The 144,179-nt window shown below is 46.7% G+C and overlaps 4 protein-coding genes across 9 annotated transcripts; 2 read left to right on the forward strand and 2 right to left on the reverse strand.

Annotated features, from left to right (window-relative positions):
* Window positions 1–21,578: 21,578 nt before the first annotated feature.
* On the forward strand, window positions 21,579–42,175 carry FARSA (phenylalanyl-tRNA synthetase subunit alpha). Its single transcript, XM_077261954.1, has 13 exons — window positions 21,579–21,797; window positions 23,284–23,421; window positions 23,589–23,687; window positions 24,008–24,126; window positions 32,157–32,249; window positions 32,355–32,483; window positions 32,567–32,682; window positions 33,582–33,666; window positions 33,841–33,940; window positions 34,058–34,226; window positions 38,709–38,786; window positions 39,716–39,830; window positions 41,491–42,175. Exons 1-13 carry the CDS (start codon window positions 21,624–21,626, stop codon window positions 41,594–41,596), a joined length of 1,521 nt encoding a protein of 506 aa, XP_077118069.1. The 5' UTR covers window positions 21,579–21,623; the 3' UTR covers window positions 41,597–42,175.
* Window positions 42,176–42,297: 122 nt separating this feature from the next.
* On the reverse strand, window positions 42,298–66,306 carry SMIM44 (small integral membrane protein 44). 5 transcript variants are annotated; one of them, XM_077261959.1, is made up of 3 exons: window positions 66,219–66,306; window positions 44,144–44,387; window positions 42,298–43,644 (listed from the first exon to the last, which is right to left on the reverse strand). In XM_077261959.1, exons 2-3 carry the CDS (start codon window positions 44,382–44,384, stop codon window positions 43,406–43,408), a joined length of 480 nt encoding a protein of 159 aa, XP_077118074.1. In that variant the 5' UTR covers window positions 44,385–44,387; window positions 66,219–66,306; the 3' UTR covers window positions 42,298–43,405. The 5 variants fall into 5 exon arrangements, with proteins under 5 accessions (XP_077118074.1, XP_077118075.1, XP_077118076.1 ...); XM_077261960.1 differs by lacking the exon at window positions 66,219–66,306 and adding an exon at window positions 52,606–52,750; XM_077261961.1 differs by lacking the exon at window positions 66,219–66,306 and adding an exon at window positions 47,588–47,769.
* Window positions 52,624–88,204, forward strand: SYCE2 (synaptonemal complex central element protein 2). Of its 2 annotated transcripts, none has more exons than XM_077261956.1 (4): window positions 52,624–52,762; window positions 54,636–54,725; window positions 64,175–64,385; window positions 87,811–88,204. In XM_077261956.1, exons 2-4 carry the CDS (start codon window positions 54,643–54,645, stop codon window positions 88,009–88,011), a joined length of 495 nt encoding a protein of 164 aa, XP_077118071.1. In that variant the 5' UTR covers window positions 52,624–52,762; window positions 54,636–54,642; the 3' UTR covers window positions 88,012–88,204. The 2 variants fall into 2 exon arrangements, with proteins under 2 accessions (XP_077118071.1, XP_077118070.1); XM_077261955.1 differs by having other exon boundaries at window positions 52,760–52,898.
* Window positions 88,205–98,983: 10,779 nt separating this feature from the next.
* Window positions 98,984–118,561, reverse strand: GCDH (glutaryl-CoA dehydrogenase). The gene is made up of 12 exons (XM_077261963.1): window positions 118,429–118,561; window positions 114,786–114,895; window positions 114,131–114,166; window positions 111,359–111,499; window positions 111,215–111,277; window positions 110,975–111,145; window positions 107,341–107,470; window positions 106,953–107,169; window positions 102,095–102,198; window positions 101,065–101,190; window positions 100,639–100,799; window positions 98,984–100,538 (listed from the first exon to the last, which is right to left on the reverse strand). Exons 2-12 carry the CDS (start codon window positions 114,883–114,885, stop codon window positions 100,465–100,467), a joined length of 1,323 nt encoding a protein of 440 aa, XP_077118078.1. The 5' UTR covers window positions 114,886–114,895; window positions 118,429–118,561; the 3' UTR covers window positions 98,984–100,464.
* Between the last annotated feature and the right edge of the window lie 25,618 nt (window positions 118,562–144,179).

Here is a 144,179-nt window from a genome sequence, read left to right on the forward strand (position 1 = left end):
AGATAATAAACACAGTGATGTCACAGTACAGGGATAATAAACACAGTGATGTCACAGTGCAGAGATAATAAACACAGTGATGTCACAGTACAGGGATAATAAACACAGTGATGTCACAGTACAGGGATAATAAACACAGTGATGTCACAGTACAGGGGTAATAAACACAGTGATGTCACAGTACAGGGATAATAAACACAGCGATGTCACAGTACAGAGATAATAAACACAGTGATGTCACAGTGCAGAGATAATAAACACAGTGATGTCACAGTACAGGGATAATAAACACAGTGATGTCACAGTGCAGAGATAATAAACACAGTGATGTCACAGTACAGGGATAATAACTCTATCTTGTTTTGGTCTATTACTGAGTTCATCCTGATCTTTTTGTAAAGAGTCAATGGGTAACTAATCCGACAATCTCCCCCCTATCTGCCTATGGGGGCCCTAGTAGTCGGCTTCAGCGGTTGCCAGCCCGCATCTGTTGCCCAATCCAAGATCACCTAGAAGCATGCTAAATAGGGACTTGTATGTGCAGGTCATATTTTGGGTGGAGTACCATAGCTGCTCTGTTTAGATACATGTCATCATTTTTTGGAACTGTCTCATGATCAAGGGTTGCCCGACTTGTGCGAATTGCCTAAGATTTGGTCATAGTCGTCAAATATCTTTGCAAAGTTTTAGATCCCGGCTCATGGTGATGATTCGCCATAGATTTACAGTCAGTGTGGCGACATCTAGTGTTCACAGCGCTGCTGCTACCTTCAGGGTTTACGGATTCTCATGGACACATTATAATTAAATGAGATAAAATTGACCCTTTGGGGGTGCGATGTCCCTTTTTGGTCTGTCTAATACCTAAACGGTCAGTCAATGTGTGGTTACCCCTGCCTGAGGTGTCACTATAGGAAGGTGCAAAATACTGATGAAACAACCGCTTACACATCGCCCATCATGGAGGAGGCAGCTGCCCAGTATTATAAACGCACATAGATAAGACGCTTGTTGTCTCGGGGCCGGACGCATTAAACATCCCCCAAACGGTGAAAGCTAGGAAAGAGGCTCACATATTCCGGCGCGCATAGCAATTTTAGTAATATGCCAACCCAGTGCCCTAACCTTGTCCGGTCCTTTATATGTGCCCACACAGAGATATTCTCCTGGTGAAGTCCACTGGTGTTTCTACACAGTGTGATACTGCTTTCATGGCCCTCACCGTGCCCCCTCTCCACTACTGATAGCATGATACCCTCACAGTGCTACCATACAGAATAATGCCACCGCAAGCACTGTGATGCCCCCCACCGATGATGCCAACAGTCCATTCCCACAGTATGATGTCACCACATTGCCCCCCCAATACACAGCACAATATGATGCTCCAGCAGTCTCCCCCAAACACATAGTGTTATGCCCCAATATATAATATGATGCCCCCATATACTGTATAGTATGATGTCCCCATATATAATATGATGCCCCCATATACTGTATAGTATGATGTCCCCATATATAGTATGAAGCCCCCACACACAGTATGATGCCCCCATTGACTTCATATATAGTATGATGTCCGCACACAGTATGAACTCCCCACAATGACCCACACACAACCATCCCACTTGCCTGTGTGTTCTTTCACTCTAATGTTCCTGTGCAACTAAGCAGCTCGCTGCTCCACCATTGTATTCAGCTGTATCTGTGTAATAAGGACACAGATACAGTTGGAGTTAGGACACCCCCCCCCCCCCCCAACCTCCCGGGACAGGTCCCCAAATTTGAGACGGTCCCTCTAGATCCGGAGGGTTAGAAGGTGAGAAGGTATGCCATTAGATCCTGCTTCTGCCTGACTATGTAAGGGTGTGACAGGGACTGTTGTCATATACGCACCCCTGAAGACAACAATTGTAAGGCTGTGTGCACACGTTGCAGATTTTTCGTGTTTTTTTCGCTATAAAAACGCTATAAAAGTGCAAAAACAACCGCATACATTATGCATCCCATCATTTAGAATGCATTCCGCAATTTTTGTGCACATGGTGCGTTTTTTTTCACGAAAAAAAAACATCACGGTAAAGAACGCAGCATGTTCATTAATTTTGCGGATTTCCCACTATATTATTGCATTGGGAACCTTCGGAAAAATCCGCCAAAAAAAGCACCAAAAACGCGCAAAAAAAGCATGCTAATTTCTGGCAGAAAATATCCGGTTTTGCTCAGGAAATTTCTGCAAGAAATCCTGAACGTGTGCACATAGCCTAAAGTGTGTACCTTGACATGTGGTTTTATTGCATTTTCCTGGGATAATGTGACATGTAAACTGCACAGAGTGTTATAGGTACTGATGCTGCTGAGTGGGTACTGTATTGGTAATGACTAATGTAGCCTGGTACATTCACCTCAGGTATAGGGTATAGTTTAGTACTTAGGTAGTGGTAGATAGGAACATTAGGGCAGATGTGCAGTGATGGGCATAAAAGTGTATAAGTGACAAGTATTGTTAGCATAGTGTTAATGTAGGAAAGTAATGCAGGCTGGGTACAGGAACAAATACAGTTAAATGTTTTGGACCAACCCAGCATGTGAGGGGTCAAGCAAAAAGGGGAAACATTTCCTGGTTTAGACAGACAGTTTTAGTGTGAACTTCAGGTTCAAGCGGTAGAGGGTTGGAGGCATGTGGAGCACATAGCGTTCTGACAGCATGAGGTCTTACCAAATTTTCTGCGGATATTCCTGGAAAGAAAGGAGAGGTTTTTGGATGTGTAACACCCCAGGTAGTTGTTACAGTGATGTTGCCTTCCTTTCGGGGAGGGTGATGTCCCTTTAAACAAGTAGTACATTTACATGCAACACATTCTGAATCCAGGCCAGGAGGGGGAGCTCCGAACCCAGTTTCAGGGGACCTTTCCCAGATATATATATTCTGGTCTGGAGGAGGAGTTAGGGAGTTGGTCCAGGGAGACCAGGAGAGAAGGAAGTCTGTAGCAGACAGTGAATGAGCAGAGTTGGGGCTGTGCAGCCACGTGTGTGCTGCAGCTCCAGGACCGAAGAAAAACAGACGGGTTGCATTGAAAGCAAGTACGAGAGGGGAGAAGCAAAGGAGAACAAAGGAGCTGTGACCGGGCACCCTCTGAGCTGAAGCGCAGGAACCGGGCACCGGGAGCACGAGGCTGTGCAATCTTCACGTCCCACAGCAGAACCGGAAGGACAGGAGATTGTAAGTCATCTGTCTGCACCCACATTCGAAGGTGCAGCAGTACATAGAGCCTGGGTCGTGATAGAGACCCTGTAAAAAGGCTCGCATTGCCCACCATATGGGGTACTGTCCCAGGACAGAAGAGAGAGGACCTTGATAGAAGCCACAGGCAGCAAGGACCTCGCCACAAAGCGCGAGAAGGAAGGCTTACGAACCTCACCTGGGAAAGGGATCTGTAATTGCCTCCAGGCCGGCCGGACCTTATCAATACCTGTTGCTGGTACCCTGGACTGAGGCTGTCTACCATCAGTAAACCAGGTAAAGAGACTGCAACCCTGTGTCCTATGTTTATTCTGGCACCACACCATCCTTGCCAAACACATCGGGAGCCCTGGGGACCCAGCTTCACCTGTGGAAAGTGATACCATCCCAGCTGCCTTAACATCACCCCAGAGGACCCCTTTAAGCAGCATCAGTCACCCCTGACGGAGTACCACAGGTTGCGTCAGGAACAAAGTTTATTTTCAAGCAACCCCTTAAAGTCCTTTCCCTTCTACATGGGCGTCCAGGGCCACGGACCATGTCGCCACCGCCGTAACACATCCCTTTAAGCACCGGACCCGGTACCGAGTACTCCACGGCCCTGGTGGGCATTCCATCTTGGCGTCACGAACAGGATGGACCGACCCATTGAACTGGGTCTTGTGCGCCTAAGAGAGTGTGCTTAAACTGTGAGACTATTGGCCTGTAAATTGCCGTCAAAACTGCCGCCATTAGAGCACCATGTGGCGCGCAGGAGGAGACGGGCGTGTTGTCGTGGGCGGCACCTGGAGGAACGGCGCGAAAGCTATGGCCGCCCCTCATCCATACTACTAAATGAGAGAAGTTTGCCCATCAACTAGAGAAGTCCACCTCCTAGTCTGGGATGGCGGGAAGAAGAGAAAGAACCGCCCACGAAAACAGGCGTGGTGGAGTGAAACCACGGGAAACCAGACCAAGGAGGAAGTGCCGGAAAGCAACATGGTGGAGGGAGGTGAGCGAGCACCGCAGCGTGGGGTGGAGCAGGAGGACTCTCCCAGCCAGGACCTGCAAGAACCGTCATCGACGTTGGATCCGGACCTCCTGTGGAAAGAAGTGGAGGAACTCACCCAGCAGCTCGTGCGGATGCAGCTGGAGGCTGTGGCCGGGTGGAAGGAGGCCTTCCTCGGGAACCTTACCAGACGACCGCCAACAACCTTGTCTGGTCTGGAGCGGGAAAGAAGATCCGGTGCTCTGGAAGAAAAGGTAAGGGGTATGACCTTGACCCTGGCGGCGGATGGCTTGATGGCTAGGCCCGAGTCACCCCCACCGCTGTACACACCCGACCTACACCGACTCCAAAGCCTGGAGGAGTCCGCTATCGCCTACACTGGGACCAGGGGGACAGCAGCTTCGGTCAGATGGCAGCCCCGCTAATTCCAACCTATGGACCCCAGTCTGACTGTACAGAAACCCGTGGTGTTCGAGGAAAGACCCGCGGAGGAGGACATGATAGCTCTCAAAGGGCAAATCCCCGTGATAACATGGCGGGAGCATTGTAGGCGTCGGGAGGAGCAAGAGAGATAGCAATCCCTGGCTCAGCAGGCAGCATTTGAGGAAAGAAACTTAGAGGCAAAGGCCCGAACCCGCAAGGGGACCACTGCGACAGGGGGAAGTAGTGGTCTTCAACCAGAGGAGAGGCTGGGGCTTCATTAAGGAAACCGGGATAATAAACAAAATCTTCATTAACTGGAGAGACGCTGAATGCCAATTAATGGAAAGACACCCTGACAGGGACCTGTGCCCCGGTGACAGAGTGATATATACCCGCCATATCGGCGACAAAGGTTGGTACGCTCTCGACTGCAGAAAATGTGTACCAGTGCAAAAGCAGTCAAGACAAACAGGCCAGGCTGTAACGTCGGTCCCTGCAGGAGCAGCAGCAGGCCAGGCCAGTTACCAAATGCCACCAGTCCATCCAGATACCAGTGGTGGAACCAGCCAGTAGGTCTTGGTATGCAATACCAGTTGAGTTGCATATTTCCCATAAGGGATGGGGGCAGTGTTCTGGATCACTGCGTTGAGAAACACATGATGGTGTCTCCGCGGTGTTGGATGTTTTGGTCTCCCCGAGGCCAATCATCTGTTCCTTCACAGCCTTTTACTAGGCACTGCTCCTAATAGCCAGATTCCTACTCCACACTGATGAGGGGCAAACACCCCGAAACAGCTGTCTGTGGATGGATACCATGCTTGGCATAGGTGGTTTTCCTGTATTGGATGTTTTCCTTTATTGGATGCTGCCCTTCCCGTGGTTGTTCCTTCCCGGGGAAAGGTCTGGCTATTCACTGCTTGCGTTGAGAAACACGTGATGGTGTCTCCGCAGCTATCCTACATGCATTTGCATATTTCCCATAAGGGATGGGGGCAGTGTTCTGGATCACTGCGTTGAGAAACACGTGATGGTGTCTCCGCAGTGTTGGATGTTTTGGTCTCCCCGAGGCCAATCATCTGTTCCTTCACAGCCTTTTACTAGGCACTGCTCCTAATAGCCAGATTCCTACTCCACACTGATGAGGGGCAAACACCCCGAAACAGCTGTCTGTGGATGGATACCATGCTTGGCATAGGTGGTTTTCCTGTATTGGATGTTTTCCTTTATTGGATGCTGCCCTTCCCGTGGTTGTTCCTTCCCGGGGAAAGGTCTGGCTATTCACTGCTTGCGTTGAGAGACACGTGATGGTGTCTCCGCAGCTATCCTACATGCATTTGCATATTTCCCATAAGGGATGGGGGCAGTGTTCTGGATCACTGCGTTGAGAAACACGTGATGGTGTCTCCGCAGTGTTGGATGTTTTGGTCTCCCCGAGGCCAATCATCTGTTCCTTCACAGCCTTTTACTAGGCACTGCTCCTAATAGCCAGATTCCTACTCCACACTGATGAGGGGCAAACACCCCGAAACAGCTGTCTGTGGATGGATACCATGCTTGGCATAGGTGGTTTTCCTGTATTGGATGTTTTCCTTTATTGGATGCTGCCCTTCCCGTGGTTGTTCCTTCCTGGGGAAAGGTCTGGCTATTCACTGCTTGCGTTGAGAAACACGTGATGGTGTCTCCGCAGCTATCCTACATGCATTTGCATATTTCCCATAAGGGATGGGGGCAGTGTTCTGGATCACTGCGTTGAGAAACACGTGATGGTGTCTCCGCGGTGTTGGATGTTTTGGTCTCCCCGAGGCCAATCATCTGTTCCTTCACTTGTTTGTTCGCAGACCTGAAGAAAAACCGTTTGGCGTGGCCAAAGACAAGGTCTGGATGTTTGCCTTGTAGCACGCCCAAGACCTACGTTGGGGGTTTATGACGGTTCCCTCGCTTCACTCTTGTTGGTGAGAAAAATCTCACAAATTGTTGAAACTGAAAATGTTATTGTTATAATGTGAATAACTTGAATGTTGTTGCACCTTTGATTGCACTGTTACACTGTATTAAAGTGTTAATCTTTAATGTTGATAAAAATAGTATACCCGTAAAGGGTGATCATCATTTTATATTTAAAATATTATATTTATAGTCATAGAAAGTTCTATTTTGAAAGAGTTATTTTCTACTCTGAATTAAAGTTTTCAATGTTAAAAAGACAATTACCTCCCATAAAGGGAAGCAAAAGGTTTGTACCTTCTTAGCCTGCATTGTTTATGTTTCCTTTTCCCAGTCCGGGAGGGGTGTGTAACACCCCAGGTAACCGGTTGTTACAGTGATGTTACCTTCCTTTTCGGGGAGGGTGATGTCATGCCTGGAGGCAAGGAGGATTCCCTTTAACAGGTAGTACATCTATATGCAACACATTCTGAATCCAGGCCAGAAGGGGGAGCTCTGAACCCAGTTTCAGGGGAGCTTCCCAAGATATACAGTATATATTCTGGTCTGGAGGAGGAGTTAGGGAGTTTTTCCAGGGAGAGCAGGAGAGAAGGAAGTCTGTAGCAGACAGTGAATAAGCAGAGTTGGGGCTGTGCAGCCACGTGGGTGCTGCAGCTCCAGGACAGAAGAAAAGCAGACGGGTTGCATTGAAAGCAAGTACGAGAGGGGAGAAGCAAAGGAGAACAAAGGAGCTGGAGGGGAACTGTGACCGGGCACCCTCTGAGCTGAAGCGCAGGAATCGGGCACCGGGAGCTTGAGGCTGTGTCGTATTTCACGTCCCACAGCAGAACCGGAAGGACAGAAGATTGTAAGTCGTCTGTCCGCACCCACACCCGAAGGTGCAGCAGTACATAGAGCCCGGGTCATGATAGAGACCCTGTAAAAAGGCTCGCATTGCCCACCATACAGGGTACTGTCCCAGGACAGGAGAGAGAGAGGACCTTGACAGAAGCCATAGGCAGCAAGGAACTCACCACAAAGCGCGAGAAGGAAGGCTTACGAACCTCACCTGGGAAAGGGATCTGTTATGGTTCTCAATGGCAAGAGAACATAGCCCAGCAAACATACGAACTAGCTCTTGGAAGGATGGAAACTAAACTGACCATGAACTAAACCTGCCGCACAACTAACAGTAGCCGGGCAGCGTAGCCTGCGTTTTATCCCTAGACGCCCAGCGCCGGCCGGAGGACTAACTAATCCTGGCAGAGGAAAATATAGTCCTGGCTCACCTCTAGAGAAATTTCCCCGAAAGGCAGACAGAGGCCCCCACAAATATTGGTGGTGATTTTAGATGAAATGACAAACGTAGTATGAAAATAGGTTTAGCAAAATTGAGGTCCGCTTACTAGATAGCAGGAAGACAGAAAGGGCACTTTCATGGTCAGCTGAAAACCCTATCAAAATACCATCCTGAAATTACTTTAAGACTCTAGTATTAACTCATAACATCAGAGTGGCAATTTCAGATCACAAGAGCTTTCCAGACACAGAAACGAAACTACAGCTGTGAACTGGAACAAAATGCAAAAACAAACAAGGACTAAGTCCAACTTAGCTGGGAGTTGTCTAGCAGCAGGAACATGCACAGAAAGGCTTCTGATTACAATGTTGACCGGCATGGAAGTGACAGAGGAGCAAGGCTAAATAGCGACTCCCACATCCTGATGGAAACAGGTGAACAGAGAGGATGATGCACACCAGTTCAATTCCACCAGTGGCCACCGGGGGAGCCCAAAATCCAATTTCACAACAGTACCCCCCCCCCTCAAGGAGGGGGCACCGAACCCTCACCAGAACCACCAGGGCGATCAGGATGAGCCCTATGAAAGGCACGGACCAAATCGGAGGCATGAACATCAGAGGCAGTCACCCAAGAATTATCCTCCTGACCGTATCCCTTTCATTTGACCAGATACTGGAGTTTCCGTCTGGAAACACGGGAGTCCAAGATTTTTTCCACAACGTACTCCAACTCGCCCTCAACCAACACCGGAGCAGGAGGCTCAACGGAAGGCACAACCGGTACCTCATACCTGCGCAATAATGACCAATGAAAAACATTATGAATAGAAAAAGATGCAGGGAGGTCCAAACGGAAGGACACAGGGTTAAGAATCTCCAATATCTTGTACGGGCCGATGAACCGAGGCTTAAACTTGGGAGAAGAAACCCTCATAGGGACAAAACGAGAAGACAACCACACCAAGTCCCCAACACAAAGCCGAGGACCAACCCGACGCCGGCGGTTGGCAAAAAGCTGAGTCTTCTCCTGGGACAACTTCAAATTGTCCACTACCTGCCCCCAAATCTGATGCAACCTCTCCACCACAGCATCCACTCCAGGACAATCCGAAGATTCCACCTGACCAGAAGAAAATCGAGGATGAAACCCCGAATTACAGAAAAAGGGAGACACCAAGGTGGCAGAACTGGCCCGATTATTGAGGGCAAACTCCGCTAAAGGCAAAAAAGCAACCCAATCATCCTGATCCGCAGACACAAAACACCTCAAATATGTCTCCAAGGTCTGATTCGTCCTCTCGGTCTGGCCATTAGTCTGAGGATGGAAAGCAGACGAGAAAGACAAATCTATGCCCATCCTAGCACAGAATGCTCGCCAAAATCTAGACACGAATTGGGTACCTCTGTCAGAAACGATATTCTCCGGAATACCATGCAAACGGACCACATTTTGAAAAAACAGAGGAACCAACTCGGAAGAAGAAGGCAACTTAGGCAGGGGAACCAAATGGACCATCTTAGAGAAACGATCACACACCACCCAGATGACAGACATCTTCTGAGAAACAGGAAGATCCGAAATAAAATCCATCGAGATGTGCGTCCAGGGCCTCTTCGGGATAGGCAAGGGCAACAACAATCCACTAGCCCGAGAACAACAAGGCTTGGCCCGAGCACAAACGTCACAAGACTGCACGAAGCCTCGCACATCTCGAGACAGGGAAGGCCACCAGAAGGACCTTGCCACCAAATCCCTGGTACCAAAGATTCCAGGATGACCTGCCAACGCAGAAGAATGAACTTCAGAAATGACTTTACTGGTCCAATCATCAGGAACAAACAGTCTACCAGGTGGGCAACGATCAGGTCTATCCGCCTGAAACTCCTGCAAGGCCCGCCGCAGGTCTGGAGAAACGGCAGACAATATCACTCCATCCTTAAGGATACCTGTAGGTTCAGAATTACCAGGGGAGTCAGGCTCAAAACTCCTAGAAAGGGCATCCGCCTTAACATTCTTAGAACCCGGCAGGTAGGACACCACAAAATTAAACCGAGAGAAAAACAACGACCAGCGCGCCTGTCTAGGATTCAGGCGTCTGGCGGACTCAAGATAAATTAGATTTTTGTGGTCAGTCAATACCACCACCTGATGTCTAGCCCCCTCAAGCCAATGACGCCACTCCTCAAAAGCCCACTTCATGGCCAAAAGCTCCCGATTCCCAACATCATAATTCCGCTCGGCGGGCGAAAATTTACGCGAGAAAAAAGCACAAGGTCTCATCACGGAGCAATCGGAACTTCTCTGCGACAAAACCGCCCCAGCTCCGATTTCAGAAGCGTCGACCTCAACCTGAAAAGGAAGAGCAACATCAGGCTGACGCAACACAGGGGCGGAAGAAAAGCGGCGCTTAAGCTCCCGAAAGGCCTCCACAGCAGCAGGGGACCAATCAGCAACATCAGCACCCTTCTTAGTCAAATCAGTCAATGGTTTAACAACATCAGAAAAACCAGCAATAAATCGACGATAAAAGTTAGCAAAGCCCAAAAATTTCTGAAGACTCTTAAGAGAAGAGGGTTGCGTCCAATCACCAATAGCCTGAACCTTGACAGGATCCATCTCGATGGAAGAGGGGGAAAAAATATATCCCAAAAAGGAAATCTTTTGAACCCCAAAAACGCACTTAGAACCCTTCACACACAAGGAATTAGACCGCAAAACCTGAAAAACCCTCCTGACCTGCTGGACATGAGAGTCCCAGTCATCCGAAAAAATCAAAATATCATCCAGATACACAATCATAAATTTATCCAAATAATCACGGAAAATGTCATGCATAAAGGACTGAAAGACTGAAGGGGCATTTGAAAGACCAAAAGGCATCACCAAATACTCAAAGAACGCCTAAACAATGATGCCCTCTCGGCCAGCCGAGGGCGTACCTCTAGGCCTAATCATATGAACCTAAAAAGACGCACCAGACTAAATAATCCCTAGATCTAAACGATCAATTGAGGAAAGGTCATAGACCAAGAATCTGTGCATAAGAATAGAGGTACAAAGAACAGTTATAATGAACAGGTATTTATTAAGGTATCAAATATACACACAATATTAAATATAATAATACATGGACAAAAGGGTGGTAGAAAGAAGCAACTAAAAGATAGCATGTAATAGATGACAAAAAAAAAAAACAAAAAAAAAAACAACAATGTTGGCGATAACATGAAAAAACAAAAAAAGGATATGAGCACCCTGCTCTGACCGCAGCCCAGTGAATACTGAATGGTGTGCCAAAATAGTATGCACAGAATGTCAAAGGGAAAAATTCCTATGGTGATCCCCTAACTAAAATGAATAGTGGGGGATATATGTCTAAAGAAAGGTAACATAGTCATGGGTACAATGAGTGAGCAAAAGATAGCATACTGTTACCTTGGGACATAGTTGCAGTAGATGACAAGGTGCTGCAGGCAGAGAGGGAAACCTCGACGCGCGTTTCACCTGAGTGGCTTCGTCAGGAGGCGTGGTCATTAAAAGGAAGGGCTGGGGTATATATAGTGAGTCGGGAGAGCTGATAGTCCAATCGGCGCACAGCCCGGCATGATGTGGTTAATCATGGACAGCTGGGCGAGCCGCGCGCCACAGGAGATGGGCGGGAGGACAGACGTCATCTCCGCTCATCCCCATAGCAACGCGGCCAGCCCGCGACGCTACCCAGGCAACCACGGCGCATGCCTGAGGTGCGCACGGACCAAGAAGGAAAAGGAGAAGAGCGGGGGTACGAGGTGAGTACATAGTGCAAGAGGGGGATTTTAGATAGCAGCGATGATCTAATCCACTAGGGGATCTGCCTGAGATGACCCCGCACAGTAGGAGGGATTGACCACATGTAAGACTGCACGAGCAGGGGCAGGTCAGCAATACCATCCACTAATAAGCTGGCGAGGTCAGTTGACTACAGGGCTGCAGAGGATCACTATAATCCATTCAGGCTGTCAACGATAAAGGGAAAAGAATCCTCCAGCACTCTATCAAAAAATAAGTAATGCACGTCGGCAATCATAAAGATTTTGAGGAAAAAATACAGGTAAATATAACTGTAATAAGCGTATCAAACAGACTACTCGTGCAATAAACAAGAGCTATGGCCATCTATCGATGAATAGAGAACGCATAACCGCCATAACAAGATTTCAGAAAAATACAAATAAAGATAAATACAATAATACAGCAACATCATGATAAATTGCAATAGAAAATAAAAATAATTATAATAAGACTATAAATCGAACCGCTGCCGCGGTGAGAAAATCCCGCTGCTATCTGTCCATGACATAGGACTGCAGGGCATAATGTACTTAATACAAACTGAAACAACAGATTTATATGTAAATGTATTATTACAAAAAGTAAGTCCTGTAGGGATCATTAGTAATTAATCACAACGGAGTCCAAATTTATTGCCGCAAAGATGAGTGCAGAGGCTCCTTTTAATGGACTCTAGATAGGAGCAGATCCGGAACAGATTAAGTATTAAGACGTCCTCCGAATTCCTCCCGGTAGTAGGCATGATAAAAAGAAGGGTAGAGATGATATCTAGATCAGAATGACACGGACAAATAAATATCAAACCCAAAAACTTAAGACAAAACAACACCAATAGAATATATTAAAATAACCCCAGACCTACAAAAAGGTTAAAAGAAAGCTCAAATATTCAATTTTAGTTTTACAAAAAGGACTTGAAGCTGATGGCCTCATTGAGGCCAATGGGTGAGAGTGTATTAAGCGTAACCATCCAACGTGTCTCTTTCTGGAGGAGTTTCTGTTTGGTATTACCACCCCTGATCCCTGTATATACGTGATCAATCCCACGGAAATTGAGGCCTTTAGGATTGCTGTTATGGGCCTCACGGAAGTGCCTAGGGATAGATTTAAGAAGGGCCGGTTCAATACACTTTACCGAGTTGTTGATGTCTCTAATGTGCTCAATACTCAAAGTGGCCCTCGGGCGTATTAAATGCGGTTTTCCACTCATCCCCCTGCTTAATTCGCACCAAATTATACGCCCCACGAAGATCTATCTTAGAGAACCACTTGGCCCCCTTTATGCGAGCAAACAAATCAGTCAGCAGTGGCAACGGATATTGATATTTAACCGTGATTTTATTCAAAAGCCGATAATCAATGCACGGCCTCAAAGAGCCATCTTTCTTAGCCACAAAGAAAAAACCGGCTCCTAAGGGAGATGACGAAGGACGAATATGTCCCTTTTCCAAGGACTCCTTTATATATTCTCGCATAGCAGCATGTTCAGGCACAGACAGATTAAATAAACGACCCTTAGGGTATTTACTACCCGGAATCAAATCTATGGCACAATCGCACTCCCGGTGCGGAGGTAATGAACCAAGCTTAGGTTCTTCAAAAACGTCACGATATTCAGTCAAGAATTCAGGAATCTCAGAGGGAATAGATGATGAAATGGAAACCACAGGTACATCCCCATGCGTCCCCTTACATCCCCAGCTTAACACAGACATAGCTTTCCAGTCAAGGACTGGGTTATGAGATTGCAGCCATGGCAATCCAAGCACCAACACATCATGTAGGTTATACAGCACAAGAAAGCGAATAATCTCCTGGTGATCCGGATTAATCCGCATAGTTACTTGTGTCCAGTATTGTGGTTTATTGCTAGCCAATGGGGTGGAGTCAATCCCCTTCAGGGGTATAGGAGTTTCAAGAGGCTCCAAATCATACCCACAGCGTTTGGCAAAGGACCAATCCATAAGACTCAAAGCGGCGCCAGAGTCGACATAGGCATCCGCGGTAATAGATGATAAAGAACAAATCAGGGTCACAGATAGAATAAACTTAGACTGTAAAGTGCCAATTGAAACAGACTTATCAAGCTTCTTAGTACGCTTAGAGCATGCTGATATAACATGAGTTGAATCACCGCAATAGAAGCACAACCCATTTTTTCGTCTAAAATTCTGCCGTTCACTTCTGGACAGAATTCTATCACATTGCAAATTCTCTGGCGTCTTCTCAGTAGACTCCGCCAAATGGTGCACAGGTTTGCGCTCCCGCAGACGCCTATCGATCTGGATAGCCATTGTCATGGACTCATTCAGACCCGCAGGCACAGGGAACCCCACCATAACATCCTTAATGGCATCAGAGAGACCCTCTCTGAAATTCGCCGCCAGGGCGCACTCATTCCACTGAGTAAGCACAGCCCATTTACGGAATTTCTGGCAGTATATTTCAGCTTCGTCTTGCCCCTGAGATAGGGACATCAAGGCCTTTTCCGCCTGAAGTTCTAACTGAGGTTCCTCATAAAGCAACCCCAAGGCCAGAAAAAACGCATCCACATTGAGCAACGCAGGATCCCCTGGAGCCAATGCAAAAGCCCAATCCTGAGGGTCGCCCCGGAGCAAAGAAATCACAATCCTGACCTGCTGAGCAGGATCTCCAGCAGAGCGAGATTTCAGGGACAAAAACAACTTGCAATTATTTTTGAAATTTTGAAACCAAGATCTATTCCCCGAGAAAAATTCAGGCAAAGGAATTCTAGGTTCAGATATAGGAACATGAACAACAAAATCTTGTAAGTTTTGAACTTTCGTGGTGAGATTATTCAAACCTGCAGCTAAACTCTGAATATCCATTTTAAACAGGTGAACACAGAGCCATTCCAGGATTAGAAGGAGAGAGAGAGAGAAAAGCTGCAATATAGGCAGACTTGCAAGAGATTCAATTACAAGCACACTCAGAACTGAGGGAAAAAAAAAAAAAAAAAAAAAAAATCTTCAGCAGACTTCTCTTTTCTCTCCTTTCTCTGTCAATTAATTTAACCCTTTTGTGTCCGGTCAAACTGTTATGGTTCTCAATGGCAAGAGAACATAGCCCAGCAAACATACGAACTAGCTCTTGGAAGGATGGAAACTAAACTGACCATGAACTAAACCTGCCGCACAACTAACAGTAGCCGGGTAGCGTAGCCTGCGTTTTATCCCTAGACGCCCAGCGCCGGCCGGAGGACTAACTAATCCTGGCAGAGGAAAATATAGTCCTGGCTCACCTCTAGAGAAATTTCCCCGAAAGGCAGACAGAGGCCCCCACAAATATTGGTGGTGATTTTAGATGAAATGACAAACGTAGTATGAAAATAGGTTTAGCAAAATTGAGGTCCGCTTACTAGATAGCAGGAAGACAGAAAGGGCACTTTCATGGTCAGCTGAAAACCCTATCAAAATACCATCCTGAAATTACTTTAAGACTCTAGTATTAACTCATAACATCAGAGTGGCAATTTCAGATCACAAGAGCTTTCCAGACACAGAAACGAAACTACAGCTGTGAACTGGAACAAAATGCAAAAACAAACAAGGACTAAGTCCAACTTAGCTGGGAGTTGTCTAGCAGCAGGAACATGCACAGAAAGGCTTCTGATTACAATGTTGACCGGCATGGAAGTGACAGAGGAGCAAGGCTAAATAGCGACTCCCACATCCTGATGGAAACAGGTGAACAGAGAGGATGATGCACACCAGTTCAATTCCACCAGTGGCCACCGGGGGAGCCCAAAATCCAATTTCACAACAGGGATCTGTAATTGCCTCCAGGCCGGCCGGACCTTATCAATACCTGTTGCTGGTACCCTGGACTGAGGCTGTCTACCATCAGTAAACCAGGTAAAGAGACTGCAACCCTGTGTCCTCTGTTTATTCTGGCACCACACCATCCTTGCCAAACACATCGGTAGCCCTGGAGACCCAGCTTCACCTGTGGGAAGCTATACCATCCCAGCTGCCTTAACATCACCCCAGAGAACCCCTTTAAGCAGCGTCGGTCACCCCTGACCGAGTACCACAGGTGGCGTCACGAACAAACTTTATTTTCAAGCAACCCCTTAAAATCTTTTCCCTTCTACATGGGCGCCCAGGGCCACGGACCGGGTCGCCGCGGCCGTGACACATCCCTTTAAGTACTCAACGGCCCTGGTGGGCGCTACAGATGATTTCCGCGCTTGCTGATTAATGATGAGATGTATATCCCAGATTGTCAAATGGTTAGTGGTTTATTCAACGCGTTTCAAAGTACAAAAGACTTCTTCATTAGGAAAGACCACAAGTATCTGCTGCAGCTGATGTGCTTTATTACATGCTTTATAGATACTCATAAAAGGTTAGTGTAATTTTGATTTTATCGCCTGCCATACTCCTTGGATAAAACCCTATGTTGCGCCGATCTCTCCTACAGCTCTGCAATTGCGGACATTACTGAAACGTCTGGAGCCTACGGCCCGAACTAGTCACTGGGAAGTGTGCCTTATTCCCTTCCATACAGAAGAAGCCGGATGGGGGGAAATGCGTGAGGAAATGTACCAGATCTCGGGAGTGCTGTGGGGCCAGACTGGAAATCCCTGGGGCTGAATGTGACCAGAGGCTTTAAGTGTGCTGCATTGATGAAACTGGAACTGGAGAGTGCTGTGCCCAAAACTGCGTGGTAAAGACTGTTGTATCTGAACTGTTCAATAAAGTAGAATTTACAACAAACCAGGTGTCCCCTGATGTGTGTGCGGCTGATCCTGGACCAAAGAATGTGGAGGCAGCAAAGGCCTGAAAGTGAGTGCACTGCATTGCTCACAGCACAACATTAATGGACTGGGACACTGTCTATTTGTGGGGCGCCAGGGGTGTAGAGATGCAGCAGCTCGCCCACAGCTATCGCCAGGGGCGGACACTGATAGCTTGGGGCCCTGCGCAAGAAATGTGTTTGGGCCCCCCTCCTTTTATGACGACCAAGCTACAGATATATATATATACAGCCACACACACATACATATACACTGCTCAAAAAAATAAAGGGAACACTAAAATACCACATCCTAGATATCTCTGAATTAAATATTCCAGTTGCAAATTTTTATTCATTTATTCATTGCATAGTGGAATGTGTTCAGAGCAATAAAACATAACAATTATCAATGTAAATCAAACTGAATATCCCTGGAGATCTGGATTTGGAATGATACTCAAAATCAAAGTGCAAAATCAAATTACAGGCTGATCCAACTTCATTGGAAATGCCTCATGACAAGGAAAAGATACTCAGTATTGTGTGTGACCTCCTCGTGCCTGTATGACCTCCCTACTGCACAACGCCTGGGCATGCTCCTGATGAGGCGGCGATGGTCTCCAGAGGGATCTCCTTCCAGACCTGGACTAAAGCATCTGACACCTCCTGGACAGTCTGTGGTGCAACGTGACGTTGGTGGATGGTGCGAGACATGATGTCCCAGATGCGTTCAATCGGATTCAGGTCTGGGGAACGGGCGGGCCAGTCCATAGCTTCAATGCCTTCATCTTGCAGGAACTGTTGACACACTCCAGCCACATAAGGTCTGGCATTGTCCTGCATTAGGAGGAACCCAGGGCCAAGCGCACCAGCATATGGTCTCACAAGGGGTCTGAGGATCTCATCTCGGTACCTAATGGCAATCAGGCTACCTCTGGCGAGCACATGGAGGGCTGTGCGGCCCTCCAAAGAAATGCCACCCCACACCATTACTGACCCAATGCCAAACCGGTCATGCTGAAGGATGTTGCAGGTGGCAGATCACTCTCCACGGCGTCTCCAGACTCTGTCACGTCTGTAACATGTGCTCAGTGTGAACCTGCTTTCATCTGTGAGGAGCACAGGGCACCAGTGGCAAATTTGCCAATCCTGGTGTTCTGTGGCAAATATCAAGCGTCCTGCACGGTGTTGGGCTGTGAGCACAACCACCATCTGTGGACGTCGGGCACTGAGACCATCCTCATGGAGTCAGTTTCTAACCGTTTGTGCAGACACATGCACATTGGTGGCCTGATGGAGGTCATTTTGCAGGGCTCTTGCAGTTCTCCTCCTGTTCCTCCTTGCACAAAGGCTGAGGTAGCGGTCCTGCTGCTGGGTTGTTGCCCTCCTACGGCCCCCTCCACGTCTCCAGGTGTACTGGCCTGTCTCCTGGTAGTGCCTCCAGCCTCTGGACACTACGCTGATAGACACAGCAAGCCTTCTTGCCACCGCTCGCATTGATGTGCCATCCTGGATGAGCTGCTCTACCTGAGCCACTTCTGTGGGTTGTAGAGTCCGTCTCATGCAACCACGAGTGTGAAAGCACAACCGACATTCAAAAGTGACCAAAACATCAGCCAGAAAGCATTGGTACTGAGATGTGGTCTGTGGTCCCCACCTGCAGAACCACTCCTTTATTGAGGGTGTCTTGATAATTGCCAATAAATTCCATCTGTTGTCTATTCCACTTGCACAACAGCATGTGAAATTGATTGTCAATCAGTGTTGCTTCCTAAATGGACAGCTTGATTTCACAGAAGTTTGATTTACTTGGAGTTAGATTCTGTTATTTAAGTGTTCCCTTTATTTTTTTGAGCAGTGTATATACAGTATCTTACATAGTATCCTTTCTTATGTGAAAAAAGGAGAGAAAAAAACCATAACAGGGGTAACAAAAACAATGATGAAAGTTATCCGCTAAAAATACACGTAGACAAAAAGATAAAAATACGCACACCCGGTTATAATAACCTTTTAAGAAGGAGGGTCAGTCTAGGTAAATACCATATAGTACAAATTATCATAGACAAATGAATAAAGTGTATATACAGAGCAAAACAGTTATAATATCAATAGGTAAAGTGCAAGTGCAGTTAGTCAGTGCCTACAATTAGGAAAAAAATCATACATTATATGTACATCAGTATAGGGGAAAGCTTGTGTGAGACAGTGCTCGTGTTGTCGTGATCATTTGTATAAAGTCACCTAATAGTGAGGGCCATGATGTGATGGAACAAAAAGGAGGGCATTGTGACGCCCCAGGGTCCTGGTCATCACAGTGGCATTGCTTACCTCTTTGGAAGAGTGATGTCACGCTTGGAAGCGATGAAGGATATCTTTCACCAGGTAATCAAACACAACACGTTCATACTCCAGGCCAGAAGGGAGAGGTATAAACCTGGTTTAGGGTGAACTCCCCTATAAATACATTCTGGTCTGGAGGGAAAGAGTTCAGTTCAGTCAGACTGTCAGAGGACAGGGAGGAGGGCAGACAGACATAGAGTGTCAGAAGGTCTGAAGGGGCCATGTAGTCTGAGGTACTACAGCTCCTGGAGAAAAGAGAACTTAGAAAGAATGAACAACTTGTGGAAAGTGTGCAGGAGAGAAAAGGCACAGGAGAGTGACACCAGCGGAGCAGAGCAGTGAATTAGCTACCTCCCTGGCTAGTGCAGATTCCGGTAGCTGGAAGACCGAGGCCGTGTTGGACTCTTAGGGACATAGCTGAAACCGGCAGGACAACTGAACTTTAAGTTACCTGTCCGACTTTACACCAAGGAAGCACAGTGACATATAGGGCCAGGGTCGTGATAGAGACCCTATAAAAAGGCTCGAGTCACCTGTCATACGGGACAGAGAAGAACTGTGAGGACCTTATCAGAAGCCATAGGCAGTAAGGGACTACAACACCACCGTGCTTTGAGGTAGGCTTTCATCTCCACCTGGTAAAGGGGACTCTGGATTCGCTTCCAAGCCGGCCGGACCCTGCCTGCCCTGTGATCTGGTGCCCTGGACTGCCGTTGCCCGAAGCTTCAGTAAACCAGGTAAAAGACTGCAAACTTGTGTCCTCGTTCTTCACTGCACCATTCATCATCTCCATCTACACACATGGGAGCCCTGGGGATATACTTCACCTTTGGGAAAGTATACCATCTAGCTGCCATACCATCACCCCAGAGGACACCTTTAAGCAGCGTCGGTCCATACTGACCGAATATCACAGGTGGGGTCACAAACAAACTTTATTCTCAAAACCCCTTTAAAGACATTCCCCTTTATTTGGGTGCCCAGGGCCATGGACTGGGTCGCAGCCACCGTGACATCCCCTTTATGCACCGGACCCGGTACCGAGTACCCCACATGCAGCTCAGTGTCTCTGCTGAATGGCAGGCTGTATAGTCACATCATGCAGCAACCTGCCATCTAGATGTAGCAGAGCTAGACCCGTCGGGGGACAAATGGATTATTATCTTCTCAGCTAACAGGTGAGGAATATGGTTGTTTATTATTTTAATTCTGTTACAGGAGACATTGGCTTCAGTTAATTGGGTGTTGACGTGAATATATATGTTTTTTTGGTAAATGTAGATTCATTAAAGGAGTCTGTGTCATTATTTCAAGTAAAGGACTTTATTCAGGATGTATTTTTTTATAATATCACTATGGAGATAGTAATAGGGGCGTCTTATAGACGCCTCTTTCTTACTAACCTCTGGGCTTGATGTCACCTGACAATAAAAAGGTGACATAAACCCCCCCAGCTAACACCCCACTTGCCACCACACCAGGGCAAGTGGGAATAGTGAGGCTAAGTGCCAGGATTCGCACATCTTATGGATGTGTCTTTTCTGGGGCAGCTGAGAGCTGATGCTTTTAGTCTGGGAGGGGGCCAATATCCATGGCCCCTTTCCTAGCCTATTATTATCAGCCCTCAGCTGTCTGCCTAGCCTTTGCTGGTTATTAATTATAGGGGGACCCTACGTAACTTTTTTAGGGTCCCCAATTCTAATAACCAATAAAGGCTAATTATACAGCTGTGAGCTGATATTAATAGCCTGGGAAGCTCTATGGGTATTACCTTCTTCCGAGGCTATAAAAATCTGCCCCGAGCTGTCCGCTTTCCCTCTGCTGGTTAATAAAATCTGGAGATCTTACACAATTTTTTTCCCGAAAGGAATTTATGTAATAAAAAAAATCTCACTCACATATTTATATCTTTTGTATCTATCTGGACATCTATCTAATTTCTCTCTCTCTCTCTCTCTCTCTCTCTCTCTCTCTCTATATATATGTGTGTGTATTGATGAATATTTCCTTGGAAAACTATGTAAATTACACAGACAACTGCTCTATGTAAAAGCTCATGTTAAAATCGCATTGCAATCAGATGTTAGGTGTTCAAAATCGGATTGTACTGAAATATTGGATGAAGATTGGATGAAACTTGCGTCACATACGTCCCACTTTTCTTTACAGAAATCAGACCGTTATTTTTTCACAGTGATGGATATGAGCCCTAATGATGGTCCGTCCCCAGCTGCTTTATATTGTTCTTTTCCTATAAATGAAAGAGTTTAGTAGTGTGACCACAGCCTTAAAGGGGATGTCCATAACTTTCTAACATTTTCTCTATGTGGGCAAGGTAGAGAGAAACGGTAACTCGGTGACCTAAAATTGTCCTTAGCAGCTGTATGTGCGCCATATAATCTGTCCCTCTTTTTGAAAGTTATGAGGTGTGCAAGCGTGTGCACCTCCTATGTATATGTGGCGGCAAAGTATATGGATATATTGCTGGGAAAAATTCCGACTCGTGCTGATCCAAAAACTTTATTATTCTTTTTAGCTTTTATACAAAAACAAGAACAATTTCATTTAGTGACAGCAAGCAGAGATCATCCGATTCCTCTAGTCAACAAATCCTTTGTGTTGTTCGCTATGCAGACGGTCACCGCCAGAGGGCGCTGTGCGCACACCACACTGTTTATTCCTTTCACCGCTAGGAAACGTAGAAAAGAGGAGCAAGATGGCGGACACCAGGCTTCACGTAACGTGGAGTACCAAGATGGCGCACACTCGCAAAGCATTGTGGATTCGTTGGTTGACGTTTCCGGCACATGCGCAGCAGAGAAGCCGGCAGCATGGCTGATAACACAGTAGCGGAGCTGCTGCTGCAGAAGCTGCGGGATGGAGACTGCGGGGGTCTGGACAGCCTGGAGCTGGCGGGGGCTCTGGGAGTGGACCACCAGCAAGTGGTGGGTGCGGTGAAGAGTCTGCAGTCCCTGGGAGAGGTGAGACTTCCCGGATGATGCAATAGTGCAGTGTGTATATATGGGAGACATATGGCTGCTGTGGACTACAAGTCCCAGCATGCAGGGCTGTGAGAACTATCCGGCCTGTGCAGCTTCTACATAGGAAATGTGTCGCCATTCACTGACAGCAAGCGGCTGCGGGACGTTATCCATCTGGAACCTTCTATTATTCTAGTATTTATTTCTTTTACTGAGCAGCTTAATTATTTATATATTTGTATCGCGATTGAACATTTAAGAAATGCAACAATTTTTAATTCAGTTGTTTTTTTTTGTATTACATTTTTTGTTAACTTATAATATTTTGTTTTTAAAACTAGTTTTTATTTCCGTACATGATAATAAAACACACAGAGCGCCATAGAAAGAGCCTGTACCAGCGAGCAGTGGTGTGGAGCCAGTTGTGGCATCTGTCCCCTGTCCTGCTGCTGTTACTCAGTGTATGGAAGAAAATAAACATTATAATCTCCAGGGGCGTAAACAGAAGTATAAGGCACCCCCCATAGTCCGTCCTCCGTGTAACATAACGCACCCCCCATAGTCCGTCCTCCGTGTAACAGAACGCACCCCCATAGTCCGTCCTCCGTATAACAGAATGCACCCCCCCCATATTCCGTCCTCCGTGTAACAGAACGCACCCCCATAGTCCGTCCTCCGTGTAACAGAACGCACCCCCATAGTCCGTCCTCCGTATAACAGAATGCACCCCCCCCATATTCCGTCCTTCGTATAACATAACGCACCCCCCATATTCCGTCCTCCGTATAACATAACGCACCCCCCATATTCCGTCCTCCGTATAACAGAACGCACCCCCCATAGTCCGTCCTCCGTATAACATAACGCACCCCCATAGTCCATCCTCCGTATAACATAACGCACCCCCCATAGTCCGTCCTCCGTATAACATAACGCACCCCCCATAGTCCGTCCTCCGTATAACATAACGCACCCCCATAGTCCGTCCTCCGTATAACATAACGCACCCCCCATAGTCCGTCCTCCGTATAACATAACGCACCCCCATAGTCCGTCCTCTGTATAACATAATGCACCCCCATAGTCTGTCCTCCGTATAACAGAATGCACCCCCCATATTCCGTCCTTCGTATAACATAACGCACCCCCCATAGTCCGTCCTCCGTATAACATAATAAACTGCACTGCCCATAGTCCTCCATATAATATAATGCACGGCTCATAGGCCAACATAATGTATAATGCGCGGCCCCGTAGTCCACCATAGTATATAATGTGTGGCCCCGTAGTCCACCATAGTGTATAATGGGTCTCTGCACAGTGATACACTTCAGCTGGATGTGGGTCTGAGGAGTCACGTCCTGTTGAAGTCTTCTGGTGTCGGCGGGCCCCTGCGACTGAGTCCCTATTTGGGGACAGGGGTGAGGTATTGGGCAGACTGATCTGCGTTCCATCTGGTCATCTCATGTCGTCTCTGTCCCTCCAGATTATCGAGGCGCAGCAGAGATCCAGCAAGAAGTGGGAGCTGAGCCCCGAAGGGCAGGAGATCGCTGACAATGGCAGTCACGAGGTCCGGGTGTTCCAGAGCTTACCCAACGATGGTGTTCTGCAGAGTGAGCTGATGGTGAGTGTGGAGCCCCCTGAATATACAGTGCGAGGGAAGCAGTCCGTAGGATAGCAGTGCTTACAAATAAAGTCTAAAGAGTCCAGTGGGCGGGTCCAGACTGTCTGGCATAGAGAAAGTCCCTGCGATTCGCACCTGAGCTCCTCCGTCTTGTGTGTTCCCAACAGAAACTCCCCATCGCCAAGGTGGGCTTCAGTAAGGCCATGTCCAATCGCTGGGTCCGGCTGGATAAAGGGGCAGAGGGCGGCCCCCGTGTGTTCAGGACGGTGAGTCTCATCATTTATCATTTCCTGGAGTTGTGTGTAATGCATATCTATAGCAATGGTTATTAAAGGGGTGGTCCTGCTCCCCTGTGTTCAGGGGTGGTCCTGCTCCCCTCACTGCCTCACCTGGGAGTCAGCAGACGTAATGTTACCTGCTCTGCTCGATGTGGAATAGGATGAACCCTTTAACCCCCTTAAAGGGGCGTCCACTTAGACAACAACATAGGGACATGTGACCACTGCAGACAATCAGGTCATCTCTCCAAGTATGGCATAACATGGCGGCACTACTAATCCACTAATCCTGTTCTCTGCCTTTCCAGGTAGATTCTGTAGAGGACACGGTTAAGGAAAATCTGCAGCTCATCTTGCAAGGAAAGTCTGACGGTGTGAACGAGAGGGACAAGAGCGAGCTGAAGAAGAGGAAGCTCCTTAATGAAGTGTAAGTGCCCGGAGCGGCGGCCATTACTGTGAGACCGCCCTCGGCAGGTAATGGATGTACAGCTCTGCTCCATCTATTCCCATTTCAGCTACGGCTTCAGGCTTTTCATCTTTTTGTCCGTCTTCCATGCTTTACACTGCAGCTCAGCTTTTTTCAGTAGCTCACCAGGAAGTTGGTGCTCAGAGAGCAGATTTGTGTCACAGCAACAACTCATTCTGGTTGGAGAACATCAAGTAGATCTTCAACGGCTTGTGAAAGTATTCACATCCTTGGCATTTTTGGCGTTTTACCTCACAACCTGAAATTTAACTGTTTTGTTTTCTTTTGAGGCTTTGCATCAGTTCATGACGACAACTGTGAACATTTTGGTTTTCTTTTTATTGTGAAGCAAATAACTGAAAACGTCAGTGAGGATAACTATTCACCCCCCTAAAGTCGGTACTTTGTAGAGCCTCCTTTTGTGGAAATTACAGATACATGTCACTTTGGATAAGTCTCTCTGAACTTTCCACATCTGGCCACTGGGATTTTTGCCCATTCCTCAAGACAAAACTGCTCCAGATCCTTCAGGTTAGATGGTTTCCTCTGGTGATCAGGAATCTTCAAGTCTGACCACAGATTCTAGAGTGGATTAAGGTCCGGGCTGTGACTCGGCCGCTCCAAAACATTTACTCGTTTCCCCTTAAAGGGAACCTGTCAGCAGGGATTAGTGACCTGTCAGAAGCCATATAGATGAATACTTAATCAGAGCACCCCATGAAGACCCCCACAGGCCGCCCCGGAGCACGAGCAGATCATTAACTCAAAACTGAAAATAAAGATTCAACAACCTGAAGATGGATTTCATCACCAGGCATCATTGTAATCAGTATAACAGCACCAGCCTGACACTGTCTGTAGGTTGCTGAGCACAATCCTGCTGACGGGTTCCCTTTAAACCACTTGAGTGTTGCTTTAGCAGTATGCTTTGGGTCATTTTCTTGTTGGAAAGTGAACTGACAGATTAAACCAGGTTTTGCTCAAGAATATCCCTGTATTTCACACCATCCATCTTCCCCCTCAACTCGGACCATTTTTCCTGTCCCAGCTGCCAAAAACCATCCCCACAGCTGCCACCACCATGTTTTACTGTGTGGATGGTGTTCTTGGGGTGATGAGCTGTGTTGGTTTGGCGCCAGACATAGCGTTTACCTTGGTGGCCGAAATGTTCAATTTTGGTCTCATCTGACCACAGCATCTTCCTCCATACATTTGGTGAGTCTCCCATGTGTTTTTTTTTTTTGGCAAACTCAAATCGAATCTTACGATTGTAATATGTAAGTAAAGGCTTTTTTTCTACCCGCTCTTCCATAAAAGCCACCTTTTATGGAGTGTACGGGTTATTGTGGTCGTATGGACAGATGCTCCAGTCTCTGCTTGGGAACTCTGCAGCTCCTTCAGGGTTACCTTTGGTCTCTGTGCTGCCTCTCTGATTAATGCCCTCCTTGCCCAGGCTGAGAGTTTTGGTGGGTGGCCATCTCTTGGCAGGTTTTGTTGGAGTACGATCTTCTTTCAATTTAACCCCTTCCTGACGTCGGACGGGATAGTACGTCCGAGGTCAGCTCCCCTACTTTGATGCAGGGCTCCGCGGTGAGCCTGCATCAAAGCCGGGACATGTCAGCTGTTTTGAACAGCTGACATGTGCCCGCAATAGCGGCGGGTGAAATCGCGATTCACCCGCCTCTATTAACTAGTTAAATGCCGCTGTCAAACGCAGACAGCGGCATTTAATTACCGCATCCGGCCGGGCGGCCGGAAATGACGTCATCGCCGACCCCCGTCACATGATCGGGGGTCGGCGATGCTTTAGTATTGTAACCATAGAGGTCCTTGAGACCTCTATGGTTACTGATCGCCGGTAGCTGTGAGCGCCACCCTGTGGTCGGCGCTCACAGCACACCTGATTTTCTGCTGCATAGCAGCGATCTGATGATCGCTGTTATGTAGCAGCGGCGATCGAGTTGTGCCAGCTTCTAGCCTCCCATGGATAATAAATAAAACCCAAAACGGAAGAAAACAAAATGACATGCCTCCACATACTCACAGCCACAGTGGGGGAGTCTATCAGGAAGATGTATTAATTACAAAAAGGACACTCCTAAAACCAATATTATATAACAAGGAAAGGCGGAGTCCATGTCCAAAATGAGTAACATTGTACTTTATTTATTTTACAAAAAATTGCCAATAAATTACCAAAAAACATATAACAATTACAACAGGATAAAACTCAGGGTAGTCACAAGATAGGAGGTAGCACAGACATAAACCGGTGCAGCACACAGACTGGTGCAGTTTACAAAAAAATCACCTGCAGAGTATCACAAAGGTATGGAACCGGGGGACAAGAGGAACGGTATAAATCAATCTCCTGAGCCCTGTACACTGACTCATATCATGGTAATGTTATCAAAAACCCCCCCTCCCCGGATCCTTACCAGCACACTAGCACCAGACCTGGACCGCACCGCTGCCCCAACGCGCGTTTCGCGTCGGCTTCTTCGGGGGGGCGGTGCTGCTGACTGTAAATCGCTATGTTTTATATGGTCCCCAAAATACGTTATAGCGTCCACCTGTTGCGGCGCATATCCTGTGTCGACCGGCCAGGAACTGCATTACGGGCTGGCATCCAAGATGGCGATGCGGTTCAGCAGTGCCGCCCGTATGACCTCACTGAACCGCAAGCGTCATCAAGCGGAGCCTCCCACAATGCCCCGGGACATGGACGCCACCCGGGCATGCGCACGGAGGATCACAATAACCCACGTATTTATAGATTAAGAATCGGTATATTCGCTATCGCCACTAAGGAAAAGGGACCATAAAGAAAAAGGAGGGGGAACTAAGAAATGATAAACAAAAGTAAATAGTGCTGTAGTTACCAGAAAAGACGTGCCAGTATCATATAAAGTAAAAGAAAGGAAAAAAAGGGGGGGTGACAGATACATATGTGAAGCATATTCAGTGAAAAAATATATCAGAAACAATAATTAAAAGGCAGCGACACTGTTGCCAGTGACAGTGACAAATTAATCTAATTATATATATGTGAACATAGTGAGAAATAATTAAAAAATAAAATGTAAAACGGCGTCCAACTTCTTTCTTTTTCCAGGGTGTTTCATAAGCAGCGGAATATACAGATGACCCAAGTTTGAGAGAGAAGAGGCACCGGACGTCCCAACATGATCGACAGGAGACCAGAGGCCAGGCCATTTACAGTGAAGGGGCCACAACATAGCGACGTACCCTAATAAAAGGTAACTACAAAAATCAAAAATACAAAAATACACAATTAAAACCATATACTGACACACACAGCAACACAAACAAAAAGTTAAAAACATATATAGAAAAAAACTGGAGAGCAATTATAAAAAGGAGCTAAAGCTCAAACTTTCATTTAGGCCAGCAGGAGCTAAAGTATTCAGTACCGCAATCCAGCGGCACTCTCTCTCTGGGCCAATTTTTGTTTGGCATCACCTCCTCTTATTCCAACACGAATCCTCTCAATACCCCATGCCTTTAGGTCTTTAGGATTACACTTATGGTGTTTCCGAAAGTGTTTTGGAATCGGTTTCAAACTGTCTACATCTTCAACATCTCGTGCTGCTATTATATCTCGTACATGCTCGCGTATGCGAACACGTAATTCTCTTGATGTTAGTCCGATGTAGACAAGCTTGCACGTACACGTTGCGTAATATACGACATGTGTTGTACTTTTTATAATTGCTCTCCAGTTTTTTTCTATATATGTTTTTAACTTTTTGTTTGTGTTGCTGTGTGTGTCAGTATATGGTTTTAATTGTGTATTTTTGTAGTTACCTTTTATTAGGGTACGTCGCTATGTTGTGGCCCCTTCACTGTAAATGGCCTGGCCTGGTCTCCTGTCGATCATGTTGGGACGTCCGGTGCCTCTTCTCTCTCAAACTTGGGTCATCTGTATATTCCGCTGCTTATGAAACACCCTGGAAAAAGAAAGAAGTTGGACGCCGTTTTACATTTTATTTTTTAATTATTTCTCACTATGTTCACATATATATAATTAGATTAATTTGTCACTGTCACTGGCAACAGTGTCGCTGCCTTTTAATTATTGTTTCTGATATATTTTTTCACTGAATATGCTTCACATATGTATCTGTCACCCCCCCCTTTTTTTCTTTCTTTTACTTTATATGATACTGGCACGTCTTTTCTGGTAACTACAGCACTATTTACTTTTGTTTATCATTTCTTAGTTCCCCCTCCTTTTTCTTTATGGTCCCTTTTCCTTAGTGGCGATAGCGAAATATACCGATTCTTAATCTATAAATACGTGGGTTATTGTGATCCTCCGTGCGCATGCCCGGGTGGCGTCCATGTCCCGGGGCATTGTGGGAGGCTCCGCTTGATGACGCTTGCGGTTCAGTGAGGTCATACGGGCGGCACTGCTGAACCGCATCGCCATCTTGGATGCCAGCCCGTAATGCAGTTCCTGGCTGGTCGACACAGGATATGCGCCGCAACAGGTGGACGCTATAACGTATTTTGGGGACCATATAAAACATAGCGATTTACAGTCAGCAGCACCGCCCCCCGAAGAAGCCGACGCGAAACGCGCGTTGGGGCAGCGGTGCGGTCCAGGTCTGGTGCTAGTGTGCTGGTAAGGATCCGGGGAGGGGGGGGGTTTTGATAACATTACCATGATATGAGTCAGTGTACAGGGCTCAGGAGATTGATTTATACCGTTCCTCTTGTCCCCCGGTTCCATACCTTTGTGATACTATGCAGGTGATTTTTTTGTAAACTGCACCAGTCTGTGTGCTGCACCGGTTTATGTCTGTGCTACCTCCTATCTTGTGACTACCCTGAGTTTTATCCTGTTGTAATTGTTATATGTTTTTTGGTAATTTATTGGCAATTTTTTGTAAAATAAATAAAGTACAATGTTACTCATTTTGGACATGGACTCCGCTTTTCCTTGTTATATAATATTAGCCTCCCATGGAGGCTATTGAAGCATGGCAAAAGTAAAAAAAAAAAAAAAAGTTAAAAAAAATGTGAAAAAAATAAAAAAAAACTTAAGTTTAAATCACCCCCCTTTCGTCCCAATCAAAAAAAAATCAATAAGAAAAAAATCAAACCTACACATATTTGGTATCGCCGCGTTCAGAATCGCCCGGTCTAGCAATAAAAAAAAATGCATTAACCTGATCGCTAAACGGCGTAATGAGAAAAAAATCAGAAACACCAAAATTACGGTTTTTTGGTCGCCGTGACATTGCATTAAAATGCAATAACGGGCGATCAAAAGATCATATCTGCACCAAAATGGTATCATTAAAAACGCCAGCTCGGCACGCAAAAAATAAGCCCTCACCCGACCCCAGATCATGAAAAATGGAGACGCTACGAGTATCGGAAAATGGCGCATTTTTTTTTTTGTTTTTTTTTAGCAAAGTTTGGAATTTTTTTTCACCACTTAGGTAAAAAATAACCTAGACATGTTAGGTGTCTATGAACTCGTACTGACCTGAAGAATCACAATGGCAGGTCAGTTTTAGCATTTAGTGAACCTAGCAAAAAAGCCAAACAAAAAACAAGTGTGGGATTGCACTTTTTTTGCAATTTCACCGCACTTGGAATTTTTTTCTCGTTTTCTAGTACACGACATGGTAAAACCAATGATGTCGTGCAAAAGTACAACTCGTCCCGCAAAAAATAAGCCCTCACATGGCCAAATTGACAGAAAAATAAAAAAGTTATGGCTCTGGGAAGGAGGGGAGTGAAAAACGAATACGGAAAAACGGAAAATCCCACGGTCATGAAGTGGTTAATGATAATGGATTTGATGGTGCTCTGGGGGATCATCAGAGATTGGGATATTTTTTTATAACCCAACCCTGACTTGTTCTTCTCAACAATCTCCTTGGTCTTCATGGTGGTGTTTGGTTAGTGGTGCCTCTTGTTAATGGTGGTGTTTGGTTAGTGGTGCCTCTTGTTAATGGTGCTGTTTGGTTAGTGGTGCCTCTTGTTAATGGTGGTGTTTGGTTAGTGGTGCCTCTTGTTAATGGTGGTGTTTGGTTAGTGGTGCCTCTTGTTAATGGTGGTGTTTGGTTAGTGGTGCCTCTTGTTAACGGTGGTGTTTGGTTATTATTATTAATAATAGTAATAATAATAATATTTATATAGCACCATTGATTCCATGGTGCTGTACATGAGAATGGGTTACATACAAGTTACAGATATCACTTAAAGTAAACAAACTAACAATGACAGACTGATACAGAGGGACGAGGACCCTGCCCTTGCGGGCTTACATTCTACAGGATTGTGGGGTAGGAGACAGTAGGTTGAGGGTTGCAGGAGCTCCGGTGTTGGTGAGGCGGTTGCTTCGGTAGTGATGAGGAGGCAGCGTGGTCAGTATAGGCTGTAGACTTTCCTGAAGAGGTGGGTTTTCAGGTTCCGTCTGAAGGATCTGAATGTGGTTGATAGTCGGACGTGTTTGGGCAGAGAATTCCAGAGGATGGGGATATTCTGGAGAAGTCTTGGAGGCGGTTGTGTGAGGAGCGAATAAGTGTGGAGGAGAAAAGGAGGTCTTGGGAGGACCGGACATTACGTGAGGGAAGATATCGGGAGATTAGTTCAGAGATATATGGAGGAGACAGGTTATGGATGGCTTTGTAGGTCAGTAATTAGTAATTTGAACTGGATACGCTGAGGGAATGGGAGCCAGTGAAGAGATTTGCAGAGGGGGGAAGCGGAGGAGTAGCGAGGAGAGAGATTAATTAGTCGGGCAGCAGAGTTAAGGACGGACTGGAGAGGTGCAATGGTGTTACCAGGGAGGCCACAGAAAAGGATGTTGCAGTAGTCAAGGCGGGAGATGATGAGGGCATGTACAAGCATTTTAGTAGATTGGCGGTTGAGGAAAGGACGGATTCTGGAAATATTTTTGAGCTGGAGGCAACAGGAGGTGGAGAGAACTTGGATGTGCGGTTTGAAGGACAGGGCAGAATCGAAGGTTACTCCGAGGTAGCAGACTTCCGGTACAGGGGAAAGCGTGATGTCGTTAATTGCGATAGATAGGTCAGGTAAAGAAGATCTATGGAATGGAGGAAAGATGATGAGTTCAGATTTGTCCACATTGAGTTGGAGGAAGCGAGAGGAGAAGGAAGATATAGCTGATAAGCACTCTGGGATTCTGGACAGCAGAGCGGTGACGTCTGGGCCAGAAAGGTAGATCTGAGTGTCTTCAGCATACAGGTGGTACTTGAAACCATGAGACTTTGAGTTGTCCCAGGCCAAGTGTATATATTGAGAAGAGTAGGGGTCCTAGAACAGAGCCTTGGGGGACTCCAACAGAGAGAGGGTGGGATGAGGAGGTAGTGTGGGAGTGGGAGACGCTGAATGTGCGGTTGGAAAGGTACGAGGAGATCCAGGATAGGGTGAGGTCTTTGATGCCAAACGAGGAGAGGATCTGTAGTAGGAGGCAGTGGTCAACTGTCGAAAGCAGAGGACAGGTCTAGAAGGAGGAGTACAGAGTATTGTCCGTTAGCTTTGGCGGTAAGTAGGTCGTTAGTGATTTTGGTCAGGGCAGTCTCAGTTGAGTGATGGGGGCGGAAACCAGATTGTAGAACTATAACCAGACATCTTGTATCCATGAGTAGGTCTGTATTCTGTAGTTTGTACGCAAGGGGGCAGTATTGGACTTTCCACTATTGCCAGTAAATGATTAATCTCTGTGTATGAACTTTCCACTGACCCCATACTTGGATGCTGCTGCGGATCTAAGTAAGCAGTACTGCAGTATAAAGCATGGTGGAGTGACAGAAAATAAGTCTGGAGGAGATCTATACACCTGTCTAAAAGTAAAAACTAACTTCTTTGCGCACTGGACCTTGTTGTGCTTTGGTTACAGTCAGGTGTTGTTTTTTTATTGATCTCACTATAATTAATGTGATGACCCGACGATAATTTATACACTTTTTTTTTTAATCTCTTTCCAGGACTGTTAAAACCTACTGGGTAACGAAGGGTAATGGCTTCAGCACGAGTATTACCAAACAGGAGACGGACCTGACTCCAGAAATGATCTCCAGGTCAGTGCAATGCATCATGGTCCTCCATGGATGGACTCCTGAAGCTGCATCTCCCTCCCCCCCCACTTACCTTCCTCATGCTTTCCTGGTTTCCTGGTTTTGCAGCGGTTCTTGGAGAGACAAGAAATTTAAGGCCTACAACTTCAACGCGTTGGGAGTGATGCCCGAATGTGGGCACCTGCACCCGCTGATGAAAGTCCGCACACAGTTTAGACAGATCTTCTTAGAGATGGGGTAAGAGTCCTGCATGCCCCCCTGGAGCGTTCATCACGGTTATTCTGTGCGTTCAGAGACTCCATGCTATTTTTTTCTACCAGATTTACAGAGATGCCGACCAATAACTTCATAGAGAGCTCCTTCTGGAACTTCGACGCCTTGTTCCAGCCTCAGCAGCATCCGGCTAGAGATCAACACGACACCTTCTTCCTGCAGGGTCCGTACCAAAGTGTTGTGACTGATAAATGTATACTCATAGTCCCTCGGGGGGTCTCTGAGCGCCGCAGCTCCAGCTGACGAGTGCCGCTGCAGCATCCGCTCCAGCCTCCTCGCCCGGCAGCTGACGAGCGCCGCCGCAACATCTGCTCAAGCCTTCTCCCCCCGGCAGCCGACAGGAGCGCTGCCGCAGCATCCGTTCCAGCCTCCTCCCCTCGTAGCCGACGAGTGCCGGTGCAGCATCCGCTCCAGCCTCCTCGCCTGGCAGCCGACGAGCGCTGTTTTCGCAGCATGCGCTCCAGCCTCCTCGCCAGGCAGCCGACGAGCGCTGCCATCGCAGCATCCACTCCAGACTCCTCGCATGGCAGCCGACGAGGGCACCGACGAGCGCCGCCGTCGCAGCATCCGCTCCAGTTTCCTCTCCTGGAAGCAGACGAGCGCTGCTGCAGCATCCGCTCCAGCCTCCTCGCCCGGCAGCTGACGAGCGCCGCCGCAACATCTGCTCAAGCCTTCTTCCCCCGGCAGCCGACGGGAGCGCTGCCGCAGCATCCGCTCCAGCCTCCTCTCCCGGCAGCTGACGAGCGCCGCCGCATCCGCTCGACTCTCCTCGCCCGGCAGCTGACGAGCACCGCAACATCCGCTCAAGCCTTTTCTCCCTGGCAGCCGACAGGAGCGCTGCCACAGCATCTGCTCCAGTCTCATTGTCTCGGCAGTCGACGAACGCAGCAGGTCCTTCCTCAAACGTCCTCCAATCCTGCCCCCTCCCACCGGTAGCCATCGAGCGCTGCAACTCTTACCCCAGTGGCTGACAAGCGCCACAGCCACTCAATCCCATAGACTGCTCCCCATCAGTATAGCATTGTTTTTCTAGGAAGTTTGTTAAAGTTTTGTTTCTTTCAGATCCAGCGATGGCGTCAGAATTTCCCATGGATTATCTAGAACGGGTGAAAAAAGTTCATTCTGAGGGAGGATATGGATCACAAGGGTGAGAGATTGGGGTATTTTCTCCTGTCATTGTGATATAGAGACGGACTCAATGTCACACAGCTCCTCCCTTTTGGCTGTCACCCTCTGGTGGGAGGAGCAGATCTTTTTTTTTTTTTTTTTTTTTTTTTTTTTTTATGATGTCATGCATATGTAACGAATCAACCATTTGCAGGTATAAATATGATTGGAGCATAAATGAGGCCAAGAAGAATCTCCTGCGGACCCACACCACAGCGGTCAGTGCTCGGATGCTTTACAAACTGGCTCAGCAGGTACGTTCAGGGCTGTGGGTGACTGGTGGTCTGGGGTACGACGCGGCCCTCCCTTCCATTGGCACAAGGCAGATTTGGGTCTGGATTATAATATATTTTTCTTTCTCTGTTATGTAGAAGGAGTTCACACCAGTGAAATACTTCTCCATTGACAGAGTATTCAGGAATGAAACTCTGGATGCCACCCATCTAGCGGAATTTCACCAGATAGAAGGTGTAGTGGCTGATGTTGGACTCACCCTAGGAGACCTCATGGGTGTCCTGAAGGAATTCTTCACTAAACTTGGTATGCAGAAAACTACGAGCAAAACACATTTGCTTTGTTGTCTTATCACACTACTATAATACTGCACTCCCCCCCCTCACGTACAGAAATACAACTACTATAATACTGCCCCTATGTACAAGAATATAACTACTATAATACTGCTCCTATGTACAAGAATATAACTACTATAATACTGCTCCTATGTACAAGAATATAACTACTATAATACTGCTCCCCCCCTCACGTACAGAAATACAACTACTATAATACTGCCCCTATGTACAAGAATATAACTGCTATAATACTGCCCCTATGTACAAGAATATAACTACTATAATACTGCCCCTATGTACAAGAATATAACTACTATAATACTGCCCCCTATGTACAAGAATATAACTACTATAATACTGCCCCCTATGTACAAGAATATAACTACTATAATACTGCCCCTATGTACAAGAATATAACTACTATAACACTGCTCCTATGTACAAGAATATAACTACTATAATACTGCCCCTATGTACAAGAATATAACTACTATAATACTGCCCCCTATGTACAAGAATATAACTACTATAATACTGCCCCCTATGTACAAGAATATAACTACTATAATACTGCCCCTATGTACAAGAATATAACTACTATAACACTGCTCCTATGTACAAGAATATAACTACTATAACACTGCTCCTATGTACAAGAATATAACTACTATAATACTGCTCCTATGTACAAGACTATAACTACTATAATACTGCTCCTATGTACAAGAATATAACTACTATAATACTGCCCCTATGTACAAGAATATAACTACTATAATACTGCTCCTATGTACAAGACTATAACTACTATAATACTGCTCCTATGTACAAGACTATAACTACTATAATACTGCTCCTATGTACAAGAATATAACTACTATAATACTGCCCCTATGTACAAGAATATAACTACTATAATAATGCTCCTATGTACAAGAATATAACTACTATAATACTGTCCCTATGTACAAGAATATAACTACTATAATACTGCCCCTATGTACAAGAATATAACTACTATGATACTGCCCCTATGTACAAGAATATAACTACTATAATACTGCCCCTATGTACAAGAATATAACTACTATAATACTGCTCCTATGTACAAGAATATAACTACTATAATACTACTCCTATGTACAAGAATATAACTACTATAATACTGCTCCTATGTACAAGAATATAACTACTATAATACTGCTCCCCCCCCTCACGTACAGAAATACAACTACTATAATACTGCCCCTATGTACAAGAATATAACTGCTATAATACTGCTCCTATGTACAAGAATATAACTACTATAATACTGCTCCTATGTACAAAATATAACTACTATAATACTGCCCCTTATGTGCAAGAATATAACTGCTATAATACTGCCCCTATGTACAAGAATATAACTACTATAATACTGCCCCTATGTACAAGAATATAACTGCTATAATACTGCCCCTATGTACAAGAATATAACTACTATAATACTGCCCCCTATGTACAAGAATATAACTACTATAATACTGCCCCTATGTACAAGAATATAACTACTATAATACTGCTCCTATGTACAAGAATATAACTACTATAATACTGCTCCTATGTACAAGAATATAACTACTATAATACTGCTCCTATGTACAAGAATATAACTACTATAATACTGCCCCTATGTACAAGAATATAACTGCTATAATACTGCTCCTATGTACAAGACTATAACTACTATAATACTGCTCCTATGTACAAGAATATAACTACTATAATACTGCTCCTATGTACAAGAATATAACTACTATAATACTGCCCCTATGTACAAGAATATAACTACTATAATACTGCTCCTATGTACAAGAATATAACTACTATAATACTGTCCCTATGTACAAGAATATAACTGCTATAATACTGCTCCTATGTACAAGAATATAACTACTATAATACTGCCCCTATGTACAAGAATATAACTGCTATAATACTGCTCCTATGTACAAGACTATAACTACTATAATACTGCTCCTATGTACAAGAATATAACTACTATAATACTGCTCCTATGTACAAGAATATAACTACTATAATACTGCCCCTATGTACAAGAATGTAACTACTATAATACTGCTCCTATGTACAAGAATATAACTACTATAATACTGTCCCTATGTACAAGAATATAACTACTATAATACTGCCCCTATGTACAAGAATATAACTACTATGATACTGCCCCTATGTACAAGAATATAACTACTATAATACTGCCCCTATGTACAAGAATTTAACTACTATAATACTGCCCCTATGTACAAGAATATAACTAACTACTATAATACTGCCCCTATGTACAAGAATTTAATTACTATAATACTGCTCCTATGTACAAGAATATAACTACTATAATACTGCTCCTATGTACAAGAATATAACTACTATAATACTGCCCCTATGTACAAGAATATAACTACTATAATACTGCACCTATGTACAAGAATATAACTACTATAATACTGCCCCTATGTACAAGAATATAACTACTATAATACTGCCCCTATGTACAAGAATATAACTACTATAATACTGCCCCTATGTACAAGAATTTAATTACTATAATACTGCTCCTATGTACAAGAATATAACTACTATAATACTGCCCCTATGTACAAGAATATAACTACTATAATACTGCCCCTATGTACAAGAATTTAATTACTATAATACTGCTCCTATGTACAAGAATATAACTACTATAATACTGTCCCTATGTACAAGAATATAACTACTATAATACTGCTCCTATGTACAAGAATATAACTACTATAATACTGCCCCTATGTACAAGAATATAACTACTATAATACTGCCCCTATGTACAAGAATATAACTACTATAATACTGCTCCTATGTGCAAGAATATAACTACTATAGTACTGCTCCTATGTAAAAGAATATAACTACTATAATACTGCTCCTATGTACAAGAATATAACTACTATAATACTGCCCCTATGTACAAGAATATAACTACTATAATACTGCCCCTATGTACAAGAATATAACTGCTATAATACTGCCCCTATGTACAAGAATATAACTACTATAATACTGCCCCTATGTACAAGAATATAACTACTATAATACTGCCCCTATGTACAAGAACATAACTACTATAATATTGCCCCCTATGTACAAGAATATAACTACTATAATACTGCTCTTATGTACAAGAATATCACTGCTATAATACTGCCCCTATGTACAAGAATATAACTACTATAATACTGCTCCTATGTACAAGAATATAACTACTATAATACTGCCCCCTATGTACAAGAATATAACTACTATAATACTGCCCCCTATGTACAAGAATATAACTACCGTATTTTCCGGCGTATAAGACGACTTTTTAACCCCCGAAAATCTTCTTAAAAGTCGGGGGTCGTCTTATACGCCGGGAATCGACTTGTACGCCGGTGTATATGGTGGGTGGGGAGGGGGAGTGATCCTGATGACGAGGGGGCGTCTCACAGGAAAGTGAGTAATCCCCATTACCTTATCCTAGCGGTGCAGCGTGGGGGTGTCAGTGCTGGGAGCGGCGGCGGCTGCTGTGTTCTGGTGCGGCGGCTCCTCTTCTGTGTGGGGCCTCTGTGCTGTGAGGTGGCGGCGGCAGCGGCGTATCTTTATCCAGTTGGGGCTCCTCCGGCATCTCCTTAGCCCTGGAGGCCCCGCCGCAACTCCATCGGTGCAATGTGGTGGCCTCCGGGAAAATGGCCGCTGCTCAGATTCAGATCTCGTGTCCCGAGATTTCGGGACGAGATCTGAATCTGAGCAGCGGCCATTTTCCCGGAGGCCACCGCATCGCACCTATTGAGCTGCCTCCGGGAAAATGGCCGCTGCATTGCACTCATGGAGTTGCGGCGGGGCCTCCAGGGCTAAGGAGATGCCGGAGGAGCCCCAACTTGATAAAGATATGCCGCCGCCACCGCCACCGCACAGCACAGAGGCCCCACACAGAAGAGGAGCCGCCGCACCAGAGCACAGCAGCCGCCGCACCAGAGCACAGCAGCCGCCGCCGCCACTCCCAGCACTGAGACCCCCACGCTGCACCGCTACGATAAGGTAATGGGGGATACTCACTTTCCTGTGAGACGCCCCCACGTCATCAGGATCACTCCCCCCCCCCCCCCCCCAAAAGGCACATATTCACCGGCCCTATAAGACGACATAGGGTGTATAAGAAGACCCCCGACTTTTAAGAAGATTTTATATTTTAACTGGTAAAGTTGGGGGGTCGTCTTATACGCCCAGTCGTCTTATACGCCGGAAAATACGGTACTATAATACTGCTCCTATGTACAAGATGTTTTTTACATCTCTCGTAATCTGACACATTTGTGGAAATATTTTTGCTTATCAGTGTCAGAGACTAACTGCAGTTTTCTTCCAGGAATCACTAAATTGCGTTTCAAGCCTGCATATAATCCTTACACAGAGCCCAGCATGGAAGTCTTCAGCTATCATGAAGGTCAGATTCCAGTAAATGAAAACATGACATATATACACTGTGTTGAACTCAAAAATAGATAATATGTTGCTGTGGCATGCTCCCCGCTGCTCTCAGCTTCGGGACTTATGCTTCTGCAAGTGACGATGCAAAACCTTGCAGTGCACACATCTGCCGCTGCACAATTTCACAATGCACTTATTTTTTCTATTATTCTTTAGTGAGATGTTCTGCAGCAGCTGAGGTGTGTAATAAGGATTAGATGGCTCTCTCTTTTATCTATTACTGCATGTTCCCGGGTGTATATTATATGAGCACATGTGTAACTCATCCCCAGGATTACACCGCACGTGCCGTACGCTTTCCAGGCAATATGCTCGCTGTGCTCCTCATCTGTAATTGGAGGATTAGACCCCTTACTAAGCCGCCCACAGGAAATAACATGTGTAAGCGCCGGGATCATGAATTCAACACAGCAGCTCGGACATGAAGTCATTACGGGGCTTTATCCAGATCTGGGGCAGCTGCAGTACACAGGCTGTTTCCATTCACTAAATGCAAGCAGAGTTCTTGAAAATGGCGGAAGATTCAAAACAGTAATAATGCACCTAATGTTATAGGTTGGGATCTTTAAAGGAACAATATAATAGGAAAACAAATTATCTAGGAGGTCCGTATGGGTAAATAATACCGTATATGGGTTGGAATTGTTGCGGATTTTAGCTACACATTTGCACAGCTAAAATCCACCGCAGATTACAGCAGCAAGCTGGATTCGATTTTGCAAGTCTCGCCTCTTGGGCCAATAGGCATTATAGAGAGACCCTAATGAAAGGAGGATCGTGTCACAGGTCCACAGATAATCTGTTTACGATGTCTCACGTATATATCGGGATCAATACGGGATTGTCCGGTTTGCATCTTACTAGAAATATAATATTTTGTTGCAGGTTTGAAGAAATGGGTGGAAGTTGGGAACTCTGGAGTTTTCCGTCCAGAAATGCTCCTTCCTATGGGTCTACCTGAGGACGTGTCTGTCATCGCCTGGGGTCTGTCGCTGGAGAGGTAAGTAGGGGTCAATAATGGCAGTAATGACGTTGGTAGTGTAATTGCTTGACCTACCGCAGACGGCCGGACGGATTACCCGCGGTCTGATTGCCTCGTCAGTCTTTAGCCGTTCCCTTGTTAATCCCGTTAGTGTTAATGTTTCCCGTCTACCGCCATATGCTTCACCTCCGTATACGTAAACATGGTTTTATCATCACGTGACCCTGTCTTGAGCTCCATCTGGGGGGGGTAATGGGATTTATATATGTGGGCTGTTATGCGGTCGGGCTCAGGGTATACTTGCACCGTTTTGGGTTTCTGCACTGATTCTTGTCAAACCCCTTCATAAATAATACCGTACCTCATAATTTATATAGTCAGTGCTCATTTCTGACCGTGTTGTTAATGTCTGGATTAGGAGAAGCTTTACAAATGTGTTTTGTTTTAAAACGTCCTGTAATAATCCCATTTATTATGGCTGGGGCCACAATCCAAAATACTGCAGCATAGAAAGACAAGAGGTGCCGTTACATACCGCCTGTAGTGCTGACGACGGAAAATCCATGCTGATCTGCTTACACAATTAATAATATTTTTTATTTTTATTTATTATTTTACGAAAAGTAGAGTAGAAAATAGTTAGAACAATATCTTCTCTTATTCTATCAGATATAAATGCCAATGTGGATACACCATATCCCAACCTAACTGTTCCATGGTAATATGAATATGCTGTGTCTCTGTGTATATTTTACTATGCCTAGGGGTTTTCTAGCTTGTGTACTGCATGGCAATATTTAATATGCCACTATAATCCTATTGATAACTGCTGACACTATCAAGTGTCAAATGTTTGGACAACCTTTACCATGGAACAGTTAGGTTGGGATATGGTGTATCCACATTGGCATTTATATCTGATAGAATAAGAGAAGATATTGTTCTAACTATTTTCTACTCTACTTTTCGTCTACTTATAGACAATAGGTTCTTATTATGATATCTATTTAGCCTCTGCGTATTTATTAAGCAGTTAGAGATCAATACAAGAAGACTCTTCAGTACGACAAGCATCAACATTAACAAATATACAGAAGCTCACTAATGTATGTAGAGTTCTAGAGAACAGAATATAGCTAGCCTAGTAATTAGACCAGTATTAGCTAGCTTTATCACAGGACCCATAAGCTAACGGCATATTCCCCTAGTACTATCTTTCTCACCCTTTTAGGCATCTTTTTTCACTCCCCTGCCACGATTGGGCATAATAGGGCAGACAGGGAGAGCCGCCGTCGAGTGGGGGCGCCATAGCGCAGGACATAGGGTGCCAACCTCCGCTGTCAGGCAGGGTGAGACAGGCAATATATAGGGACAGGCACTCCCCTGGGTGCCTCTGTATTATATATTTTATAATCTGGTGCTGGTGTGTATTCACAATTGGGTATTTGTTTGTATTATTTTAGAGGTATTTAATAAAAGTTGTATTTTATATTTATATTAGAGGTCAGCGGTGAATACATGACAATAGACTCTAATTGACCATACTTACACTGTGAAATTTTTGAATGCCAATTTGCAGCAATTAAAAATGTTTGAAAATGTTTATATCCCATTGTGTACGTTATCTACATCTCCACTAAATAAACCTGATTATTTATTTCTTTTTTTTCCCTTCCAGGCCGACAATGATAAAATATGGCATTAATAACATCAGAGAACTGGTTGGACATAAGGTTAATCTGCAGATGGTGTACGACAGCCCTATATGCCGCCTGGACTCCTAATTAGAATGCCCCCTGTATTATGCCTGTATGTGTTTATAGAGTACCTGTAGGTAGCTTTGGACTCCGTGGATCACAGCTACTACTGTGTGTGGGTGGGTGTGTATTGGGGCCTTTTCTTATTTTCCTGGGACTTTGTACAGATGTCCAGAATTTGTTTGTATGGGTAGATTTTGATAAAGCATAATGTTAAAATCCTATATATTATTTCTCTATTTTCAAGGAAGACTAAAAAGAAAAACTGATTGCCCATTTTGCCCAGTGTGTGATCCCAGGAGGCGGGGCATCACACGGTTTTATCATCCGCCCATTAGTAAATCTGCCCCGCTGTGTATAAGTCTTTATAGGAGTGTTCCTTTTTAAGAGCCGAATCTGAAAATGCTGCATTTTATAAGTCTAACTGGTTATATCGGACCTGGGGGTGCAGGATAATTTTATTTATTGACATTTCTTAGAACCTTATCCTTTACTATTTGTTATTATGGCCGGTGGATCAGGCTCCAGTACGATTACAGAGATGACGACGTGACCTCTGATGTGCAGATTATCAGCTTCTAATGGAAATAAATCACATTTACTGAATTGTTCTGTTTATTGATATTCAATACATCATTGTGCGATTTATAAAAAGTTCCACATGTCTAGTATAGAAAATAGTCATGTAGCATGGAGGCTGCCCCTTACATCACAGGGTAATGGAATATGCTCCTCACTCCTATTGCGACATGGAGTCTGCTCATCCCACTACAAGGTGACTTTTGGGAAGAGAGGAGCTACATGACATGGAGTCTGCTCTTCCCACAAAAGGTTGACAAAGGAGGGAGGAGCTTCATGTGTCTGGCCCTCCCACTACGGGTAACAGTCAGGAGGGAGGAGCTATGACATGGAGTCTGCCCCTCCCACTAGAGATTGATAGACAGGAGCTTACATAATTTGGCATCTGCACCCCCCCCCCAGCACAAGGTGACACGTTAAGAGGTAGGAGCTACATGTACTGGAGTCTATCCCCTCCAACCCCAAGGTGACACAGGAGAGAGGAGCTACATGTGTCTGCCCCTCCCATTACAGGGTGACAGTCAGGAGGGAGGAGCTATGTGACATGGAGTCTGCCCCCCATCACAGACTGATAGGGAGGAGCCACATGAACTGGCGTTCAGTATTTTACATCAGTATTTGTAAGCCAAAACCAGGAGTGGGTGAAAAATGCAGAAGTGGTGACGAGTTTCTATTATGCGTTTCCCCTGATTGTTCCACTCCTGGTTTTGGGTTACAAATACTGAGATAACATACCGAATGTGTGAACGTGGTCCAAGTGAAGATTACAAGATGCCACTTTCTAACATGACCTCTGCCCAGGGGAAGCATGAGTCCATGTCTGTTCTAAAATATATGGATGAGCGTTTCCTTGAGAAGACGGTCACCCCCTAAACTTGCGACTGGTCCAGGGTGGCCCAGTAAGGATTAGGAGTGTCCCCTCGTTCCAGTTACGGCTCATTCATTTTAACGGCACCAGAGCCAACTCTTCATAGGGGGGAAAAAAAAGCATTGATGTTTGGGCGGGTGGGCACTGGAATAGAAAATTGGTTTCCTCAGCGCTAGGAATTAGAAGACCTTAGGAAAAATAAATATGGCTTCCTCAAGTTTTCTATTGTGAGGTCATCCTCTGACAAGGCCTCGTTCACTCACACCCCCACGACTACTGAGAGTCAGGTGTAGACTATGACGTAAGCCCTGATGCCCTCACCCCCACTGTCTGCAGGACACCGACGGGTAACTCGGATCTCGTCCGATGTGACTAGAGCTCGGCTGCAGTCATACACTTTGCAGGGAAGCTTTCCTCTGGCCACAGTCTCTGTTGTATGATGATGGTGGGTAGGAGAGGCTGGTGGGAATCTCGTGGCTTGTGCCGATAGGCACGCACACGGTGGGCTGCTCCGGCAGGCAGTAAATACTCAGTTTATCTGCAGATAGAGGCAGGAGACATTTCCTCATGGGCGGCAGGTCAGGCGCGGGATAAGCCTTGCTGTCTGTCTGCGGTCCCAGGATGCAATCTGTAGAAGAGATGGCATAGTATGAATACATGTACGGTGACACCGCGGCAGAGTCATCTATACTGGATACTTGGCTGGGACATACTCATTTTTCAGGACCATATATATATATATATATATATATATATATATATATATATTTTTTTTAAATTGCATTTCAGTTTTTGTCTAGTCCACATAGAATGAAATGATAACCTGAGTCTCCCTAATGAGATGTTCCCCACACGACCATGCCGTGTTAATGAACCCATGGCCGCTTTACCTGATCTGTGTGACAACGGATCCCAACAAATCCCATGCAATCCTACTGACTGGTAATGGAGACTATTAGGTTTTATCTTCTACCAGAACGAGAGAACTGCAGACAGTCTTTGTCGCTCTTTCTACAGCTGGTAGATCATTATACACATTATATGGCGGTATTATGGGATGTAAGAAGATGATGAATAAGTATAAGCTATTCCTAAAGAAACCCAAAACGGTAGACGACCGGCCACACCTGCGATGTCGTGTGCCAAGTCTTTGATGAGATGTCCCACTATGGCGTACACGGCAGCTACCACCACCACAGCTGCCATGAGAAGATAGACGACCGCTCGTGGAAGAGGGATGAGCTCCATTTCCAGAGGCTTGTAGTCGGCGTACGAGGGGCTGTCACTGGAGACGGAGTATTGGTATGAAGACTGTGCCTGCGCCCGGCTGGCGGTGAAGTTCAGGGTTGAACCGGGGACGACCTCCATATCCTGTACATAAGACATAATTAGTCTTTACACGTCTATCCCACCAAAATCCTGTATATAATCGTACATTGACCATCCTCCCGATTACACACGTTCCACAGAGAGTTCCCAATATAAAGATGTCTCCTAGTGTGGGGGGGTTTATCCAAAAGTCCTACTATTTCTCAGGCGGCATACACGCATAAACACAGTGTTACCATCTGAGAGAAATGGACTGATTTTTAATTTTTCTTCTCCTCAGGTGTCATCCCACTTGCATCCATTTTTTTTTCCCACCAAAGCAGATAGGCGGTATGAATGTTTTTTTTCATCCATTGACTCTTCGGGATGGAACTCGGATGGAACGCTGAAGCCCAAAGTCTGTGTTCCTTCTGATTTACACCGATCCCCATTGATTTCAACCCCTTTCTGCAAAAGGGCATATTCAGACCAGGTCCCCACATGTGGAGGGGGCTCAGAAGCTGTACTTTCTTCCCAAGCGGCAGATACCGGCTATATTTGTCTCGTGACAGGCATGGCTGGAGAAGAGTTCTGTCAGCTGCTGTTAACCATTTAAATGCTGCTGTCAATCTCTGACAGTGGCATCTAAATGGAACGTGTGCCTGTGCCCAAGCGTACCGGTTCCCATTGACCCACCGTGACAGGATGCTGAAGACTTCCAGCCATAGTCATTTTGGTCTGACGGATGTTTTCACTATACCCTGCGATATTTATTGTAGGATATAGTATAAGCAATCAATGGATCACATGTTGAAATCTCCTAAGGGGCCTAATAAATAATGTAAAAAAATAAATAAAAATGTTTTTAAAAACTAAAAAAAAATATAAAAGTTCATATCAACCCCATTTTCCAATGTCCAAAATAATAAAACAAAAATTAAACCTATTTAGTAGTTTTTTTGTCATTTCACGTCCCTAAAAAAATTGTAACGATAAGCAATAAAAGCATTGTATGTACATAAAATCAGTATCAATAAAAATGTTGGTTCACCATACAAAAAACAAGCCCTCATGGCCCCATCAACACAATTTTACTGGCCTGTGAAAATAGGGACATAGCGCAAAAAATATATATACATTTTTTTCAATATTCAGAATTTTTTTTTTCAGCACTTAAATATAAAACAAACGATGCATATTTGGTATCGCCGTAATCTGACTGACGTGAACAATCATGTTTCCAGATCATTTTTACCGCACAATGAATGCAGTAAAAATACAACCCACCCAAAAAAACGTTGGAATTGCATTTTTCCCCTCATTTCATCACATTTGGAACTCTTTTACTATGTTTTAGTACATTACATGGTAAAATGAATGATGCCATTCAAAACTATAACTCGTCCTGCAGAAATAAAAAAGAAGAGCCCTCACATGTCTAGGTCGATGGAAAAATAAAAAAGTTGTGGTTCTTGAAAGGAGGCAAGAAACAAAATAACATAAAAGGGAAAAATGAAAAGTTCGCTGGGTTAATAGCCGAGTGTTATCCTCAAAATCGGATCAGAGTAGGACATAGGCCACGTTGACACTATCAGTATTTGGTCAGTATTTTACCTCAGTATTTGTAAGGCAAAACCAGGAGTGGGTGATAAATGCAGAAGTGGTGACGTGTTTCTATTAGACTTTCCCTCTGTTCCACTCCTGGTTTTGGCTTACACATACTGATGTAAGATACTGACTGAATACTGAACGTGTGAACGTGACCATACTCTGAGTCTCACGGATCTTGCTCTTGGATCTGTGAATACCTCCATTGTACTCTATGGGTCCCAGCATCGGGACATGTCACACGGACATGTAAATGAAGCCTAAATCCAAGTATCCATCATCTAATATCTGTTTATCCATCCATCATCTCATATCTAACATCTATCCATCACCTATTGATCTAATTATTGATTTATCTTCCATCCATCTATCCAATATCTATCTTGTCTATCCGTTCTTCCATCCAACCTTTCATCTTTCAAGAAACGTTTGATAATTAATTGTACAAGTTTCAGAGACTACATGTAGTAATATTTTAGCGATTGGACCAGCCGCACCCTGTCAGGACACCTGACATTGGCAGGTACTACCCAGTATGGTTTTACATGGCGTCAGAAGAACTCAAAGGGTTCCGTGATAACTCAAGAGTGCACAAGATTCCAAGCTTTCGAGAGGACCTACGTCTTATCGGATCAGATGTATAACTCAAAGATCTTGGGCTCCCACCTGCCATATGCCCCCTCAGAAAACCGGGCCCAGGTGCAATTGCTACCTCTGACACTCCCACATCTACACCCACTTTAGATTCCCACTTTCCAAGTATGGAGCAGGATAGTACTCACTGTTCAGCAGCTGCAGGCTCCCTCTGTTAAGCCCGTGTATTTCTCGCAGCCTTCAGCTCATGAAGCAGATAATGACTGCTTTCTCATTACCGTGTGCCGCCGGCACAGCTCAGCTGCTGACATAACTCAGGATTACAGGGCAACAGCCTCCAGGAGAGATGATGCCAACTGTTACCACCGCCTAATCCCTACGTCACATCGCAATATGTTCCCATTATACTCCCAGAAGTTAACCCCTTAACGGCCAGGCAGTTTTTCATTTTTGCAATTTTAATTGTCCTTTCCTCCCCTTCTTCTAAGAGCTGCAAGTTTTGTATTTTTTTTTTCCGTTGACATACAAGTATGAGGGCTTTTTGAATGACGCCATTTATTTACCATATATGTACTCAAAAATTTAAAAACAATCCCAAGTGCGTTAAAATAGTTAAAAAAAAAAATTAAACCATTGCTTTTGGAGTTTTTGTTTTTGGGCCCTCATAGTGCCCTGATAATGTGATTGTTCAGATCGGTATGATTATGGAGATATGAAAGTTGTGTAGGTTTTATATACACAAACATATATATTAGTTTAAAAAAAAATCGAAAATTCATTAAAATACATATTGTGCTGCCATTTTCTGAGGCGTATGACTTTTTATTTTACTGCTGATGGAGCCGTTTGCGGGCTTGTTTCATGTGGGATTAGCCTGATTTTTTATTGATACCTTTTTGGAGTGCATGCGATGTTTTTATTGCCTTTTGGGGGGGAATGGAAGGGGTAGTGCGGCCACAAAAAAATGTCAAGATGATGTAGGTCACAGACATAAAGCAACCTAACTGAGAGTGGAAAGGAGTTCACGGTTTCGACAGCATAGCTGAGAGTGGCGCTCTTACATGGATCCAGGACAGGTGAGCCCTTATCGGTGAGTGGGCCAAGACTGCCACCCCCAATGGCTATGCCACGCAATATTCTTATAATTCATTTTCCTAACTTGTTACGTCAAAGCACCAGACCGCTAATAGTATTCTCCTAGACTCTGAGTCCGAATCTGAAGACAACCTGGGAAAGAAGAAAATGAAAAATATCAGCAGTAAAATAAAGTTAAAGGGAACCTGTCACCACGTTTTTGGAAGATGGGATAAAAATAGCGTTAAATAGGGGCAGAGGTGGGCGTTACATTAGTGTGTGTGTTATGCGTTTATTACCCACCTAAGTTGCCGAAATAACTTTGCAAAGTCTCCGTTTTCGCCTGTCACTCAGGCTGGTCAGGTCGCATGGGCGTTGTCTTCCCCCAGATTTGGCGTAGTTTTCCGTTGGTGGCGTAGTGGTGTGCGCATGCCCAAAGTCCGGAATCCTCTTCCAGGGGATTTAAAATAGCGCGGTGTTCGTTATTGCATTGGTGATCGGTGGGCGCGGCCATCTTCCTTTGGCCGCGCGTGCGCAGAAGCGGCGCTCTGCTGGCCGCGGCTTCAGGAAAATGGCCGCCGCGATATCCATCTGCGCACGCGCGGCATCCCGCGGCCATTTTCCTGAAGCCGCGGCCAGCAGAGCGCCGCTTCTGCGCACGCGCGGCCAAAGGAAGATGGCCGCGCCCACCGATCACCAATGCAATAACGAACACCGCGCTATTTTAAATCCCCTGGAAGAGGATTCCGGACTTTGGGCATGCGCACACCACTACGCCACCAACGGAAAACTACGCCAAATCTGGGGGAAGACACCACGCCCATGTGACCTGACCAGCCTGATTGACAGGCGAAAACGGAGACTTTGCAAAGTTATTTCGGCAACTTAGGTGGGTAATAAACGCATAACACACACACTAATGTAACGCCCACCTCTGCCCCTATTTAACGCTATTTTTATCCCATCTTCCAAAAACGTGGTGACAGGTTCCCTTTAAAGGAGCAATAACGGGGTTTAGGCCCAAAATGTTTGCACTGAATAAAAAATTAGTGCATTTCCAGGAAATGTTGCATCGTTGCCACCTAAGGCTTCAGTGCACACGCTGGCTTCTAATTTTTTCACTAGTTTAGGGCTTAAAACGCAGCTCTTTGACTGCTGCATTGCGATGTTTATTAAATTTATGCACCCTGTTGAGAAACAATGAGAGGCTGGGATGTGGTTTTGCCAGTACAAAAAGATAGTATACTGGGCGATATAAGCTTTTTTTAACACTGAAACTAATAGCGGGCGTAATATGGCTGTGCATCAGCGTATGTCTGAGGTAAACGTCAGGGAATCATCCTGATTTATGTCACCAGCTTTATATAGTCACAATGGCGGCTGATTAAGTGGGAACGGCCGCCATTATTATTATTATTATTATTTATTGTTATAGCGCCATTTATTCCATGGCGCTTTACAAGTGAGGAGGGGTATACATAATAAAAACAAGTACAATAATCTTGAACAATACAAGTCATAATAGGTACAGTAGGAGAGAGGACCCTGCCCGCGAAGGCTCACAATCTACAAGGGATGGGTGAGAATACAGTAGGTGAGGATAGAGCTGGTCATGCAGCGGTTTGGTCGATCGGTGGTTACTGCAGGTTGTAGGCTGTAGGCTGTAGGTTGTAGGCCATTACCCCTCTTGTGGCTGCCACTGGGGAAATGTGGGAAACTGGTTGTCAAGATGGCTTCCCAATATGTCCAGAGCGGTACTGCATTTTGACTGACAACATTTCGATCTGATTTAACAATAAGAAGTGTTTTTGTCATCTCCACTGCAGCCATGATATATATATATATATATATATATATATATATATATATATATATATATATATATATATATACACTGCTCAAAAAATAAAGGGAACACTTAAACAATAGAATATAACTCCAAGTAAATCAAACTTCTGTGAAATCAAACTGTCCACTTAGGAAGCAACACTGAATGACAATCAATTTCACGTGCTGTTGTACAAATGGAATAGACAACAGATGGAAATTGTCGGCAATTATCAAGACACCCTCAATAAAGGAGTGGTTCTGCAGGTGGGGAACACAGACCACATCTCAGTATCAATGCTTTCTGGCTGATGTTTTGGTCACTTTTGAATGTTGGTTGTGCTTTCACACTCGTGGTAGCATGAGACGGACTCTACAACCCACACAAGTGGCTCAGGAAGTGCAGCTCATCCAGGATGGCATATCCACAGCTGTGGCAAGAAGGTTTGCTGTCAGTGTAGTGTCCAGAAGCTGGAGGCGCTACCAGGAGACAGACCAGTACACCAGGAGACGTGGAGGGGGCCATAGGAGGGCAACAACCCAGCAGCAGTACCGCTACCTCAGCCTTTGTGCAAGGAGCACTGCCAGAGCCCTGCAAAATGACCTCCAGCAGGCCACAAATGTGCATGTATCTGCACAAACGGTTAGAAACCGACTCCATGAGGATGGTCTGATGGCCCGACGTCAACAGATGGGGGTTGTGCTCACAGCCCAACACCGTGCAGGACACTTGGCATTTGCCACAGAACAGCAGGATTGGCAAATTTGCCACTGGCGCCCTGTGCTCTTCACAGATGAAAGCAGGTTCACACTGAGCACATGTGACAGACGTGACAGAGTCTGGAGATGCCGTGGAGAGTGATCTGTTGCCTGCAACATCCTTCAGCATGACCGGTTTGGCAGTGGGTCAATAATGGTGTGGGGTGGCATTTCTTTGGAGGGCCGTACAGCCCTCCATGTGCTCACCAGAGGTAGCCTGACTGCCATTAGGTACCGAGAGGAGATCCTCAGACCCCTTGTGAGACCACATGCTGGTGCGGTTGGCCCTGGGTTCCTCCTAATGCAGGACAATGCCAGACCTCATGTGGCTGGAGTGTGTCAGCAGTTCCTGCAATATGAAGGCATTAAAGCTATGGACTGGACCGCCCGTTCTCCAGACCTGAATCTGATTGAGCACATCTGGGACATCATGTCTCGCTCCATCCACCAATGTCACGTTGCCCCACAGACTGTTCAGGAGTTGGCGGATGTTTTAGTTCAGGTCTGGGAGGAGATCCCTCAGGAGACCATCCACCGCCTCATCAAGAACATGCCCAGGCATTGTAGGGAGGTCATACAGGCACGTTGAGGCCACACACACTGCTGGGCATTATTTACTTGTCTTGAGGCATTTCCACTGAAGTTGGATCAGCCTGTAATTTGATTTTCCACTTTCATTTTGAGCATCATTCCAACTCCAGACCTCCATGGGATATTAGTTGTGATTTACATTGATCATTTTTAGGTTTTACTGTTCTCAACACATTCCACTATGTAATGAATAAAGATTTACAACTGGAATATTTCATTCAGTGATATCTAGGATATGGGATTTTGTTGTTCCCATTATTTTTTTGAGCACTGTATATATATTATTACTGTTATTTATTTTAAATTGTGTTATTAATATAGCTATGCATATATATATATTACTATTATTCTCACTATTTTAATTGTATTGGAATCATTTTATCTCCTTTTCTCTGTGTGTGTGTGTGTGTGTGTGTGTGTGTGTGTGTGTGTGTGTGTGTGTGTGTGTGTGTGTGTGTGTGTGTGTGTGTGTGTGTGTGTGTGTGTGTGTGTGTATATATATATATATATATATATATATATATATATTCAGAAGAAGTCCATAAGAAATGATGAGGGCACTCACCGCAAAGAATATACGAAAGTTCCTTTATTGAAGATAAAACATCCAGACAACGGTCATGGCCGGGGGAGAGGCAACTCGTGCGAGCAGGGGTGGACAACGGCCGTTTCGCGCTGTCTTGCGCTTCAACGGGTCCCGGCCATGACCGTTGTCTGGATGTTTTATCTTCAATAAAGGAACTTTCGTATATTCTTTGCGGTGAGTGCCCTCATCATTTCTTATGGACTTCTTCTGAATTTAAAGACTGTTTTCCCTGAAGGAGCACCCCGCAGCTAATACGGTGTTTTGCAGCACAGAGACCATCGTTGTTCCCGCAGTGGTGAGTTTGCGATATTGACCCGACTAGGGTAGTGCCGCTATTTTTTCGTATCTTTTGCTTGGGATATATATATATATATATGCACACATATCTATATACACAGGGAAGTAAATAAAACATTACAAATGTTTACATTTAAAAACATATACATTTTTTATTATTTTACATAGTTATCTACACAGGGAAGGAGAAACTGCATAAAGTAATATTAGTAAATAATAAATATATTTTATTTATATAGATAATACATAGATAATAGATAGATCGCTACATATATATATGCATATAAATATATAGATATATGTGGATACATGTATATATTTCTGAATATTTTTATTTTAATATTTTGTATAGTTCTATACACAGGGAAGGAAATAGAATATATTATTTTAGCGTTATTTTTTATAGTTTATTTCCTTCCGTCTGTAGACAGATATATGAAATACACAACTATTGTTTTAGTTATATAGAGTTCTGAATTGAACATTTATCCCAATTTTTTTCCCCACAATTTTAATTTTCCCATTATTAACCATTATCAGTGTACAGTCGCTTCCCTTCTTGTCCGTTTACATAATACCCCCGAAGCTTATCATTTTCTGAACTACAATGGTGGAAAAATTGCCTCAAAACAAGACATTCCCTCAAACTAGACACTTCCAGCTTTTATTTCCCGCCTAAAGCAGCAGATCAAACCACGCCCCTCCGCAATACACGCCGTACTCTTAAACCACGCCCCTCCACAATGCACGCCGTACTCTTAAACCACGCCCCTCCACCATACACGCCGTACTCTTAAACCACGCCCCTCTGTATTAACCGAAGTAATCTGAAACCACGCCCCACCATATTACCCGCAGTAGTCTGAAACAACGTCCCTTCACAGGAATCTGAAACCACGCCCCTCCGTAGTAGCTGCGGAGTCAAACCACGCCCCTCCTCATTACCCGCAGAAGTCTCAAACCACGCCTCCTCAACTCGTCTCCTGCGGCTCTTTAGACCTCGCACTCCGCAGTCTCGTCAGCCATTTTGAATACATCGGAAGCTCCGCCCCTTCCGATTTCCCGCCTTCTGTCGCTCTGAGGAGAATTCAAAAACGACCGGGTATATAAAAAGACAAGTGGCCGCCATGTTTGATCACTCATGAGCGTGGTCCTTCTCATCTAACTGTTCTGTGTGACGTTTAGATGAGCTTATTACCCTATGAAGCCTGATATATAGTCATAGCTCATATGTTTCTGTAGGTTTCAGGCTATTTCATTGCACTAAACATGTAAAGTGTACGTTCACCATTATAGTGATGTTGGCGCCGCAAAGACGCTGTCCCACATTATATATTACCATCCCGAGCAGGTTTACTCCTGTTTTTCCATCTACATCGCCATATCGGGGCCAAGTTGTATTTTTCAATATCACAGTTAATTTTACCATATAATATCCAGAAAAATGTGAAAAATAAAAGTGTGGTGAAATTCCTGGTATCATGTCTCCCATCCAGGCCCCTTTCTAGTATAATGTACCACATCCTGTCCCCTTCCTGGTATCATGTCTCCCATCTTGGCCCCTTCCTGGTATAATGTCCCACATTCTGGCGCCTTCCTGGTATTATGTCCCACATCCTGGCCCCTTTCTAGTATAATGTCCCACATCCTGGCCCCTTTCTGGTATAATGTCCCACATCCTGGCCCCCTCCTGGTATTATGTCCCACATCCTGGCCCCTTCCTGGTATCATGTCTCCCATCCGGGCCCCTTTCTAGTATAATGTCCCACATCCTGGCCCCCTCCTGGTATTATGTCCCACATCCTGGCCCCTTCCTGGTATCATGTCTCCCATCCGGGCCCCTTTCTAGTATAATGTCCCACATCCTGGCCCCTTCCTGGTATAATGTCCCACATCCTGGCCCCTTCCTGGTATTATGTCCCACATCCTGGCCCCTTCCTGGTATAATGTCCCACATCCTGGCTCCTTCCTGGTATTATGTCCCACATCCTGGCCCCTTCCTGGTATAATGTCCCACATCCTGCCCCCCCCCCCCCGGTATAATGTCCCACATCCTGGCTCCTTCCTGGTATTATGTCCCACATCCTGGCCCCTTCCTAGTATAATGTCCCACATCCTGGCCCCCCCCCCCCTCCCTGGTATTATGTCCCACATCCTGGCCCCTTCCTGGTATAATGTCCCACATCCTGCCCCCCCCCCTCCCTGGTATTATGTCCCACATCCTGGCCCCTTCCTGGTATAATGTCCCACATCCTGGCCCCTTCCTGGTATTATGTCCCACATCCTGGCCCCTTCCTGGTATAATGTCCCACATCCTGCCCCCCCCCCCGGTATAATGTCCCACATCCTGGCCCCTTCCTGGTATTATGTCCCACATCCTGGCCCCTTCCTGGTATAATGTCCCACATCCTGCCCCCCCCCCCCCCCCGGTATAATGTCCCACATCCTGGCTCCTTCCTGGTATTATGTCCCACATCCTGGCCCCTTCCTGGTATAATGTCCCACACCCTGCCCCCCTCCCCTCCCTGGTATTATGTCCCACATCCTGGCCCCTTCCTGGTATAATGTCCCACATCCTGGCCCCTTCCTGGTATTATGTCCCACATCCTGGCCCCTTCCTGGTATAATGTCCCACATTCTGGGCCATTTCCAGTTATAATGTCTCCCTCCTGGCCCCTTATGGTAATAATGTCCCCTTCCATTGTGAGCTTAGCTTTAGGTACCAGGGCCCTTCAGCTTTCAACTGATACCAACAGAGTTGTAAATTCAAGTTTTTGGATCTCATTCCAAAGTCTGTAACAGAGAAGGATTTGGATACAGGAGCGTTTCTTCCTGTTAACACCCCCTTTACCAATCAGAGGGATGTGTGAGCTGTGTTTCTGCGAATGGAAAATGCCCCATTGAAGTCTATGAAGATTGATTACCATACGGTTGCATCCGCAGAGTTGTAATATTAATTTGTTACCTCTTCTTAGTGACAAAATGGCTGACTCCGAGTCGGATGACAGAGAAGCACGCGAGGCGTCGGTAAATCCAAGCACTAATAATGGCCAAACTTCCGCTGGGTGAGACTTGATCGATTCAAAATGCCTCCCTAGATATTACTAATAATAATTACTTTATTGCTATCATTCCTTATGTTTTAATTTAAAGCCACTCTCATTTCTGATGTATGCGGTGTCCTCTCTTATATTGAGAGTCTGACTCATGGGCATGTCTTCAGGGTGGAAATGCAAAAATGCATGGTAAAATTCAATGTCAGGGGTAGAGGGTCGCTTTGATGTGGTTGACTCGTGAAGACAACTTTTACTAGTGAGGCTGGTCAAGCAATTATTTGATTGCTGCGGGCAGAAGTGTATCTAGGGTTTCTGGCAGCCGGGGCAAGAATTCATTTTGGCGCCCCCCTTGGGCCGGTGGACAGTGATGTCAGCACAAGCATGTGATTTGTATACGTCTGAGCACATTCCGACTAGACGTGCCCGGCCTCACTCAGTTCATTTTCATTGAGTGAGGCCACACATGTCTAGTCAGCACGTGACCGCATGTTTGTAAATCGCCAGCACGAGAGAATCCTGACAGCGTGCAGGGCGCACTGTGAGCATTCAGAAGTCTGCAGTCACAAAGAACCTGGACAACCCCTTTAATGCTCCTAATATAAATAAAAACATGAGAATTAGTTAGTATCACAAATAACAATTACATCCAGGTACCTTATAGATGATGTTGTCTCTGGAGCCGTTCTCCTTCTTTTCTTCATCTTGTCCAGACCCCATGATGAGTTTTCTCATCCACAGCTCGTCCTTGCAGACTTCCATCTTCTCCGCTCTTTTGCAGAAAATTTCCACATGATACCCTTGAAGATATAAGTGTCATTAAAATACTCCTGAATAAAAAATTGCCCCTCACTATATTGTCTGCACAAAATATGACCCCCACATTGTCCCTCTTATAGTACATGCTCTTCATACTGACCTCTCCTTTCCATACCGGCCCCTCTTCACACTGTCCTCTCATACTGTGTCCCCCCCTATAGGGCTCAGTCTCTATACTGTACTCTCTCATCTCACTCCCCCTCCTTGGTATACTGTCCCATCCTGGCTGTGCCCTTACACTGTCCCTCCATGCTACGCCCCCACTACTCAGTTTCTATTCTGTGCCCACTCACTTTTCTCCCCCCATACTGTCTCCTCACACTATTCCCCTCCCTCCTCATACTGTCTCCTCTCACATCCCCCTGTTCACCATACTGTCTCCTCATATTTACCCCCTCACTTTCTATACTGCCTGCTCACCTGACTCCCCATACTGTGTCTGCACACATCCCATCACCCTCACTCCCCGTACTCTGTCCACATACATTTTTCACATTGCTACTCATACTGTGTCTGCCTACATTCCCCCGTTCGCTCCTCATACTGTCTGCACCCATCCCCCATACTGTTTCCTCAAACATGCCCCCCATTCTCCCATATTGTTTCCTCATACATGCCCCCAATTCCCCCGTACTGTTTCCTCATACATGCCCTCAATTCCCCCATACTCTTTCCGCATACATGCCCCCATTCCAATGCACTGTTTCCTCATATATGCCCCCCATCTCCCCCTTTGCTCTTCATTTTGTGTCCTCAAATCTCCCCCACATTATATCCCCCCATCCCCACTACAAATCTCCCCACACACAATAAATAACCCAATCTTCACTCCAAATCTCCCCAAACACATTAAATCCCCCATCCTCACTCCAAATCTCACCCCACACATAATAAATCCCCCTATCCCCACTCAAATTGTCCCCACACATAATAACTCTCCCTGTAAGAGACAGCACTGTACATAACAGCAGAAGAAGCTATATCATAAGGGACGGCACCATGGAATAAATGGCGCTATAATAATAAATAATAATAAATAATGTAACTAGTGAGAATGGTCCGTAATAAGGGATGATGTCATCTATATATATAATTGTCTAATGTCTACTTCCGTCTGTCTGTTTTTCTGTTTATCTGTCTGTCACGGAAATCCCGCATCGCTGATTGGTCGCGGCCGGCTGGGCATGACCAATCAGCAGCAGGCACAGTCCGGCTGTGAATTGGCCCCTCCCTACTCCCCTCCAGTCAGTGCCCACATAGCATTTTAGCAGTCCGTTAAACGGACTGCGTTACACCACGGCATAACTAAGGATGACGTTATACATAATTAGTGAATACACTGTATTTCTTCACCACCTTCATCTTTGCCTTCTCCACCACTATCATTGCTTTCTCCCCCACCACCCCATATAATTGCGCATTCTTCCACAACCTCCATCATTTCCTCCTTCCCCAACACTCCCATCATTGCCCATTCCACCACCTCCATCATTTCCTCCTTTACCTTTTCCACTACATCCATCATTTTCTCCTCCCCCACCATCCCCATCATTGCCCTTTCCACCACCATCATAATTGTCCTTTCCACCACCACCATCCTTGCCCATTGCACCATCTCCATCATCCTTGCCCATTTGCAGCACCTCCATCATTTTCTCCCCCTCCACCATCATCATTGTCGTTTCTACCACCACTATCCTTTTCCATTCTACCACCTCCATTATTTCCTCCCCCCTCCACCCCCCATTATTGCCCTTTCCACCACCTCCATGATTTCCTCCTCCCCCACCATCATTGCATTCTTCCCCACCACCATCATTGCCCATTCCACCTCCTCCATCATTGCCTCCCCCACCCCCATCATTGCCCATTCCACCACCTCCATCATTTCCTCCCCCCACCCCCATAATTGCCCATTCCACCACATCCATCATTTCCTCCTCCTTCACCATCCCCATTATTGCCCTCTCCCCGTCAGCTCCATCATTGCCCTCGCCTCTCCTCCCCATACACACACAAAACCATTTACCTCTCTGCACATTCACTTGCAGCGCTATGCAGGCACGCACACACACAACACACAAGCAGCACCTCTCACCTCTACACATACACACACACAGCACCTCTCCACACGCTCTGCCGCAGCATCTCCATCGCCTTCCTCTGACACAGCCGGCCGCTGAATTATGACGTCATCCAGCGGTCGCTGCCTGTGTGAGAGGAAGCGTGGGCAGGAAGACAGATCGCTGCAGATTTGCTGCTATTTTGTCTTGTAGGCAGCGGAGCTGCAGGGATTTCTCCCTGCCTGCCGCAGCCACCCTGCAGGGGCCCCCCTCCACCTCCGGGCCCCGATGCAGCCGCACAAGCGGTATGTTCGCACATGTTGGGAGCTGGCGAGCTGCAGCTTGTCTGTGCCGGCTATCAGCTTGACAGTCGGCACAGAGAACAGCCGACTCTCTTTCCGGGGGGCGGCAGAATGCAGCCGCCAGGGGAGACACTACGGACCGCCGCATTAGGCGGCCCGACTGCGCCCCCCTGCCGGCTGCGCCCGGGCCACATGCCCAGGCTGCCCCCCCTAGATACGCCACTGGCTGCGGGTCATATGCTGCTTTTTGTATACACTTTTTATACATTTGTAAAATGCCTGAAAATAACTCCAGACCTAAACATTCAGTCAGGAGGCTTGTTTCACACATCTGAGTTTTACGGCCCGAGTATGGCCCAATATCAGGGTTGGCTGTGGGTCTCCTCATCCAAACTCGCCAAGAGCCTCATTGGCATAACTGAGGGTCAGGAAACCCACAGTTCGGTTCGTACTTGGGCCGTGAAGTTTAGTCGTGTGAAAGCGGCCTAAATCTTTCTCTGTGACCTGGCACCCGACCTAGAGAGATAAGCACCACAGTGCTTAGCACAGATTTCAGATCCACGTTACTTCGGATTCCATTAATAGGGCAAGACTTGCATATTAATTAATGAACTGAGTGCCCGGTAATTCTGTTAGAAATGTTAAGCTTAGTAGGAGACTTTTCCAGCAGACGGAACACATCACGTTCAGGTCTACGGTGTATTATTTAGACAGGGACATTTTTAATTTGCTTACATGAGACATATCAATATTTTTTTTTTTCTATGAAAAGCTAGGCACAATAAGAATGTAAAAACTGATTATCCTGAAATACATGCACCATCTTGTGACCAAATTACCGGGCTGTATATAAAAGCATGTGCAAATTTGTATGTTTTTCACTTTTGACCAGTAGTACCTCCTCTCTCCCTCTATCTGACCACCATCTGCTGACTTTCTTATCCCTGTCCTTCTCACCTGTCACTCATGTCCAGCAACATGCGCACCCCCGCAGAAACCTCGCACACCTTGACACCCACACGCTCTCTGACTCTATCCTACCACTAGCATCCATATCCTCACTCCACAACACAGACACTGCCACTGCTTTCTACAATGCCACACTCGCATCAGCTATTGACATGGTCGCCCCTGTCATGCATAGCAGAGTGCGACAAATCAATAGACAACCCTGGCACAATAACATCACTAAAAAGCTTCAGCAAGTATCCAGAATTGCAGAACGGCTTTGGAAGAAAATGTATTCGCAAGATAATTTCACTGCACTCAAACAAGCAACACTCGCATTCAAATCAGCTCTCACCTCTGCTGAACAGGCCTATTTTACATCTCTTGTATGTTCTTTATCCCACAACCCCAAACAGTTGTTCAACACTTTTAACTCCCTCCTCCGCCCACCACTGCCCCCTCCCAGTTCCCTAATCGTTGCCAAGGACTTTGCCACGCACTTAAAAAATAAGATAGACCAAACAAGGCAAATCTTTGTTGTCAAACCACCACAACCCCTTTGTTTACCAGACCAATTCCCTAACCCCATAACTTTCCACTCCAAAATTACTGAAGGGGAGCTTGCTCATCTTCTCTCCAAATCACACCTCACCACTTGTGCGCTTGACCCCATCCCACCTCCTCCCCAACCTCACCACCGCACTAATCCCATCCCTAACCCATCTCTTCAACCTATCATTAACTTCTGGTACCTTCCCATTTGCTTTCAAATATGCCACAATCACACCTAATCTCAAAAAGCCATCCCATGACCCAACGCTATGTCCAGCTATCACCCCATATCCTTGCTCTCATTTGCTTCCAATCTCCTTGAGCAGCACGTCCATGCTGAACTTTCCTCTCACTTTGCATCTAACTTTCTCTTCGACAACCTACAATCTGGCTTCCATCCCCACCATTCCACTGAGACTGCCCTGACCAAAATTACTAACGACTTAGGGTACTGTCACACTCTGCAACTTTCCAACGATCACGACCAGCGATACGACCTGGCCGTGATCGTTGGAAAGTCGTTGTGTGGTCGCTGGGGAGCTGTCACACAGACAGCTCTCCAGCGACCAACGATGCCGAAGGCCCCGGGTAACCAGGGTAAACATCGGGTTACTAAGCGCAGGGCTGCGCTTAGTAACCCGATGTTTACCCTGGTTACCATCGTAAAAGTAAAAAAAAAAAAAAAACGTACATTACTCACATTCCGGTGTCCGTCAGGTCCCTTGCAGTCTGCTTCCCGCTCTGACTGAGTGCCGCCGTAAAGTGAAAGCACAGCACAGCGGTGACGTCACCGCTGTGCTCTGCTCTTACTTTACAGCCGGCAGTCAGTCAGTGCAGGAAGCAGACTGCAAGGGACCTGACGGACACCGGAATGTGAGTATGTACGGTTTGTTTTTTTTTACTTTTACGATGGTAACCAGGGTAAACATCGGGTTACTAAGCGCGGCCCTGCGGTTAGTAACCCGATGTTTACCCTGGTTACAAGCGAACGCATCGTTGGATCGGTGTCACACACACCGATCCAACGATGACAGTGGGAGATCCAGCGACGAAAGAAAGTTCCAAACAATCTGCTACGACGTACGATTCTCAGCAGGGTCCCTGATCGCTGCTGCGTGTCAGACACAGCGATATCGTATGGATATCGCTGGAACGTCATGGATCGTACCGTCGTAGCGACAAAAGTGCCACTGTGAGACAGTACCCTTACTTACAGCCAAAGCAAACAGACAATTCTCTATAATCCTCCTTCTATACCTGTCCTCTGCCTTCAACACAGTTGACCACTGCCTCCTACTACAGATCCTCTCTTCCTTTGGTGTTAAAGACCTTGCCCTATCTTGGATCTCCTCATACCTTACCAACCGCACATTTAGCATTTCCTACTCCCATACTACCTCTTCATCTCGCTCCCTCTCTGTCGGTGTCCCTCAAGGCTCTGTCCTAGGGCCCTTACTCTTCTCACTCTATACACTCAGCCTGAGACAACTCATTAGGTCATATGGCTTCCAGTACCATCTATATGCTGATGACACTCAGATCTACCTCTCTGGCACAGATGTCACCTCTCTGCTCTCCAGAATCCCAGAGTGTCTATCAGCCATATCCTCCTTCTTCTCCTCTCGCTTCCTCAAGCTCAATGTGGACAAATCTGAACTAATTATCTTTCCTCCATCTCGCACATCATCCCTACCTGATCTATCTATCAAAATAAATGAAATCACACTTTCCCCTGTCCCCAAAATCCAGTGCCTCGGAGTAACCCTTGACTCTGCCCTGTCCTTCAAACCGCACATCCAAGCTCTCGCCACCTCCTGTCGCCTCCAGCTCAAAAATACTTCCAGAATCCGTCCTTTCCTCAACCCTCACTCTACCAAAATGCTTGTGCATGCTCTAATCATCTCCCGCCTCGACTACTGCAACATCCTCCTCTCTGGTCTACCTTCTAACACTCTCGCACCTCTCCAGTCCGTCCTTAACTCTACTGGTGGAATAATTATTCTCTCTCCTCGCTACACTCCTGCTTCCCCTCTTTGCAAATCCATTCACTGGCTCCCAATTTCCCAGCATATCCAGTTTAAACTACTAACACTGACCTACAAAGCCATCCATAACCTTTCTCCTCCGTATATTTCCAAACTAATCTCTCAATGTCTTCCCTCATGTAATCTCCGATCCTCCCAAGACCTTCTTCTCTCCTCCACGCTTATTCGCTCCTCATCCAATCGCCTCCAAGACTTCTCCCGAATATCCCCCGTCCTCTGGAATTCTGTGCCCCAACACGTCCGGTTATCCACCACATTTGGATCCTTCAAAAGAAACTTGAAAACTCACCTCTTCAAAGAAGCTTACAACCTGTAATGACCAGACGGCCAACTCAACACCATTGGAGTTACTGCAACCCTCGACCTACTGTCTCCTTCCCCACAATCCTGTAGAATGTAAGCCCGCAAGGGCAGGGTCCTCGCCCCTCTGCATCAGTCTGTCATTGTTAGTTTTGTTTACTGTAAGTGATATTTGTATTTTGATGTAACCCCGTCTCATGTACAGCACCATGGAATTAATAGTGCTATATAAATAAATAATAATAATAATATTACATGCCAGAAAAAAACATGTAGGTATAGGGCTCATGCAGATGTCTCTGCAAAATCTGTCGGATCATGGATTCTCCCGACACATATTTGCAGCGCCCCAGGGTCCTGGTTGTTGCAGTAATATCATTCTCCTCTAGGGGGGAGTGATATACATAGTTACATAGTTATTAAGGTTGAAGGAAGACTGTAAGTCCATCTAGTTCAACCCATAGCCTAACCTAACATGCCCTAACATGTTGATCCATGGGAAGGCAAAAAAACCCCATGTGGCAAAGAGTAACTCCACCATGGGGAAAAAAATTCCTTCCCGACTCCACATACGGCAATCAGACTAGTTCCCTGGATCAACGCCTTATCAAGGAATCTAGTGTATATACCCTGTAACATTATACTTTTCCAGAAAGGTATCCAGTCCCCTCTTAAATTTAATTAATGAATCACTCATTACAACATCATACGGCAGAGAGTTCCATAGTCTCACTGCTCTTACAGTAAAGAATCCGCGTCTGTTATTATGCTTAAACCTTCTTTCCTCCAGACGTAGAGGATGCCCTTGTCCCTGTCTCAGGTCTATGATTAAAAAGATCATCAGAAAGGTCTTTGTACTGTCCCCTCATATATTTATACATTAACATAAGATCACCCCTTAGTCTTCGTTTTTCCAAACTAAATAGCCCCAAGTGTAATAACCTATCTTGGTATTGCAGACCCCCCAGTCCTCTAATAACCTTGGCCGCTCTTCTCTGCACCCGCTCTAGTTCAGCTATGTCTTTCTTATACACCAGAGACCAGAACTGTGCACAGTATTCTAAGTGTGGTCGAACTAGTGACTTGTATAGAGGTAAAATTATGTTCTCCTCATGAGCATCTATGCCTCTTTTAATACATCCCATTATTTTATTTGCCTTTGTAGCAGCTGCCTGACACTGGCCACTGAATATGAGTTTGTCATCCACCCATACACCCAGGTCTTTTTCATTGACGGTTTTGCCCAGAGTTTTAGAATTAAGCACATAGTTATACATCTTATTACTTCTACCCAAGTGCATGACCTTACATTTATCCCCATTAAAGCTCATTTGCCATTTATCAGCCCAAGCTTCTAGTTTACATAAATCATCCTGTAATATAAAATTGTCCTCCCCTGTATTGATTACCCTGCAGAGTTTAGTGTCATCTGCAAATATTGAAATTCTACTCTGAATGCCCCCTACAAGGTCATTAATAAATATGTTAAAAAGAAGAGGGCCCAATACTGACCCCTGTGGTACCCCACTGCTAACCGTGACCCAGTCCGAGTGTGCTCCATTAATAACCACCCTTTGTTTCCTATCCCTGAGCCAGCTCTCAACCCACTTACACATATTTTCCCCTATCCCCATTACTCTCATTTTATGTAACAACCTTTTGTGTGGCACCGTATCAAAAGCTTTGGAAAAGTCCATATATACTACGTCCACTGGGTTCCCTTGGTCCAGTCCGGAACTTACCTCTTCATAGAAGCTGATCAAATTAGTCTGACATGAACGGTCCCTAGTAAACCCGTGCTGATACTGGGTCATGAGGTTATTCCTCTTCAGATACTCCAGCATAGCATCCCTTAGAATGCCCTCCAGGATTTTACCCACAGTAGAGGTTAAGCTTACTGGCCTATAATTACGGAGTTCAGTGTTGTGATGTTACGTTCGGAGGCAAAGAAGGACAACTGAATCCAGGTATCACAAAAAAGCAACACATTTCGCACTCCAGGCCACCAGGGGGAGCTATGCTCCTATTTATTAGGGCACTCCTCACACTTAGGTAAAACTGGTTGCCTGGATAGGAAGTGAGTCACTTACTGGCTGAGCTTCGCTCAGGTAGTTAGTCCCTGACAGGGGTGGGAGCCTGTCAGAGGTCGAGTCACAAACATTTCCCCTTTAAGGACCTTTCCCTTTTACACGGACGTCCCAGGGCCTTGGACCGGGTCAGCCTCCGTGACATCCCCCTGTGAACCGAAGGACCCGGTACCGAGTACCCCGCTGCCCTGACGGGGCGATCCATCTTTCTTTGAGGCCTTCACACTTGAGTCGAGAGAGCCACGGCCAGTTTGTGCATTAGCAGCTCGTGACATCTGAATGAGGCCTAATGTTGTAATTAGGATCACTCAAATGAGCTGCCTTAACGTTTTTTTCTATTTGTAGTCTGTCGGGTCCCTCCTTCTCCACTCCTAGATCCGATACATCCACCACCACCAGCGCCTCTGAGGGGAAGACTTCTAACTGTTTCTCCGCCTTAACTGCCAATGTGGAGGCGCTGCAGAGCCGTGCCCAGAGCCTGATCGATACAATCAATGAAGGACGCATCAGGGATCAAACCATGATGAAAAATTTTAACACAAACCTCAATATCAAGGTACTAAGGGTTTATTTTCAAGAGTTTATGATTGAGAGGTTATGATAGTGATGAACGAACGTGATCTGATAAAGTTTTATTCGAGCATGCTCGCGTGATAAAAGAGTATCTTTGGCGTGCTGGAATACTATGTACCTGTTTGTTAGGCAATCCCTGCAAGTGTTGAGGCTGTTGAACAGTTGCAAGACATGGCAGCCTCGGGGACTCAAACATACTCGAGCACACTGAAGAAACTCAGCACACAAGCCTGCTCGGATAACACCTTATCAGAGCATGTTCGCTCATCACTAGTTACGAGCATTGTTAAAAAGAACTCAGTTGGGGAAGGCGCTCAGCTCAAACTCATGTGTGAAGCTGTGATAGCTGCGCTCTTTAGGTCATGACCCAGCGACCCCCCAATGTACCACTACAGATCAGTTGCAGAAAGTCAGAAACAGTTGGATTTATTGCCAACGTGCTTGTCGTGGTTGCAGTGCTTTCAGGTTGCAGTGTACCCCATTCTGTTCCATTATGCTGCGAAGAAGCAGTGGCATAGAGAAATCTTTGTTCATGCAAATTGTTCCAGGAAATGCCACCCAGTTTTTGTTAAGCTGAGAACAAAAAAAAAAAACAACAAAGTTGTGAAAAACTGCACTTCGTAGCCCCTCCTGACGTCACTAATATGTCAGAGGTCACGCAGTACTGTCTCCCCACTTTCACCTACATGACATTCCGCTCCCCCTGGGAATAAGTAATGGCAGCTTCTTACAATTTTAGACAGACACTCTCTATTCACACAGGAACAATGAGGCATGGGAAGTGATAGAGGGTGGCTCATGGGACCTCTAGCGTGGCGCAACATTCACTCACAATCCTGACAGGCTGAGAGACCCCTTTCACTAACACCTTTGAAACAGAGTCTTGCCAGCCTGATAGGGCTGCCGCCAGTTCCTGGTTAGATATAAGCCTTGTTTGTTAACAGGATTATATCGGGTCAGAAACCATCCCTGGTAGCATATGACATTAAAACGAAAACATAGACATGTTGATTTGTGGATCTAGATAAAAGAGCAGCCCATTGGATATTTAATCGCCTTAAGGGCACGCTAGACAAAACAGTAAAAACACAATGGATATACAGTGGCATGTAAAAGCTTGGGCACCCCTCGTCAAAATTACTGTTATTGTGAACAGTTAAGCAAATTGAAGATGACATGATCTCTAAAAGGGCTAAAGTTAAAGATGACACATTTCCTTAGTATTTTAGGCAAAAAAAAAAAAATATTGTCACTTTTTACATTTTAAAAATTACAAAGATAATGGACAGATGCAAAAGTTTGGACACCGTTAAACATTTGTGTGCTCAGATAGCTTTAACAAAGGTTTCAGACCTTAATTGGAGTTATGGCTTGTTCACTATCATCTTTAGGAAAGATCAGGTGTTGCAAATTTCCCAAAATCCCAACCTCATCTAACCTTTTGCCAAAAAACAATAGCCAAGGTTCTCACAAGCAGCTGCCTAGCACTCTGAAAATGGTGGTTGCCCACAAAGCAGGAGAAGATTCTAAAAAAATAGCAAAGTGTTTTCATGTTGCCCTTTCCTGAGTTCGAAATGTAATTAAGAAGTGACAGTTAACAGGACCAGTGGAGGTCAAGATAAGGTCTGTAAGACCAAGCAAAATTTCAGTGAGAGCTGCCCAAAGCATGGAGACAAATCAGAACCCCCACTTGACTGCAAAAGACCTTCAGAAAAATTTAGCAGACCCTGGAGTTGTGATGCATTGTGTAACATCCCTGCCGACATCACTGCATGGCTTCCCATCCCCCACTTATCAAACACACCAACTTACTCACCACTCTTGGTCCATGCAGTGAGTTGCGTCATCTGCTTGCTGCATGCTATAAACCACGTGTTCTCTGCTTGCTGTGTGCTTACTTCCTGGCTGTATGCTTAGGGCGGTGGCTTCCTGATTCTTAAAGAGACAGTGTGCGCATTCCTAATGTGTCCCCAACCTATTGCCCCATTGCACCTGATACTTAAGGCATCTCCACCAATGGGAAGATGCCTGAGCAACATGCAGTCTGTGTTCAACTTCTGAGTTGCCAGGTCCTGTCCTGTTTCTGCTCTTGTTTCTGTCACCTTAAGGGCAGTATACCCAGGTCTTACCTATCTTGTTTCTGCCACCCTGGGGGCTGTATATCCAGGCCTGAATCCTGTATCCTGAACTTGATCCCGTGCCTGTCTTTGTCTGAACTAAGTCCTATCCCTGAACTTGTTTGTATCCTAGTCTGGATCTTTCCCTATCCTGCTGTGTCTGTCCTTTTCCCACTCCTTATACTCGCCTTATCTGAACCAGCACCTATCTCTATTCTGTTGTCCCTGCACAATGTTAGTGCCTTTGGTGCACACTTGCTTCTTCACTGTAAGTACATGTGTGAATCTGGTCCTCTGCTCCTTCTCCTCACCTGCGGCTCTGCTCCTTCTCCGCACCTGCGGCTCTGCTCCTTATCCGCATCTGCCGCTCTTCTCCCATTACGCATCTGCGGCTCTTCTCCCATTCCGTATCTGCGGCTCTGCTCCCGTTTCGCATCTGCGACTCTGCTCCCGCTCTGCATCTGTGTCTTTGCTCCCATTCTGCATCTGTGGCTGTGCTCCTGTTCCGCATCTGCGGCTCCTTGTTTGTCCAGTCTGAACTTAGTCCTATATGTTCCCATATTCGTCTCGTACTTGCCTTTGTCCCAGTCCTTCCTGAAACTGTCCCTAGTCTGAACTGGTTCCTACCCGTCCTTGTGCCCTACCTGTGCCGTACCTGCCTGTGTCCCAGTCCTTCCTGAAACTGTTCCTGCTCGTACAGTCTGAACTGGTTCCAACCTGTCCCCATATCACACTTGTACCTGCCAGTGTTCCAGTCCGTCCTGAAACAGTTCCTGTCCCTCCAGTCTGAACTGTGCCTGCCAGAGTGTCAGCCGTGCCCGCCTGCCTGCCAGAGTGTCAGCCATGCCCGCCTGCCAGAGTGTCAGCCGTGCCCGCCTTCCTGCCAGTGTCAACCGTGCCCGCCTGCCTGAGTGTCAGCCGTTCCAGCCTGCTTTCTAGAGTGTCAGCCGTGCCCGCCTGTACATCACCCATGCCCGCCAGTACTTGCCAGTCTATACATCAGCTATCTACAGTACTCGCCTGCACCTATTGTTAGTGTCTGGTACCCCTGTGGGGTCAGCTGATTCTGCCAGACGCCATCCTTGTGTGGTACCTGGCAGCTGCCTTCCGCACAAGCCTAACCTTACCACTAGAGGCTCCAGTGAACACCAAGGTAGCTGCTTAGTCACACCGCTCTAGGGTAAGTCTGGTTTGTGGCACAGTGGGGCCACAATCCCCACTTGCGCCAATCAGTCTGGGCGCAGTGTTACACATTATTCTACTGTTCTGAGAGACCTGCGCAAATGTGGCCTTCATGGAAGAGTCATTGGAAGAAAACCTCTCCTGCGTCCTCACCATAAAATTCAGCGACAGAAGTATGCAAAAGAACATCTAATTAACCCCTTAATCCCATATGACGTACTATCCCGTCAAGGTGACCTGGGACTTAATTCCCAGTGACGGGATAGTACGTCATAGCCGATCGGCCACGCTCACGGGGGGAGCGCGGACGATTGCGGCCGGGTGTCAGCTGACTATCGCAGCTGACATCCGGCACTATGTGCCAGGAGCGGTCACGGACCGCCCCCGGCACACCGCGATCAAACATGATCGCTGTGTACCGGCGTTACAGGGAAGCATCGCGCAGGGAGGGGGCTCCCTGCGTGCTTCCCTGAGACGATCGGTACAAGGTGATGTACTCACCTTGTACCGAGCGTCTCCTCCCTGCAGGCCCCGGATCCAAAATGGCCGCGGGGCTGCATCCGGGTCCTGTAGGGAGTACTTCCGGGTCTGGAGCAGGCTGCAGAACAGCCTGCTCCGATGAAAGTAAGATCGCCGATCTGACAGAGTGCTGTGCAAACTGTCAGATCAGCGATCTGTGATGTCCCCCCACATGTGTAAAAAAAAAAAAAAATTCCTAAATAAAGAAAAAATATATATTATTCCCATAAATACATTTCTTTATCTAAAAAAACAAAAAAAAACAATAAAAGTACACATATTTAGTATCGCCGCGTCCGTAATGACCCAACCTATAAAACTGTCCCACTAGTTAACCCCTTCAGTGAACACCGTAAGAAAAAAAAAAAACGAGCCAAAAAACAACGCTTTATTATCATACTGCCGAACAAAAAGTGGAATAACACGCGATCAAAAAGACGGATATAAATAACCATGGTACCGCTGAAAACGTCATCTTGTCCCGCAAAAAACGAGCCACCATACAGCATCATAAGCAAAAAAATAAAAAAGTTATAGTCCTCAGAATAAAGCGATGCCAAAATAATTATTTTTTCTATAAAATAGCTTTTATCGTATAAAAGCGCCAAAACATAAAAAAATGATATAAATGAAGTATCGCTGTAATTGTACTGACCTGAAGAATAAAACTGCTTTATCAATTTTACCAAACGTGGAACGGTATAAACACCTCCCCCAAAAGAAATTCATGACTAGCTGGTTTTTGGTCATTCTGCCTCACAAAAATCGGAATAAAAAGTGATCAAAAACTGTCACGTGTCCGAAAATGTTACCAATAAAAACGTCAACTCGTCCCGCAAAAAACAAGACCTCTTATGACTCTGTGGACCAAAATATGGAAAAATAATAGCTCTCAAAATGTGGTAACGCAAAAAATATTTTTTGCAATAAAAAGCGCCTTTCAGTGTGTGATGGCTGCCAATCATAAAAATCCGCTAAAAAACCCGCTATAAAAGTAAATCAAACCCCCCTTCATCACCCCCTTAGTTAGCGAAAAATAAAAAAATTAAAAAAATGTATTTATTTCCATCTTCCCATTAGGGCTAGGGTTAGGCTTAGGGCTAGGGTTAGGGCTAGGGTTAGGGCTAGGATTAGGGCTAGGGTTAGGGTTAGAGCTAGGCTTAGGGCTAGGGTTAGGGTTAGGGCTAGGGTGGGAGCTAAAGTTAGGGTTGGGGCTAAAGTTAGGGTTAGGGTTGGGGCTAAAGTTAGGGTTAGGGTTTGGATTACATTTACGGTTGGGATTAGGGTTGGGATTAGAGTTAGGGGTGTGTCAGGGTTAGGGGTGTGGTTAGGGTTACAGTTGGGATTAGGGTTAGGGGTGTGTTTGGATTAGGGTTTCAGGTAGAATTGGGGAGTTTCCACTGTTTAGGCACATTAGGGGCTCTCCAAACGCGACATGGCGTCCGATCTCAATTCCAGCCAATTCTGCGTTGAAAAAGTAAAACAGTGCTCCTTCCCTGACGCGCTCTCCCGTGCGCCCAAACGGGTTTACCCCAACATATGGGGTATCAGCGTACTCGGGACAAATTGGACAACTTTTGGGGTCGAAGTTCTCTTGTTATCATTGGGAAAATTAAAATTTGGGGGGCTAAAAATCATTTTTGTGGGAAAAAAAGGATTTTTTATTTTCACGGCTCTGCGTTGTAAACTGTAGTGAAACACTTATGGGTTCAAAGTTCTCACAACACATCTAGATAAGTTCCTTGGGAGGTCTAGTTTCCAATATGGGGTCACTTGTGGGGGGTTTGTACTGTTTGGGTACATCAGGGGCTCTGCAAATGCAACGTGACGCCTGTAGACCAATCCATCTAAGTCTGCATTCCAAATGGTGCTCCTTCCCTTCCGAGCTCTGCCATACGTCCAAACAGTGGTTCCCCCCCACATATGGGGTATCAGCGTACTCAGGACAAATTGGACAACAACTTTTAGGGTCCAATTTATCCTGTTACCCTTGTGAAAATACAAAACTGGGGGCTAAAAAAATAATTTTTGTGAAAAAAAAAAGAATTTTTATTTTCACGGCTCTGCGTTATAAACTGTAGTGAAACACTTGGGGGTTCAAAGCTCTCAAAACACATCTAGATAAGTTCCTTAGGGGGTCTACTTTCCAAAATGGTGTCACTTGTGGGGGGTTTTAATGTTTAGGCACATCAGGGGCTCTCCAAATGCGACATGGTGTCCCATCTCAACTCCAGTCAATTTTGCATTGAAAAGTCAAACGGCACTCCTTCCCTTCCGAGCTCTGTCATGCACCCAAACAGTCGTTTACCCCCACATATGGGGTATCAGCGTATTCAGGACAAATTGCACAACAACTTTTAGGGTCCAATTTCTTCTCTTACCCTTGGGAAAATAAAAAATTGGGGGCGAAAAGATAATTTTTGTGAAAAAATATGATTTTTTATTTTTACGGCTCTGCATTATAAACTTCTGTGAAGCACTTGTTGGGTCAAAGTGCTCACCACACATCTAGATAAGTTCCTTAAGGGGTCTACTTTCCAAAATGGTGTCACTTGTGGGGGGTTTCAATGTATAGGCACATCAGGGGCTCTCCAAACGCAACATGGCGTCCCATCTTAATTCCAGTCAATTTTGCATTGAAAAGTAAAATGGCGCTCCTTCCCTTACGAGCTCTGCTATGCGCCCAAACAGTCGTTTACCCCCACATATGGGGTATCAGCGTATTCAGGACAAATTGCACAACAACTTTTAGGGTCCAATTTCTTCTCTTACCCTTGGGAAAATAAAAAATTGGGGGCGAAAACATCATTTGTGTGAAAAAATATGATTTTTTATTTTTACGGCTCTGCATTATAAACTTCTGTGAAGCACTTGGTGGGTCAAAGTGCTCACCACACATCTAGATAAGTTCCTTAGGGGTTCTACTTTCCAAAATGGTGTCACTTGTGGGGGGTTTCAATGTTTAGGCACATCAGGGGCTCTCCAAACGCAACATGGCGTCCCATCTCAATTCCAGTCAATTTTGCATTGAAAAGTAAAATGGCGCTCCTTCCCTTCCAAGCTCTGCCATGTGCCCAAACAGTGGTTTACCCCCACATATGTGGTATCAGCGTACTCAGGACAAATTGTACAACAACTTTTGGGGTCCATTTTCTCCTGTTACCCTTGGTAAAATAAAACAAATTGGAGCTGAAATAAATTTTGTGTGAAAAAAAGTTAAATGTTCATTTTTATTTAAACATTCCAAAAATTCCTGTGAAACACCTGAAGGGTTAATAAACTTCTTGAATGTGGTTTTGAGCACCTTGAGAGGTGCAGTTTTTAGAATGGTGTCACACTTGGGTATTTTCTATCATATAGACCCCTCAAAATGACTTCAAATGAGATGTGGTCCCTAAAAAAAAATGGTGTTGTAAAAATGAGAAATTTATGGTCAACTTTTAACCCTTATAACTCCCTAACAAAAAAAATGTTGGTTCCAAAATTGTGCTGATGTAAAGTAGACATGTGGGAAATGTTACTTATTAATTATTTTGCGTGACATATCTCTGTGATTTAAGGGCATAAAAATTCAAAGTTGGAAAATTGCGAAATTTTCAAAATTTTCACCAAATTTCCATTTTTTTTTCACAAATAAACGCAAGTTATATCGAATAAATTTTACCACTATCATGAAGTACAATATGTCACGAGAAAACAATGTCAGAATCGCCAAGATCCGTTGAAGCGTTTTAGAGTTATAGCCTCATAAAGGGACAGTGGTCAGAATTGTAAAAATTGGCCCGGTCATTAACGTGCAAACCACCCTCGGGGCTTAAGGGGTTAAGCCTGATGCATTTTGGCGACATGTCCTGTGGATGGATAAGGTTAAAACAGATTTCTTTGGCCACAATAATCAAAGGTCTGTATGGAGAAAAAAGGCCACAGCATTTCAGGAAAAGAACCATGGCTCCTGTCATAGAAAATATAAAAAATCCTTGAGGTCCCTCATGTCCCCTCTCCCTTTTTTCTTTCATCAATCGGGTATTGAGGAGACAATGGTAGATGCCTTTATGTAAAATGGCAGTGACAGAGATGTGAAACAGATGAATTAAAATGTGAGGATTCCGCTTTATGTCCAGATAACTGAAGAGGATGTGTATTGTCCACCAAGAGAGACAGGAAAGGTCTTATTAGGGTCTGAAATGGATCAAAGAACATCTGACACCCTTTACAACTAGCTATGGTAACCGCAGTACAGTGAGAGAGCAGACAGTGTGGCTCCGGGAGAAAATATGGAATATTGGATTTTCCATACATCCAATCCAATATTAATGAAACGTACATTGTTGGCACCAGGTCAATACAAAAATGCCCAGACTCATATTAATCAGTAAGCCAAGCGCCATCACCTAGCTACCTGTATACCACTCCATTACAATATACTACCAAAGGAGAAACATAGGAGTTTTATGGTAGAAAAACTTATGACAAATCTTTATTAATACAATCACACGTATATTGACAAACAATTTTAAAAAAAATATATATATATATGATGGTAAAGGACACCAATGAGCAACATACAGCACCATATAAAAATGAACGTCCAACGAAAAGGACCAAAAATATATGAGGTAAATAACCCTATCCAATAGTGTGTCCAAACATATCCCCACAAGACCTCTAGGGGGAGGACAACACAAGTTCTGTCCCAATGGTTAATGCATGATAATGTCCACAGTTCATAATAGCTCCGTCTCACATGCCACCGTGTAGGTACAAAGTTATAACATAGGTATTAGACAGAAAGAATAAGGGTTAACCTTACCGGTGCTGTAATGCGCAACTGGACGCACCCCAGGATAACTGGGCAAAATACCCATATTTTTCTCAGAATTATAACCCCCACCAAAAGTCCCCAAATCCATAGGGGCCATATAACCACCAGCAGATAAGCCATGTTTGGTCTCTAATCATAGCTAAAATCCCAATAGAAAAGATGACATCAGTCTAGACTTTCTGAGAGGAGTTATTAAATAAATTGTGATTTCCTAAAATTCTGAAGGGCTGAGTCCAGCCCACAACCGGGCCCTTGTGAGGTCATCCTAGAGGGGTGTGTGGGTGGGACTCAGGGTCTGATAAAAGATCAATCCCAATTATCAGCATTCGTGCAGAGAGCTACAAATGGTGTGTGTATGTATGCAGGGGCCCTGTTCATCGACAGCTAAATTGAAGCGTTCTCCTTCCGCTGAACTGCATTGTCTCTGTGATCGGTGTATTAAGTTCTCCTGTTAATCCTTTTTATTTTCTGTAACTGTTTATTCTGTATTGTTTTGTCCCCCTTGTAAAATCTTTGTATATTGCTTATAATCACTGCCTCCCTTTGGATTAAACATAAAATGTAATAGTTCTATTCCTTTTGATCTGTAAACTACGCCTTGAAGTGATAGTTACCGTTAACATGACCGAAACAGATTAGTGGTAGCGGAAAGTAGTCTGGGGTTATCTGAGAGTTGGCTGTGACCATATCCGAGTGTGTACACATATTCCATATGTTGGAATCTGGAGGTGTAGATGTCGTATGCTCACAGTTAATGTTCCAATTGCCAGACTAGTGGTGTGAACAGCCTGCGGCCTTCTCCGTTGATCGTCTGCCAATCATGTAATTGTCCAGATGATAGGGGCAGCAGAGAGCTGGGCGCTCCAAATGTTACGGATCTGCAACATAGGACTAAGGTAGAAGGGGGAAAACGGACCCTGCACTATGACTTGCGAATAGCCCCACCAATGATCCTAGGTTAATCTCAAATGAAGACCTATAGATAAGGGGAAGGGGTACCCTAAAAGAACTAAGGGCTGGGTACAAAAATGGGTCACCTCCTAGTGGAAAACACAGCGAAGGCTGCAGAAACCAATAGAAAACAGAAACTAAGGCTAGCAGAACCAGAGGTACCAGTACTGCATAAATAAAACACACAGAACACTAAGCAAAGCACCAAGCTAGAGCTCAAGCAGATAAACACTGTTGTCCAGCAAGGACTGGAAGGCAGGTGCTGGTTAATAAAGAGTGAAACAAACACCTGACCCAAGACAAACCCAGAACCAGAGGAAAAAGACCAGCAGCCAGAACACCACAAGAAAATGTCGGACAGTAACAAACTAAACAGATTCTAACACCAAAGATCACAGCGGGTGGTACTCATGACCTTCCTGGCCTGTGATATCAGTGATTTGTGGGATTAAGAAAGTCCTGACAAATATTGTATCCCTGACAAGTCCCAACAGGAGTTTGTTCTGCCAGAAAGGCCTTGGTCCCTGCTAGACTGCTAGGGGTCTGATTTTTTTCTACTTGGAGCTTTTGAAGCTGGACTATCTGCTGTGCCAGGTGTCCTGTCTCAGCTTCACAATTTGAAGGAGGTTTATATTCTCCGACCAAATATGATACAATTGATTGGCATGGAATAATATCCCCCATATTCTTTTCAAAACTAAATTTAATTTTGCGCTGATTGCAGATTTTAGGGAAATATACCTGTTGGTCTAGAACTGGAGTATTAGATAACTTTAGCTGTTAGCTGAACTTATAAGTGAGATAGCCATCCACTTACTGTACAGCTGAGGCAGCCATCAACTGACCGCACAGCTGAGGCAGCCATCAACTGACCGCACAGCTGAGACAGCCATCAACTGACAGTACAGCTGAGACAGCCATCAGCTGACTACAGCTGAGACAGCCATCAACTGACTGTACAGCTGAGACAGCCATCAGCTGACTGTACAGCTGAGACAGCCATCAACTGACTGTACAGCTGAGACAGCCATCAGCTGACCTTACAAGTGAGACAACCACCAATTGACCTTACTGGTGATACAGTCATCACTTGACCTTACAGGTGAGACAGCCATCAACTGATCGTACAGGTGAGTTAGCCACTAATTGACTGTTCATTTGAGACAGCCATCAACTGACCATACATGTAAGATAGTCACCAGCTGGTCATAAACTTGAGACTGCCATCAACTGACCGTACAGGTGAAATAGCCATCAACTGACCATACAGGTAAGGGTTGTTTCACATTGCGTTTAGGCACTTATTCAGAATAATCCCCAAAATGGGATTCAGACGTATGTGTCGATGTGGCCTTAGAATATAATGGTGCTGACAGAGCGAACGTGTCCTCTGATGTGCATCATTTTTGGGCGTATACGCCTACTGGAGACGGACACTCAGACCCAGTCTACTACGTCTGAGTGTCCGCCTCCATTAGGCGCACATTCCCAAAAATTATGCACGACAGAATGCAAGTTTGCTCTGTCGTCAACATTATAGTCTATGCACCATCGACGAATACTGTATACCCAAATTGCATTTTGCAGGGGGGCTAGATGCAAGCCCTGAAGGGGCCAAGGAACAGGTCCCTGAACATAATGTAAAAGCAGCTTAAGATAGCTATCAACTGGCCGTATAAATTGCTAGTCATAAACTGATCGTACAGGTAAGCTAGTTAACAACTGATCGTACAAGGGATATAGCTACCAACTGACTGTACTGGTGAGATAGTCATAAACTGACCAAATAACATAGCCATCAACTGACCATACGAATGAGATAGCAATTAACTGACCGCACAGTGAGACAGCCACCTGTTAATCGTAAATGTGAGATACTGCTGCTGTACAGGTGAGATAGGTGCCTGCTGACTGTACAGATGAGATCCTGGTGACCGAACAGGTGAGGTAGCCACTTGCTGACCGTACAAGTGAGAGAGCCATCAACTGACAATACAAGAAAGCTAGCCATCAACTGGCTGTACAGGTGAGACAACCATCAACTGATTATACAGGTGAGATGGCCGCCAGCTAACCGTACATGTGAGTTAGCCACCAGCTGACTGTGCATCTGACATAGGCACCTGCTGACTGTACAGGTGAGATAGCTGCCTGATAACTGTATAGTTTATATAGCTGCCTGCTGACCGTACAGGTGATATCCTGCTGACCATACAGGTGAGATCCTGCTGACTGTACAGATGAGATAGCCACCTGCTGATAATACAGATTAGGCATGTGCCTGGTGACCTTACTGGAGGCGAACACTTACTTGACCCACTGGAGGCGAACACTCCCAAAAGTGATGCATGACAGAGCTCATGTTTGCTCTGTTGCGCCATTATAAGTCTATGGCCCCATCGGCAAATATGCCCGAATTCCATTTTGCAGAGGGACTGGACACAAGCGGGTGCCTGAGCGCATTGTGAAAGCACCTTAAGATAGCTATCAACTGGCCGTATAAATGACAGTCATCAACTGACCTTTCAGGTGAGACAGTCATCAACTGACCGTACAGGTGAGCTAGCCACCACCTGACCGTACAAGTGAGATAGCTGCCCACTGACCACACATGAGATAGCTGCCTGTGACTGTACAGGTGAGACAGCTGCCAGCTCATCGTACAGGTGTTAATAGTCGCCTGCTGAACATACAGATGAGAGCCACCAGCTGACCCTATAGGTGATATAGTCGCCTCCTGACTATACACATGTGATAGTCGCCTGCTGACCGTACAGATGAGATAGCCGCCAGCTGATCGTATGGGTGATACAGCCGCCTCCTGACTGTGCTCATGTGATAGTTGCCTGCTGACCATATAGGTGATATAGCCACCTTCTGACCATACACATGTAATAGTTGCCGGCTGACCGTATAGGTGATATAGCCTCCTCCTGACCATACACATGTAATAGTCGCCTGCTGACCGTATAGGTGATATAGCCACCTCCTGACCATACACATGTAATAGTCGCCTGCTGACCGTATAGGTGAGATAGCCGCCTTCTGACCATACACATGTAATAGTCGCCTGCTGACTGTATAGGTGATATAGCCACCTCCTGACCATACACATGTAATAGTCGCCAGGTGACCATATAGGTGATATAGCCACCTCCTGACCATACACATGTAATAGTAGCCTGCTGACCGTATAGGTGATATAGCCACCTCCTGACCATACACATGTAATAGTCGCCTGCTGACCATATAGGTGATATAGCCACCTCCTGACCATACACATGTAATAGTAGCCTGCTGACCATATAGGTGATATAGCCGCCTCCTGACCATACACATGTAATAGTAGCCTGCTGACCGTATAGGTGATATAGCCACCTCCTGACCATACACATGTAATAGTCGCCTGCTGACCGTATAGGTGATATAGCCACCTCCTGACCATACACATGTAATAGTCGCCTGCTGACCATATAGGTGAGATAGCCGCCTCCTGACCATACACATGTAATAGTCGCCTGCTGACCATATAGGTGAGATAGCCTCCTTCTGACCATACACATGTAATAGTCGCCTGCTGACCATATAGGTGATATGGCCACCTTCTGACCATACACATGTAATAGTAGCCTGCTGACCGTATAGGTGAGATAGCCTCCTTCTGACCATACACATGTAATAGTCGCCTGCTGACCATATAGGTGATATGGCCACCTTCTGACCATACACATGTAATAGTAGCCTGCTGACCATATAGGTGATATAGCCGCCTCCTGACCATACACATGTAATAGTAGCCTGCTGACCATATAGGTGATATAGCCGCCTCCTGACCATACACATGTAATAGTCGCCTGCTGACCGTATAGGTGAGATAGCCGCCTTCTGACCATACACATGTAATAGTCGCCTGCTGACTGTATAGGTGATATAGCCACCTCCTGACCATACACATGTAATAGTCGCCAGGTGACCATATAGGTGATATAGCCACCTCCTGACCATACACATGTAATAGTCGCCTGCTGACCATATAGGTGATATAGCCACCTCCTGACCATACACATGTAATAGTAGCCTGCTGACCATATAGGTGATATAGCCGCCTCCTGACCATACACATGTAATAGTAGCCTGCTGACCGTATAGGTGATATAGCCACCTCCTGACCATACACATGTAATAGTCGCCTGCTGACCGTATAGGTGATATAGCCACCTCCTGACCATACACATGTAATAGTCGCCTGCTGACCATATAGGTGAGATAGCCGCCTCCTGACCATACACATGTAATAGTCGCCTGCTGACCATATAGGTGAGATAGCCTCCTTCTGACCATACACATGTAATAGTCGCCTGCTGACCATATAGGTGATATGGCCACCTTCTGACCATATACATGTAATAGTAGCCTGCTGACCATATAGGTGATATAGCCGCCTCCTGACCATACACATGTAATAGTAGCCTGCTGACCATATAGGTGATATAGCCACCTCCTGACCATACACATGTAATAGTCGCCTGCTGACCGTATAGGTGATATAGCCACCTCCTGACCATACACATGTAATAGTCGCCTGCTGACCATATAGGTGAGATAGCCGCCTCCTGACCATACACATGTAATAGTCGCCTGCTGACCATATAGGTGAGATAGCCGCCTTCTGACTATACATATGTAATAGTCGCCTGCTGACTGTATAGGTGATATAGCCGCCTCCTGACCATACACATGTAATAGTCGCCGGCTGACCATGTAGGTGATATAGCCACCTAACCATACACATGTAATAGTCGCCTGCTGACCATATAGGTGATATAGCCACCTCCTGACCATAAAAATGTAATAGTCGCCGGCTGACCATATAGGTGATATAGCCACCTCCTGACCATACACATGTAATAGTCGCCTGCTGATCGTATAGGTGATATAGCCACCTCCTGACCATACACATGTAATAGTCGCCTGCTGACCATATAGGTGAGATAGCCGCCTTCTGACCATACACATGTAATAATCGCCAGGTGACCGTATAGGTGATATAGCCGCCTCCTGACCATACACATGTAATAATCGCCAGGTGACCGTATAGGTGATATAGCCACCTCCTGACCATACACATGTAATAGTCGCCGGCTGACTGTATAGGTGAGATAGCCTTTGGCTGACCGTAAAGGTGAGATGGCCTTCGGTTAATCAAATAGATGAGATAGCTGTGTGCCAACCATAAATGCATTTTTCTGCCTTAGGGCTCATTTCCACTTGAGAGAAAAAAAAAACGGTCTGATTACGGACTGAAAAATGGAGGTAAATCATGCGATTGTCATGCGAGTGTCATGCGATTTTTTTATCGCAACATCCGTATGACATCCGTATTGCTGTCCGATTTTGACGCACCGGTGTCCTTTGAAAAGCCGGCAAATCAGTGCTGTGTACAGTAAAATCACACTGACAGATTAGAATAGAAAAGATAGGATATATATACATATATATATGTCAGTGAGACACCTATATATATATATATATATATATATATATATATACGGTATATATATATTTATATTTAATGCAGCGCTAGATAGCAGAGAAGCCGGTAATTCAATTGCCAGCTTTTGCTATCTCCTTCACAAACCCGACAGGATGTTAGACATGGTTTACATACAGTAATCCATTTCATATCCCTTATTTTATTACATATTCCTCACTACTAATGTTAGAAGTGTCTTTGTGTAAAATTTGGTGGCTCTAGCTGTTAAAATAAAGGGTTAAATCATGAAAAAAAATTGGCGTTGGCTCCCGCGCAATTTTCTCCACCAGAGTGGTAAAGCCAGTGACTGAGGGCAGATATTAATAGCCTAGAGAGGGACCATGGTTATTGGACCCCCCTGGCTAAAAACATCTGCCCCCAGCTACCCCAGATATTCTGGCACTTGGCCACTCTCTTCCCACTCCCCTGTAGCGGTGGGATATGGGGTAATAAAAGGTTAATGTCACCTTGCTATTGTAAGGTGACATTAAACCTGGTTAATAATGGAGAGGTGTTAATAAGACATTATTATCCATTATTAATCCAATACTAGTAAATGGTTAATAAAACACACACACATTAGGAAAAAAGTATTTTAATTAAATAAAGACTCAGGGTGTTGTAATACAGTTATGGCCAAAAGTATTGACACCCCTGCAATTCTGTCAGATAATACTCAGTTTCTTCCTGAAAATGATTGCAAACACAAATTCTTTGGTATTATTATCTTCATTTAATTTGTCATAAATGAAAAAACACAAAAAGAATTGTCCTAAAGCCAAATTGGATATAATTCCACACCAAACATAAAAAAGGGGGTGGACAAAAGTATTGGCACTGTTCGAAAAATCATGTGATGCTTCTCTAATTTGTGTAATTAAGAGCACCTGTAACTTACCTGTGGCACCTAACAGGTGTTGGCAATAACTAAATCACACTTGCAGCCAGTTGACATGGATTAAAGTTGACTCAACCTCTGTCCTGTGTCCTTGTGTGTACCACATTGAGCATGGAGAAAAGAAAGAAGACCAAAGAACTGTCTGAGGACTTGAGAAACCAAATTGTGAGGAAGCATGAGCAATCTCAAGGCTACAAGTCCATCTCCAAAGACCTGAAAGTTCCTGTGTCTACCGTGCGCAGTGTCATCAAGAAGTGTAAAGCCCATGGCACTGTGGCTAACCTCCCTAGATGTGGACGGAAAAGAAAAATTGACAAGAGATTTCAACGCAAGATTGTGCGGATGTTGGATAAAGAACCTCGACTAACATCCAAACAAGTTCAAGCTGCCCTGCAGTCCGAGGGTACAACAGTGTCAACCCGTACTATCCGTCGGCATCTGAATGAAAAGGGAATGTATGGTAGGAGACCCGGGAAGACCCCACTTCTTACCCCGAGACATAAAAAAGCCAGGCTGGAGTTTGCCAAAACTTACCTGAAAAAGCCTAAAACGTTTTGGAAGAATGTTCTCTGGTCAGATGAGACAAAAGTAGAGCTTTTTGGGCAAAGGCATCAACATAGAGTTTACAGAAGAAAAAAAGAGGCATTCAAAGAAAAGAACACAGTCCCTACAGTCAAACATGGCGGAGGTTCCCTGATGTTTTGGGGTTGCTTTGCTGCCTCTAGCACTGGACTGCTTGACCGTGTGCATGGCATTATGAAGTCTGAAGACTACCAACAAATTTTGCAGCATAATGTAGGGCCCAGTGTGAGAAAGCTGGGTCTCCCTCAGAGGTCATGGGACTTCCAGCAGGACAATGACCCAAAACACACTTCAAAAAGCACTAGAAAATGGTTTGAGAGAAAGCACTGGAGACTTCTAAGGTGGCCAGCAATGAGTCCAGACCTGAATCCCATAGAAAACCTGTAAGAGATCTAAAAATGGCAGTTTGGAGAAGGCACCCTTCAAATATCAGGGACCTGGAGCAGTTTGCCAAAGAAGAATGGTCTAAAAATCCAGCATTGATCTATTTGCTATGTAAGACTTTTTTGGTTATGCACCAGTTCAGACTAGATTGCTGTTCAGTCAGTTTACTTATATTTACTATGTACTATTTTTTCTGACTTGAACGCCCCGCCCTTCACCATGCTGTGATTTTAATTACATCCAAACACAGTTGGTTCTGACCTTCCTATAAATGTAGGGTTTACCATGTTATTAGCCATAGGTAAGTGTTCACACTAGGCAGTCAGGTCAGGTACCCATCCGATTTGAGATTACCTTGACGTTTGGTGGATGGGCTCACATTTTTTGGCCAAATCTTGTGCTAAGCATCTCATGTGTTTTTTCATAGATTTCACAAAAGCCATTAAGCTATTCACATTTCATGTATCGCACATTTCCTTGCTTTAGTACAGTTGAGTGCAGCCATTGATCTATTTGCTATAAAATTCCAGCAGAGCATTGTAAGAAACTCATTGATGGTTACCGGAAGCGGTTGGTCGCAGTTATTTTGGCTAAAGGTTGTGCAACCAAGTATTAGGCTGAGGGTGCCAATACTTTTTTTTGGCCCATTTCTGGAGTTTTGTGTGAAAATGATCTATGTTTTGCTTTTTGCTTCATTTTTTTTTGTGTTTTTTCATTTAAGACAAATTAAATGAAGATAATAATACCAAAGAATTTGTGTTCGCAATCATTTTCAGGAAGAAACTGAGTATTATCTGACAGAATTGCAGGGGTGTCAATACTTTTGGCCACAACTGTAGTTTATTATACTCTTAATCCAATTGAAGACCCTTGTCACCTGAAACAAAGTTAAAATAAAAAATCAACAATATCCCATACCTCTCCGGCGTTAGTCAAGTCCCATGCTGTAAATCCATCTGAAGGGGTTAAATAATTTTACAGCCAGGAGCCTGCTAATGCAGCTGTGCTCCTGCCTGTAAAAGCTGGGGAATGAATGGGAAGCAGGGGAACGTAGCTACCTTGACTTGCGGTGCTGCGCCCCCTGCTGGCATAAACTCATATGAACTCTAGCGTGAGAAAATATTCAGAAAAATTCCCACGCTAGAGTTCATATGAGGTTATGCCAGCAGGGGGCGCAGCACGGCAAGTCTAGGTAGATACATTCTCATGCTTCCCATTCATTCCCCAGCTTTTACAGGCAGGAGCACAGCTGCATTAGCAGAGCTCCTGCTTGTAAAATTATTTAACCCCTTCAGATGTATTTACAGCGTGGGACAAGACTGAACGACGGAAGGTATGGGATATTGTTGATTTTTTTATTTTAACTTTGTTTCAGGTGACAAGGGTCTTCAATTGGATTAACAGTATAATAAACTATTACAACACCCTGTGTCTTTATTTCATTAAAATACTTTTTTCCTAGTGTGTGTGTGTGTTTTATTAACCATTTACTAGTATTGGATTAATAATGGATAGGTGTCTTATTGACACCTCTCCATTATTAACCAGGCTTAATGTCACCTTACAATAGCAAGGTGACATTAACCCTTCTTTACGCCATATCCCACGGCTACAGGGGAGTGGGAAGAGAGGAGCTAAGTGCCAGAACAGGTGCATCTTACAGATGCGCCTTTTCTGGGGTGGCTGGGGGCAGATGTTTTTAGCCAGGGGAGTCCTATAACCATGGTCCCTCTCTAGGCTATTAATATCTGCCCTCAGTCTCTGGCTTTATCACTCTGGCGGAGAAAATTGCGCGGGAGCCCACGCCAATTTTTTCCGTGATTTAACCCTTTATTTTAACAGCTAGAGCCACGAAATTTTACACGAAGAAACTTCTTACATTAGTAGTCAAGAATATGTAATAAAATAAGGGATATGAAATGGTTTACTGTATGTAAACCATGTCTCATATCCTGTCGGGTTTGGGAAGGAGATAGCAAAAGCCGGCAATTGAATTACTGGCTTTTCTGCTATCTAGTGCTATATGAAATATAAATATAAATATATAGGTGTCTCACTGACATATATATATGTATATATACCTATTCTATGTGTATATATCTATTCTATTCTAACCGGTCAGTGTGATTTTACTGTACACCGCGCTGAATTACCGGCTTTTCAAAGGACACCAGTGCGTCAAAAGGACACCAGTGCGAGTGCTGTCCGATTTTTTTTCTCGCACCCATTGACTTACATTGGCGAGTCTCGTCCGAGAATTGCAGCAATACGCAGCATGCTGCGATTTTTTTCTCAGTCCGATTTCAGCTGAGAAAAAAATCGCAGATGAGATGTCATCCATTGAATAACATTGGTCCGAGTGCAATCCGAATTTTAATCGGATTGCACTAGTCTGTTTTTCTCGCAAGTGAAAATGAGCCCTTAGACACAGTGGCATAATTTGCTTCCAGACACTTTTGACAGATCTTCTGAAACAGACGATTGAGATGTAGAACTTTGGGACAGTCAGGCAACACATTATATTTGCAGGGGGTCGTGACATTGTATGCGGTGTCGGCGAATTATCCACTGATAATTTGCCAGATTCCCCGGTTGTAGCCGTAGACAGATTTAATCCCGATTATGATTAAAACGGATTTCATCATATTATTATTTATTTATATAGCACCATTAATTCCATGGTGCTGTACATGTGAAAAGGGGTTACATACAGGGTTATAGATATAGTTAACAGTAACCAAATTTACAATGACAGACTGGTACAGAGGGGAGAGGACCCTGTCTTTGTGGACTTACATTCTTCGGGATAATGGGGAAGAGACAGGAGGTCGGTGTACTGCAGCACTGGTGGTGGTGAGGCGGCAGCTCTGGTGGTGGTGAGACGGCAGCTCGGGTGGTTGGTGAGGCAGCAGCTCTGGCGGTGGCGACACGGCAGCTCGGGTGGTTGGTGGGGCGGCATCGGCTTAGGCGGTTGGGGCGGCAGCTCGGGTGGTTGGTGAGACGGCAGCTCAGGTGGTTGGTGAGGTGGTAGAATGGTTATTGCAGGCTGTAGGATTTCCTGAAGAGATGGGTTTTCAGGTTCAGTCTGAAGTATCCGAGGGTGGTGGATAATAGGAAGTGTTGAGGCGTGGAATTCCAGAGGATGGGGGATATTCGGGAGAAATCTTGGAGGCGGTTGTGTGAAGAACTAATAAGTATGGAGGAGAGTAGGAGGTCTTGGCACTGGCGTAGCTAGAGCTTTTGCCGCCCGGGGCTGTTCCCGAGTTTGGCGCCCCCCCCCCATTGCTGTCACTCAACGCAGGGTGCCGCCCCCTCAGCGCTGTTTACCCATGAAATTCGGCGCCTGCGCTGTGTATCGCTGTTTGGTGCAGGCGCAGAGAGCTCTGGCCATCTGACGTCACAGCCAGGCTTGCAGACTGTGCCTGTGCGGCCACCCACCTTGGTAATCCCAGCCCCGCAGTGTGTTATGCATTATGCAGAGTGCGGGGCTGGGATTCACAAGCCGGGCGGCCGCACAGGCGCAGTGTCCAGCATTGCCCCAGTGTGTTCAGCAATCTGCCCCAGTGTCCAGCATTGCCCCCAGTGTGTCCAGCAATCTGCCCCAGTGTCCAGCATTGCCCCCAGTTTGTCCAGCAATCTGCCCCAGTGTCCAGCATTGCCCCCAGTGTGTCCAGCAATCTGCCCCAGTGTCCAGCATTGCCCCCAGTTTGTCCAGCAATCTGCCCCAGTGTCCAGCATTGCCCCCAGTGTGTCAAGCAATCTGCCCCAGTGTCCAGCATTGCCCCCAGGGTGTCAGACATAAAGAAAAAAAAAAAAAAGTAAAATCCTCACCTCTCCCGTTCCCAGCGCAGGTCCGGTGCACTCAGCGTCTCTCCGGCTCTGCAACGCTCAGGACAGAGAGGCTGAGCGTGCAGTGATGATGTCATCGCACCCTCTGCCCTGAGATGTCGCAGAGTCAGAGGGCGCCGAAGACACTGCAGCTGCCGCAGGAACCAGGAGAGGTGAGTATTAGAACGGGGGGCCCAATGCTAGCGCTGGTATCGGGGGGGGGGGGCCCTGGTCGTGGTCGGCGCCGCCCGAAGATTTAAAGGGCCCGCGTCTCTCTTTTTTTTCTTCCTCCTCCTCTCTGGGTCGGACCCGCCCCCGGCATTGTGCCGCCCCCGGCATTGTGCCGCCCGGGGCGGACCGCCCCCCCTTCCTACGCCACTGGGTCTTGGGAGGATCGAAGATTTCGTGAGGGAAGATAGTGGGAAATTAGTTCAGAGATATAGGGAGGGGACAGGTTGTGGATGGCTTTGTAGATCAGTGTTAGTAGTTTGAACTGGATTCGTTGGGGAATTGGGAGCCAATGGAGGGATTTGCAGAGGGGTGAAGCAGGGGAGTAGCGAGGAGAGAGGTGGATTAGCCAAGCAGCAGAGTTGAGGACAGGCTGGAGTGGTGCAAGGGAGTTAGTGGGGAGGCTACAGAGGAGGGTGTTGCAGTAATCAAGGCGGGAGATGATGAGAGCATGCACAAGAGTTTTAGTAGATTGTTGGCTGAGGAAGGGACAGATTCTGGCAATATTTTTGAGTTGGAGGCGACAGGAGGTGGCAAGAGTTTGAACGTGCGGTTTGAAGGACAGGGCAGAATCGAGAGTTACCCCGAGGCAGCGGATTTCAGGTGTGGGAGAGAGCGTAATGTCGTTTACCATAATAGATAGATCAGGTAGGGGGGATACGCAAGATGGGGGAAAGATGACGAGTTCGGTTTTGTCTACATTGAGTTTTAGGAAGCGAGAGTTGAAGAAGGAGTATATGGCTGACAAACACTCCGGGATTCTGGACAGAAGAGAGGCGACATCTGAGCCAGAGAGGTAGATCTGAATGTCATCCGTATATAGGTGGTACTGGAAGCCATGGGACTTTATGAGTTGTCCTAGGCCAAGGGTATAGATGGAAAAAAGTAGAGGCCCTAGGATAGAACCTTGAGGGACTCCAACAGAGAGGGGGCGAGGTGAGGAGTTAGTGTGGGAGTGGGAAACGCTAAATGTGCGGTCGGAAAGGTATGAGGCAATCCAGGACAGGGCAAGGCCTTTGATGCCGAGGGAAGAAAGAATCTGTAGCAGTAGGCAGTGGTCGACTGTGTCGAAAGCAGAGGACAGGTCGAGAAGGAGGATGGAGAACTGTCTGTTAGCTTTGGCTGTGACTAAGTCATTAGTAATTTTGGTCAGAGCAGTTTCGGTGGAGTGGTGGGGGCGGAAGCCAGATTGGAGGTTGTCAAGCAGAGAGTTAGATGAGAGATGGGAGGAAAGTTGACCATGGACATGCTGCTCAAGGGGTTAGGAAGCAAACGGGAGCAGTGATATGGGGCGATAGCTGGGCATAGCAGTTGGGTCAAGGTTAGCTTTTTTGAGGATGGTTGTGATGGTTTGAAGGCAGAGGGGAAGGTACCAGAAGATAGCAATAGGTTGAAGAGATGGGTTAGGGCTCGAATGAGCGTGTTAGGGAGGTTGGGGAGCAGGTGGGAAGGGATGGGGTCAAGTGCACAAGTGGTGATGTGTGATTTGGAAAAGAGGCGAGTAAGCTCTCCTTCAGTGATGTTGGAGAGGGAGGTTATTAGGGAAGGGCAGAGGTCTGGTATATGGAGTGGTTGGGGTGGTGGAACAGTAAAGGTTTGCCTTGTTTGGTCGATCTTGTTTTTGAAGTAGGTGGCAAAGTCCTCAGAAGAGATGAGGGGAGTTGGAGGTGGCAGTGGTGGGCGGAGGAGAGAGTTAAATGTGCTGAACAGTTGTTTTGGGTTGTGGGATAGTGAAGATACAAGGTTAGTGAAATAGGTCTGTTTATCAGAAGTGAGGGCTAGTTTGAAGGCAAGTGTAGCTTGTTTGAAAGCAGTGAAGTCGTCTGGCAGGCGTGTTTTTTTCCAACGCCGCTCCGCGACCCTGGATGCTTATCATATAAATGTGTTTTGTTTTTTTTCTTGTAATGAAATGATAAAATCCTCCCTGCATCCTGGGATAATAAGGCAACGCTGTACTGTTGGCATCATGGCTGTAGTTGCTTTTCCTCTCCCTCCTCTACATATTTACGTAATCAGTTGTGAGCACATTATTGTAACTGCATTAAGTCCCCGGAGGATGCAGCTAGCAGGAGCAATTAGTGAGAAAAGGAATACAGAACATCCTCTGATTTTACCGCCAGCTGTTACAAAATTAGAAAGCTTTATAGTCCAAGACACGATTGGCATTGTATTTCCTGTATGGTAATTTTCTAATTTGAGCAGAACGGAAAAAAAAAAGTCACCACAGGTCACTGGCTAAAAAGCAAATCCTATCCTTGTATCTGAATGAAATGTGGTTATTATAAGGTTGACGCAATTAGTGGTGCGCACATTTCACGTGAGGTTCCGGACAGTCCGTCAAGTGATCACTTTTTGTCTTCCCAGGTGGCAGAATTATCTCAGCGTCTTGAGGACAGGATGTACCAGGTGTACGAACAGAACAACACGCAACTCCAGGTACAGCTGAAAGAGCTGACGGAGATCATCGAAAGGATCGGGCAGCTGCAGGCTGAGCTCAAACAAGTCTGCGAGACGGTGGTCACCGTCTACAAAGACCTGGGCCTGGGCTTACAGCACCACGGCTGAGTGTGCAGACTGAAGGGACCCCGTATCCAGTAGGTTACATTATCCCTGCCATCAATCTCTCACAGCAGCTTATGTTTTGCAGTTGTGAGGGTTTTTATCTGAGAACGAACACATTTTATGTCTCGTATTACTCATTGTTCTAAGTTAGAAATACCGTATGCAACATTTCTGAATAAATGACAGCAATTCTCAGGCAAACATTTCATCATGCCAGTGCATTCATATGGTTGTAAAGGTGCAAAGCCTAGGGCTCAATTCACACAGCTGTTTTAGCAACAACAAAAAAAGTGTGCTGTATCTGATTTGTATCCATTTATTTTGGTCCATGTGTTCATTATTAGTAGTGATGACCAAATAGTGAAATATTTGGATTTGGAAAATCGGCACAAATAATTTGTAATATCAGTTTATTTGTACCGAATAATGAATGCAATGCAAGTCAATGGGAAAGCCGAATATTTTTATGCTGGACCCAACAAACAGGTCCGGGGTCTGAGAAAAAAGCTGAAATGGATGGGAAAGAGCTAAAACTAAATGGGAACAGCATGGAGAAGATGCCTGGATGCCTTTCTGACTCACATATGGTATCTGGGAATAATGTTGTCAGACTATTGCACCAGTTTTATGGATTTTTAACCCTTTACCGACATCAGGTGTAATAGTACAACGATGTCGGTATCCCCTGCTTTGATCTGGGCTCCGGCGCTGAGCCCATATCTTTTCCGGGACATGTCGGCTGTTTTGAACAGCTGACATGTGCCCGTAATAGCCACGGGTGGATCGCGATTCCACCCGCGGCTATTAGTTAAATGCCGCTGTCAAACTCTGACAGCGGCATTTAACGTGCGCTTCCAGCCATCGGGCCGGAATACGCGCACTGGTGACCCTCGTTACATGATTGGGGGTCATCGGTTCGTCGGCATGACAATCAGAGGTCATTGAGACCTCTATGGTTGTCACTAAAACTCTGAGCACTAAAAAATACTCGGAGGTCACCCAAGCGTGCTCGGGAAATCTCGAGTGACAAGTATATTCGCTCATCACTAGGGGTGATTTGAACTTTTATAATTTTTTTATACACTTTTTTTTTACTTTTGCCATGCTTCAATAGTCTCCATAGGACGCTAGAAGCTGGCATTAGTCGACTGGCTCTGCTACATAGAGGTGATGGATGTTCAGATCTCCTCTGTGCAGTAGAATTGCTGAGTTGCTATGAGCACCAACCACAGGGTGGCGCTCATAGCAATCCGGCAGTGACAACCATAGAGGTCTCAATGACCTCTGATTGTCATGCCGACGAACCGATGACCCCCAATCATGTAACGAGGGTCACCAGTGCGCGTATTTTCGCTCATCACTAATCACCCCCCTTTCGCCCCATTCAAAATAAAACAATGAAAATAAAATCAAACCTACACATATTTGGTATCGCTGTGTTCAGAATCGCCCGATATATATCAATAAAAAAAGGATTAACCTGATCGCTAAACGGCGTAGCAAGAAGAAAAGTCAAAACTCCAAAATTACTTTTTTTTGGTCACCGCACAATGCATTAAAATGCAATAACAGGCGATTAACAGATCGTATCTGTACAAAAATGGTATCATTAACCCCTTCACCCCCGGAGCTTTTTTCGGTTTTGTGTTTTCGTTTTTTGCTCCCCTTTTTCCAGAGCCATAACTTTTTTACTTTTCAGTCAATATGGCCATGTGAGGGCTTGTTTTTTTCCAGGACAAGTTGTACTTTTGAACTACATCATTGGTTTTTGCATGCCATGTACTAGAAAACGGAAAAAAATTCCAAGTTTGGTGAAATTGCAAAAAAAGTGCAATCCCACACTTGTTATGTGTTTGGCTTTTTTGCTACGTTCACTAATGCTAAAACTGACATCCCATTATGATTCTCCATGTCATTACGAGTTTATAGACACCAAACATGTCTAAGTTCTTTTTTATCTAAGTTGTGAAAAAAAATTCCAAACTTTGCTAATACCCGTAGCGTCTCCATTTTTCATAATCTCGTGTTGGGTGAGGGCTTATTTGGGTGTCGAGCTGACGTTTTAAACCCCTTACTGACATCGGACGTACTATTACACTGATGTCAGTATTCCCCGCTTTGATGTGGGCTCTGGCGGTGAGGCAATTTCACATGCTGTTGTGCAAATGGAATAGAAAACAGGTGGAAATTATTGGCAATTATGAAGGCACACTCAGTAATGGAGTGATTCAGCAGGTGGGGACCACAGACCACATCTCAGTACCAATGCTTTCTGGCTGATGTTTTGTTCACTTTTGAATGTTGGTTGTGCTTTCACACTCGTGGTAGCATGAGACGGACTCTACAACCCAAACAAGTGGCTCAGGTAGTGCAGCTCATCCAGGATGGCACATCAATGTGAGCTGTGGCAAGAAGGTTTGTTGTGTCTGTCAGCGTAGTGTCCAGAAGCTGGGGGCACTACCAGGAGACAGGCCAGTACACCAGGAGACATGGAGGGGGCCATAGGAGGGCAACAACTCAGCAGCAGGACCGCTACCTCTGCCTTTGTGCAAGGAGGAACAGGAGGAGCACTGCCAGAGCCCTGCAAGATGACCTCCAGCAGGCCACAAATGTGCATGTGTCTGCACAAACGGTTAGAAACAGACTCCATGAGGATGGTCTGAGTGCCCGACATCCACAGATGGGGGTTGTGCTCACAGCCCAACACCATGCAGTAGCTTGGCATTTGCCACAGAACACCAGGATTGGCAAATTCGCCACTGGCACCCTTGTGCTCTTCACAGATGAAAGCAGGTTCACACTGAGCACATGTAACAGACGGGACAGAGTCTAGAGATGCCGTGGAGAGCGATCTGATGCCTGCAACAACCTTCAGCATGACTGGTTTGGCAATGGGTCAGTAATGGTACCTCGCCAGAGGTAGCCTGACTGCCATTAGGTACCAAGATGAGATCCTCAGACCTCTTGTGAGACCATTTGCTGGTGTGGTTGGCCCTGGGTTCCTCCTAATGCAGGACAATGCCAAACCTCATGTGGCTGGAGTGTGTCAGCAGTTCCTGCAAGATAAAGCATTGAAGCTATGGACTGGCCCGCCCATTCCCCAGACCTGAATCCGATTGAACACATATGGGACATCATGTCTTGCTCCATCCACCAACGTCACATTGCACCACAGACTGTCCAGGAGTTGGCGGATGCTTTAGTCCAGGTCTGGGAGGAGATCCCTCAGGAGACCATCCGCCGCCTCATCAGGAGCATGCCCAGGCATTGTACAGTAGGGAGATCATACAGGCACGTGGAGGCCACACACAATACTGAGCATCTTTTCCTTGTCATGAGGCATTTCCACTGAAGTTGTATCGGCCTGTAATTTGATTTTCCACTTTGATTTTGAGTAACATTCCAAATCCAGATCTCCATGGGATATTAATTTTGATTAACATTGATAATTTTTATGTTTTATTGTTCTGAACACATTCCACTATGCAATGACTAAAAATTTGCAACTGGAATATTTCATTCAGAGATATCTAGGATGTTGTATTTTAGTGTAGTTAGCCAGAAAGTGGAATACATATTCCCCATCCCTTTACTATGCCAGCTAAAACATGCCCATTTGAATTATGGGCTTTGTCCACCACCATGTCCACCGCCATGTCATTATGCAGCCCCTGCTGACAGTTCACAGAGGGCCAGCAGGTGCTGTGAAACCTGCATTTTGTAAGCTCCACAGTTCATTTTTGCCACCGGATCCCAAGGTAACAACTGTCATAGTGGGTGAAGCCGCTATAAGCTTCCCGTGAAAATGTGGTCAGCGCGGTACACCACTGATGAACGCAGACAATTGCCAGGATGATGTGGGTTGGATGGCAGACAAAGACTCTAGTGTGTTGACAGCAGCACCACGAAGTCTTCCACACAGTCCAGTCTCAGTATCCAAGAGGCTGGACCTCTGAATCCTCAACCTGGTTCTCCTTCCTAACCCCATCAAGAGTCCCAGTGTTGAGGGAGGATCTAAAGTGATCCTTCACTGTTAACTCAGTGATTTCCAAATTAATCTACAGGGCGTTGCCGGCAACTGAAAATGACCAGACGGAGATGTGTGTCTCTGATTGGGGGGGGGATCAAGCAGATCTCTGGGCCCCCGTTTATTGTGTATGACTTTTCATAGTCATAGAAATTATACTTCAACCAATCAGCATAAGAACACGCTCACAGTTCTTAACCTATAAGAATGCAGGAACAGTCTGTGCGTCAAAGTCTCATAGAACAATACACTCTCAGTCTCATGTCCTGTCTAGATTGCAACAATCAAGGTCTCATAACAGCTGTAAACTTTAGCTTAGTAACAAAATTTATCTTAGAACAGCAAAATGGAGTCGAAAAGCACAAAATGGAGACTCTTTCTTAATTTGTCCCTTCACACCAGTAGACATATGACCCCAACGCTGGCCACTATGAGGAACTGTTTACGTTCGCTTGTAATTTGTCAGGCCTCTCAACGTGCAACATTAAAGAGGGTCATGAGGAGGTGGAGTGCAGTGATGCCCAAACATTTGAGCCCACACGGCCAGGAGAAAGCCACATTGGGGAAGGTCAATTCATGTCTGAAGAGGTGGAGGATAATCATGGCGCACAGTTGCCATCAGGTCAGTCTAAAATTGCAACTCAGAAGGAGGATCAGATTGAGGAATTAGAAGATGATGTGGTCGATGATGAGGCCACTGATCCAACCTGGCACGGTGGCACGCTTAGCGAGCACAGCAGTGCAGACAGGGATTGGTCCATAGCACAAAAACAGGCAAGAAGAAGTAGTGGTTTGACCGGAGGGAGAACTCGGTCAACTGTTCCACAGAGCCCCCCGCAATTCGCTAGATAACAGGCCAAGGGTGCATTGTTCCCCTGTATGGCAGTTTTTTTCTGAAATTCCTTGTAACAACTGTAATTTGCATCATCTACCAAACCAAGCTAAGAGGCGGCAAGAACACTGCCAATCTGAGCACCACCAGCACATGGCAGCCAAGCACCCCAGTAGGTAAGCGGAACGCCCGGGTACAAAATCTTTGTCTGATGGTGAAACCACGGCCACTTCCCCTGTGTTATGGCCTTCCCAATCTGATGTCCATGAAGCAGGTGCTGATGCCTCCTGCCCAAAACTGGCATTTGAACAGACACAATAGTCAACAACCACGTCCAGTTCATTGTCTCAACGCAGCGTTCACTTGTCCCTACCCCAGACTTTAAGAGAAAGCAGAAATATCGACCCACCCACAGGCCAAAACGCCAAACACCCATATAGCCAGACTGGTAGCATTAGAAAGGTTGCGGTTTCGACTTGTGGGAACTGAGTCTTTCTACGACCTCTTGGTGGTGGCAGCCCCATGGTACTCAATTAGCATCCAACACTATTTATAGACATTACAGATTAACAAAAATCACATAAACAACAGATACCAAGAGGAATGAGGGCCCTGCTCGCAAGCTTACAATCTATGAGGAAATAGGGGAGGGACGAAAGGTGAATGGTAACAATTGCTTTCATTGTTCTGACCAGCCATAATGTAAGAAATCGGGTGTTCATGTAATGATGCATGAACCAGTTATCAACCAGTATGTGTAAAAGTATAGACACAGAGGGCTATTAAATGCATAAAGCGTGTGACTACAAGATACAAGGATCCTGGTTATGAAGAAAATTTTGAATGGGCAACATAGGGATAGTTAGATAAATGTGTTGAGGCGGTTGGCGGTTCATATGTTGAAAAGGCTTAGTGAGCAGCAGAGAGCTGAGTCTGAATTCCAACTTCTCAGTGCCCATCAGAGTAACGCTGACCCCCCACACACAACTGTCGGTTCTTCAAAACTTTGAGAACTGCACCAAGACGGTGAGCGCTGATGACGCTATTGTCAATGTAACCATCCCGCTGCTCTGTCTATTAAAACATTCGCTGCAGAATCTCAAAGAGGAAGCTTTGAATGCCGAGCAGGTGGCTATGGAGCAAGAGTTTGCAGTGGCTGATACCACACCGCCCCGCGTCACACAATATTCTCAAGCCACATTGGGTTATGACAAGAAACAGGAGTTTTTGGTCTGCGCTACAGAGGGGACTCCCAATCCCACCTTCATGCCTGTCCAGCATAGTCTGATGAGGAGGAGGCTATGCATCATGAGGAGAGGATGGTTAGTGTTCTTCCTGGTGAGGACACAGAATGTATGACTCTGTAGTCTGCCACACATGGCAAAGTTCATGTCCAGATGCCTTTCCCAAAACCCTTTCGTGAAACACATTTTGTCCACCATGAAATACTGGCTGTGCACCTTTCTTGACCCACGGTACAAGGAGAAATTTGCTTCTCTCATGTTTGAGGCAGACGTGCCATTTGCAGTGCATGTATGCCAGAGAGCCGTCATGGAAGACTTGCTAAAGAGATTACGCTGAAACAACAACGCTGCTGGCAGAGGGGCAGAGGTACCAGCTATTTTTCAGCCACAAGGATTACAGGAATGGGCCACGCACACGAGGTGCAACTCGGGGGGGAATGTTCCCCAACTTACACATTTTCATAAGACCGTCACATCAGCAAGGGTTACCTGTGGGTGTAACTATGAAGAGGGGAAAAGTTAACCAAGATGGTGAAGGACTACTTAAGTGACGTTAAGAGTGTCCTTCCTTATTCTTCAGTGCCGTTTAACTATTGGTTGTCTAAGCTCCACATTTGGCCCGACCTCTCCTTCTACACCTTGGAGGTGCTGCCATTCCCTGCTACAAGTGTGTTGTCTGAGCGGGATTTTAGTTTGGCTGGTGCAATCATAACGGATAGGCGCACACGGCTGTCAACGTAAAATGCAAACAGGCTGACTCTTCTAAAATTGAACAAGGGCTGGATTTCCTCCGACATTGTAAGCCCTACAAATGACAACAACGTAATGTAAAAGCAGCTGTGATGCAGTAACCCCTGTAACAGGTAGGGGGCGCTGCATGGTCTCCCCAGTATGCACACAGAGGTGTATTGAGGCCATGAGAGTGCATGGCAGTTACATGCATGGCTGTGGTCATAAGACAAAGTCCGGCATTGTGATGAATGGCAGATATGTGTGTCGCAGAGGAGGAGACTCTGCGCTGCCAGCCTGAAGCGATGTGGTGTTCTGGGACCTGTAGTCCTACAGTTATAGTATTTGGCATATTTATAATGGGAGGCTAGGCAGGGCTAGTTATGTGAGATGGGCGGGACAAACTAGCCACACACACCCACACTCCCACCCGGGGGAGTGGTTAAAAGGTATATAATGTGACCAGGGTGTGGGTCACATGGTTCCTGTGTGGTCTGAGTGTGCAGACCTGTATAGTACAGGTGCAAGGTCCTGAGAGATACCTCGGTGTTGGGTGTGCTAAGCCCTGAAGAGCACGTGGTGGGACTTTGCTACTGGTGGCCTGGGTATTGGACGGTCCCAGCTGGGGATGGACGTCCTGAATAGTACCCGGACTGGCCACCTGTGTGATCCTGTGTAACCTGGGTGTTGGGAGGTCCTGGGAGTAGGACCGGATCCCTCAGCAGCGTGGGAGGTCCTGGGAGTAGGACCGGATCCCTGAGCAGTGCACAGTGAAACTAGGGGAAGCTACCGTCCTTCGGTGGGTCTGGACTGACTAAGATATGCCTCAAAGGCAAGTTGGTGATTCCCGTGAGGCAGCTTACCCGGAAGAGAGGACTGACAAGGAGTCAGCAAGTGGAGCAGGAGCTCCCGTAAGGTACCTCCATAAACTGTTGGTGTTTATTGTATCATGAACTGTGTGGTAACCCACGGTAACTGGTCAGAGAGGACCAGAATGTTTAGTTGCCACAGACTAAGGATCTGAAACTTGATGTAATGTCCTGGTTCAGTGTGTAAATGGACTGCTCATGATATGGTTTATGAGGCTTAATAAACCGTATGGACTGCTTTGTTTTGAAAAACCGTGCCTGTGTGCTGAATATCGCGGCCAAGCGAGTGTCCCCCAACACATGCGGTAAGCGCTATCTTACATATGGTGCTAGACCGCGGGCAACGGTCCAGGAGGCACGTTCAGAGTTGTTTGCTGTGGCTCGGCGGGGCCACGAAGATTGTGTCTGGCTGTAACTCGGTGGGGTTACGAAGCTGACAAGCGGCTTGCTGTGGATCGGTGGGTCCACGAAGGTGACAAGCAGCTTGCTGTGGATCGGCGGGTCCACAAAGAGGAGCCGTGCAGAGCCTTGTGGAGCATAGCTGCAGTGGCACTGGCGGTGGCTAGTAGTCGGCAGCCGGAGGTGCCGGTTATATGTGACTGCAGCGGGAGCTGTGGCAAAACCAGCAGGAGCTGGTGAAGTGAAATATAATAAATATATATATATATATATTTTTTTTTTTTCTCAAGTCGTGCAGACTCTTAAAGGGCCAGTGCAAGCCCAGAGACATAGGGGTGTACTGTGCGAACTGGGGCCTGAGTGCCGTGGGGGAGTCCACGAGGGCTTTCCCTAAAAGGGGTGGTGTCCATAATAGTGGGCGGTGACCCAAACGGGGATGGTTGCCCAAAAGGGGGCAGAGTCCCAAAAAGGGGCGGTAACCCGAAGAGGGGTAGTAGCCTAAAAAGAGGTGGAATCTTGGGAAATGGTGATTTCCCAAATGGGGGTGGAGCGTCCCAAAGAGGTACTGCAGACAAATTGGGGCCCAGGGCCTGTGAGTTATGTGTGTCTGGTGTGTTGTGTGAACTATCCACCTGGTGAAAGTTTACGGGGGTGTGCCCTGCGGATGCATGAGATGGAACTGTACGGACTGCTCGATTCTGGGGGCCCGTTGACTCTACTGAGGGTTGCACCTGAGGGGTTCGAAATACCAGGTAGGAAGGTCAGGGTCACCTGCATCCATGGGCACACTAAGGGTTATCCAGTAGCCAGGGTGGTCCTAGAGACAGCCAAGGACAGTGCAATCCATGATGTGGCCATAGTCTCAACCTTACCCTGCCCAGTGATAATTGGCCGGGACTCTGAGTTGTTCACAGATTTGTGGGAGAAGGGAGCTTTACAACAGGTGAATGGGGGGCTCTCGGCTGGTGGGGTTGCATACCTTAAAGCATTTATTCCTCCCAAAGTTGGGGGGTCAGACGACGGGTTGACCAGTGGGGAAGGTGAGTCTGCCCAACTTACGGACATGTCACCTGATGGGTACCCCAAGTTGACTTTAGGTGACATGGTTAATAAAGCCTGTGAAGCTGACACCCGGATTAAAGAATGACTTGAGGGTTCACCAGGTTGTGGGATGTGAGACAGACTATTGTGGTGACTCTCATTCAGATGATGACGCCAGTGGGAAAGAGTGCAGTAAAGCTGACTCAGGTACAAATGGCAAGACTTCCTCCCGTCGCCGGAGACGAAAAAAAGGCAAAGGGGCTGAACCAGTTGCATCTTCTGAAGATTTGACGGAAGTGGAGGAGGCTACCAAAGAAGTGGTGCCTGAAGTAAATACCTCCTCAAGTGATGGATGCTCCACCAATCCAGAGGATGGGAGAAGTGAGATAGAGCTGCTTAAAGAGTCTGTCGAACAAGAAGGAGTTCTGAGACAAGTGGCTGTGCACAGAGTGGACGAGCTGGAGAGGGAGGTCTTTGAGCTCAGATGTCACCTGTCAGCGTGTCAAACCATGAATAGGGCCATATTGGAAAATATGGAGGTGCTCAGAATGGCTCAAGAGAAGCATCAGCAGGAGCTTCTCCAGAGAGAGGAGGAATGTCGCTGCCTGGCAGAGGAGTTGCCAATGCCCATCTTGGCGAAGGCTCAAGCAGAAGAGAAGACTGAGGAAGAGTTCGTGCTAAAAGCGGAACAAGACAGTCACCCGGTCGTGGCAGATGTCCGTGAAGAAGATGAGACTCCACTTTTCAAGAGCATAATAGAAGTACCTGAAGACATGCGAGAAGCGTGCGCCAGGAAGGGTGTGCATGAGGCCTTTAGAAAGGCAATAGAGGCGTGTAGTGTGCACTGGGTGCCTGAGACTCAGCAGTTGGTCATACTGTCGACTAAGGCCTCTTTCACACTTCAGTTGTTTGGCGTCAGTTTGAATCCGCCGTTTTCATCAAATAGCGGATCCATTTTTTTGGGGGGCGGATCCGCTATTTTCCCCATAGACTTGCATTAGCGACGGATTGTGACGGATCGTTGTCCGATCCATCCGCCATGTGACGGATCCGTCGAAATTTGTCGGACGTCATCTAGACATAGACGGACATTATAACGTTTTTTGTCTGCGCCGAAATGGCGGTTTGTGACGGATTCTATAGAATGGCCGCCTATGGGCGACGGATCCGTCGCGACCGTCATTTCGGCGGATCCGTCGCCCCAATCCACTTTTTCAATTGCGCATGCTCCAAAAAGTAGATACTTTTCCCAGACAACCCCCAAGTAACGGATCCGTCAAAAAACGGATCCGTTAGAACCATTTTCTCAACAATTGTGACGGATCCGTCACTATGTCGGAGCAGACTGACGACAAACAACTGAAGTGTGAAAGAAGCCTTATCTGTACCCAGATTGCGCCAGTCGCACAACTGAGAGACAAGTATTAGGTATTTTAAGTGGAAAATACCAGAGAGCAGAATATACCTTGAAGATCCAACCGGGGCTATAGGGAGAGAGGAAACGAGTCCAGCGCTGCCCCTGGTGGGATTCTCCCATTCTGCTCTAGTGGACTGACAAGTCTCACCCTGACCATTAAAAAAAACATTAGCATCTTTGTCAAGATCTATGGCCTTACCCTCATAAAATCTACATGACAAAGAAATATGGGAAATTTGGCCCTCTGGTGTCTTTCCTTTTCTGACACTGTAGTATTTCTTCTCCGTCCTAAGTTCTCACTGGAACTCACAGTGAGAAAACGCACCCCTTATATAGCATGGGGGATTTATTATCCATTCTGAGACTCAGACCATAGAGGTTGATTTTTTTTTTAATAATTAGGTTTTATTTCCAAACTTAAGATTTTTATTTGCAAAGTAAGATTTTATTAGGAGACCTTGCACAGTACATTCATTTTTGTTTTTAAATCTGTGTTGGCAATCCTAAAGAATTTTTCTTGAATTAACGGTATATATTTTGGGTTCATTTTTGCAATTAGGTTTCATTAAAAATGTGACAGTTTAGCTTTTACAGGGCTGTATGTGTCAGTTGGAGAAGTGGTGACTGGGAGCCGTGGGGACCACAAGGATCCACACTGGGAGCCGTGGGGACCACAAGGATCCACACCGGGAGCCTTGCAGACCATAAGGATCCACACCGGGAACCATGGGGACCACAAGGATCTGTCTTAGGTCCAATTCTTTTTAATCTCCTTGTTATTGACATTGTGGATGGGATAGAGAGTAAAGTTGCAGTTGTTACCGATGACACCAAACTTTATAGGATAAAAACTGAGCGAGATTGTATAATATTACAGAATGATCTGAATAAGATGTCCGCATGGCAAACATATGGCAGATAATAATGTAGAGTAATTTACCACAGTCAGAGTAATCCTATTGTTGCATATGCAATAAGTGGAAATATACTTGAGACTACAGAACAGGAGGAGGACGGGGAATTCGGATTACAATGAGCTAAGCAGCAATACTCAATGTCAGGCAGCAGCTGCAAAAGCAAGCAAAATTTTAGGGTGTATAAAAAGAGCTAAAATCCTGTGATCCCAATTATTAGCCCTCTATAAATCACTTGTAGGGCTACATCTAGAATATGGGATGCATGATGTTGGGAAGTTAAGAGTCAGTTTAAAAGATGGCAACTAGATTATTACAAGGGATGGAGGCTTCCAATATAATGAGAGGTTGTTAAAGTTGGACTTTTCTATTCTCTTGAGCCCCTAAAAGTTGATTTATGACCACAACAAAATTTGAGCAGAAGCCATAAATCTTAGAAAAGGCTATAAGAGCTAGGAGCTATAAACCCTGACCTCAGAAGGAGCCGTCTGACAGGTTCTCATTCTGCGTGAAGTTTTGTAAATGCTAAACCATCCAAAATATTTAATGAAACCCAATTACAAAAATTATACATAACCCAGAATACATGCAGATAATTAAAAACAAATAAAATTGCCACCAAATATACTGAAAACAGAAACGTTCTATTATACAATAAACCCAGAAAATACATCATTGTGATTTGTAGATGAAGCAGTCGTGTTATAAAACTGATGACAACATCATGTCCAAGTCCACATATCCGGATGTGTCCAAGCCTACGAGCACCTCGTCGGACATAGATGTATGGGCTGGATAGCTGGGGATGCTCTCAGGTGGCCTCAATATGTGATATGGATCATGTCATGACCGACAAACCAGATGTCAAGTAGTAATCAGCCACCAGAAATGTCTTATTTTTCCATCACAAGTGTGGCATCGGATGCAATAGAATCGGGGACCCATTCAGTAACCGTTGCCGCATCACATAGTGGTGGAGTCGGACTATTTATTAACAGTGAAGGCCTGTAAGCCGGTGATCGCTCGGCCCAGGATCAGAGCGTGGACATCGTGAGTACCTGCATCCAAGCAAAATACTTAGTAACATCGGCCATGGAGTACTTCTTGTCACCTAGAATGGCGTTAATAGTGCAATTTGCTACCCTGCTACATGCATACCTTCATACGTGTTTACAGCCTCCAGGTTCATGACGTGCCGGATTACGTGGTATTCATCAGACACCCCGTTTCCTCCCAGCATATCTCGGGCTTGACGGGCGACATCCAGAGCTTTTCCGCATGAATTCCTCTTCAGCAAAGAGATCATTTCTGGAGTAGCTCTACAAATATGTGACAAGGAGAAGAATTTGTACTACATAACCTCATAGTTATAACGCGATCCCTGGGCAGTCTGGTGGTGCCCGAACTTAACTCTATTACTGGTGTCAGATGAAACACGGATCCTGACAAAGAATAAACTGGAAATATACTCATTGCTTAGATTAAGAACGGGGATGGGGCGATTTTTGAGACGCAACTGCACCCCTAGTTCATCAAGTTTAAAGCCTCAACGCTTTTGAAAAGATTGAACCACAACCTACTTACTTGTCTTCATCCTTTAGGCGCCCCAACTGCAGACATGCCTGCAGCCCGATGGTGATTTCCGTCAGCATATCAGCCATCTTCTTTTGTATCAGCTGGTTTCTGGCAAGTGGCACACCAAACTGAATCCTGTGAGAGCAGGAATGAAACTGATTATTTAGAGCACAAGTCACTCTATGTGTCGTACATCTAACTCACTGTCAGCAACTAATAGAATGGTATTTAACAGGAAGAAATGCAAGATTCTATATGTGGGCAAGAAAAACGAAAATTACATCTACAGAATGGGAGGAATAGAACTAAGCAACAGCAAGTGTGAAAAAGACTTGGGTATACTAATAGATCACAGAGTGCACATGAGTCAACAGTGTGATGCAGCAGCAAAAAGGCAAACAGCTCTGGGATGGCGAGATCACATTAAGTAATTATCACCCTCCACGCCTCATCTGGGATACTGTGTCCAGTTCTGGGCACCACATTCTAAAACAGACATCGAAAAACTGAAGCAAATTTGGAGAAGAGCTACAAGGATGGCGAGGGAACTGTAAAGTATGTCCTACGAAGAATGGTTAAAGGATCTGGGAAAGTTTAGCTTGCATACAAGAAGGCTAAGAGAATTAGTAGCTGTCTACAAATATCTGAAGGGCTGTCACATTGGATAGGGATCATCATTATTCTCATTTGCACATGGAAACACGAGAAGCAATGGGATGAAACTGAAAGGGAGAAGATACAGATTAGATATTAGAAAAAAGTTTTTGACAGTGAGGGTGATCAATGAGCGGAACAGGCTGCCACAAGAGGTGGCGAGTTCACCTTCAATGGAAGTCTTCAAACACAGGCTGGACAGACATCTGTCTGAGATGGTTTAGTGAATCCGGCATTGAGCAGGTGGTTGGACCAGATGACCCAGGAGGTCCCTTCCACTAACATTCTATGATTATTTTGGTGGCTCCATCCACTGGTTCATGCACCTACATCGAAAATATCACATGTACCAGGTACATTCTCAGCACCACAACACATTACATACCTATCCAATGTATACTGCCGTGCTGTATGGAAGCAAAACTCGGCTGCACCCAGTGCACCCCAAGATATTCCATAGCGGGCATTGTTCAGACAACCAAAAGGACCCTACAAAAGACATACGGTAATTAAATAACATGTTTTATACGTGCTTTATGGAGAAATAGAAGATAAAGAAGAGGATATATGAAGTAATAGGAGGAGATATAGGGAGGATATATGGAGTAATAGGAGGAGATATAGGAGGATATATGGAGTAATAGGAGGAGATATAGGAGGATATATGGAGTAATAGGAGGAGATATAGGGGGATATATGGAGTAATAGGAGGAGATATAGGAGGATATATGGGGTAATAGGGGGAGATATAGGAGGATATATGGGGTAATAGGAGTAGATATAGGAGGATATATGGAGTAATAGGAGGAGATATAGGGAGGATATATGGGGTAATAGGGGGAGATATAGGAGGATATATGGGGTAATAGTAGTAGATATAGGAGGATATATGGAGTAATAGGAGGAGATATAGGGAGGATATATGGAGTAATAGGAGGAGATATAGGAGGATATATGGAGTAATAGGGGGGGATATAGGGGGATATATGGAGTAATAGGAGGAGATATAGGGAGGATATATGGGGTAATAGGAGGAGATATAGGAGGATATATGGAGTAATAGGAGGAGATATAGGGGGATATATGGAGTAATAGGAGGAGATATAGGGAGGATATATGGGGTAATAGGAGGAGATGTAGGAGGATATATGGAGTAATAGGAGGATATATAGGAGGATATATGGAGTAATAGGAGGAGATATAGGAGGATATATGGAGTAATAGGAGGAGATATAGGAGGATATATGGAGTAATAGGAGGAGATATAGGGGGATATATGGAGTAATAGGAGGAGATATAGGGAGGATATATGGGGTAATAGGAGGAGATGTAGGAGGATATATGGAGTAATAGGAGGAGATATAGGGGGGATATATGGGGTAATAGGAGGAGATATAGGGAGGATATATGGAGTAATAGGGGGAGATGTAGGAGGATATATGGAGTAATAGGAGGAGATATAGGGAGGATATATGGAGTAATAGGAGGAGATATAGGGGGGATATATGGAGTAATAGGAGGAGATATAGGGGGGATATATGGAGTAATAGGAGGAGATATAGGGAGGATATATGGAGTAATAGGGGGAGATATAGGGAGGATATATGGAGTAATAGGAGGAGATATAGGGAGGATATATGGAGTAATAGGAGGAGATATAGGAGGATATATGGGGTAATAGGAGGAGATATTGGGGGATATATGGGGTAATAGGAGGAGATATAGGGAGGATATATGGAGTAATAGGAGGAGATATAGGGAGGATATATGGAGTAATAGGAGGAGATATAGGGAGGATATATGGAGTAATAGGGGGAGATATAGGGAGGATATATGGAGTAATAGGAGGAGATATAGGGAGGATATATGGAGTAATAGGAGGAGATATAGGAGGATATATGGGGTAATAGGAGGAGATATTGGGGGATATATGGGGTAATAGGAGGAGATATAGGGAGGATATATGGAGTAATAGGAGGAGATATAGGGAGGATATATGGAGTAATAGGAGGAGATATAGGGAGGATATATGGAGTAATAGGAGGAGATATAGGGGGATATATGGAGTAATAGGGGGAGATATAGGGAGGATATATGGAGTAATAGGGGGAGATATAGGGAGGATATATGGAATAATAGGAGGAGATATAGGGGGATATATGGAGTAATAGGAGGAGATATAGGAGGATATATGGAGTAATAGGAGATATAGGGGGATATATGGAGTAATAGGAGGAGATATAGGAGGATATATGGAGTAATAGGAGGAGATATAGGAGGATATATGGAGTAATAGGAGGAGATATAGGGGGATATATGGAGTAATAGGAGGAGATATAGGGGGATATATGGAGTAATAGGAGGAGATATAGGAGGATATATGGAGTAATAGGAGGAGATATAGGGGGATATATGGAGTAATAGAAGGAGATATATGGGGGATATATGGGGTAATAGGAGGAGATATAGGGAGGATATATGGAGTAATAGGAGGAGATATAGGAAGGATATATGGAGTAATAGAAGGAGATATAGGGGGATATATGGAGTAATAGGAGGAGATATAGGAGGATATATGGAGTAATAGGAGGAGATATAGGAGGATATATGGAGTAATAGGAGGAGATATAGGGGGATATATGAAGTAATAGGAGGAGATATAGGGAGGATATATGGAGTAATAGAAGGAGATATATGGGGGATATATGGGGTAATAGGAGGAGATATAGGGAGGATATATGGAGCAATAGGAGGAGATATAGGAAGGATATATGGAGTAATAGGAGGAGATATAGGGAGGATATATGGAGTAATAGGAGGAGATATAGGGAGGATATATGGAGTAATAGGAGGAGATATAGGGGGATATATGAAGTAATAGGAGGAGATATAGGAGGATATATGGGGTAATAGGAGGAGATATAGGGGGATATATGGAGTAATAGAAGGAGATATATGGGGGATATATGGGGTAAAAGGAGGAGATAGGGAGGATATATGGAGTAATAGGAGGAGATATAGGAAGGATATATGGAGTAATAGGAGGAGATATAGGGAGGATATATGGAGTAATAGAAGGAGATATATGGGGGATATATGGGGTAATAGGAGGAGATATAGGGAGGATATATGGAGTAATAGGAGGAGATATAGGAAGGATATATGGAGTAATAGAAGGAGATATAGGGGGATATATGGAGTAATAGGAGGAGATATAGGAGGATATATGGAGTAATAGGAGGAGATATAGGAGGATATATGGAGTAATAGGAGGAGATATAGGGGGATATATGAAGTAATAGGAGGAGATATAGGGAGGATATATGGAGTAATAGAAGGAGATATATGGGGGATATATGGGGTAATAGGAGGAGATATAGGGAGGATATATGGAGCAATAGGAGGAGATATAGGAAGGATATATGGAGTAATAGGAGGAGATATAGGGAGGATAAATGGAGTAATAGGAGGAGATATAGGGGGGATATATGGAGTAATAGTAGGAGATATAGGAGGATATATGGAGTAATAGGAGGAGATATAGGGAGGATATATGGAGTAATAGGAGGAGATAGAGGGGGGATATATGGAGTAATAGGAGGAGATATAGGAGGATATATGGAGTAATAGGAGGAGATATAGGGAGGATATATGGAGTAATAGGAGGAGATATAGGGAGGATATATGGGGTAATAGGGGAGATATAGGGAGGATATATGGAGTAATAGGAGGAGATATAGGAGGATATATGGGGTAATAGGAGGAGATATAGGGGGGATATATGGAGTAATAGGAGGAGATATAGGGGGATATATGGAGTAATAGGAGGAGATATAGGGGGATATATGGAGTAATAGGAGGAGATATAGGAGGATATATGGAGTAATAGGAGGAGATATGGAGTAATAGGAGGAGATATAGGAAGGATATATGGAGTAATAGGAGGAGATATAGGGGGACATATGGAGTAATAGGAGGAGATATAGGGGGATATATGGAGTAATAGGAGGAGATATAGGAGGATATATGGAGTAATAGGAGGAGATATAGGGGGATATATGGAGTAATAGGAGGAGATATAGGAGGATATATGGAGTAATAGGAGGAGATATAGGAAGGATATATGGGGTAATAGGGGGAGATATAGGGAGGATATATGGTGTAATAGGAGGAGATATAGGAAGGATATATGGAGTAATAGGAGGAGATATAGGAGGATATATGGAGTAATAGGAGGAGATATAGGAAGGATATATGGAGTAATAGGAGGAGATATAGGAAGGATATATGGAGTAATAGGAGGAGATATAGGGGGACATATGGAGTAATAGGAGGAGATATAGGAGGATATATGGAGTAATAGGAGGAGATATAGGAGGATATATGGAGTAATAGGAGGAGATATAGGGGGATATATGGAGTAATAGGAGGAGATATAGGAGGATATATGGAGTAATAGGAGGAGATATAGGAAGGATATATGGGGTAATAGGGGGAGATATAGGGAGGATATATGGTGTAATAGGAGGAGATATAGGGAGGATATATGGAGTAATAGGAAGAGATGTAGGAGGATATATGGAGTAATAGGAGGAGATATAGGGAGGATATATGGAGTAATAGGAGGAGATATAGGGAGGATATATGGAGTAATAGGAGGAGATATAGGAGGATATATGGAGTAATAGGATGAGATATAGGGAGGATATATGGAGTAATAGGGGGAGATATAGGGAGGATATATGGAGTAATAGGAGGAGATATAGGGAGGATATATGGAGTAATAGGAGGAGATATAGGGAGGATATATGGAGTAATAGGAGGAGATATAGGGAGGATATATGGAGTAATAGGAGGAGATATAGGGGGATATATGGAGTAATAGGGGGAGATATAGGGAGGACATATGGAGTAATAGGAGATATAGGGGGGATATATGGAGTAATAGGAGGAGATATAGGGGGGGATATATGGAGTAATAGGAGGAGATATAGGGGGATATATGGAGTAATAGGAGGAGATATAGGGAGGACATATGGAGTAATAGGAGATATAGGGGGATATATGGAGTAATAGGGGGAGATATAGGGAGGATATATGGAGTAATAGGAGGAGATATAGGAGGATATATGGAGTAATAGGAGGAGATATAGGAGGATATATGGAGTAATAGGAGGAGATATAGGGAGGATATATGGAGTCATAGGAAGAAATACAAGGAGGAAGTACAGATAATATCTCACCCCCATGCCAGACACATTAGGCAGGAGATTTTCCTCTGGAATTTCAACATCTTCCATTAAGATCATTCCAGTCGCAGATGCCCGCAGTGAGAATTTTCCCTCTATTTTCGGGGTGGACAGCCCTTTCGTTCCCCTTTCTATAAGAAAACCTCGGACTTTGCCATCTTCACACACAGCCCAAACCACACATAAGTCAGCGACGGGAGAGTTTGTGATCCTATGCAAACAACAGTCATCATGGAATATTACATACGAGGACACTACTAATCCCATACCATGTGTGATCACTAATGGTTTACATGTGCTATGATTTTTACTGGTGATCTCTACAGTGTCCTCCTTACCAGCAGTGGCTAGAGAACATTAGATTGTGAAGCAGGAATCTTACCAGGTCTTGGATCCATTTAGTGTGTATGTTTTGCTGGTTGGATTGTATCGAGCCCTGGTCTCCATCCCACCAGGGTCACTGCCGTGGTTTGGTTCTGTGAGACCGAAACATCCCAGCAACTCTCCTCTCGCTGCAATGAGAATGTCACTTTTTTAATGGTTGTAAAAGGAACACAGACGCGACTGCCCAAGACGGCATCCACCAATGGCACAGACACAACCAAACCATGAAAGACACCTACAGCGCAGACACTCCTACACCATAAAAGACACCTACAGCGCAGACACTCCTACCCCATAAAAGACACCTACAGCGCAGACACTCCTACACCATAAAAGACACCTACAGCGCAGACACTCCTACACCATAAAAGACACCTACAGCGCAGACACTCCTACACCATAAATGACACCTACAGCGCAGACAGTCCTACACCATAAAAGACACCTACAGCGCAGACACTCCTACCCCATAAAAGACACCTACAGCGCAGACACTCCTACACCATAAAAGACACCTACAGCGCAGACACTCCTACACCATAAAAGACACCTACAGCGCAGACACTCCTACACCATAAAAGACACCTACAGCGCAGACACTCCTACACCATAAATGACACCTACAGCGCAGACACTCCTACACCATAAAAGACACCTACAGCGCAGACACTCCGACACAATAAAAGACACCTACAGCGCAGACACTCCTACACCATAAAAGACACCTACAGCGCAGACACTCCTACACCATAAAAGACACCTACAGCGCACACTCCTACACCATAAATGACACCTACAGCGCAGACACTCCTACACCATAAATGACACCTACAGCGCAGACACTCCTACACCATAAAAGACACCTACAGCGCAGACACTCCGACACCATAAAAGACACCTACAGCGCAGACACTCCTACACCATAAAAGACACCTACAGCGCAGACACTCCTACACCATAAAAGACACCTACAGCGCAGACACTCCTACACCATAAAAGACACCTACAGCGCAGACACTCCTACACCATAAAAGACACCTACAGCGCAGACACTCCTACACCATAAATGACACCTACAGCGCAGACAGTCCTACACCATAAAAGACACCTACAGCGCAGACACTCCTACCCCATAAAAGACACCTACAGCGCAGACACTCCTACACCATAAAAGACACCTACAGCGCAGACACTCCTACACCATAAAAGACACCTACAGCGCAGACACTCCTACACCATAAAAGACACCTACAGCGCAGACACTCCTACACCATAAATGACACCTACAGCGCAGACACTCCTACACCATAAAAGACACCTACAGCGCAGACACTCCGACACAATAAAAGACACCTACAGCGCAGACACTCCTACACCATAAAAGACACCTACAGCGCAGACACTCCTACACCATAAAAGACACCTACAGCGCAGACACTCCTACACCATAAAAGACACCTACAGCGCAGACACTCCTACACCATAAAAGACACCTACAGCGCAGACACTCCTACACCATAAAAGACACCTACAGCGCAGACACTCCTACACCATAAATGACACCTACAGCGCAGACAGTCCTACACCATAAAAGACACCTACAGCGCAGACACTCCTACCCCATAAAAGACACCTACAGCGCAGACACTCCTACACCATAAAAGACACCTACCTACAGCGCAGACACTCCTACACCATAAAAGACACCTACAGCGCAGACACTCCTACACCATAAAAGACACCTACAGCGCAGACACTCCTACACCATAAATGACACCTACAGCGCAGACACTCCTACACCATAAAAGACACCTACAGCGCAGACACTCCGACACAATAAAAGACACCTACAGCGCAGACACTCCTACACCATAAAAGACACCTACAGCGCAGACACTCCTACACCATAAAAGACACCTACAGCGCACACTCCTACACCATAAATGACACCTACAGCGCAGACACTCCTACACCATAAATGACACCTACAGCGCAGACACTCCTACACCATAAAAGACACCTACAGCGCAGACACTCCGACACAATAAAAGACACCTACAGCGCAGACACTCCTACACCATAAAAGACACCTACAGCGCAGACACTCCTACACCATAAAAGACACCTACAGCGCAGACACTCCTACACCATAAAAGACACCTACAGCGCAGACACTCCTACACCATAAAGACACCTACAGCGCAGACACTCCTACACCATAAAAGACACCTACAGCGCAGACACTCCTACACCATAAATGACACCTACAGCGCAGACAAACCTACACCATAAATGACACCCACAGCGCAGACACTCCTACACCATAAAAGACACCTACAGCACAGACACTCCTACACCATAAATGACACCCACAGTGCAGACACTCCTACACCATAAAAGACACCTACAGCACAGACACTCCTACACCATAAAAGACACCTACAGCGCAGACACTCCTACACCATAAAAGACACCTACAGCGCAGACACTCCTACACCATAAATGACACCCACAGCGCAGACACTCCTACACCATAAAAGACACCTACAGCACAGACACTCCTACACCATAAATGACACCCACAGCGCAGACACTCCTACACCATAAAAGACACCTACAGCGCAGACACTCCTACACCATAAATGACACCTACAGCGCAGACAAACCTACACAATAAAAGACACCTACAGCGCAGACACTCCTACACCATAAAAGACACCTACAGCGCAGACACTCCTACACCATAAAAGACACCTACAGCGCAGACACTCCTACACCATAAAAGACACCTACAGCGCAGACACTCCTACACCATAAAAGACACCTACAGCGCAGACACTCCTACACCATAAATGACACCCACAGCGCAGACACTCCTACACCATAAAAGACACCTACAGCACAGACACTCCTACACCATAAAAGACACCTACAGCACAGACACTCCTACACCATAAAAGACACCTACAGCGCAGACACTCCTACACCATAAAAGACACCTACAGCGCAGACACTCCTACACCATAAATGACACCCACAGCGCAGACACTCCTACACCATAAAAGACACCTACAGCACAGACACTCCTACACCATAAAAAACACCTACAGCGCAGACACTCCTACACCATAAAAGACACCTACAGCGCAGACACTCCTACACCATAAAAGACACCTACAGCGCAGACACTCCTACACCATAAAAGACACCTACAGCGCAGACACTCCTACACCATAAAAGACACCTACAGCGCAGACACTACTACACCATAAAAGACACCCACAGCGCAGACACTACTACACCATAAAAGACACCTACAGCGCAGACACTCCTACACCATAAAAGACACCTACAGCGCATATGCTTCCAGCAGGTGGCGCTATAGACTTCAAGTTCTCTTCCTCTCTGAAGAGGCAATTTGCATATTAAATCTCCCAGAGGCGCATTGCACGGCGAATAAGCCTCCTTACCTTGGCATGCCAGAGTCGGTATGTCACACTCCACAAAGAGAAAAGTTACCCCTTAGACCTACAGCACAGACACTACTACAGTCGAGCACATAAATAAATTACACAGCAGTAGCCATCCGCACCGCAGGGACCACTGCGACACTGGGCCTCACACACCATTACCTAATCTAGGAAGATACTTTTGCTTCTGCTCCTCAGTCCCATATGCATAGATCGGATGCATCACCAGCGAGGACTGGACGCTCATCACGGAGCGATAGCTGCTGTCCACCCGCTCCACTTCTCTTGCCAGCAGCCCGTACGCTACATACGAGGTCCCGGCACAGCCATAACCTGGAGGGAGCATTGAGCAATGGTGAATCGTATCATATGATTATGTAAACACAATGCGTGATCCATTACCTTTAATAGTAGATCCCAGGACACCCAGTTCTCCCATCTCCGACATAATCTCCCGGTCAAACACTACAAAGAGAACCAAGGTGGAGTTACATGGAGGGAAAAGACGTCACATAGGGAGAGAGGATCAGTACCTATCACTGCTACCTTCCTGCCGGTTCGCCATCAGGATCCGCGGCATGAGTCTCTCCTGACAGTAAGATCGGAAGCTGTCCCGTATCATGATCTCATCCTCCGTCAGCTGCGAGTCCAGACAGAGGGCATCGCGCCAGTCAAACTGCGCCCGGGCTGCAGTACAGAACACATACACATGGGCATCACTGACACCAAAGAGTTCAAATATTACTAATATGATAAAAAAAATTCAGCAACTTTCTAATATACGGTACACAAGGTTCAGGAGTTCAGGTTCAGGCCCTAGCCACACAAGGACCAGGGGTTCAGGATCAGGCCCTGGCCACACAAGGACCAGGGGTTCAGGATCAGGCCCTGATCACACAAGGACCAGGGGTTCAGGTTCTGGCTACACAAGGACCAGGGGTTCAGGTTCTGCCTACACAAGGACCAGGGGTTCAGGTTCTGGCTACACAAGGACCAGGGGTTCAGGTTCTGCCTACACAAGGACCAGGGGTTCAGGTTCTGCCTACACAAGGACCAGGGGTTCAGGTTCTGGCCCTGATCACACAAGGACCAGGGGTTCAGGTTCTGGCTACACAAGGACCAGGGGTTCAGGTTCTGCCTACACAAGGACCAGGGGTTCAGGTTCTGGCTACACAAGGACCAGGGGTTCAGGTTCTGCCTACACAAGGACCAGGGGCTCAGGTTCTGCCTACACAAGGACCAGGGGTTCAGGTTCTGCCTACACAAGGACCAGGGGTTCAGGTTCTGCCTACACAAGGACCAGGGGTTCAGGTTCTGGCTACACAAGGACCAGGGGTTCAGGTTCTGCCTACACAAGGACCAGGGGTTCAGGTTCTGCCTACACAAGGACCAGGGGTTCAGGTTCAGGCCCTGGCCCCCCAAGGACCAGGGATCCAAACTGATTTACAACTACTCAGGATACAAGGACGAGGGGTACTTGCATCATGGTGTACATGTGCGGGGCTATTCAGGCACCTCCCTCTTAGGGAGGGTGCCTTTTATACAAGATGCTTCCCAGCTACTGGCTGGGAGCATTTTCCAACCACACGCGCTGCCCCTTTAAGAGCAGGGGGAGCACACATTAGTTGTGCCATCGGGAAGTCTGTGGGAGACGTGTCGAGAGACGGCGGGGGTGATTGCGCAGCCTCGAGTATATCAGCGTCCCTGCATGGACGGAGAAGGGGAACCATGCAGCGGAGCTGGCATTAGCGTTACAAACAGTTAGAGTTAACAGTTGGGAGTAGCCCACAGTGGGAGAGGCTAGTGTAAGGGACAGGACAGTGACCATTTCCTGCTGGGATATTACATAGGGCCTGGGGTACATACATAGTGAGCGGGTCACCCTATATGAAAATAGATCGAAGAGAAGGTTTAACGTGATCCTGAGCATAAGTGACAAAGAGAGACAAAGTGACCTCCGGGGATGATTACATGCGGCCTGCACGGGCGTAAGGCCCCCACAGCACAAGGCCACACATTCAGCCATGACCTCTACTTTCATGTAACGTGCCGGGGCGCAGGAGACAAGCACCTTACCCCGCAGCTACAGCCCCGCACCTCATTACACATCTGACTTTCACGGTCTGTTTACAGACTGATTTGTGCACCTGAATTTAATGTTCTCATATAAGCCCGGAGCAGTCATCTCCAGAGAGCCATATCCAGTTCCAAAATCAGGATCTGTATACAGACCATGAAATTGAGACTTTACTATCATTTAAAATAATTTTTGACCCGAAAACCCGACAAATTGGCAACATGTTTCAAGGGTAAGTACACTTTTATGTAACTTTTCAGAATAAGCAATCTTGTGTGCGTCCATTACAAATAACCCTATTTCTGGACGTTATTATGACTTGTATCCTGCATTTTCATCAATTTTCCCCTCTGCGGGTTCTATCTGCTTAATTTATTGACTCTGAACTACAGGGAGGAGACCAGAGGCTATAATCTCTAGCATAAAAAGCACCGCAAAAAAAGCAACAGCACCATGGAGGCGATTATACAGTAGTACTGTGCAGTGTAGATATGAATCCAGCATGGAGGCGATTATACAGCAGTACTGAGCAGTGTAGATGTGAATCCAGCATGGAGGCAAATATACAGCAGTACTGAGCACGGTAAACGTGAGCTCAGTATGGAGCAGTATAAATGTGAATCCTGCTCTGGGGAGGTGATGGAAAAAACTTGTTAGAAAGTTTAGCACATCCCTGTGTCTGCCTCTGCTTGTTTCTTCTCCTTGCTCTTACCTATACAGTTTAATAGGACATGTAACCCGACACCTTACTGTGCTGGCAGTCATGAGCAAGATGACGATAAGCTGACAAGTTCAGATGGCAGAAAGGAAGGGGAGAAGTGGCTCAAAAGTGGAGAAAGAGGCAAAATTCTCTGACAAGATATATTACAGAGAGTCTTATATTCACCTGAACTATTGATTCAGGCAAAGTTTGGTTAAAGCACAGTTCCCAATGAAGTCTTTATTGCTGGATAGACTTTCACTAAACAAATTATGCGGAGCTGAGCAAAAAGGACCACGTCAGAGCCCTATGGTCCTTCTCCTACGTGGAGAAAACGAGGGGTGATAACATGAGGAAAAGCTCCTGTAAACCCCATAACACCACTGAACGGATATACAACGGGACTGAATGCAGGACATTAGTGGGTTAGGATATTTCTTGCTACTCTCACCTGCAGCTCCAGCTCCTCCCTCTCCCTACTTAGAAGCGGGGAGTACAATGCCAAAGGTTTACATTATATATAAATACAAGATAAACTTACACTTCGCAGATCTCTGATCTTTCTGTTTCTTGGTGTCTGGAAAATGGAATAAACGCTGAAGGTAAGTTGCATGTTACAGCATGAGGAGAAACACAACTGCGGAGGAGGATTGCATCCAACCTCTGCGACCCGAGAACTCCACTGATGGAGCGCAGTCGCCTCAATCCTGACACAGGGGTGAGAGCGAGCGGGCACGGAGGAACTTCGATCTGTGTAATTTTTCGGAGCAGAAACTCAGTTGTTGAAAAGTTTTGACATTTTTACCGAGTTTCCACACCGAAAACTCTGTCTGCAAATAGTCACACATGCTGCCAAAACACAGACGAGTCGCCGACTACCACCATCTAGCACTACTATGGGCTTACTATACTCTTCTGCCACCTTGTGGACAAAAGAGCAGCAAGCAGGCGTAACTACACTTCACTTCCTTGTGGTTACACGATCTCTGCTTGTGTAAGTGAATAGAAACATTATTTGCATCCACAAATGATCCTATACAATAAAAAAACAAGCAGTGATCTGGGTAATGGTTGGAAATTGAAGCGCACAGTAAATTAGTAGGTTGCAGGATGATATAATGATAGGATATCCAAATCCTAATACCCTGACAGTCTGATAGACCAGATCCTGAGGACTCCGGATTAGAGGAGATTACCTATGTGCGTGGCCGCGGTGCCCTGTGTCCTGGCCGCGGTGATGCCAAAGCTTCGAGTCACGGCTCTGAGCAGACGAAGGGGGCTGCCAGTCAGCGACATGATGACCACCCTGAAAATAACACACACAAATGTCAGAAACTGCATGTCGTGCATGGACAGAAAAAAAAAATATAAAGCTGCAAAAAAACAATAAAAATTATATAATTACAGACCAAAAGTTTTGGACACACCTTCTCATTTTTCTGTATTTTCATGACTATGAAAATTGTACATTCACACTGAAGGCATCAAAACTATGAATTAACACATGTGGAATTATATACTTAACAAAAAAGTGTGAAACAACTGAAATTATGTCTTATATTCTAGGTTCTTCAAAGTAGCCACCTTTTGCTTTGATGACTGCTTTGCACACTCTTGGCATTCTCTTGGTGAGCTTCAAGAGGTAGTCACCGGGAATGGTCTTCCAACAATCTTGAAGGAGTTCCCAGAGATGCTTAGCACTTGTTGGCCCTTTTGCCTTCACTCTGCGGTCCAGCTCACCCCAAACCATCTCGATTGGGTTCAGGTCTGGTGACTGTGGAGGCCAGGTCATCTGGCGTAGCACCCCATCACTCTCCTTCTTGGTCAAATAGCCTTTACACAGCCTGGAGGTGTGTTTGGGGTCATTGTCCTGTTGAAAAATAAATGATGGTCCAACTAAACGCAAACCAGATGGAATAGCATGCCGCTGCAAGATGCTGTGGTAGCCATGCTGGTTCAGTATGCCTTCAATTTTGAATAAATCCCCAACAGTGTCACCAGCAAAGCACCCCCACACCATCACACCTCCTCCTCCATGCTTCACGGTGGGAACCAGGCATGTAGTGTCCATCCGTTCACCTTTTCTGCGTCGCACAAAGACACGGTGGTTGGAACCAAAGATCTCAAATTTGGACTCATCAGACCAAAGCACAGATTTCCACTGGTCTAATGTCCATTCCTTGTGTTCTTTAGCCCAAACAAGTCTCTTCTGCTTGCTGCCTGTCCTTAGCAGTGGTTTCCTAGCTGCTATTTTACCATGAAGGCCTGCTGCACAAAGTCTCCTCTTAACAGTTGTTGTAGAGATGTGTCTGCTGCTAGAACTCTGTGTGGCATTGACCTGGTCTCTAATCTGAGCTGCTGTTAAGCTGCGATTTCTGAGGCTGGTGACTCGGATAAACTTATCCTCAGAAGCAGAGGTGACTCTTGGTCTTCCTTTCCTGGGGCGGTCCTCATGTGAGCCAGTTTCTTTGTAGCGCTTGATGGTTTTTGCCACTGCACTTGGGGACACTTTCAAAGTTTTCCCAATTTTTCAGACTGACGGACCTTCATTTCGTAAAGTAATGATGGCCACTCGTTTTTCTTTACTTAGCTGCTTTTTTCTTGCCATAATACAAATTCTAACAGTCTATTCAGTAGGTCTATCAGCTGTGTATCCACCAGACTTCTGCTCAACACAACTGATTGTCCCAACCGCATTTATAAGGCAAGAAATCCCACTTATTAACCCTGACAGGGCACACCTGTGAAGTGAAAACCATTCCCGGTGACTACCTCTTGAAGCTCATCAAGAGAATGCCAAGAGTGTGCAAAGCAGTCATCAAAGCAAAAGGTGGCTACTTTGAGGAACCTAGAATATAAGACATAATTTCAGTTGTTTCACACTTTTTTGTTAAGTATATAATTCCACATGTGTTAATTCATAGTTTTGATGCCTTCAGTGTGAATGTACAATTTTCATAGTCATGAAAATACAGAAAAATCTTTAAATGAGAAGGTGTGTCCAAACTTTTGGTCTGTACTGTATATACATATATTTATTATATACACACATACATACACAGTTGTGTGAAAGAGTATGCGCCCCCTACTTGATTTCCTATTATTTTGCATGTTTGTCATAACTAAAATGTTTCAGATCACCAAACAAATGGCAGTTATAACTCTGCTTCCCAAAGTTGTGATAAACCTCAGTTAGTTTACTGTTTAAGGGAGTTGGGGGGGGGCAATCACTTTTTCACGCAGGACCCTGTAGGTTTGGATTTCTTTTTCCCTTAATAATAAAGACCTTCATTTATAAACTGCATTTTGTGATTCCTTGCGTTATCTTTTGTCTAATATTTACATTTGTTTGGTGATCTGAAACATTGAAGTGTCACAAACAAGCAAAAGAATAGGATATCATGAAGGGGGAAAATACTTTCACACAACTGTGTACAGGAAACAATTTCAGTAGATCAGAAAAGTGTTCAAATAAACAAAACCGACTACAGATCTGGAATATGCAGGTGTGAATAGGGCCTGTGTGCAGATTACTTTTTTTTTTTTTCAGGCAGCCAAAAACATCAGTATTTCATGATGAAAACACTTCCTAGATCGCTTTTCTCGGATTTTTTTTAGCGATTCTCCCAGCGTCTTTGTGGTATTTTATATACTACACTGTCCAGATATTTTTGTTTAAACTACATTAAACAATGATGAAACCGCTAATGTGTTTTTTTTTTTCTTTAGTATGACAAAAAAAAAAAAAGACACCCGGCCGTCTTTTGCTCCTTCCCATTGGCTCGTATTATGGGATATAGATTGTTTTCAGAGCAAAAAAACGCCTAAAGAACGGCTCGGTGATTTTTTTTTTTTTTTTTTGAGCAGCCAGGTTTCTTTGGAAACCTGAAGCGATTAAAAGTCGCTGAAAAGACTGGACGGGAGTAAAACATGTGGTCGTTATATAGAGATGCACACTGCGAACGCTTTTACAGGAGGTTTCGGAGAAGATGCACAAACCTTAAAGTGTGAACAGTCTCGTTTCTGAGCCTGTCCCTTTAATTAAAAAAAAAAAAAAGTAAGTGACTGACTGCAGTCTCCGCCAATGAGATGCATCACCCCGGGCCTCACCCCCTGATGTAGCCAATCAGCTGAGAGGAGAATTTATACTGACATAGCAGCTGGAGTCTCGGGATGTCAGTGACCACATGATGACATGCTGGGAGTTGTAGTGTCCTGATCCATAGTAACGGCACCTGTCATATTTGGCATATGGATGGTACTACAATTCCCAGCAGACACATACGGGGGTATAATCCCCAGTCTCGTTGTACCATGTGACACAAGCCTTGTCCCGTGTAATCATTACCGGCTGATTTTTTTTTTTCCTAACAAAAATCTGCAGAACTTTTTTTTTTTTTTTTTCTTCGACCTTTGTTCTTCTCTCCAGCAAGGGCCGGATTAAAGGTGCCATCACCATCCCTGTCCTTAAAGGGGCAGCACATTGTATGTTGTCCTATATAGTTAGGGTTATAGCAGGACACCACTGGCTGGGAGCTAAATTCACCTTCTTTGATGAACCCCCCCCCCAACAACAACAAAAACACACACAGAGCTGGTTAGAATGTTCTGCAGCGAAGATTATGCTGGGACTTATGGTACTCCCAGCAGTTCTTTTTTTATTACAGGTATTGTAAGTGTTCACTGGAAAGTGCAGGGTTAACACAACATACTTGTCAGCAAGGCCCAGAGTGTGAACCCAGAGCTCCCAACATGGTGGCACCGTGATATAAACTCTGAAAGCCCCCCAGGGTCGCCCCTCCGCCTGCCATGCACCCACACAAACACTACGACCCTCACCTTCCTCGGCTTCTCCTCTCTCTGGCAGCAGCTTATGAAACTGACAGCGCAGCAGCGCCACCTGGTGGACTGCTTGCATCGTCGCTGCTTAATGACGTCACTGACTGGCTGAAGACGCCATATTGAGTGTGGCGGGTACGTGACGAATGCGAATTTGCGAGAAGTGACGTGAAGGTTGTCATACAGGCAACTAAACCGAGATATCTCTAGATGTAAGGAAGAACACGAATGTAAAGAAAACGTATAGGCCATAACCAATCAGTGCGCGAAAAGGCAATCAGTGAAGGAGGTGCCAATAGGAACCAATCAAATTCCTGATTTTATATTCAAGCTGAACGTAGATCTATGAGAGGTGAAAGCTGATTGGCTGCTGTGGGTGAACTCTTTAAATGAAGTCTCCCTATTCCACATTTAACCCCTTCCCTCCTATGAAGGCCTAAACGAGGCGCTAAAGGAAAGCGTTATTATATTTGTGGAGATCTCCTTTAACCCCTTGTGGGATGAGTTTTTTTTTTTTTTTTTTAGCAACAGCATATATAGTTTATTAACAAACGCCAAACATTTTTGGAGGGTAGAAAATAGAATAAAATGGTGTTTTTTGGGGGGGTCTTTTGGGTGTTGACCATGTGGAATAAATATCACGTTACCTTTATTCTGCGGTGATGTGTGATGACAGCAATACCAACAACATCATAGGCTTTTATGTTTTTAGCAGAATACATTTTCTTAAAAAGGAAAAAAAAATAAAAAATAGATTTTTGCATTTTCTCCTGCCCCATAACTTTATTCTGTTTTTTGGGGGTTTTTTTTGGTTAATTTATTCTATTGACATTATTTTTCATTTTTGGTTATTTTATTTTGTATATAAATGTGTATGTATAAAGATATATAAAATAAACATAAAGTGCAGAAAAAAAAATACAGTATATATTGTATTTATTCTATTGACATTATTTTGTATTTTATGTTTAGTTTTTATTATATACAGTATATAGAGTCTTAGGCTTTCCCCCAGCTAGAGGACAGTTAATTATGGCTGCTATCCCACTCTTCACCACCAGATGGCGGTCTATCATCACAGAGCGCGTCATCAGAGAGAAGTATGGCTGCCATGTATATGGGCCCGGCTGTCACTGATGGCCGTCACTGATGGCCGACATATGTAATAATGGGTCCTTGTATATGATGAGAGGTGCTGGGCCTTTCTGAACAAACGTCACTGGACTATTAAGGGTTACATTTCCTTCGTTTGCCGCTGTTTATATATTAACTTTCTTTACTCCACACACCTTGGTAAGTTAGTGCGCCCTTCTGCTGTCACCTCCTGTGACCTGGCATTGTAAGATTGGGATATTATAATGCCTCACTTTACCCCAACGACACGATAATTCCACAGCGCGTTACGAGCCAACATACAGTGACTATCCACAAAACGCTCTGTGACTAAACTATAAGGTAAAAAACGGTACTGGAGATATCCATGTTCGTGTGTCTGTGTGTGTAATATGTGCGGCACACGTGTGCCGCCCATGGGCAGCATCAGTACCACATGGACGGCCGCCGGGGAAGAAGCGCTACAGTAAGCGCTGTTCCCCGGCGGCAGGTGCTGAAGCCGGCTCTCATCATTCTCCCCTGCTCTGCCGGCGATCGGCGCGAGCAGAGGAAAATGATGAGAGTTATATTAAAGTCCGAACGACAGCATTTGGGGGCTTTTGGGACTCTTACTCCCATCATCCGACACCTGCTGCTGCTAATAACAGTGATAGCAGGAGCGGATGATCAGGGTTTTCCTCACCCGCTACCTGCGATCTAATGAAATAAATGAATGAAAAACCCGACGTGGGTTCCCCCCTATTTTCTTGAACCAGCCACTGCTGGGGACTGCAACCTTCAGCTGTCAGCTTCTGCAAGGTAGGTTATCAAGAATAGAGGGGTCCCCACGTTGCTTTTTTTTTAAAAAAAATTTAAATAAATAATTTTAATAAATGGCGTGGGGTTCCCCCATTTTTGACAACCAGGCTTGCTAAAGCTAACACCTGGGAGCTGGTATTTTCAGCTGGTAAGGGGCCATGGATATTGGCCCCCCCAGCTTAAACACAGCAGCCCGCCCATCTATTAGATGAGCCAATTCTGGCGCTTTATCCGGCTCCTCCCATTTGCCCTGTAGCGGTGGCAAGTGGGGTTCATATTTGTGGGGTTGATGTCACCTCTGTAATGTCAGGTGACATCAAGCCCATGGCCTAGTAATGGAGAGGTGTCTATAAGATGCATATCCATTACTAATCCTATAGTTACATGCTAAATAAAGACACAGACAGAATAAAATCCTTTATTTGAAAAAATTACACAGACACCTTTAATGTTCTAAATTAAACCATACTTACTCCAACACCTTACTGCAGACTGTACTTTCTTCGGAAGCTCAGGTTGTTCTATGTGTGCAGTAAAATGCTGGAAATGTTCTACCAGTCCGTTGTGGCCAGCGCCATTTTTTTTGCTATCATATGCTGGGGCAGGAGTGTGCGAGTAGCTGAGGCTAATAAGCTCCACAAACTTATCAAGAAGGCAAGCGCGGCTGTTGGCCTCCATCTGGACTCTCGAGGAGGTATTGGAGCATAGAATTCAGAAGAAGTGTAGGGCTATAATGATCAATAATACACACCCACTATACGAGCTGTTCTTGGAGCAGAAGAGCGCATTCAGCAGACGTCTAATCCTACTAAGGTGTAAGAAGGAGAAATTCAGGAAATCGTTTGTATCTACTGCAATGGGGATGTATAATAATTTCCTAAGGGTGGTAGACAACAATGACTGATTGCAGGTGCACTAATGTCAATTAACAGTGACTCAAAGGTCGGTCGGCTCAAAGGGGATTTCACGGTGGCGACGACCCGGTACGTGGCCCTGGGCGCCCATGTTAAGGGGACGGTCTTTAAAGGGGTTTTTGTAAAGTTTGTGTTCGTGACGCCACCTGTGGTTTTCGGTCAGAGGGGACCGACGCTGCTTAAAGGGGTCCTCTGGGGTGATGTTGTTGCAGCACGATGGTGACCCTTCTTACAGGTGAAGCAGTGTCCCCAGGGCTCCTAAGGTGTATGGCAAGGATGGTGTATGCCAACAAATAAGTGGAGGATGCAGAGTGGTAAAGTCTTTACCTGGTTTACTGATGGTAGCAGTCAACCTCAGTCCAGGATACCAGGTACACAGGGCTGCCACTAAAAATTTCGGGGCCCCATACTGGCAAAATTTCCGGGGCCCCCTTGAGACTCCGCCCAGGCTCCACCCCAGCCCCACCTCCACGCTCCACCCCTCAAATTGTCCACAGTCCCACCGCTCTCTCTTGGAAAATCTCCACTTCTCACCTATCACACATTGACAGTTCCCATCACCAGATCACACATGTAGCCGGCAGCTTTTGTTTTGGCCAATAGATTTTTTAAGCCACCAAAATGACAAGGTAGACACTTTTGGCCGGGCCCTACTCTACTGTAATCTATTAAATATTTGTTAAAATATGCAATACAATTTAGGTATATTTTTATTTTTCAATTTTTAAAATGACCTATAATACCACATACAAGGAACAAATACCACAGCACCATGACCAGACACCATATTATCACCACAGTGACCTATAATACTATCTACAAGGCACAAATACCGCCACACCATGACCAGATGACATATTACCACCACAGTGATCGAATAATATCAAATACAAGGAACAAATACCACAACATCATGACCAGACCACATATTACCAACACATAGTGACTGAATACTACAATACTGATCAATAATAAAAAAAAACACAATACTATCACCATAAGTGCCATTATACACAGGAGATGTGTACTTAGTATGCAGTGTCTGTGTACAGGTAATACAGTGATCACCAGTGACATTATACACAGGAGCTCTGTATATAGTGTATAGGTAATCCAGTGATCACCGGTGACATTATACACAGGACCTCTGTATATAGTATACAGTGCATAGTGTCAGTGTATAGGTAACACACTGACTCACCAGTGACGTCTCTAGGTGAAGTCCTTCATCTTTCATCCCGCACAGACCACCATCACTTCATCCAGCCAGGACTCGTCTCTGCAGGAAATAACACAGTTATCTCGAGTTCCACTTGCAGAACACATTACTTAATTTTCCCAACTTCTACATTACACCACATGAAGAAGGCGACATAGTGTCACTCTCACAGTAATAGGACCGCCCCTCCATTTAAAACAGTGTACTCAAAAAATAAAATAAATACATCACTGCAGTAATAATATCCCTTAATTAGCCCCTATGGTAATAATATTCGCCATCCTGGCCCCGTGTGTCTCATTACTGGGGTCAGCCATATGTTCTCCCATCCTGCCCTAATGAGTATCCATCCTGCCCCATATGATCTCCCCATCCTGCCCCATCTGTCTCCAATCCTGTCTCCAGTGTCTCCAATCATGCCCGTATCACCATTCTGCCCCGTCTCCAATCAGGGCCCCATTTCTCAATTCTGCCCCATCTGTTTCCATTCCTGCCCCAGTGTCTCCAGTCATGCCCCAGTGTCTCCAGTCATGCCCCAGTGTCTGTCATCCTGCCCCGTGTCTCCAATCATGCCCCGTTTCTCCTTTCTGCCCCTGTGTCCAGCTTTCTGCCCCTGTGTCCAGCTTTCTGCCCCTGTGCCCAGCTTTCTGCCCCCCTGTGCCCAGCGTTCTGCCCCCTCCTGTGTCCAGCGTTCTGCCCCCCCTGTGTCCAGCGTTCTGCCCCCCCCGTGTCCAGCGTTCTGCCCCCTCCGTGTCCAGCGTTCTGCCCCCTCCTGTGTCCAGCGTTCTGCCCCCTCCTGTGTCCAGCGCTCTGCCCCCTCCTGTGTCCAACGTTCTGCCCCCTCCTGTGTCCAGCGCTCTGCCCCCTCCTGTTTCCAGCGTTCTGCCCCCTCCTGTGTCCAGCGCTCTGCCCCCTCCTGTGTCCAGCGTTCTGCCCCCTCCTGTGTCCAGCGCTCTGCCCCCTCCTGTGTCCAACGTTCTGCCCCCTCCTGTGTCCAGCGTTCTGCCCCCTCCTGTGTCCAGCGTTCTGCCCCCTCCTGTGTCCAGCGCTCTGCCCCCTCCTGTGTCCAGCGCTCTGCCCCCTCCTGTGTCCAACATTCTGCCCCCTCCTGTGTCCAGCGCTCTGCCCCCTCCTGTGTCCAGCGTTCTGCCCCCTCCTGTGTCCAGCGCTCTGCCCCCTCCTGTGTCCAGCGCTCTGCCCCCTCCTGTGTCCAGCGCTCTGCCCCCTCCTGTGTCCAGCGTTCTGCCCCCTCCTGTGTCCAGCGCTCTGCCCCCTCCTGTGTCCAGCGCTCTGCCCCCTCCTGTGTCCAGCGCTCTGCCCCCTCCTGTGTCCAGCGCTCTGCCCCCTCCTGTGTCCAGCGCTCTGCCCCCCCTGTGTCCAGCGCTCTGCCCCCTCCTGTGTCCAGCGTTCTGCCCCCTCCTGTGTCCAGCGTTCTGCCCCCCCCCCTGTGTCCAGCGCTCTGCCCCCTCCTGTGTCCAGCGCTCTGCCCCCTCCTGTGTCCAGCGCTCTGCTCCCTCCTGTGTCCAGCGCTCTGCCCCCTCCTGTGTCCAGCGCTCTGCCCCCTCCTGTGTCCAGCGCTCTGCCCCCTCCTGTGTCCAGCGCTCTGCCCCCTCCTGTGTCAAGCGCTCTGCCCCCTCCTGTGTCCAGCGTTCTGCCCCCTCCTGTGTCCAGCGCTCTGCCCCCTCCTGTGTCCAGCGCTCTGCCCCCTCCTGTGTCCAGCGCTCTGCCCCCTCCTGTGTCCAGCGCTCTGCCCCCTCCTGTGTCCAGCGCTCTGCCCCCTCCTGTGTCCAGCGCTCTGCCCCCTCCTGTGTCCAGCGCTCTGCCCCCTCCTGTGTCCAGCGCTCTGCCCCCTCCTGTGTCCAGCGTTCTGCCCCCTCCTGTGTCCAGCGCTCTGCCCCCTCCTGTGTCCAGCGCTCTGCCCCCTCCTGTGTCCAACGTTCTGCCCCCTCCTGTGTCCAGCGTTCTGCCCCCTCCTGTGTCCAGCGTTCTGCCCCCTCCTGTGTCCAGCGCTCTGCCCCCTCCTGTGTCCAGCGCTCTGCCCCCTCCTGTGTCCAGCGCTCTGCCCCCTCCTGTGTCCAGCGCTCTGCCCCCTCCTGTGTCCAGCGCTCTGCCCCCTCCTGTGTCCAGCGCTCTGCCCCCTCCTGTGTCCAGCTTTCTGCCCCCTCCTGTGTCCAGCGTTCTGCCCCCTCCTGTGTCCAGCGTTCTGCCCCCTCCTGTGTCCAGCGCTCTGCCCCCTCCTGTGTCCAGCGTTCTGCCCCCCCTGTGTCCAGCGCTCTGCCCCCTCCTGTGTCCAGCGCTCTGCCCCCCCCCTGTGTCCAGCGCTCTGCCCCCTCTTGTGTCCAGCGCTCTGCCCCCTCCTGTGTCCAGCGCTCTGCCCCCTCCTGTGTCCAGCGTTCTGCCCCCTCCTGTGTCCAGCGTTCTGCCCCCTCCTGTGTCCAGCGTTCTGCCCCCTCCTGTGTCCAGCGCTCTGCCCCCTCCTGTGTCCAGCGTTCTGCCCCCTCCTGTGTCCAGCGTTCTGCCCCCTCCTGTGTCCAGCGTTCTGCCCCCTCCTGTGTCCAGCGCTCTGCCCCCTCCTGTGTCCAGCACTCTGCCCCCCCCCTGTGTCCAGCGTTCTGCCCCCCCTGTGTCCAGCGTTCTGCCCCCTCCTGTGTCCAGCGCTCTGCCCCCTCCTGTGTCCAGCGTTCTGCCCGCCCTGTGTCCAGCGCTCTGCCCCCTCCTGTGTCCAGCGTTCTGCCCCCCCTGTGTCCAGCGCTCTGCCCCCTCCTGTGTCCAGCGTTCTGCCCCCCCTGTGTCCAGCGCTCTGCCCCCTCCTGTGTCCAGCGCTCTGCCCCCTCCTGTGTCCAGCGCTCTGCCCCCTCCTGTGTCCAGCACTCTGCCCCCTCCTGTGTCCAGCGCTCTGCCCCCTCCTGTGTCCAGCGCTCTGCCCCCTCCTGTGTCCAACGCTCTGACCCCTCCTGTGTCCAGCGCTCTGCCCCCTCCTGTGTCCAGCGCTCTGCCCCCTCCTGTGTCCAGCGTTCTGCCCCCCCTGTGTCCAGCGCTCTGCCCCCTCCTGTGTCCAGCGTTCTGCCCCCCCTGTGTCCAGCGCTCTGCCCCCTCCTGTGTCCAGCGCTCTGCCCCCTCCTGTGTCCAGCGCTCTGCCCCCTCCTGTGTCCAGCGCTCTGCCCCCTCCTGTGTCCAGCGCTCTGCCCCCTCCTGTGTCCAGCGTTCTGCCCCCTCCTGTGTCCAGCGCTCTGCCCCCTCCTGTGTCCAGCGTTCTGCCCCCCCTGTGTCCAGCGCTCTGCCCCCTCCTGTGTCCAGCGTTCTGCCCCCTCCTGTGTCCAGCGCTCTGCCCCCTCCTGTGTCCAGCGCTCTGCCCCCTCCTGTGTCCAGCGCTCTGCCCCCTCCTGTGTCCAGCGTTCTGCCCCCTCCTGTGTCCAGCGCTCTGCCCCCCCTGTGTCCAGCGCTCTGCCCCCTCCTGTGTCCAGCGTTCTGCCCCCTCCTGTGTCCAGCGTTCTGCCCCCCCTGTGTCCAGCGCTCTGCCCCCTCCTGTGTCCAGCGCTCTGCCCCCTCCTGTGTCCAGCGCTCTGCTCCCTCCTGTGTCCAGCGCTCTGCCCCCTCCTGTGTCCAGCGCTCTGCCCCCTCCTGTGTCCAGCGCTCTGCCCCCTCCTGTGTCCAGCGCTCTGCCCCCTCCTGTGTCCAGCGCTCTGCCCCCTCCTGTGTCCAGCGTTCTGCCCCCTCCTGTGTCCAGCGCTCTGCCCCCTCCTGTGTCCAGCGCTCTGCCCCCTCCTGTGTCCAGCGCTCTGCCCCCTCCTGTGTCCAGCGCTCTGCCCCCTCCTGTGTCCAGCGCTCTGCCCCCTCCTGTGTCCAGCGCTCTGCCCCCTCCTGTGTCCAGCGCTCTGCCCCCTCCTGTGTCCAGCGTTCTGCCCCCTCCTGTGTCCAGCGCTCTGCCCCCTCCTGTGTCCAGCGTTCTGCCCCCTCCTGCGTCCAGCGCTCTGCCCCCTCCTGTGTCCAGCGCTCTGCCCCCTCCTGCGTCCAACGTTCTGCCCCCTCCTGTGTCCAGCGTTCTGCCCCCTCCTGTGTCCAGCGTTCTGCCCCCTCCTGTGTCCAGCGCTCTGCCCCCTCCTGTGTCCAGCGCTCTGCCCCCTCCTGTGTCCAGCGCTCTGCCCCCTCCTGTGTCCAGCGCTCTGCCCCCTCCTGTGTCCAGCGCTCTGCCCCCTCCTGTGTCCAGCTTTCTGCCCCCTCCTGTGTCCAGCGCTCTGCCCCCTCCTGTGTCCAGCGTTCTGCCCCCTCCTGTGTCCAGCGCTCTGCCCCCTCCTGTGTCCAGCGTTCTGCCCCCCCTGTGTCCAGCGCTCTGCCCCCTCCTGTGTCCAGCGCTCTGCCCCCCCCTTGTGTCCAGCGCTCTGCCCCCTCTTGTGTCCAGCGCTCTGCCCCCTCCTGTGTCCAGCGCTCTGCCCCCTCCTGTGTCCAGCGTTCTGCCCCCTCCTGTGTCCAGCGTTCTGCCCCCTCCTGTGTCCAGCGTTCTGCCCCCTCCTGTGTCCAGCGCTCTGCCCCCTCCTGTGTCCAGCGTTCTGCCCCCCCCTGTGTCCAGCGCTCTGCCCCCTCCTGTGTCCAGCACTCTGCCCCCCCCCCTGTGTCCAGCGTTCTGCCCCCCCTGTGTCCAGCGTTCTGCCCCCTCCTGTGTCCAGCGCTCTGCCCCCTCCTGTGTCCAGCGTTCTGCCCCCCCTGTGTCCAGCGCTCTGCCCCCTCCTGTGTCCAGCGTTCTGCCCCCCCTGTGTCCAGCGCTTTGCCCCCTCCTGTGTCCAGCGTTCTGCCCCCTCCTGTGTCCAGCGCTCTGCCCCCTCCTGTGTCCAGCGCTCTGCCCCCTCCTGTGTCCAGCGTTCTGCCCCCCCTGTGTCCAGCGCTCTGCCCCCTCCTGTGTCCAGCGCTCTGCCCCCTCCTGTGTCCAGCGCTCTGCCCCCTCCTGTGTCCAGCGCTCTGCCCCCTCCTGTGTCCAGCGCTCTGCCCCCTCCTGTGTCCAACGCTCTGCCCCCTCCTGTGTCCAGCGCTCTGACCCCTCCTGTGTCCAGCGCTCTGCCCCCTCCTGTGTCCAGCGCTCTGCCCCCTCCTGTGTCCAGCGTTCTGCCCCCTCCTGTGTCCAGCGCTCTGCCCCCTCCTGTGTCCAGCGCTCTGCCCCCTCCTGTGTCCAGCGCTCTGCCCCCTCCTGTGTCCAGCGCTCTGCCCCCTCCTGTGTCCAGCGCTCTGCCCCCTCCTGTGTCCAGCGCTCTGACCCCTCCTGTGTCCAGCGCTCTGCCCCCTCCTGTGTCCAGCGTTCTGCCCCCTCCTGTGTCCAGCGCTCTGCCCCCTCCTGTGTCCAGCGCTCTGCCCCCTCCTGTGTCCAGCGTTCTGCCCCCCCTGTGTCCAGCGCTCTGCCCCCTCCTGTGTCCAGCGCTCTGCCCCCTCCTGTGTCCAGCGCTCTGCCCCCTCCTGTGTCCAGCGCTCTGCCCCCTCCTGTGTCCAGCGCTCTGCCCCCTCCTGTGTCCAACGCTCTGCCCCCTCCTGTGTCCAGCGCTCTGACCCCTCCTGTGTCCAGCGCTCTGCCCCCTCCTGTGTCCAGCGCTCTGCCCCCTCCTGTGTCCAGCGTTCTGCCCCCTCCTGTGTCCAGCGCTCTGCCCCCTCCTGTGTCCAGCGCTCTGCCCCCTCCTGTGTCCAGCGCTCTGCCCCCTCCTGTGTCCAGCGCTCTGCCCCCTCCTGTGTCCAGCGCTCTGCCCCCTCCTGTGTCCAGCGCTCTGACCCCTCCTGTGTCCAGCGCTCTGCCCCCTCCTGTGTCCAGCGTTCTGCCCCCTCCTGTGTCCAGCGCTCTGCCCCCTCCTGTGTCCAGCGCTCTGACCCCTCCTGTGTCCAGCGCTCTGCCCCCTCCTGTGTCCAGCGCTCTGCCCCCTCCTGTGTCCAGCGTTCTGCCCCCTCCTGTGTCCAGCGCTCTGCCCCCTCCTGTGTCCAGCGCTCTGCCCCCTCCTGTGTCCAGCGCTCTGCCCCCTCCTGTGTCCAGCGCTCTGCCCCCTCCTGTGTCCAGCGCTCTGCCCCCTCCTGTGTCCAGCGCTCTGACCCCTCCTGTGTCCAGCGCTCTGCCCCCTCCTGTGTCCAGCGTTCTGCCCCCTCCTGTGTCCAGCGCTCTGCCCCCTCCTGTGTCCAGCGCTCTGCCCCCTCCTGTGTCCAGCGTTCTGCCCCCCCTGTGTCCAGCGCTCTGCCCCCTCCTGTGTCCAGCGCTCTGCCCCCTCCTGTGTCCAGCGCTCTGCCCCCTCCTGTGTCCAGCGCTCTGCCCCCTCCTGTGTCCAGCGCTCTGCCCCCTCCTGTGTCCAACGCTCTGCCCCCTCCTGTGTCCAGCGCTCTGACCCCTCCTGTGTCCAGCGCTCTGCCCCCTCCTGTGTCCAGCGCTCTGCCCCCTCCTGTGTCCAGCGTTCTGCCCCCTCCTGTGTCCAGCGCTCTGCCCCCTCCTGTGTCCAGCGCTCTGCCCCCTCCTGTGTCCAGCGCTCTGCCCCCTCCTGTGTCCAGCGCTCTGCCCCCTCCTGTGTCCAGCGCTCTGCCCCCTCCTGTGTCCAGCGCTCTGCCCCCTCCTGTGTCCAGCGCTCTGACCCCTCCTGTGTCCAGCGCTCTGCCCCCTCCTGTGTCCAGCGTTCTGCCCCCTCCTGTGTCCAGCGCTCTGCCCCCTCCTGTGTCCAGCGCTCTGCCCTGGGCCCCCCCCCCCCCCCCCCCGGATCGCCGCTCTCAATTAAAAAAAAAAAAAAAAGTTCTACTTACCTCCCGTCCCGCGCTCCTGCTCTCTGCACGCAGCTGCAGCGTGCACTCGCCGGCGACTGACAATGAAGTCAGACGCCGGCGACATGCACGCTGCGGCTGACGTCAGCTGCCAGCCTCAGATTGGCTGGCGGCTGTTAACTATTGACGTGCGGGCTCGGGCCCGCACTTCAATAGCGCTGCAGCGCCGGCCGCAGCTAAGGGCCCGGTTCAGCCTGCGGCTGCCGGTAGGGGCCCGATGGGCAGATGAGACGGGGCCCGATGCGGGCCCCTCTGCCCACCGGGCCCCATACGCCAGTCACGGCTGTAATGCCCTGATGGCGGCCCTGCAGGTACAGGTGTAGCTGTGGTCTGGCCGGCTTGGAGGCTATACGCGAATCCCCTTTCTCTGGTGATGTCCATAAGCCTTTCCTACTTACGCTGATGTGCGAAGTCCCTGCTGCCTGAAGCTTTCTGGCAAGGTACTCCTTTCCTCTCCTGTCCTGTGACAGGTGCCTGCACGGTGGGCAGTGTGAGCCGTTTTATAGGGTCTCTTTCACGACCCGGGCTCTTAAGATACTGCTTTACCTCAGACTTGGTGTGGGCAAGTAACGTACGGTCTAATGCCCTCCGGTTCTGTCATGCGTTCTGGAGAGCGACACAACCTCGGGCTCCCGGTGCCCGGCTTCTGCGCTCTGGTTCTGAGGGTGCCCAGTCACAGTTCCCCTCTGAGCCCCTTTTCCTCCACTGTGCTCCTTTCCTCTTGGGCTCCACCACTTTCAACCCCTGGGGTTCTCTTTCCTTTCTGGAGCTGCAGCTCAGTTCTGGCTGCACGGCTCCGTTGTCTGCCTTCAATTCAAGACTTCCATCTCTCTCCTCTCCCTCTCACAGACTGACTAACTCCTCCTCTAGACCAGAACCCTTAAAGCTGGGGAAACTCCCCTGAATCCGGGTTCAGAGCTCCCCCCTCTGGCCTGGATTCGGAATGTGTTGCATGGGTGTGCCTTACCTGGTAAAGAGAATCCTCCTTGCCTCCAAGCATGATATCGCCCTCCCCGAAAGGAAGGCAACATCACTGTAACAACCGGTTACCTGGGGTGTTACACATAGACCCACTCATTTGAATGGGTCTACCTGTGTACATGTCTCTGGTACATGTGAAAACTGTCACCACACCTAGAGGAGACAGGGACATGTGAAAGAGGCCTAAAGATTTACATTTCTCAAAATCCAATTTTCACACCCATTTTGTATTGTTTCAGCATAATTAAAATGAAAAAAAAATGTTTAAACAGCTTTTAAGCAGAGTAATATGTCTCCATGGAAATGAACAGCAAACAAACCCCGTGTAGTCTGAACCTGTAGTCATAATCCTGCTCATCTGTCCTATACTGCTTTCTGACCTATCAATGTATAACGAAAAGTAAGGAACCCATGGAAGGCAATATAATCAGACTACACAGGGTTTGTTTGTAGTCTGTTACCATGGAGACAGATAGGCCTGTATTGGAGCTATTAACACGGTAATATACGGAACGACTATTTCAGAACAAAACGTGTCACACAAAGGTGATTTAGAGGCCTTAGGCCACATAGAGGGTTGTCAAGGACAACAGAAATCCTCAGAAACATATATGCAAATACAAGCGGACAAGGCGTAAAGAGAATCTGTTAAAAGATGTATAGAAACATTTTATTATAATTTCATCATAACACAATAAATAAATCACTGAAGGTGGAAGTCACATAAAGACAAAGGAGTTTTGAATGAAGGACTCAGATAATTAAGTCTGGGGTCGACACAATTAAAGTATAGGGAACGGCGAGTCACAATCCTAAGATCAAATAAAGGGGTTTAAGGTGCAGGGCGTGACGATGTAACAGTCCCTAGTTGTGATAAAAATAGCAGCATATATGGTTATGTTTGAGGATAAATATCATCTAACTATGGAAAAATAGAGATAAACCTCCAATCCATGTGTAACTCAGCTAAGAGCTGCAGGAATGCTCCTTACCCATGTGAATCCCTGTGTTACACTAGATCACGCAGCCTCAACGCGCGTTTCGCGTGGGCTTCCTCAGGGAACTAGTAAATAAACAATATCTCCCCATGGAGAGACACAACCTTCAACACCAAAGCCCCTTTCTTCTGTATAAATCTGACCTTTTTCTTTTTAGGTCGCAACTCTACTACTCTTAAAAGGAAGTCATATTATAGAAGAGTGACCACAAGCTTCTCCTTTCTATGATTCATTACTCTCGAATACTGCTGATTTATTAGTGAAACTATGGCGTCCCACTACAGAACCACCCATGATCAGATGTGATCTGTATAGAAACCTGGAGCACCCCCGCAGGGGAAAAGAAGTATCACATGGCTCATTTTAATGATGTGCAGTCCATGGGACACAAGACTTGGGTTCTCCGCTGATGCTGTTTATGGTCAATCTTCACTTTTGTGGTAATGAATGATGGCCCCATCTGTGTACTCAGTGCTGGGCTTCTCTTATGTTTTTGTGCATTGGGGGCTTTGATCGCCCCTGGGTTATGGACCCTTTTCCACCCATCTTAGTTCAAACTTCAAACATTTAAAATTTTTCAAAATTTTTGTCAAATTTCAGATATTTTCAAAAATAAAGGCAAATCATAATGACCTGAATCTATCACTGATATAACGTACAACGAGTCATAAAAATCTAAACTCAGAATCACTGGGATATGTAGAAGCATTCCCAAATTACTGTCACAGTGTCACGTGTCAGATTTGAAAAATTTGGCTGACCAGGAAGATGAAAATGGGCTATGGTGGTAAGGCATTCAGGTGACCATACGTCCATTTTTCTATCACTCTGATTGAGTGTGAACCTTTTTCTCTGTGTCCATTGTTATCTTTCGGCCGGTCACACTGCCCATTCATTGTCCACCTGTGTCAGACTCCAGTCCTTTTTCCTATTTCCCTATGTAGATGTCCGTTGGCAAGTGCACAAGACACAGCATTATCCCTGTACTGTGACATCACTGTGTTTATTATCTCTGTACTGTCACATCAATGAGTTTATTATCCCTCTACTGTGATTTCACTGTGTGTATAATTCCTGTACTGTGACATCACTGTGTGTATTATCCCTGTACTGTGACATCACTGTGTGTATAATTCCTGTACTGTGACATCACTGTGTGTATTATCCCTGTACTGTGACATCACTGTGTTTATTATCTCTGTACTGTGACATCACTGTGTTTATTATCCCTGTACTGTGACATCACTGTGTGTATTATCCCTGTACTGTGATTTCACTGTGTTTATTATCCCTGTACTGTGACATCACTGTGTGTATTATCCTGCACTGTGACATCGCTGTGTGTATTATCCTTGTACTGTGACATCACTGTGTGTATTATCCCTGTACTGTGACATCACTGTGTTTATTATCCCTGTACTGTGACATCACTGTGTGTATTATCCCTCTACTGTGACATCACTGTGTGTATAATTCCTGTACCCTGACATCACTGTGTGTATTATCCCTGTACTGTGACATCACTGTGTGTATTATCCCTGTACTGTGATTTCACTGTGTGTATTATCCCTGTACTGTGACATCACTGTGTTTATTATCCCTGTACTGTGACATCACTGTGTTTATTATCCCTGTACTGTGACATCACTGTGTTTATTATCCCTGTACTGTGACATCCCTGTGTTTATTATCCCTGTACTGTGACATCACTGTGTGTATTATCCCTGTACTGTGACATCACTGTGTGTATTATCCCTGTACTGTGATTTCACTGTGTGTATTATCCCTGTACTGTGACATCACTGTGTTTATTATCCTTGTACTGTGACATCACTGTGTGTATTATCCCTGTACTGTGACATCACTGTGTGTATTTGCAGCGCCCCAGGGTCCTGGTCGTTGCAGTAATATTGTTCTTCCACCAGGGGGAGTGATATTGCGTCTGAAGGCAATAAAGGAGATCTCTTTACCAGGTATCACAAACCACACAACACACTTCACACTCCAGTCCACCAGGGGGACCTATGCTCCTATCTATTAGGGCACTCCTCACAATTAGGTAAAACTGGTGGTCTGGATAGGAAGTTAGGCAGAAGCTGACTGGGCTTCACCCAGGCAGCACCTGTCAGGCAGCCAGAGGGAAGGACAAACATCTAAGAGCTGCAGACAGAGTGGTCCCTGACAGGGGTGGGATCCTGTCAGAGGCCTAGACAGAAGGCCACGGAGCTGCGCCTGCCCGACGTGCGGCAGCATCCTAAGGAAGGACATGAAAGAGAATTGTATTGTAGAGGGTGAGAAACGAAGTCATAGCAAAAGGAGAGGAAACCAGGAGTTCTGCCCTGCAAAAGGCTGCCTCCTTCTGAGGCGCAGGATCCGGTAGCCGGAACACCGAGGGAGCAATCATCTCCAAGCCTTGCTCCAGAGACCGGCAGGACAGATAATTCTACGTTATCTCCCCGACCTATACCCAGGAGGCACGGTGGCAACTTGTGGGAGCTGGGGCGTGCTAGAGTCCCTGTAAAAAGCCTCAGGCCATCAGTCATACGGGTTGTTCCTATCCATCTGGGGGACAGAGAGAAAGACATAACATCTAGAACATCTACAACAGTTGTGAGGACCTTATGAGAGGCTCAGCAGTAAGGTACTACAACACACAGGCGCTAGAGGAAGGCTACTGATTTCCACCTGGATAAGGGGACTCTGGATTTGCCTTCAGACCGGCCAGGCTCCGCCTGCCCTGTGATCCGGTGCTCTGGACTGTGGATGCTGAAGCCATCAGTAAAAAAGGTAAAGAGACTGCAACCTTGTGTCCTCGTTCTTCACTGCGCCTCTCACCATCTACATTCTGGGAAGCCCTGGGGATACACTTCACCTGTGGGAAGGTATATGCAGCGCCCCAGAGTCCTGGTCGTTGCAGTACTGATGCTCCGCCACTAAGGGGGGCTACGGTACGTCTGATGGCACTGAAGGAGTTCACCTGACCAGGTATCACAGACACCAATACACTTCACAGTCTGGCCTCCAGGGGGAGCTAAGGGTGCTATGTATTAGGCCACTCCTCACAATCTGGTAAAACTGGGGGTTAGATAGGAAGTTAGACAGAAGCTGACTGGGAAAGAATCAAACAGGCAACATCCTGTGGCAGAGGGTGTTGCGGGGGAGAGACTCAGGGGGGTCCTTGTCAGGAGTGGGATCCTAAAAACACAACAAAATTCACCCTAGCGAATTCATGTCCACAAATAACCATATAACCAATGTCAAAAGTGAGCATATATCAAATAATCACATGAAAGATATATATATGTTAAAAAATGATTTTATTACCAAAATTTATTACAAAAAAGAAAAAACGACAACAAATAATACTACAGTTTTTTACAAAATGTATAATTAATGAGGAGACCAGATCCATATAATAAAAAAGATACTAGAAAAATATATAATTCATATACATATATGTGACCTTCCAGAGTGCAAAAACAAAAAACAATAGATGGCGCTATAATAGGCCTTCTATCCCAATAAAGTGCATATGCATCAATAATAATAGTCTAACCCAGACAATAAAGTGCATAAATCTCTGAAAAAATACTAGTACCAGTGTGAAGATGATCTGTGGCCCTCCAGGAGTGGGATCCTGACAGAAGCCTAGCGAACTGAGAGAGAACGTTACGGGACCGCGCCTGCACCTGATCGCGGCGGTGCCCCAAGAAAGGACAAGAAGCGAGGTTTATTGTGCTGAGTGAGAAACGAGATCAACGCAACAAGGAGAAACACCAGTAGGAGTCGTGCTGTAAGACGAGGCAACATCCTACTGAGGTGCGTAGCCGGTGGCCGGAACGCCGAGGAAGTATAGAGCTCCAAGCCTAACTTCAAACCTACGGCAGGACAGTCAGTTATAGGCGGGCTGTCTCACCCAAATCACCTAAGAAGACATAGGGGGCAACAACAGGAGAGGGGCGACACTAGGGTCCAGGAAGAGCTCCGAGCCTACCCGTCATACGGGTGCGTCCTAGCCATATCATCTGGGGGACGAAGAAGAACATCATAATCGAGTTGTGAGGGAACTTCAGAAACAGACACAACAGTTGTGGGGACTATCCCGTAAGCACAGCAGGGGAGGACCACAACACACAAGCGCTAGAAGGTAGGCACAGATTTCCACCTGCAAAGGGAACTCTGGATGTGCCATCGGACCGGCCGGACTTGCGCAGCCTGGTTAACCATATTCCGGACTGAGGATCCTGAAGTCTCCAGTAAAGAGGTAAAGAGACTGCAACCTGGTGTCCTCGTTATTTACTGCGGCCTGCACCACATCATAACATCATCACCATACCTCCACCTTCATTGTACGCCCCTCAGCAGGGTCACGGACCGGGTCTAGCCACCGTGACAACCCCAGAACAGAGACTCGGAGGCCCGGTACCGGGTACCCCTCGGCCCTGCGGCAGTGGGGGCGCTACAACTTGGCGTCACGAACAGGATGTACTTAAGCCTGAAGAATCAGGTCATGTGTGCCTTGGAACTGTGATTGAATTGTGCCTGGACTGTGACTTACTGTAAAGACTGTGCACTGCCATTTGCCGCCAAAACCCGCCGCCATTGCAGCGCCACAAGGAGCGCAGAGGAAGAAGAAGGACGTGCCATGGGAGATTACCAAAGCGGCGCCAAAAGCAGTGACCGCCCCCTCCGACTTCTGCTGCGAGATGATGACCTGCCCAGAAGCAGAGGAGAACCACCCCCTGATTGGGGACGGCGGGAACGAGGCGAAGAGGGAGCTCGACCTTGGAGAAATGGCGGAGCCAGGTGTATGCAGTGCCGCCGAATGCCGGACAGCGACGATGAGCAGCAAGTGCCCGAGCGACGGCGAAGTATTCCCGGCTTGTCCTCACCCACCGGAGACAGACCCGAATCCACCGCAGCTGAAGGACTCGAACTCCTTGGAGCCGTCGGCGGAGGAGCCGAGCCTACCTATCCCAACCACGGAGCCATGGAGAGCGGAACCACATCAAGAGGCCACCGTGGAGGAACCGCAGTCCGGGTTGCGGCCGATTCCAGTGTCCTTGTCAGCGGAACGGATCGACATCGGTGGAATCACATCAGGCGCAGGTATGGAAGACGCACCTGCTCCCCTGACCGATCCTGCCCCCCTGGCCGCTCCCGCGACCGCTCCTCACCCCAACAATAACCGTTTCCTCTCGGCGGGGCTGGTGGTGCTCACCCCCGACACGATGGGGAAGCTGGTACCTCCACTACCGACCACGATGGGGGAACCCATAGATGTGAGCCCAGAAGGGGTGATCCTCCAGTGGGACACCCCTTGGACCGGGCCAGAAGGAGCTCGGGTGGAAGGCCTCACCCTTGCTGTGCTCACTTGGGAACAATATAAACAATGCCTGATCCTACATTGGAAAAACCGAAAAGACACAGAACAAACTAATGCGCCAAAAGTACAACGCCCGAAGCCTGCGTGCGGCAGGAAAGACGTGGTAAAGCGGGGAACTGTGCTGGCCTTTCACCCAAAGCGGGGTTGGGGCTCCATACAGGAACCGGGACTACCGACTGACGTCTTCGTTACCAGTTACAACGTGAAGACTCCCTGCCGCTACCAATATGGTGACCCACTATTGCAAAGGGGGGATCAGGTGACCTACACCCGCCACCGGAGTGCGCAAGGATGGTGCGCTCGGAACGTCCAACGATGTGGGCCTGAGGGGGTGTCACCTGTTGCCCCGACCATGACTGATCCGGACTTGACAGATCTTGTTACTATCGCCACTGTACGCCTTGTTGTGGCTACCGAGCTTGCAGCCAGGGTTAGCCTTCGAATCCAGACACCGGGTGACCTGACTGCACCCGAGAGACCAACCATTGACACTGACACTACATCAGCCACAGACCTGGGACCGAAGCCGCCACGGTCAGGAGATGTCCACTACCGGCTGATGTCTTGCAATTTACTATGAAGCTTTAAAGTGCTTTGCAAACTGTATATAGTTAACTGTCCGTCCTTTTGTGTGTCTTCTTGCTGCTACAACCCGTACGGGTTCACTTCCTGTCCTCATTCTCTAACACATTATTAAACATTTCTTACAATTAACTAGCTAACTACACATAACTTTACATGTAAGCATTATCACTTCTTCTTTCAAAACATCATTACACCCTTAAGTGCTATTGGTGAACGTTCCCTTTAAGAGAGAACCAAGTCTCTAAGAGGTAGTGCAACTTCTCAAGCTGCAAGTCCGTATACAGCTAGGGCTCCGGTACTGTTTCCAGGAACAGTTTCTTCGCAAAGTCCTTTCTTTTGTAAAACCAGTAGAGGGCACCTTTAAGAAGGTGCAAACTATTTACAGTGAGTTTGTAATCATGCAGTGTTCATGATCCAGCAGTTCTTTTCAACAATGATGAACGAGAAACAAAAGCAAAAAGGCAAAAATAGGGATCCCGGGTAAACTAAGGGATCCCTTTAAGAGTTAACCCTAATCGGGGTTAGTCGGTGAGTCCTCCTAGGAGCCATACAGAGATGGCTCAGTGATCTTGAACTGAGAGAAGGATGATAAGTTCTATACTGTGTATAGTAGCAGAAAGGCAGTAGGCCCAGATTAGAGATGGGGCAGTCCTGCAACAGAGCGAGAGGCAGTAGGCCTGGGGCAGATAGACAGGTGGTCCTGCAGATGTAAAGGTGGAAAATGAAGAAAAGTTGATTAACCTTATAGCGTTTTATAAGAAGGTCTTTAGTGGATTCAGCGTATACGTCCTTAAAGGCAATGTTAAATTATTGTTCAGAAATTGCACTAAGTAGAATACCCGGTTGGGTAAGAAAAGTTATTTATAGTATGTTATTTAAAATATTTAACCATGTTTGTAACGTTCAAGTGTCCTCACCTCCCATAAAAGGAAGATCTGTTCAAATTTACTTGGTATTGCATTTCAAAAATTGTATGTCTTTTTGCTGACATGTATTGTTGTTTTCTTCCCAGTCCAGGAGTACTGGATTTAACCGGGGGGGAGTGCAGCGCTCCAGAGTCCTGGTCGTTGCAGTACTGATGCTCCGCCACTAAGAGGGGCTACGGTACGTCTGATGGCACTGAAGGAGTTCACCTGACCAGGTATCACAGACACCAATACACTTCACAGTCTGGCCTCCAGGGGGAGCTAAGGGTGCTATGTATTAGGCCACTCCTCACAATCTGGTAAAACTGGGGGTTAGATAGGAAGTTAGACAGAAGCTGACTGGGAATCGAACAGGCAACATCCTGTGGCAGAGGGTGTTGCGGGGGAGAGACTCAGGGGGGTCCTTGTCAGGAGTGGGATCCTGACAGAAGCCTAGCGAACTGAGAGAGAACGTTACAGGACCGCGCCTGCACCTGATCGCGGCGGTACCCCAAGAAAGGACAAGAAGCGAGGTTTATTGTGCTGAGTGAGAAACGAGATCAACGCAACAAGGAGAAACACCAGTAGGAGTCGTGCTGTAAGACGAGGCAACATCCTACTGAGGCGCGTAGCCGGTGGCCGGAACGCCGAGGAAGTATAGAGCTCCAAGCCTAACTTCAAACCTACGGCAGGACAGTCAGTTATAGGCGGGCTGTCTCACCCAAATCACCTAAGAAGACATAGGGGGCAACAACAGGAGAAGGGCGACACTAGGGTCCAGGAAGAGCTCCGAGCCTACCCGTCATACGGGTGCGTCCTAGCCATATCATCTGGGGGACGAAGAAGAACATCATAATCGAGTTGTGAGGGAACTTCAGAAACAGACACAACAGTTGTGGGGACTATCCCATAAGCACAGCAGGGGAGGACCACAACACACAAGCGCTAGAAGGTAGGCACAGATTTCCACCTGCAAAGGGAACTCTGGAGGTGCCATCGGACCGGCCGGACTTGCGCAGCCTGGTTAACCGTATTCCGGACTGAGGATCCTGAAGCCTCCAGTAAAGAGGTAAAGAGACTGCAACCTGGTGTCCTCGTTATTTACTGCGGCCTGCACCACATCATAACATCATCACCATACCTCCACCTTCATTGTACGCCCCTCAGCAGGGTCACGGACCGGGTCTAGCCACCGTGACAACCCCAGAACAGAGACTCGGAGGCCCGGTACCGGGTACCCCTCGGCCCTGCGGCAGTGGGGGCACTACATATACCATCTAGCTGCCATAACATCACCTCAGCGGACCCCTCACAGCAGCATCGGTCACCCTGACCGAATACCACAGGTGGCGTCACGAACATTATCCCTTTCAAGACCTTTCCCCCATTTACTACGGACGTCCCTAGGGCCACGGACCGGGTAAGCCACCGTGACATCCCCACCGAGAACCGAAGGACCCGGTACCGAGTTCCCACTGTCCTACGGGGGGCACTACAATCTAACCCTGTACTGTGACATTGCTGTGTGTATTATCCCTGTACTGTGATATCACTGTATGTATTATCCAGGGACAGACACTGACCGCTTGGGCCCCCCTCCTTTTATGGTGACAAAGCTACATATACTGTATATATAGCCACACACACACATACAGCTGTGGCAAAAATTAAGAGACCACTGCACAGTTTTATAACAATCAGCTTCTCTACATGTCTGACAGCCATTCCATTCCAGTGTCAGTTGAATTCCAACCAGAGTACACCTCATTCTACTTATTGAGCTTCTGATTAGGTGATCACCTGAACCAAATCTTGTTTAACATGGGAAAGTATTAAAAAAACCTGCTGTGGTGTTCACAATCCTCTTACAATAGGACAAGCTGGATGACAAAACAAGTGCTAGTAATATCCCAAAAGTAATAGGAATGAAAACATAACTTTTAACCATGCCAAAGGAGTTGAAAATAAAAGTCCTGAGTAAGGAAAATTAGGGCTCAATTCTGGCTTTACTAGCAGAGGGACACAGTGAGCGTCATATTGCCTCCATCCTTAATATTTCTAAGACGGCAGTCCATTACAACAAGGTCAAGCAGCAGACATTGGGGACAACAAAGCTACAGACCAGCAGAGGGCGAAAACGACTCTCCACTGACCGGGATGACCGTCATCTTATTCGAATATCACTCGGCAACCGCAGGATGACATCAAGTGACCTACAAAAGGAATGGCAAATGGCAGCCGGGGTGAAGTGCACTGCAAGAACAGTTCGTAACAGTCTCCTAGAGGCAGGGCTCAAGTCAAGTAAAGGTACAAGAAAGCCTTTCATCAATGAGAAGCAAAAGAGAGCCTGGCTGAAGTTTGCCAAAGACCATAAGGATTGGACCATAGAGGACTAATTTTCAGCTTTCCCCAACAACTGGTCGTCTAATGGTTAGAGAGAAACCTGTAGAGGCGTACAAGCCACAGTGTCTTGCACCCACTGTGAAATTTCTTGGAAGATCGGTGATGATCTGGGGGTGCTTCAGCAAGGCTGGAATTGGGCAGGCTAATCTTTGCGAAGGATGTATGAATCAAGCCGCATACAAGGTTATCCTGGAAAAACAGTTGATTCCTTCTGCTCAGGCAATGTTCCCCAACTCCGAGGACTGTTTTTTCCAGCAGGACAATGCGCCATGACACACAGCTAGGTCAATCAAGGTGTGGATGATGGACCACCACATCAAATCCCTGTCATGGGCAGCCCAATCTCCAGACCTGAACCCCATTCAAAACTTCTGGAATGTAATAAAGAGGAAGATGGATATGTACCAAGAGTAGCATAAGGTCACCCAAAAGCAGTGTGAAAGACTGGTGGAAAGCATGCCAAGATGCATGAAAGCTGTGATTAAAAATCATGGTTATTCCACCAAATATTGATTTCTGAACTCTTCCTGAGTTAAAACATTAGTATTGTTGTTTATAAATGATTATGAACTTGTTTTTCTTAGCATTATTTTAGGTCTGCAAGCAATGAATTTTTTTGTTATTTTGACCATTTCTAATTTTTTGAAAATAAATACAAAATTTAGTGCTTGGAAATTCAAAGACATGTCAGTAGTTTGTAGAATAAAAGAGCAATTTACATTTTACTCAAAAATATACCTATAAAGAGAAAAATCAGACAAACTGAAAATTTTGCAGTGGTCTCTTAATTTTTGCCAGAGCTGTATATGTATATATATTACACAGTCTCCTTTATTATGTATATTGTCATCCCTTATTATACAGTGCCCCCTCTTGTTATGTACAGCATCGTCCCTTACATACTGGATTATATAGAGCCCTGTTTTTTATTACATATCGTCCTGTCTTGTTAGCTCTATAGTGCAATGATGGCTGATGGAGCATGGGAAAGCTTCTTTTCTAATAGAGGAGCTGCTGGACTGGTAGTCTGGTCACCGGCTCCTCCATCAGCAGTCGTTTTATATCTAACAAGAGAGGGGACTATGTAATAAAAGAGGGTACTGTGAATAACTTAAATAACAAGAATACACTATGTAAGAGACAGCATTGTACATAACTGCAGAGGAAGCTATATAATAAGGGACAGCATCAATATAAAGAGCATGGTACATAATAAGGGACGGTGTTATACATAACAAAAGAGGAAACTATGTAACTAAGGATGCTGTTATACATAATATGTGAGTACACTATATACTAAGGAACTGTGTTATACATAATAAGTAAGTACACTATATACTAAGGAACTGTGTTATACATAATAAGTAAGTACACTATATACTAAGGGACTGTGCAATACATAAGTGAGTACACTATATACTAAGGGACTGTGCTATACATAAAAAGTGACTATACTATATATTGAGGGATGGTGCTATACATAATAAGCGAGTACACTATATACTAAGGGTCTATGCTATGTATAATAACTGAGTACACTATATACTAAGGGACTCTGTTAGATATAATAAGTGATAATAACGTCTTCCTCCACCTCCCCTTTTCCTAAATCCATTATAAATCCCCCTTCCTCCAATCCCAATCCCCCACACCCCTCATTGTCCTCCTCCCCCGCATCCCATTACTGTCCTCTTCCCCACCTCCATCATTGCCTTCTCCCCACCACCGCATCATTGCCCTTTCCACCACCTCTATCATTGGTTTCTCCCCCACCATCCCATCATTGCCCATTCCACCATCTCCATCATTTTTTCCTCCCCCACTACCCCATTATTGCCCTTTCCACCATCATTGCCCTTTCCACTACCACCATCATTGCCTTCTTCCCCACCACCCCCATCATTTTCCTTTCCACCACCTCTATCATTGCTTTCTCCCCCACAACCCCATCATTGCCCATACCACCACATCCATCATTGCCTTCTCACCTACCACCCCATCATTGTCCATTCCACCACCTCCATCATTTCCTCCTCCCCCAACACCCCCATTATTGCCCTTTCCACCACCACCATCATTGCCTTTTCCCCACCACCCCATCATTGCCCATTCTACTACCTCCATCACTGCTTTCTCCCCCACCACCCCATCATTGTCCTTTCCACCACCTATATCATTGCTTTCTCCCCCACCACCCCCATCATTGCCCTTTTCACCACCTCCATCATTGCTTTCTCCTCCACCACCCCATCATTGCCCTCTCCATCACCCCCATAATTGCCCTTTCCACCACCTCCATCATTGCCTTCTGCCCACCACCTCCATCATTGCCTCCTTCCCCACCACCCCATTATTGTCCTTTCCACTACCACCATCATTGCCTTTTCCCGTACCACCGCATCATTGCCCATTCCACCACTTCCATCATTTCCTCCTCTTCCACCATCCCCATCATTGCCTTTTCCACCACCAGCATTGTCCTTTCCACCACCACCTTCAATGCCTTTTCCCCCACCACCCCATCATTGCCCATTCCACCACCTCCATCATTTCCTCCTCCCCCACCACCCCTATTATTGCCCTTTCCATCACCCCATCATTGCCCCTTCCACCACCTCCATCATTGCTTTCTCCAACACCACCCCCATCATTGCCCTCTCCATCACTTCCATCATTGCCTTCTCCCCCATCACCCCATCATTGCCTTCTTCCCATCACCCCCATCATTGCTCTCTCCTCTACCTACACACACACAACCCCATTCACCTACCTGCACATTTCCCTGAAGCGCTACGCATGCACACACACACACCACCACTCATCTCTACACACACACCCACACACACACACAGCACCTCTCACCTCTCCTCATGCTCTCCCGCAGTTGTAGCATCACCGTCGCCGACAGCTTCCTTTCTCTGGCACAGCCACAGCGCTGAATGATGATGTCATCCAGTCTCGCTGCTGACTGCTGTGTGAGACAGGAAGCGCGGGCCAGAAGCAGGACGAATCGCTGCAGCTCTGTTCCGATACCATTTTCTCTTGTAGGCAGCGGAGCTGCAGGGATCTCTCCCTGCCCGCCGCATATGAGGGCAATCTGGCCAGGGGCCCCCCGGACCCTCGGGGCCGGATAAACAGGCCAGATTGTCCTCATTATTTGCCCGACGCAGCCACAACGGCTACACATGCGGTATGTCCGCCCCTGGTACTATCCCTGTACTGTGACATCACTGTGTGTATTATCTCTGTACTGTGACATCACTGTGTGTATTATCCCTGTACTGTGACATCACTGTGTTTATTATCTCTGTACTGTGACATCACTGTGTTTATTATCCCCATACTGTGACATCACCGTGTTTATTATCCCTATACTGTGACATCACTGTGTTTATTATCCCTGTACTGTGACATCACTGTGTGTATTATCCCTGTACTGTGACATCACTGTGTGTATTATCTCTGTACTGTGACATCACTGTGTGTATTATCCCTGTACTGTGACATCACTGTGTTTATTATCTCTGTACTGTGACATCACTGTGTTTATTATCCCTGTACTGTGACATCACTGTGTTTGTTATCTCTGTACTGTGACATCGCTGTGTTTATTATCCCTGTACTGTGACATCACTGCGTTAATTATCCCTGTACTGTGACATCGCCGTGTTTATTATC

This window comes from Ranitomeya variabilis, chromosome 5 (genome assembly GCF_051348905.1).
Source record: "Ranitomeya variabilis isolate aRanVar5 chromosome 5, aRanVar5.hap1, whole genome shotgun sequence".
Taxonomy (NCBI): domain Eukaryota; kingdom Metazoa; phylum Chordata; class Amphibia; order Anura; family Dendrobatidae; genus Ranitomeya; species Ranitomeya variabilis.

What these genes read in the sequence shown, in the direction of transcription:
- FARSA (XM_077261954.1), top strand. Translation starts at nt 21,624, where the DNA reads ATGCGCAGCAGAGAAGCCGGCAGCATGGCTGATAACACAGTAGCGGAG. An exon ending in GGAATTCTTCACTAAACTTG is followed by an intron (nt 34,227 to 38,708) that starts GTATGCAGAAAA and finishes GTTTTCTTCCAG; the next exon opens with GAATCACTAAATTGCGTTTC. An exon ending in AGTCTTCAGCTATCATGAAG is followed by an intron (nt 38,787 to 39,715) that starts GTCAGATTCCAG and finishes ATTTTGTTGCAG; the next exon opens with GTTTGAAGAAATGGGTGGAA.
- SMIM44 (XM_077261957.1), bottom strand. Translation starts at nt 44,402, where the DNA reads ATGTCTTATGTACAGGATATGGAGGTCGTCCCCGGTTCAACCCTGAAC. An exon ending in CTTGGCACACGACATCGCAG is followed by an intron (nt 43,645 to 44,143) that starts GTGTGGCCGGTC and finishes TCTCTTCTACAG; the next exon opens with ATTGCATCCTGGGACCGCAG.
- SYCE2 (XM_077261955.1), top strand. An exon ending in AATGGCCAAACTTCCGCTGG is followed by an intron (nt 54,726 to 64,174) that starts GTGAGACTTGAT and finishes TTCTATTTGTAG; the next exon opens with TCTGTCGGGTCCCTCCTTCT. An exon ending in ACACAAACCTCAATATCAAG is followed by an intron (nt 64,386 to 87,810) that starts GTACTAAGGGTT and finishes TTGTCTTCCCAG; the next exon opens with GTGGCAGAATTATCTCAGCG.
- GCDH (XM_077261963.1), bottom strand. Translation starts at nt 114,885, where the DNA reads ATGTCGCTGACTGGCAGCCCCCTTCGTCTGCTCAGAGCCGTGACTCGA. An exon ending in CACCGCGGCCACGCACATAG is followed by an intron (nt 114,167 to 114,785) that starts GTAATCTCCTCT and finishes TCCATTTTCCAG; the next exon opens with ACACCAAGAAACAGAAAGAT. An exon ending in CTAATGTGTCTGGCATGGGG is followed by an intron (nt 102,199 to 106,952) that starts GTGAGATATTAT and finishes TGTCTTTTGTAG; the next exon opens with GGTCCTTTTGGTTGTCTGAA.